Source organism: Mus caroli, unplaced genomic scaffold (assembly GCF_978045245.1).
Source record: "Mus caroli unplaced genomic scaffold, Mus_caroli_1 scaffold_19, whole genome shotgun sequence".
In the NCBI taxonomy this organism is placed as follows: domain Eukaryota; kingdom Metazoa; phylum Chordata; class Mammalia; order Rodentia; family Muridae; genus Mus; species Mus caroli.
In genome coordinates, this window is record NW_028227274.1 from 18,008,716 (window position 1) to 18,152,894 (window position 144,179).

Consider the following 144,179-nt stretch of genomic DNA (forward strand, 5'->3'; position numbering starts at 1 on the left):
AAGAACACGGTCAGAATGAGCAGAGATCAAACGTCGTCAGTCCCACCGTCTGCTCCTTCATCCCATTAGTGTTCCTCTCCACAGCCAGGCACACCGACACCTGGTAAACACAACTGCCGAGCTCAAGTGATGGGTGTTCTAGTGATGGATACAAACGCATCTGTGCTGCAGTGACAGATGAAGCCCCTTGCATGGAATGATGTGAGAGTGGAAGGGGGAGGGGAAATGCAAGCTTATGGGCTTTATTGGGGTAAGAAAGGAATCTTTGAAAATAAAATTTAGAAACAGGTAGATGAAATTTCTATTTATTTATTTATTTATTTATTTATTCATGTTACATCCCAATATCAGCCCCCCATCTCCTCATAGTACCCCCTCATAGAGATTCTCTCCCAGTCCCCCCTCCCCTTCTCCTCTAAGAAAAGGGAGTCTCCCCCTCCCCACTGGGTATCACCCCCTCCCCACTCTCTCACTCCCACCCTCCCCACCCCTTCACCCTCTCACCTCCACTTTCCCACCCCCCTCATCCTCCCACCCTCCCCACCCCTTCACTTCCTCACCCTCTCTACCCTCTCATCCTCACCCTCCCTGCCCCTTCACCTGGAAAACATAAAAACTCCCCTAATGGGTGCTGGGGGTTGCTGCCACTCCTTCAGGTCTGGGACGACCCCAGTGCACTGGAACAATACATTCTTCTTGCTTTTTGCATCGATTCCAGCTCCACGTGGTTCACTCAGGGGGTCCCTGGTAAGCTAAGGCTCCCCCGAGTCTTAACAGCAGCATGGAGGCTAGGCAGCTACCCAGTTATTGTGCTGCTTAAGGCATATTAAAATATAAAGGTTGTGTGTGTGTGTGTGTGTGTGTTTCATCTGGAAACATAAACGGTCTAAGGTGAGAAGTAACCCCATGATGGGATTTTTCTATAATATTATTATTTCAAATAACAACCTACTTTTAAGGTAAAAAGAAATCTAAAAAGCTACTTCACTAGAGAAGATATGGTGCAAACCTGTAATCACAATGTTTGAGAAGCTGAAGCAGGAGGATCACAAGTTTGAGGTCAGCCTGAGCTACATACACATTGGTACCCTGTCCCAAAATACCAAAAATAAGTAAATATGGTTTTTAAAAAGACATGCATATGTCAGAAGAGCATGAAAAGGTAGTTAATATCATATGACATTAGAGAAATGTATATTAAGGCCAAAGTGATCCAGTAGAATGAAAATGAGAAGCAACAAGAAGTCTTTGATATGTTGGAAATTTCTTAAAAATAAAGCAAAAAAGGAGGAGGAGGGGAGGAGGAGGAGAAGAAGGAGAAGGAGAGGAAGAGGAAGAAGAAGAAGAAGAAGAAGAAGAAGAAGAAGAAGAAGAAGAAGAAGAAGAAGAAGAAGAAGAAGAAGAAGAAGAAGAAGGAGGAGGAGGAGGAGGAGGAGGAGGAGGGGGAGGGGGAGGGGGAGGGGGAGGGAAGGAGAAGAAGAAGGAGAGGAAGAAGAAAGACTACAAGGACACTCTGAACATGTGATTCAGTGAACACATCCTTTGATAGTTTCCCAAAGGAGTTGAAAGTTTGCATCCGGGCTGGCAAGATGGCTCAGTGGATAAGAGCACTGATTGCTCTTCCGAAGCATACTGAGTTCAAATTGCTGAGTTCAAATCCCAGCAACCACATGGTGGCTCACAACCATCTGTAATGAGATCTGACGCCTTCTTCTGGTGTGTCTGAAGACAGCTACCAGTGTATTTATTTATAATAAATAAATCTCTGGGCCAGACTGAACAAGCGGAGTTGACATAAGTGAGCTGGCTGACCTGAGGGAGCTGGGTCGACCAGAGTGAGCACAAGTCCTAAAATTCAATTCCCAACAACCACATGAAGGCTCACAACTATCTGTACAGCTACAATGTACTCATATACATAAAGTAAATAAATAAATCTTAAAAAAATAAAGAAAGTTTGCATCCATAAAACTCAGCAGACAAGTGTTTATAGCAGCTATATTTGTAATTGAAAACATTTGGACATAACCAAGGTGCGTTGTTATAGCCATGTGATGGGAAAAGAGCTGTCAAGCTGAAGGAGACTAAGGGTCCCTATGTGTACTGCTACATGGAAGACTTGGGTCTTCAACTGACACACTGCGATTCTCACCGCATAACAAAGCCATGAAGAAGACAAATAGCCCACAGCCACTAGGGTTTAATGGGAAGGGGACGAGGTAAACTGGAGGAGTTTGGGGCAGGGAAACTATCCTGAACATTCTTATAATAATAGATGTGCATTTGTCAAAAACCAGTGGGAGGGCTGGAGCAATGACTTGGTTATGAAAGTGTGCTCGTTGTGCAAGCGTGAGGACCTGAGTTCCATTCCAGCACCCACATAAAAGCAGACACAGAGGCAGACAACTGTAGTCCCTGCTCTAGGGAGGAAGAGACAGAAGAGCAGAGCCATGAAGGCAGAGGGGGGAGACTGCCTGGAACAGAGAGAGCGAGAGCAAGAGAGTGAGGGAGGAGGGCAGAGGGCAGTCCTTTCCTATGAAGGCCATACCTGGTGCATCTGGCTATGGGTGGTGATGATAAAAGCTGTTGCTAGGTCCCTGGGAGGAGCTAAGGTTCTGCTTTTCTTCCTCAATCATGTCCCAAGAACTGAGTCCCAAGAACTGAGCTCCCATCATGAGGCTTGGCAGCAGGTGCCCCTACCTGCGGAGCCATCTTGCAAGTCCTTGTATGATATTTTAATTAGAGAAAACAATATCATATCCTGCCGAAAATGGGTAATTTGTGTAGTCAAAGCAGCTGAGCTCATATAAAAATAGGTCAGGCAGCATTATCCGGCAAAGCTTCAGCCTGGCATCTGTTTCATTAAAAATATCTTTTTAACTGATTAATTCTCAGGCTAATCAAAGACACCAGTGATATAATGGTCTATTTGAAGCACAGGCCGGATTTCTGAGTTCTATTGCCTTGAAGTCATCAATGTGCTATTTAATCACATTTCAAAATGAATCTATACACGCGTCCAATATCGTGTGAACATCTCAGCGTCACACACTCCAGCATGGGTCCCATTTCTTCATCCACCATTGGCCAGAATAACACTCTATGGTCTGGGACTATTTTTATTGTGTGTGGTGGACATGATAGGAGGCGGGGATGCATGTCGTGGCACACATGTGGAGATCAGAGGACAACTTCATGGAATCTGTTCTCTCCTTCCATCTTTATGTGACTGCCCTTGACCTAATCCAGACACAAGCCTACCGCAGCAAGTGCCTCTACTCAGCAAGCCATCCCAACAGTCCCTATTTTTATACTTTTAACATTTTTTTAGACTTCTCATTGGGGAGATTGACATTGTAGATGGGAGATAGGGACACTTCAGCCACTCCCATTCCTAGGAAATAGTGTAATGGCTTTATAGGGACAGGTTAAGGTCCTGGGTGAGGGTAGGGTCTAGTCACTCCTCAGATGAGAAGTGACTCTACCTCACACAAACACTGTTAGACTTTGAAGCAGGGCAGAGTTCTCAGCAAAGGAAGTATGGCTGTGGGTAGCCACTCCCTGTGCACCACCAGCAGATCAGCAGAATTAGGGAAATGACTGCTCCATAAAACTAAGGTCAAGATTCTGTTCTTAGAGTGAATCCATGCTGTGTCTGCAGATGTCAAGACTAAGATGAACTGTGTGTAACAGATGCCCATAATTTCTCTCAGAACTCTGAGCAGTGCATGATCTGACATCCAGAGCATACATTACATATAGTACATGCAGAGCCTCCGAACAGGGCTGAGTGCCTTGTTAAGTCTATGGTTCCAATCTCACAGTGTGGTGGTTTGCAGGCTGTGTACCATGGAAATAAAGAGGAACTTAATGTAGCTATAGAGGAAATGACAACGTACGGAAGAAGAAATGTTTCATATTAGTAGGAACCAAGGAGGTCCTCAACCAGGCTTGGACACTGACCGTTTTCTTGGCCACGCCAGACTCAAGATGCGTTCCGAAGCAGCTGCATTTATGTAGAATTGCTTTGTGAAGGGAAGATGGAAGCCACATTCCCTCCTTGCATCTGGGGTCCCCAGGATGATTCATGCCCGCCTCAGCCCTTACACAGCGTCTCCTAAACCTGCCTAAGAATTTTACATAGCTGCCAAAATAGAAGGAGAAAGAAACAGTCATTTGAGAGCAGCTGCTTGGCCTGTGATTGACATCCCCGGGTGCTGTGCTCCTTAGCAGTTCCAAGGCAGACCATGGAAGGAGTGGGTGGGATGCTGTGCAAATGGGAGGAGGTGCAGAGTCAGGGGAGGGGGAAGAGGACGGAGGGAGGCTGACTGAATGAGATTTACTAGCTGAAGGTCTGGAAGGCCCAAGCACATTCTCATGTCAGTTATTGAAGAGGACAGCTGTAAAGTAAGAAGCCCACAGTGGTCAGTTCTGTGGGGCTGAGGGTTTTGCAAACACCTGGCTTGAGTTTTTCATGTTCTAACAACCCAGCCTCAGTCCTTTTCAGCATGCTGAAGATGGGGTTAGACTTCTGACTCCGATGTTGGTGGTTCTCAACCTTTCTCACGAGGCACCCCTTTAATACAGCTCCCCCTGTTGTGCTGACCCCCCCAACCATAAAATTATCTTTGTTGCTACTTCATAACTGTAACCTTGTTACTGTTAGGAATCAGAATGTTTTGCAGATAGAGCGTTGCCAAAGGGGTCTCGACCCACAGGTTGAGAACTACCGCTTATGAGACAGGATTGGGAAAGTTCCTCCTGATTCCCATAGCCCATAGAATATGTTACCCCCAAACATGGCACCTTAGCTTTTAAAGAAAGAGCCAAGGTAAAGGTAAGTGACCTGTGCCTTCACCCATTCTTATTCCTGAGGTAAGGCAAGTTCCCTAGCCTACCTGCAAATTAAGTTGTAAGAACTTAAGGCATCCAGAGGTGAGAAATGATGGGCCAGGCATGATGGCACAGACCTTTTATCTTAGCACTCAGGAGACAGAGGAAGGCGAATCTCTGTGAGTTTAAGGCCAGCCTGGACTATATCATAATTTCAAAGCCAGTCACAGCTATATAATAAGACCCTGTGTTGAAAAAAATTATTTTTAAATTGTATATGCATGGTCAGAGATCACAACATGCATGAGAGAGAAAGAAAAACAGACAGACAAAATGCTGTGTGTGTGTGTGTGTGTGTGTGTGTGCATGCACATGCAGGGGTGTGCTTATGGTAACTAGAGACATCCACACTTGATCTTAGCCAAAAGGCCGAGAAGTGATGACGAGAGACATTCAATCCCTAGAGCTGAAGTTACAGGAAGTTATAAGCCACATGGCATGGAACCTTCATAAGCATTCTTAACCACTGAGCCATCTCTCCAGCAGCCTAGTACTGTTGTTATAAATACTCAGTGGCTGAAGGCTTCCTTGAACGCAGTGGGAAAATTGAGTCTTTTTTTTTTTTTTTACATCGAGTTTATTGATATATTTAGAAGGACCCAGGCAGGCAAAATGTTGAGGCAGTGAACACCATTTTGTAGATATCTTTTCACTAAAATCCACATGAAGTCTTTTCCTTGAGGAACAGAACTGTGACAGCACCTCTGTGCGCAGCTTGCCTGTTCTCATTTGGGGGCTAGGAGGTGTGGAAAAGAAGCAACTGAAAAAGAAACCTGCTAGTGTGCTTACACGTGGACCTTGTTTTGCACATGTCATTTCTCTGCATGTTCTGTGCATTTCCCTCTGGTCTGTAGACGGTGTATGCAATGGACAGATAGATACATACAAGCCCTTCAGCATCTCACCTGTATGGTACAGCAGCAAAGCACTCACATCAACACACTTCACACCGTTGTATGGAAATTGTGTGGAAGCTTAGGCTTGGCTTTGGCTTTGTGCAACTGTGCTCAAGCATTGCATATACTGCACCTGTGCACTTCATTTGAGGGCAGAGAGAAGGAAGGAAGGAAGGAAGGAAGGAAGGAAGGAAGGAAGGAAGGAGGGAGGGAGGGAGGGAGGGAGGGAGGGAGGGAGGGAAGGAAGGAAGGAAGGAAGGAAGGAAGGAAGGAAGGAAGGAAGGAAGGAAGGGCTCTTTTAAGGCCTAAGTCTATATATTTACTACAGACTAAATTATAGCCCCTGCTACATTTGTAATTTTCTTTTGTCTTCTGTGTGTGGGTGAGGAGTGTTCATGTGTGGCTACATGAGTGTGTGTGCATGTGGAGGCTGATATTAATCTTCCTTCTCATGCTAGGATCCAGACAGATGCTCAGGCCACATGTATGTGAAATAGCCCCTCCCCTCTCACAGACACCAGCGGAAGCCTATTAAGTGAACTGTCCGTGAATTCCCTCCACCCTCTTGAGGATTTACCACCATTGCTAGAGGGGAGGGGCTCCTGAGGTGCCACACCTCCCTTAGGAGGTACAGTCAGCTAACAGTGTCTGGGGAATGGCACCGTGGTTCTTCAGTAGTGTAGGCACTAATAAGTTGTTCATGCTCCTATCAATAGCACCTCACCCATCCTCAAGTAAGAAAGGAACCCTAATTAAATGCATGGCTTCACAAACGAGCAAATGCTTTAAAAACCAAAAGGTACAGCTGGTGAATGTGTCAACTTGTAAATAATAATCCACAGGTGCCTCTCGGGCATAGAGGGGTTATGCCACTTCCAGCCTGCTGATTGGACTGACCACAGAGGGGAGATGCAGTGACAGGGAAAGGTTTATATTTGAGTGTGAAGGGCACTGGCACGCATGAGCCTTCTGCCTCTTCTACAGTGATGCAGTGATAACCATAGCTTGTGGCTGAAACCCTAGCAGTCTACCTCTGATGACAAGCTCCGAGAAATGCCACACTGAGTGAAGCCTGTTGCTTCGTGTTTCATTTTAAATTGGACATTAAGGAAATGGAGAGTTTCAATTGTAACCTAGTGATAGTTTTGTGAAAACTGTCCCCAAGGAGGGCAGGATTACAACTTTTCCTAACAGATCCAGTGGACGCGGTATGTTATGGGTCATCAGAATACCACACGGCGTGGGATATTCTGAGTTAGGGAATTAGTGAACACTCGGTGTTTGGGAAAGCATGCCACTCAGAGGACCAGCTCAGGAGGCTGTGTGTGCACAGGTCATTTCCAACCGAGCTGTTTGTGACTGTGCTCCTTGCAGGTGGCTTTGCTCTTTGTTCCTTGCCCTTTTCCCTCCTGTGATATACATGTTAGCTGGAAAGGGTAAAGGTTTGGTTTTTGTTTTTTTGTTTTTTTTTAAATGCTGATCATGAGGATGGGGAGGAGGCTAGGTGCTTAAGAGCTTCTTAACAACCATGAAGGCCAGAGTTCAGAACCCAGCACCCGCTCAGCTAGTCAGGCACCTTGTGTACATCTGTTATCTTAGCTCTGAGGCAGATACAGGAAGATCACTGGGAACATGTGCCCAAGCTCAGTGAGAGACCCCGCCTCAAAGAGATGGCCATCGAGGAGCAGAGGACACCTAACATCCTCTTCTGGTCTTTGTGCACAGTGTGCACAGGCACAGGCACCCACAGGGCCATGTGTGTTCACACACACAAATAAACCTTTGTAAAATGCCAATTGTGTGCCTAAATTGTTTTAAATACATTGTTATGTTTTCATGAGATACTGTGCTTTAAAAGTGTAAACAAGGGGCTGGAGAGATGGCTCAGTGGTGAAGAGCAAAGCTGTTCCCTCAGAGGACTGAGGTTTGGTTCCAAGCATCCACATGGTAGTTTACAACTGTAACTCCAACCCTAGAGGATCTGATGCTCTCTTCTGGCTTTCACGGGCACATCCGTGCAGGCAAAACTCCTACACACATAAATAAAAATAATTTTTTTTTTTTTGGTTTTTTGTTTTTTGAGACAAGGTTTCTCTGTAGAGCCCTGGCTGTCCTGGAACTCACTCTGTAGACCAGGCTGGCCTCGAACTCAGAAATCCGCCTGCCTCTGCCTCCCGAGTGCTGGGATTAAAAGTGTGTGTCACCACTGCCTGGAAAATAAATCTTTTTAAAAGATGCTCCACCATGCCACAAGAGGACATGCTTCACTATGTCCATAGCAGCCTTATTTGTGATAGCCAGAAGCTGGAAACAACCCAGATGTCCCACAACAGAAGAATAAATACAGAAAATGTGGTTCATTTATACAATGCAATACTATTGAGCTATTAAGAACGAGGACATCATGAGCTTTGCAGGCAAATGGAAAGAAACAGAAAATATCATCCTGAGTGAGGTATCTCAGACCCAAAAGGACATGTATCATATGTACTCACTAATAAGCAAATGTTAGCCAAAACACCCACAGAATACCCAGGATACAATCCACAGAACTAAAACAAGGTTAACAAGCCATAGGACCCAGGTGAGGAAATTTCAATCTACTAGGGAGGGAGAAGAAACCAGAGGGCAGTTAGGTAGGGAACTGAGTGAGAGAGGGGAGGAAGAGGGGTAGGGGAAAGGGGAACATGATCAGGTATGGGGGGGGGACCCAGGAGTGAAGCCCCGAGGGCTATCAGAATGAATGGAAATATATAACCTCAGGAGATAGCAGGTAGAGGGACCCTCTAGAATGTACCAGAGACCCGGGAGGTGAGAGACTCAAAGGGAGGGTCCTTAGATGAAATGACCAACAGTGGGGAAAGGGAACTCCCTCCAGTTCACCTCCAGTAGAAAGACAGGGCATCAAGTGGAGGGGTGGGGTTGCCATCCCACAGTCAAAAACTCTGACCCAGAATTGTTCCTGTCTAAAAGAATCGCAGAGACAAAGATGGAGAAGAATCTGAGGGAAAGGAGGTCCAGTGACAGGCCCAAATTGGGATCCAGCTCAAAGAAAGGCTCCAAGGCCTGATATATTACTGATGCTATGATGTACTTACAGACAGAAGCTAGCATAGCTGCCCTCTTAGAGGCCCAACAAGCAGTTGACTGAGACAAATGCAGATACTTACACCCAACCAATGGATAGAAGCTGAGGACCCCTGTGGTTGAATTAGGGAAAAGCTGGAAGAAGTGGAGGAGGAGGGGACCCCCTAGGAGGACCAGCAGTCTCAACTAACTCGAACCCCTGGGATCTCTCAGACACTGAGCCACCAACCAGGCAGCATACACCAGCTGATATGAGGCCCCCTGACACATATTCAGCAGAGGACTGTATAGTTTGCCCTCGGTGAGAGAAGATGCACCTAACCTTTGAGAGGCCCCAGAGAATGGTGAGACCTGGCAAAGGGTAGGGGTGAGGTGGCGTGAGATGGGGGTTGGGGGGAAGAATGGGATAAGGAACAGTCAAAGGGTGGACCGGGAAGTGGATAGTGACTAGACTGTAAAAAAAAGTTAAAAAATTTAAAAAATTTTTTTTAAAGATTTATTTATTATTATATAAGTACACTGTAGCTGTCTTCAGACACACCAGAAGAGGGCGTCAGATCTCATTACAGATGGTTGTGAGCCACCATGTGGTTGCTGGGATTTGAACTCAGGACCTTCAGAAGAGCAGTCAGTGCTCTTACCCACTAGGCCATCTCTCCAGTCCTAAAAAAATTTTAAAAAGATAATATTTTTTAAAAACTAGCAAGAATCTTTTTAAAAAGGAGCAAAATGAGGTGATTCTGAAATATCTAGAAACCCTTTCCTTCTCTCTCTCTTTTTTCCACTCTTTCTTTCAAGACAGGGTCTTACTGTGTTGTCCTGGATGGCCTAGCACTCAATATGCCGAGCTGTCCTCAAACTTTCAAACACCTGCCTCTGCTTCCAAGTGCCGGTATTAAATGCTTGCACATCACACTCAGTCCCTCTTTTTTTTTTTTTTTTTTTTTAATCTGTACCTTAAAGCAGATTGAGAAGTTGAATTTCAAGCCGGATCTCCTTCCTCTTCATGGGTTTGCTGGCAAAATGATACTTTTTTTATTTTTTAAAGCCATGCTTAATTTCTGAGAGAATGATGTCCTGTTATCCATGATCTTGCTACATTACTGACGATTTTAAGTTTTCAAGCGGTCCATTCCTGCATCCCCTCATCCCCCAAATCAGTTTAAACTATAGCCTGTCATAGTCCCAGCACTGTCCTTGCTGCCCAGGAGCTGCTCTCAGACTGCTTAGCAGGAATTCGTCTGTGATAACAGGTAAGTCAAAAATGGGAGAAAAATCATTACTTTTCTGAGAAGTTTCCGGTAAATTACCATTATCATGTTTTGTGTTTTATTGTCTGAGATGAACTCCTGGAAGATTTTAAGTTTCTGTAAGCATTTTCATAAGTGAACACAATCAAAAATTTTCTAAGAACAAAACTTGATGCATTAGCCTTCTTTGAGAACTTGAAAACTGTTTATACCATGTCTTCTGTTTTTATTTATTCCATAAATGAAAGCATGTAGGTTGTCTAGCACAGCTCCTGGTTTCGAATTCATCTGGCAACCATTTTTTCTCTTCTCTTTTAACTAGATAATTCCCCCCTGGAGGTACAAGTGTCTAGAGTCCAAAGCTGGGGGAAGGTTTGTCCTTTGTGGTTTATAACATTCCTAGTAGTGTATCAAATATGTCACCTGGAGAATTCGATTGGGTATCTTTTTAAAGATATGCATGCACACACAATAAGTACATAAATGTAATTAAACAAACAAACAAAAAACACTGCAGGGTGGTGTGGCACACGCCTTTAATCCCAGTACTAGGGAGGCAGAGGAAGGTAGAGCTGAATTTGAGGCCAGCCTGGTCTACAGAGTGAGTTCCAGGACAGCCAGGCTATATAGTGAGAATTTGACTCTTAAAACAAACAAACAAACAAACAAAAACAAAAACTCCAAATCCACCCATATCTTCTTTTCTTATAAGAGTCCAATAGGCACTAGACACCATACCATGCAGAGAACACTGCTTACTGCCTGGCACACTGGAGCAGCAGTCAGTGGCCTATGCTATGTACCTTGCAAACTGACCTTCCACAGTGCAGTGATGGGTACTTCATTCCTCCCCCAGACCCCCTTGCAATAATCTATGGAAATCACCAAGTCCCACCCTCCCAAGCCACCATGGACGTGAGCTATGTTTTCTACCTCCCAAAAGAATCTCAGTGAATTAGTGGTGAATACCTCATACTCAATAGTTTTTGGAGAAGTTTCATGTAGCCCAGATTGGCCTCAAACTGTCTGTGTAAGCAAGGATGACCTTGATCTTCATCCTTTAGCCTCAACCTCCCAAATGCTGGGATTACAGCATGCGCCACCATGCTTGCCCAGTTCTATGTGTAAGATTTTTTAAAAAGACATGGCAAATTTGTTTGTTCAGTCTTCCTTTTCCTGTGACATGGGTCTGATCCTTGTGAGCATACAATGGAGTTAGTTCTGGACTCAAAGATGGCAGGTACGCAGCTACTCCACAGAAAATAACAGACAAATTTAGAGGATGTGGCTCATTTATTATCAAAGGGTCAGGTCACAAGTAAGGCAAACTTTCATGCTCTAGTCTGACACTCGACTCCTGCCCCGCCCATCAAATGCACCATCTGTTCCTGACAGACAAAGCCATGTGGGGCCTGAGGACTGCACCACCCTCTTCTTAGAGCAGCTGCCAAAAAATTCTACTTCATTCCTTGGGTGGTTGACCCTGCAGTCCAAACATAACTGATGATACCTGAAATGCATGCCTGCCTGGCCCCAGCACAGCCATCTAAAGCAGGATTTCAGAATCACCTAGATGTTTCTTATAACCAAATCCTAGAGGAACCAGCCCAGACCTAATGGCTCAAATTCCTTAAGAAGGCATGGCGCCTACAGTGTATTTTTAATCAAGAGACCTAGCGATGCAATACTCTAAAAAATATCTTTTACATTCTGGAGCTTTTGCTGGACCTCACAGGCAGAGTTAATAATATACCCTGTGGTTACTTAAGACTGCTAGCCTACTGTGTGTGTGCTCAAACTGCTTGTTTAACCTGCCTCTAAGAAAACATCGGACTACCAACCTCACCTGCCTTGGATTTCCTAAGGTCAACTTTTATAACCTAAGCAAATGCACAGCTATAATTGTAAGGTATGTACTCTTCTATGTCCCTGACGCAATTAACGTCTGTGTGTCATTTGCTGAAAGCAGAAAATACAGAAGTTGAAAGTAACTTCCTAAAATCTACCATAAAGGTTTGAAAGCAATGATTTACAGTTATTGGTTAATACTCAGTGATGTCTGTTATCTGGGTCAGTTGGGATCTGTTGGAGCCAGTGACCTAACCCCTTGTAAAACTGTTCAAGATTGCTGTAAAGTATCCCATCCCTTCCCCATGTGATGCTTCTATGCTGTTTAATAAACAGTGCAGCCGGGCGTGGTGGCGCACGCCTTTAATCCCAGCACTCGGGAGGCAGAGGCAGGCAGATTTCTGAGTTCGAGGCCAGCCTGGTCTACAAAGTGAGTTCCAGGACAGCCAGGACTATACAGAGAAACCCTGTCTCGGAAAAAAAAAAAAAAAAAAAAAAAAAAAAACCAAAAACCAAAAACCAAAAACCAAAAAAAAAATAAAAAATAAAAAATAAAAAAACAGTGCAAATCCTCTCTTAGGGGCTGACACAGACAGACATACACAATCACTCAGAGACACACTAGAGAAACAGCAGACTCACACAATGGACCCACACAGTCACACAACAGACACACACAGGGACAGAAAGACACAGGTTCAGACTCATACAATAGACAGAGAATACAAGACACAGGAGAATGAAGTAGAGAATTCAAAACTGGACTTGTTGGTTAAATGTCTCAAAGGGAAGTGGTTTGATTTCTTTCCTTAATGGGACATTGATGCATTATTGGTGACTCGGAGTTAATTACTATTAAGTTATAACTCCCCTCCCATGTGTGTGTGTGTGTGTGTGTGTGTGTGTGTGTGTGTACATGTAAGTGTAGATGCCTCTGGAGTCCAGAAGAAAACAATGACTCTCCTTGAGCTGGGGTTAGAGGAAGCTGTTAAGTGGCCCATTGTGGGTGCAAGCAACTGTTTTCAGGCCTTTTGTAAGAGCATTGCATGTTCTTACCACTGAGCAGTCTTCAGCAACCAATTCTATAGTTTAAAAAGCTCACCAGAGAGGCTGGAGAGATGGCTTGGTGGGCTAAAATATTTGTTATGCTTGCAGAGCACCAGTTTGGTTTCAAGCAATCAAATCCATAAATAACCATCCAAAAATCCATTCTAGGGAAACTGACTCCCTCTTCTGACCTCCATGTGATCTAGACATACAAATGGTACACATGCAGGCAAGACACTCATACACATAAAATAACAAAAACAAAACAAACAACAATAACAAACAAACAAAAATCTTTCACACCAGGCAGAGATGGTACACACCTTTAGTCCCAGCACTTGGGAGGTAGAGGCAAGCAGATCTCTTGAGTTTGAGGTCAGCCTAGTAGTCTACAGAATGAATTCCAGGACAGCCAGAGCTACACAGAGAAACCCTGTCTAGAAAAATAGCAAAGAAACAAACAAAAAGGAATCTTACAGACACTAGCCATGGTGACACATGCCTGAAATGCCAATACTTAGGAGGCCAAGGCAGGAGGATTGCTGGGAGTTCCAGGTCAGCCAAGGCTTTACAGTGAGACCCTGTATTTAAATAAATAAATAATAAAATAAAAAAAGAAAGGATAAAAGAAACCCTAATCAGAGAATTCCTTGATGTGGCAGGGTTAGGGCATCAAAGATAGGCTCAGGGCAGAAATCAATGGCAGAGGAAGGCCTCCCCTATACCTTGAACTACATGTAATGAAACATCACACGACAGAAAAAGGCTGAGATTTCCAAACAGGAAAACTTGGGTGCTATGCAAGTGACTGATATGGGCTGGAGGTCATTACAGCTCCTGCGTGTCTTAGCTCTCCAGCCTGCTTCTGTTCTTGGCTTGATTAAACTATCTCTATTTCTAAAACTACGCACATGGCTCTAGTCCAATTCTTTGTTCTAGGATAGAAGAACCTGGATATCTCAGCAGATGCCCTTTGGACTTAGAACTTAGTCTTATACGTCTATACAATAAACTCATTTCCTCTTTGTTTTTTTTGATTAAAGAATCACATTTCTGGGCAAGGCTTTGGAATTGTCTACTAGGAGCAGGGAATGTTGGGAGGTAAATACCACATTCTGAAAGCCAAGGGGAGCAGCAAATCTGGCCACAGTCAGCCTTCTCCACCAGCTGGGGGGGGGGGGGCTAATAAAATGACCCTAGCAATCAATTCTGTGCATTTAGAGTTTGACAGGTGAAAATTTGAATTTAATTTAAATAAAATTGCAGAACTTCATCTGCATAAACCTCATTACCAGTTCCCAGTTCCAAGCAAGAAAATTGAGATTGTGGTTTACATTTTCCAAACAACTATTTCCAAAGAAACCCATTTCTCTGTACATTAGCCAACATTTTCGAGTGACTGCTGGAGTCAGAGAGCTGTCCCATGACTCAGCGCACTTGAAGACAACCTGGTCCGGGACGCAGCACCCAGAGGCTCACAGAAGCTTTCTATCTGGGAAGCTAGCACGGGGTTCACAGACTGCTATTCCCTTCTCCTGATACACCATTTGGCTGGGTGTGCTTTATCAAACTGTTCTATACATAGCGTAGCTCCTTCCCTGGGAGAGACTGGGTGATGCTATTGAAGATTGGAACTCTTGCCAGATGACCTAGCATTGCCTTTAGACTTTTATTTATGACAGGAAAGCCACAGCGTTTTCCTTTTGTAGTTGTTGGGTGTGGCATGGGTGCTGAGGATCGGATCCAAAGTCTTGCACCTGCTCCACACACACCCTAGCACTGAGCAACACTCCCACGCATTTTCATTTGCTTTTATGTGCATGCTGTTTTTCCTGAAAGTCTGTCTGTGCACCCTGATACCCACAGGTCAGAAAAGAATGTCCTGCTATAGACAGCGGTAAGACACTGGGGGGCAGGGGGTGCTGGGAATTATACCCAGGCCCCTGGAAAAGCAGTTGGTACTCTTAACTCCTGGCCATCTAGCCAGTCCATTTTGTAGTATTTTAAACCTTTCCTTTAAAAAAAAATTATGACTTAGAAAATGCCATGTAAATGTATGTGTGAGACATCTTTTATATCTATAAATTGATTCAGTGATCCACAGAAATAACATGTGAGTGCCTGTATGAGTTTATGTGCCCTGAGCCTATCTTTGATGCCCTATTCTGTCACATCAGCATCCTCTGATTAAGGTTTGCTTTATCTTCTCTCTCTCTCTCTCTCTCTCTCTCTCTCTCTCTCTCTCTCTTTCTTTCTTTTTTCTTTCTTTCCTTCTTTCTTTTCTTCTTTCTTTCTAAATACAGGGTCCCTCTGTAAAGCCTTGTTCTTACCACTGAGCAGTCTTCAGCAACCAATTCTATAGTTTAAAAAGTTCACCAGAGAGGCTGGAGAGATGGCTTGGTGGGCTAGAATATTTGTTACACTTGCAGAACACCAGTTTGGTTCCAAGCAATCAAATCCATAAATAACCATCCATAAATCCCATTCTAGGGAAACTGACTCCCTCTTCCTCTCCTTCTGTCTTCCTTCTTTTTTTGACAGTGCTTTGTGTGCCTCTAGCTGTCCTGGAACTCGCTCTGTAGACCAGGCTGGCCTCAAACTCAGAGATCCGCCTGCCTCTGCCTCCTGAGTGCTAGGATTAAAGGCGTGTACCATCATTGCTCAGCCTCACATCTGTAGTGTGTAATTATTAAAAAACAATCCATGCTATGGCCAGCTAGGCACCAGTGCTCTTCCAGCCCAGTACATAACGTGAAACAGAGGTGGGGTGTTTCTCCTAGCTAATGCCTCTCCCAAAAACACGGGCTCTGCCTCTCCAGAGCTCCAAGATCTCTTAGTCCTTGCGGCCAGCTGCTGCCAAACCGCTCGGCACTCCCAGTTTCCGTGGCTAGCTGGGGGGCACACTCTTGCCAGCCAGGGCTCTGCTTTGGCTACCTCTTCCCTGGAGCGCACCTGAGATGCTGCGAAATGTAAAATACCAGGCAATCTTAGTTTAGAATCAACAGATGACACAACCGCTGGGCGCGGAATATATCATCCTAAACCATCATTTATTCTATGTTAGAAATCTGTTAGAATCCACCACCAGATCTAACAGTTCCTGGTCTACATACTGCATCCTTTTGCTCTCGCCTCACCTTCCATTCTCCTGAGTTCGCTCTTCCTCGCTCAGACCCGGAAGACCCGCCTCCTCTTGCCCAGTGATTGGCTTCTTATAATCTTTATTATTCCATCAGTTAACTAGGGAAAACACACATCTCTTCTTTTAAGATTATTCTCAGCCTGGCGTGGTGGCACACACCTTTAATCCCAGCACATGGGAGGCATAGGCAGGTGAATTTCTGAGTTCGAGGCCAGCCTGGTCCACAAAGTGAGTTCCAGGACAGCCAGGGCTACACAGAGAAACCGGGTCTCGAAAAAACTAAAAACAAACAAACAAAAGATTATTCTCTAGGGGTGATTTCCCAGAAGTAAGTTCTCATGCCGCTTTGGCTACTCTTAATAATCCTCAACACAGTCTCCTAAATGTCCAAGAGTGGCCTCAGGGAACACATTTCCCTGGGGAGACAGTTCTCCTTGGGTCCCTAATACTTGTGTTAGCAGTATCCCATCCTTCACTTTCCAATAGCCTTCAGAACAGAGATGCCTCCTGTCCAGAGCTGGCATATTGCTGTGCATGGAAGCCTGCAGGCTGGTTGCAGCCTATAATTATAATATGCTACAAATACTTTGTAATACATAGGTCAAATTGCAGCTACTTCATGATCAACTGATGAAAGCCCATTGGGACAAATAGTTTGACAGAAATGGCTAATTTAAATTTGGAAATCGTATTATATGAGTTGTTTCATTTTCTTTAAAACAGTCTCACAGCTAGTTTTTCTTACCAAGATTTCATTTAATTCTGATTCACAGCCAAAGATATGTTATTGGTTGTCTGTGGGACCTTAAAGTGGGTTAGGTTGGCTAACGGCTGGCACCTGTTGCCTGCCCCATGATCAGAGACAGCCTTGGAAGCTAGAAACTGTCATAAGGACAGCCAGATAGGGCCATAGCATTCTTGGACAATGAAGAAGGGAAGTTGGTTAAAGACTATATACTTAAAAAAAAAACAAAAACAAAAACAAAAAAAAACAAAACAATAGGTATGGGGCCGGAGAGAAGGCTCAGTTATTAAGGGTGTTTGCTGCCATGACCAACAATCTAAATTTGATCCCTGGACCCAAGTGGTGTAAGTAGAGGACTAAGTCTCACATGTTATCCTAACTTCTACATGATGCACTTGTATACACACACACACACACACACACACACACACACACACAGATTTGTAATTTAAATGTTTTAAAAGATGGTTAGTTACCTTCGGGTAGGTCAAAAGGTGACTGCAGGTGACTGTGATGCTCAGCTTGAGGCTGTTATTAAAAATGTGTGGTGTGGGCTGGGAATGTGACTGACTCATCTGGTAGAGTGTCTCCTTAGCATTCACAAAGCCCTGGGTTCCATTCCTAGCACAGAATAAAAATCAGGCACAGAGGCACACACTCATAATCCCAATACCCAGAAGGCAGGAGAAGCATCAAAAGTTTAAGGTCACATGCAGCAAGTTGGGGGCCAGAATGGGCTATGTGAGATCCTGTCTCAAAATATGAATAAATTGGCTCCAGCTTCTTTATGGGTACCTGCATATGCGTGGTATACACACACACACAAATAAAATTCAGTAAAAATCTTTTAAAAGCAAAAGCTATTCACCTCTCCCCCCTCAAGTTTGGTGTCACTTCTTACAACACTAATTTCACCTTTAGATAGATAGCTTAATGGCAGCACTGACTGAAAGCTGTATCTCTAGCGCCTCCCTGTGGATATGGCTTCATGAATCCCTTGCTATGGTGAAACCTTGCAAAGGGAATCCTGACCCCCACAATGTCTTTTTTTCCTTTAGTTCCCAAACACACCAGGATCGCTTCCCTAGAGTGACTTCAGCTCAGCCTTGGCCTCTCTTTCTAATCTGTCTGCATTCCTATTGTTTCCATGTCTAGTCTCTACACAGGCTCCAAGTACAAGCTCCTTGGAGTTTTGTGCTGAATTCCCACTAATGGAAACTTTGGAGTTGGTAGTATCCTCTTCTTAGCTATACTGAAATCAAGAACTGGCTCCACTGCTCTTTCTGTAGGTTCATATACATATCTGGAGGATGAATGGGAAGATTTGGGCAGCTGCCATTAGCTTACAGCCACCTGAATTCAATGTTCTAGGTTAGTCTGAAAATATGCTTCACCCCCTTTTCCGCAAGGGTATTTTTTGCTAAGTTTAAAACTGTGGCTTAGGGGTGGGGGTGTAAGCTCAGTTTGGCTTCATATGCTTTCTCAACACATGCTATATTTAGTGGACCTATTTCCCTGTGCAAGAGTGGGAGAGTTCTCAGAATTTTAAACTCCTGCCAGATAAACCAGCTTTTCTTTTAGCCTCTTATTTGTGACAGAATCACTGCTCCAAAACTGCAGAAACTGGGTGCAGTGATATATCCCTGTAATATTAGCACTTGGAAGGGAGAGACAGGCTCAAAAATTAAAGGCTACTCAAAAATAAAGTAATTTCTTTAAATTAAAAATTGAAGTTAAGCACAGTAATGTACTAAAAATTAAAGTAATTTGACAGCATCAAAAATGAAAGTAAATTCTATAGTAAGTTCAGGGCCAATCTGAGATACACAAGACCTGTTTCAAAAAGTAAAACAACCCACTATTCAACTGGTTTTTATTATTCTTATGAAGTCACTTATCAGATTTAACTATGCTGCTCTTCTGGACCGGGTTGACTTGTCTAAGTGCATGAGGTCCTGAGTGGCAGTTGCAGTCTGTGAGCAGGCATTCAGGGAGGGAGGAAAGTGTGTGTGCTCTGGCCTTCACTGCTTGCCTTCCTCTACCTTGGGTGATTTCCCAGCACACACGCAGACAGAAGTGGCATGATCTGACAGTCATCTGGATATCTGTGAGGTTCTCCACACTGCCTGTGTTTTTCCTCTTTCCAGGCTCCACCACATCAGTAGTTCTCTTACCTTCCTTCCCTCCAGCTCAACCTCTCCCTCCGCTTGCTTCCATTTACATATTTCTCCTGACTTGCACATTGGCTCCTCCAGGCTCGTATCTGTGCCTGTCTCTACACTGCTTCTTGGAAGGGAAAAGATCCCGAAAGCAGTCTCCATCACACTGCCAGCCTCCCAGCTCTGTGCTCTGTTCTAGAGTTTCCCACGAGAAGAGACTGAGTGCCTAGTGCTTTAGTTTCCTGCTCAGCTCAGCTGTACCTGTGGGAAGCCACAGGAAGTCTGTATACCCAGCACCAGAGCCTGTGCAGCTGTGATGGCAGGTTGGCAGTGCTGCTGCCCTTCCCACCAGGGTAAAGACAGACCATGCAGACCTGCACACAGCATCAGACAGGACATGTGCAAAAAAAAAAAACTTCATCTGCTCTTCAAGAACAAAGACCATGCTTCATTTTTGAATAATGGCAATGAAGCTTTCACAGGAAACTAGGCTAGTGCCTACTGTACATGTTTGACATTTATTTTAAATAAAGAATATATTAAGTCCTCACAAAGCCAGGTTTTAAAAAAAGGCATCTAATAAATTTATACAGTGAATAGTATGTCTTTATTCTATTTACAGTAAATTTGTTATAAATATAATACATTTTTGAAAAGCTTATTTTTAACTTGAATAGATTTATATTTTAAACAGATCAACTTAATTGTTAAAGTTATTATAATAAAGAATATGATTTAATGACAAAAATCTTATTGTGAAATAGTGTGACAGTAAGAGATGAGCAAAGGAATAAAGTTGAACTCCTTCCAAAACTATGTTCAAAGCATCAGAAAAGCTTTTTGTTTTTACAGTTATGTATAAGCCATAGGGACACCACACTGAAATGTGAGTGTCTGTAACCAGAGTTCAAAACTGGTCTTACAGAACTGTTTGGGGCAAGGCAGGAAAATGTGTATTTAACACTCTATAGAATTTCACAGTAAAGGTAGGACCTTTAGACTAATGGCTTAACAAGAGTATTGCCAGCAAGGCTTCTCATTCCTCAGAATCACCTTCTAAGAGTCAACCACCCGATAAGTTGCAACAGCAGACTTGGGACTTTTTTTTAAGACACGGCTTAATAAGGTTTATGGATACGTTGAATTCTGTATTATAAGAATGTAAATTATAACCAGGTTTAAAAGGAAAAAAAAATGCAGTCTACACATTCTCAGCCCAGAGTACTGTGTCAACTAAGTGCCAAGTCCCTGTCTTTTGCAGTGATCAGAGAACTTCCTTAACAAGTTGGGTATTTCAAATGCTGCTGTAAAACCAATTCCACAAAGTCGGACTGAGTCTGTGACTCTGAGCTGTCACGCGTTATTGATGATAATCAGAGCAGGCATGGAGTTCTGCTGACTTGTTTCAAATACTGTAACGTGATCCGATAACTTGGCGAATACTCTTGGAGTTCCAAGGTTATAAACGCCTGTATGAACAAAGCATGCCTTCAGCTGCAAACTGTGCATCTCTTGGCTTTTCAGCTGGAGCTTATACTGTGTCTGTCCAAGCCACGTGAATGATCCGTGAGTTTCCAGTGCCTCGGGACTACAGGAGGAAGGAAATGGTAAGTTGTAAACCTTTCCCTTTATGTTTTTTTCTCTCAAGTTTTACATCTTTCTTTCACCAAATCCTCTTATTTCTAGGAATTATTTATGAAATTAGTAACAATAACATTATTACTGTAACAATCAACCATGTGCTAGAAGTTATTGCTATTTTCTAAGAACAATACCAAGACAGAGTATTCATTTAATGCCATTATAGAATGGCATTTAGTAAACAAGGAAGCATGATTTGAAGCTTAGCTCTTAATGTCTTGGTTAGGCACATAAAAAACAATTGTGTGTAAAAGAATGTCCATGATATTAAACTTTATAAAACCACACAGTGAAAACAAAACAGTGCCTAACAACACAGCATAATCTAATGAGTGTGTGGCACATACCAGACAAGTCTACTGTGCTGGGATCTTAAGGCGTCATCTGAGGTGTAACATGACAACCTAGAGTGTATTCTTCAGATGACTTGGTACCTGCAGAGCCAGAAGGCATTAGATTCCCTGGACCTTGGTTATAAGTCACCATACAAGTGCTGGGAACCAAACACAGAACTTTACAAGAGCAGCAAGCGCTCTTGACCACTGAGACATTTTTCCAACCCCAGGTTTATTTTTTAATACAAAAATGTCTGAGACAAACTGCTGGCTCTAGGAGAATTGGATATTACAGTATAATGTAGACTCCCTTGTAAATTACTATTTTCAAATCAGGGGGGAAAACTTCCATATTTAATAGCACTGTAAACACTTCTTTGATACCATATAAACAAATCTAGGGCATGTTTGAGTTAACTTTATCCATGTTAGGCAAGGATTTGCATAATTTCAAAACACTGAATTGCTTTAAAGGATGCTAATCTTTGGGCTACAAAATAACCATTCACAAAATAAATTCTTACCTTGTTGTTTTATGCCGGAGATCAACTATTACATCTACATCAGCCTTAGAACAGTTAGAAAGTAAAAGGGTGACTGGGACTAAGCAAAGGCTGTGGAAGACAACAAACAAAGCTATTAGCCATGCACTGACTTCTCAGAAACGAGTTTCTTAAAAATAACACAACAAGACTTAACAGAACACAAGTCTAAAATCAAATTCAAAAAGAAAAAAAAAGTTCAGTCACAAAATCATTCTAGGTAACTTATTTTGTAAATAAAATACATTTATAAAATCCCTCCATAATAAATATCAGCACGTACACTTTCTATAAGCAATACTGTTAAGCAGAAGTGTTGTCTCTAGAGACAAGCATGGCTTAGGGCAGGCTGGTGCTATGCTCAGTCTGCATCATCTCTTCTATTTAAATTACAATTGTGTAATTCACAAGAGAAGTGAAATCTCTGGAGCTTACACTAGGCTAGTCCGATTTAATCCTCTAATGCTCTAATACTCACAGCTTACTGAAATGTCCCTAGAAAGGAGATGCAGACATGTGTAAGCATCCCTCCTGGATCAGTGTGCAGCATCCCTCACTCCTCCTGCTGCCCTTCTAACCCTCAGACTCTACTGACATGATGGTCCACCGAGTGTTCGAACTCTCAGGGCATTTTAGACTTCTAACCTTTTCTCTCTCCAACTGCCCACTGCTGAGACATCACTTCCATCTGGTGCTCCCTCCTGCTTTCCTGTTCCTTTCCAGCCTTTCCAGCATTCCTCTCTCCTTGGCTCACCACTCACCATTTTTCTTCTCTCTCATCACATCCCTCCTCAGCTCTACCAAGGTGACTTCCCCAAAACCCTGAACATCAGTTGTCACATATATACTAGTTCTAAGAAAACTCACTCCATCTTATACCTGTAAATGGATGGCCTTTTCAGTGTCATCAGATATAGAACGTTTTATTTTTAAAACTTTGTTTATACATTAAAGTCATTTCTCAGCATTACAAACAAATCATTCCCTATTGATATTTAGCATTTGAAAGTTCCCCCAAGGGTTAGGGATGTTAGTTTGCAAGATGGCTCAGTAGATAAAGAAGACTGCTGCCAAGCCTGACAGCCCGAGTTTGCTCCCTGGGCCCCACATAGTGAAAGGAAAGAACTAATCTTGAAGGCTGTCCTTTGACTTCTACATGAATGTCAAGGAATGTATTCATATATATATGCAAACAATACAAATAAAACATAAAAAATAATCTTAAAGGAATGATAACAGTCTGAGTTCCATTGCTAGTCATGCTGTAGGTCTCATTTGTGTCTAAACCAAAATGATACAAATTTTCCCCCTAGCTTTTGACTTTATGAGAAACCTTACAACTCAAATAGAAAGCTTACGATACCTGAGAAGTGGTCGGGACAATATCCATCCTCAGTAACACCCAAGGTGACAGTATGAGTGTGTGTGTGTGTGTGTGTGTGTGTGTACACACTTGCAAACACTAGTAGTAAAGACTAAATCACTTAAGACTAAATGTTATTTTAAATTTCTTTTCACATATGGGTTAATGTTCTTATCAATATTAATTTTTTAAGAATGGGTGTCTTGTACATGTACATAGAAAAATTTAATAGAAAACCTCCAAACCTTTTCTGATGAAATGGATGGTGAAATGACTCCGGATAGTGGAGACTTGTTTTAATGAGATTAGAAAGCTGATCTACTGATGGTCTTGTGGAAACTGTAGTGTTTTCTGGCCTGAAAAACTTTAATAGTTCCATTTCTGGTGGCTCCTGAAAATAGACAAAAAAAGGATTAATAATGAAATGATGCTTTAATAAAGTTACAGCATACAGACTTTTAAAAAACCAATGAAGACAATGTAATTATAGGTTTTTTTATTGCTATTATTTAAACTAACAGCTGCTATCATTTGCAATATAGCCTTGAATAAACATTAATTTCCATTTACCTAACAATTCCATACATTTGCTCTATGATCTTATATAATTACCCTAATACTTTTCTTATATGTAAATTTAGATTCCATAACTGATCATCTCAATGGTTGGTATGATTCTTATTCAATAAAACTGTTTAGTACTTAGGCTGTGGATATTCAATTATATAGCACCAGTTTAAAATTAAGAATGGACCAAAAAAAAAATTCCACCTTGAAAATATATTGCTTTATTTCACAAATTTAGTGTTTCAAATGTATATGTGATCACACTGTGAACCCCAAGATTGTATTATTTACTGGATAAACCTGTTTCTAGTTGTAGTGTGGCTCAGCTCTAGCACACACCTTTAATCCAAGAGCTTTCTGTAAACAGAATTTAATCTAAGAGTTTATTGTAGGGGCTGGAGAGATGGTTCAGAGGTTAAGAACACTGGCTGCCCTTCTAGAGGTCCTGAATTCAATTCCCAGCAACTACATGGTGGCTCACAACCACCAGTAATAGAATCTGATGCCCTTCTCTGGTGTGACTGACGTGAGCAATAGAGTACTCATATATATAAAACAAACAAATAAATAAATCTTTTTTTAAAAGGGTTTATTGTAAACAGGATTAAATAAAGTCAACCATACATAGGTCAAGAGGCAGAGCAAGCAACTAGTTGAGAGGAAGTAAACAGAGGAAATACCATAGAGAGTTAAAAGGGAGTCAGGAGAACAGATAGAAAGAAATACAGGAGGTAGAAGGGAGGGACATTCAGTTTGAAGTTTTTTTGGAGACAGTGTAGAGAAAGAGAGCTTGCTTTTTCCTTTTTGGATGTCAGCTGAGAAGAACTTCGGCTGTGTGCTTTCTCTGCCTCTCTGAGATAGCAGACTCACCCCAGCATTTGGCTCCCGAGTCTTTATTGGTAAAATCAAATGTCTGAGACTTTGTTAAAACATATAAATATATGTACACATTTGGGGCAGTGAACTGCACAGACAGCCTGGTCTCCATTTGAGCACAGGCCTGGAACCCCAGTGACCTGGTGGGTGGTGACTTCCTCCTTCACAGGACGGTAAAGTTTGGCCAGCCTCCTGGGCCCCTGGCTCCTGTCATAGGTACAGCCCCCCAGCCCTCTGCAGAGAGATATGTGGCCATCAGTCACATAGGCAATGCCCCAAGCTCCCGGTATTGTCTGGACTCCATCCCCACAGTTACCTAGCAACAGCCAGGTATGCTCCTCCCCTGGCAACAGCAAGGTAGCCCGCCCCACTATTAAAGGAGCTGCTTGTCCCCTCCTCCTTCTCTTGCTCTCTTATCTCTTACTCTCTTGCTCCCTTGCTTCCCCTCTCTCTGCCTTCCCTTCCCCCCTCTTTTTTTTTTTAAAGATTTATTTATTATATGTAAGTACACTGTAGCTGTCTTCAGACACTCCAGAAGAGGGCATCAGATCTCATTACGGATGGTTGTGAGCCACCATGTGGTTGCTGGGATTTGAATTCAGGACCTTTGGAAGAGCAGTCAGTGCTCTTAACCACTGAGCCATCTCACCAGCCTACCCTTCCTCCCTCTTTCCACATGGCCATGGCTGCCTGTTCTACTTCTCTACACTTCTCCCTCTCTCTGCCTTTCTACAATAAACGCCTTAAAACCATGGACTGTCTCATCTCATTGGGAACATCTTCTAATGTGTCTAACCTCCCAGCGGGAAGCCTCCCTGTGCTCTAGCCACAGCTGCTGCCTGAGCTGGCCAAACTCTTTCCTCCCTACAGTAACCTGCCAGAGCTCTCCTCCCTGCCCCTTTTCCTTCGGTCCCTGGGAGGGTCTCCACTTTGTTCCCAGCTCTTCTGTGTCTGGGATGTCCGAGAGTGAGAACCTGATTGTCCCTGGCCTCTGTGTGGCCCAGGGACCCCAGAACCAGCTCTTCTGCGGTGCCCAGTGGTCTGTGGTGCCTGAGAGTTGGAGTCCAACTCCGGCAGGTCCTCGGGGACCCCAGACTGTGCCTTTTCCCACCCCCAGAGTGGGGTCCTGTGGCTTCCCACAGTCTAATGCCCACCTGACAGTTCTGTGGGGTTGCGTACAGTCAGACTCTCTGCATCCCTCCTCGCCCAGTGGCCCTAGCCCCAAGTGGACGTGGGAGCCCATTTTTTGTCCCCATACACACATATAAATAAATATATACACAAGTATATTACTTAAAGGCTAACATGTACTGGGGAGATAGCTCAGCTGGTACACTGCTTGCCTGGTGTGTACGGGTTCAAGAACCTGCACTCTATAAAGCAGGCACAGGGGCACGGCTGGAATCCCATGCATGCCTTGTATCCTAGCCCTTGGATGATGGAAGCAAGAGAATCAAGAACTCAAGGCCAACCTCAGCTACACAGCCAGTCTGAGGCCAACCTAAGCTAACTCTTTTTGAGACAGGACTTTGTTTTTTCTTAAGAAGAAACTGAACAACAAACAGCATCAAAATGAGCTCACACTGGTCATAGATGCAGTTCCACGTACTTCCCAGCACAGCTGATTCTACCTGAGCAGTGCGGAGTGCTTATGAGGACTAAAGGAGAACAACAGCAGCACTGCCACACACAAGCAGTGCAAGCTAGCACTCTCTCCTAAGCTGTGGGCACCTCAGACTCAGTACCACAAGGCTTTGCAGCTCACCTTTGCATTCCTCCTCCCTCAGTCATTGTTCCAGGAACCATTGTTCTGGTTTTTAGGTTGGAAAGTCATTGTTCTTTAGGTTGGAAAACAACCAAAATGAACTAAAATAGCCATTGAAAATTAAAGAGCTATCATATGGACAGGTTTCACAAACATGACCTATCCCAAAGGACCTAGATGACAATAAACCCTAAATGATATCAGCACACATTTGGAGCCCAAGCTCTGCTTTAACCCCTAAGACTCAGACAGGCAGGCCCGTTTAATCCAGAAGACCAAGAGCTGAGGAGGACTGGAAGAGTTTCTGCAGAGCAGCTAGGATCTTTCTCTCCACCTGAGTCTGGGTTAGAATGTGTTTCCATTTGTAACAACTCTGTTTGTGACTACCTTTGATTTTAAAAGTTTGAAAACTGCATTATTAGGGATGAAGAGACAGCTCAGGGGTTAAGAACACTGTCTGCTCTTCTAAAGGACCTGGTTCACAACTATCCCTAACTCCACTTCCAGGATCCAATACCCTCTGCTTAAGTCTGTAGGCTCTGCACACTGCACATTGGGCACTGTGTGCACATGGCCATACATAGTCTATGAACATCAAGCATGCACATGATACACAGACATACATGCAGGCAACACATTCACCTTTAAAATAAAAACAATACATGTAACTAAGTATCTTTAAATGTATTACTAATATATTCAAGTCATCTAAGACAATATGACTTCTGAATTATACTGAGTAAGGGCTAAAGGTATATAGCTTAGTAGCTAGGTGTAGGCTTATCATTGTGAGGCTCAGGGTTCAATAAAATAAGTAAGTAACACGGAATAAATTTCTACATATGACCTGTCAGGAGAAAAGATATAAACAGGAGCCACAGAAGGATATTTAGACAAACCAGGCATGTGATGCATGCCTCTAACTCCAGCACAGAGGCCAATGCAGAGACTGCACTCTGAGGCCAGCCAGAGCCATGTAACTATATCTTGTCTCAGAACATGGAAGACTGAGTCGGAGGTGATGAGAGGCAAGGCACAGAAAGACCGTGAGCTGAGTGAGGGAAGGATGGCTCACATACGTGAAAACATCACAACGGCCTCCCAGCAACTGCCCTTACCTCTTTCTGAGAGTGTGAAAAGGCTTCTTTCCCAACAGTGCGAACAACAACGTGATGCTGGCCTTCTAAAATAAGCTGCTTGTTATCTTCTACAACGTATGCCTAAAAATGCAACCAACAGAAATGTCACCTCTCATTCACAGCAGAAACCTGAAAAGAAACCATCTCAGCATCTGGTGGAAAGAAGAGAACGACGCCTAGTATTTATCATTCACCGATAATCCCACGGCACCACTCCAACCTTTATTTACCCAGTCCATAAAGGACCATCTGCCCCTCCCTCTCAATCTGTTTGGGTTTTTCTATAACTCAAGTTATCCAAGCACTTCAAAGAGACCAATCTTGAGTATTTTTTCCTTGTTTTCAATAGACTTTCAAGAAACAACTCCAAAGAAGTGTTTAAAATCAAAGGTAGTCACAAACAAAGTTGTCACAGCGTAGGCCTCTTGTGTGTGTGAACATCATGTGTGTGGGTGCCCCAGAGAGCCAGAGCTCCGCATGTACTGTCCCCCTCAGTCACCTCTCTCCGCCCTGTACTACCTGACTTCTGGGATCTGAACTCAGGTCCTATGCCTACATAGCACTTTATCCACTGAGCCACCTCCACAGGCCCCAGAAAGGCTTTCTGAAGGTGATCTCAGTTAGAGACCAAGAAGTGACATATAAACTTCTTTATTCAACTGTCAAAATGCACCGGGCAGTGGTGGCGCACGTCTTTAATCCCAGCACTTGGGAGGCAGAGGCAGGCGGATTTCTGAGTTCGAGGCCAGCCTGGTCTACAGACTGAGTTCCAGGACAGCCAGGGATACACAGAGAAACCCTGTCTCAAAAAAAAAAAAAAAAAAACTGTCAAAATACAGGTGACTATAACTAAATCCGGTGAGTGAAAATGGCCATGCCTTGTCAGACTGTGTAGACCAGGGTGGCCGCAAACCTGTGATTCTGTGCGCTGAGTGCCAGCATTATAGGTATTTACCAGCATGCCCATTTTTTTTTTTTTTTTTTTTTTTTTGGTTTTTCGAGACAGGGTTTCTCTGTATAGCCCTGGCTGTCCTGGAACTCACTTTGTAAACCAGGCTGGCCTCGAACTCAGAAATCCGCCTGCCTCTGCCTCCCGAGTGCTGGGATTAAAGGCATGCGCACCACGCCCGGCTCAGCATGCCCATTTTAATCCATACACTTTCTTTTGGTTTTGGTCACTTTTTCCAAGATAGGGTCTCACTGTTTATCACAGATGGGAATGGAATCTGCTATGTAGCCCAGGCTGGAATCAAACTTAAGCCTTCTGAATATTAGAACTACAGGCACATGGCACCATATCTGGCTACACTGCACATTTTAAAAAGGCTTTCTTTCTACTAATCAGTAATAGAACTCATCTACTTTAAAATCTCTACTTCAACTTTCTCTTGAAGTGACGCTGTTGTAGAGAAACATGTGCCAATGGCTCTGCTTTATGATATACTATATTGCCACATTATACAAAATACAGGATTTATCTGGAGTTTTGCTTTTAAATTTTATTTATTTCTTTTATGTGCATCAGTATTTTGCTAGCATGTATGTCTGTGCGCTGTATGCATGACTGGTACTTGGGGAAGTCAGAAGAGAAAGTTGGATGCCCTGGGACTGGAGAAATAAGCCACCATGTGGTTGCTAGGAATGAAACCTGGGCCCTCTGGAGGAACAGCCCAGCGCTCTTAACTGCGGAGTCATCTCTCCAGGCCTCACTTGTTTTTGTTTTGTTTGTTCCTTCCTTCCTTCCTCCTTTCCTTTCCCTCTTCCTTTCTCCTCCTCCCTCCCTCCCTCTCTCTCTCTCTCTCCTTTTTTTTTTTTTTTTTTTTGGTTTTCTGAGACAGGGTTTCTCTGTATAGCCCTGGCTGTCCTGGAACTCACTCTGTACACCAGGCCGGCCTCGAACTCAGAAATCTGCCTGCTTCTGCCTACCGAGTGCTGGGATTAAAGGTGTGCACCACCACTGCCAGGCTGACTTGCTTATTTTTAATAAGTCAGATTTTTTTTAGATTCAAGAGACTGCATCAGAATGATGCAAGCATCTTAATGCTTGAGTATGTTCCACATCTGTATTCACTGACTTCAGCTTGTCGTGTGGGGGGTCACACTTTTGAGTATTCCTGTTCTAAGGCACAAGACAGCCCACAGCCCACTCAGCCCAGAACTCAGAAGTCAGTCTGTTGAACAGCGGTTGGGTTAACAGGAGTTCACTGACTGAGTCTTGGGACAGTGTATGACATCTTTTACATAGACTTCCAGGCCAACCTGAGTTATATATGGAGACCCTGTCTTAAAACAAAACAAAACAAAACAAAACAAAACAAAACAAAACAAAACAATTTGATGCCCAAGATATGAGTTTGGTGTTGAATAGTGTTTGATTCACAAATTTTCCTGTTCCTATGCATGATATCCCACAATTAAGATGACTTTACAAATGTTCAGTAGCTAGCTAGGTGTGGTAACACACACCTGTAATCCCAGAAGTTGGGAGGTATGGGAAGGATCAGGAGCTAAAGGCCAACCTTGATTATGTAAGATCCTGTGAGAAAAATAAAAACCAAAAACAGAAGGGGATAAGGTACTTTAAATTCTCTTTTAATTTATAGACATTTTCTCAACTCAGTGTAAATGCAGCTCCAGGTACTAACTACCACCAAGCTTTGTATCATAGTCTTTAACACATGTAACCTCTACTTTCCATCAGGATTACATATCTTCCTTTACATGTGACCAATGGGCCATTTTGGGAAAAGTAAAATTTTCTTCTCAACCAAGGTCACCATGGACTTGACAGTTGAGTACAAATTAGAGCATGTATTACTCAAACTCTTACTTTAAGTGCATCAAGGGCCACTCAAGAGCCTATGATTTCAAGCTAATACATAACAATGCACAAGTAGTCTTTTTTTAGACATAAAACACATTCTGCGATTAACATGCACCTTATTTAAGCAGTGTCTCATTTGAGATTCATGCAAAGTCAGCATGTTTACAAAAATATAAACTACTTCTAGTACCAATAAGTAAATAAGGAAAAGAGATAAAAAGGGAGGAAAGGCACACAAAAGATGGAGCACAAATAGCAACAAGTCCAGGAGACTGAGCACCCACAGACTCACAGAGCAACTTCTCTCTTGATAGTGTCTGGAATTGCTCATGACAGAAGAGTTTAATGGTACCTGCTTTCATAGACCTGTATGGCCACAATATTCTTGGTGACACAAAGAAACAATACTAACCAATAGAAGAAAACCATCTGTTCTTATTGAATTCTTTTCTTTAGACAAAAACATTCAAAAAGTCATTGTGGAGCTATTAAGTTATAAAACAGTGGGGCAGTGGTGGCACACGCCTTTAATCCCAGCACTCGGGAGGCAGAGGCAGGCAGATTTCTGAGTTTGAGGCTAGCCTGGTCTACAGAGTGAGTTCCAGGACAGCCAGGGATACACAGAGAAACACTGTCTCAGAAAACCAAAAAAAAAAAAGAGGGGGGGAGGGAGGAAGAAAAAGAAAGAAGGAGGAAGGAAGGGGAAAAGGGAAAGGGAAAGGGAGGAAGGGAGGAAGAGAGAAAGGGAAGAGAGAAAGAGAAAGAGAGAAAGAAGAGAGAAAGAGAGAAAGAGAGAGAGAAAGAGAGAAAAAGAGAAAGAGAGAAAGAGAGAAAGAGAGAGAGAGAGAGAGAGAGAGAGAGAGAGAGAGAGAGAGAAGAGAGAGAGAGAGAGAGAGAGAGAGAAAGAGAAAGAGAGAAAGAGAGAAAGAGAGAAAGAGAGAAAGAGAGAAAGAGAGAAAGAGAGAAAGAGAGAAAGAGAGAAAGAGAGAAAGAGAGAAAGAGAGAAAGAGAGAAAGAGAGAAAGAGAGAAAGAGAGAAAGAGAGAAAGAGAGAAAGAGAGAAAGAGAGAAAGAGAGAAAGAGAGAAAGAAAGAAAGAAAGAAAGAAAGAAAGAAAGAAAGAAAGGAAGGAAGGAAGAAACAGAGAGAAAGAGAGAAACAAACAAAGGCAGGCAGGTTTTTGTAGTAATGTACATCTTTATCCCAGAAAGATTGATTTCTGTAAATTCAAGGCCAGCCTGGTCTATATAACAAATTCTAGGCTGGCTGGCTATCCAGGCTGGGTGTGATGGTATACACCTGTATTTCCAGCACTCACAAAGCTAAAGCAAGAGTACAGAGTTTGAAGCCCACTTGTGCTAGACAGAAAGACCCAGTCTTAAACTGTAAAATGAAAAGAAGCCATAAAGGCCTTAAGCTGGCCTGCTGCCCACAGTGTACCACCTTCCACAGGATGATGATGCTCAGGTCCACCTCACTGCACTTCTCAATCAGCCTCACAGCACCCTCTGTGGCCTGTTTCTCTGAATATGTGGAAAGCTGATCTTGTGTTTTCTTCAACTCTGAGGATAAACTTCGGTAAAAGAAATCTGCACACGGACTTGCTGAACTTATTATCTGTTGAAAGAAAAAAAAAAATCACTTGTCTACTTGTCTACATTAAGTGTTTTAACAAAATGCCCCATCAAAACTTACTGTCACTCACTAATGTAATCTGCCAAAATTCTAAAACTCATATACTCCACAGTTCATTTATTAATTTCTTGTCTGTGCAGCTGAATATGTGAAGGCCATTTAGTGCAAATTACTCAGAAGGTAAGTACTTAAAAAGTGTTACACCAAAACAGTCTACACTCCTTGATTTTCCAAGTATCCAGGGAAGATAAAAACAATACAATTTTATATAACAAAAGTGCTTTTCATTCTATTTAATACCTAGAAACAGATCACTGAATTGCACCAAAACTCATTTTCATTGTTTTTGTTGTTAAATAATTTTGTGCATGAGTATGTTTTGAGGTGTCTGGCTGAATTAAGGAGAAACTTATGAGGATACTATCTAGGAAACATGTAATGAAACAAATAGATAACCGACCAACCACAAAAACATGCATTTTTTTCACCTTCTGATGAACTTTTTTTTCTGGTAAAATATCATCCTCATGGTTTTCTCCTAAATCTATAGTACTTGGTGTTATTTAATCAAATACTTCAAAAAGTTCTTTGTTTCTGCCATCTTCATTGCTCATATATAGTATTATTTAACAACAAATACAATAAAAGTTGCAGCTTTAATGTAATTTAAGGATCCTACTGATACTTCTAGAAATTTGAATTCTTTTAAAATAAAATTAAAAATTGACCCACCAGGTGTGGTGGCATGGGCCAATAATCCCTGCACAGGCAACTTAGCGAGCCCCTTCTAAAAGTGACAAGTGAGCTGGGATGTAGCTCAGTGGCAGAATGCTTTCTTATCATAGGAATGCCCTGGGTTCAACCCCACAATCACATACAAAACAAAAACAAAAATAAGAAAGAAAAACAAAGGAAAAGAAATGAGAAAAGGATGTAGGTGTGAACCTGAAATAGTGCTAATTCTTTGGTTTTTTTTTTTTTTGGTTTTTCGAGACAGGGTTTCTCTGTGTAGCCCTGGCTGTCCTGGCACTCACTTTGTAGACCAGGCTGGCCTCGAACTCAGAAATCCGCCTGCCTCTGCCTCCCGAGTGCTGGGATTAAAGGCGTGCGCCACCACGCCCGGCTAATAGTGCTAATTCTAACATTTGAAGTCACACATGCTCTGTAATGATTGGGCCTTTGTAGCTTTGAGACATTCATTCCTTAAACATCTGCTTTCCCAAATATTGTCACAGAAGTCGAGTCACATGAAAGCTCCAATCAGAGAAATGCAATACTTTAGACTTGTACGGAACTGTTAAAGAGCATAAAGAAGTAATTTCATAAACAGCACTGTCATTCAGGATGCCAGTGTGGCTCAGTAGTCGACCTCTCCAGATGATAGTGGGGCTGGTTAAAAATGCATAGGACAGGAAGATGGTTCAATAGTAAAAGATGACCTGAAGTGGAGCTCTAGAGCCCAGCAGAAAGTGACCCTTAATAGAAAAGTGAAGGTCCAGAAAGGAGCAGTCCAAAACTTGTAGGCCAGACAGTCTGGGAACATGGAGTGCAGCAGACACAAGGGAGAGAGCCCGTCTCAACACAGGGAAAGAGAACTGACTCCAGAAAGTGGTGCTCTCTCTTAGCTCCACACACCCACCATGCCACACACATGCACACAAGCAATGTATGTGATCACACACAGAACTAAATTAGTTTGAACAAAATGTTAATGCATTTTGTCCAAACTAGGGGCATACCTCAGTTGGTAGAGTGAGAGCCTATAATACCCAAAGCTCTGGGTTCAACCTCCAGCTCTCCATGGAAAGCCAGACAGGGTAACATAGGGCTGCAACCCCACCAGGCATGGTCACATAGGTGTGGTTGTTTGAATATGCATGGTCCAGAGAGTGGCATTATTAGAAGATGTGGCCTTGTTAGAGAAGTGTGGGGGGTGGGGGTGGGGTGAGTAAAAGCAGGAGTAGGCTTTGAGAGACCTTTCTCCTAGCTGCCTGGAAGCCAGTCTTCTCATGTTTGCCTCTGGAACATGACTCTCAGCTCCTCCAGCACCAGGCCTGCCTAGATGCTGCCATGCTCCCACCTTGATGACAATGGACTGAACCTTTAAACCTGTTAAGCCAGCTCAAATTAAATGTTGTCCCCTGTAAGAGTTGTCTTGGTCATGGTGTCTCTTCACAGCAATGAGACCCTAACTAATAAATATAGGGATGCAATGGTGACATAAGTCTGCATTCCCAGCACTCAGAAAGTAGAGACTTGCAGATGACAAGTGCAAGGTCATCCTTGACTACATCAGGAGTTTGAAGCCAGGCTGAACTACAGGATACTGTGTCTTCAAGAAAAATTTCAAAAATCATATTCTCAAACTCTACTGCAGATCATAATGGAGCTTCACAAGTAGAGAAGAACAGCCTGTATCCTAAAAACAAGTCTCTACATCTTGATACTCAAACCTAAGTTCTAAAGACGGAGCTACTACAGCTCTCTCTCAGGAACGGAAAACCACACAGAACCTGAGCTTCCACCACGGTCCTGATAGCGTAACGGCATCGTAACAAGATTCACAATGCGTACTTAACACTGAAGAGCACTGCTCCAGGTGACTCATATATATGTTCAAGTGTTATGGAAACTTTCCAATTCTAAGACAGCCTATGCATCCAATGCTTCTAGGTCTTGGAACCATGTGATATGCCCAAAATTGAAGGTGACAGCATGAGAAAAGAATCTGAAGCTGACTTAGAAACGAGGGTTCTAGGCAATAAGCTGTACTATGACCCCTTTCCTAAACACAACAGCTTCCTCAAGTAACTACAATTTTTCTATGATCTCAATTACTGTTCTTATTGGATATTTTCAAAAGAAGTAAGCTTTAAGTAAAGTGGTGTAGTTCATCCATGTAGCATGCTTGGATTATCTCACAGATAAAAGGTGGGTATAAAACTTAATAAGGTTCAGATACTCACTTTTCAGAGATAGCTATTAGTGATGTTACAGTTTTTTCAAATTAGATACCTGAAAACTAAGATTTTCATATCAAATATTACTGTGCATCATTTCATACCTGTTCATTTCCAAAGATGATATCTGCAAAAGTGTATTTTTCTGAGGACTGTATACCACCTTAAAAAAACACACACACACATGAAAACAAATTAATCACATCACTGCTATAAGATATAAATGGACATTTAGGAAAGTGCGAGAGTAAAACAACTTTACCTTCTTTTTGTTTACATCTTACTGCCTTGAAGCAAAACTTTCCCTTCTCCCTACTGGCAAGCTTGGCATCTGGGAATAAAAATGTTTCTCAGGTTACATGTGCAAAGTCCAATTCATTATTCAGACTTCCCTGGTCATAACAAAAAGCAATTAATAATTATAAAAATGGTTTCATTTGGCTGGGTATAGAGATGTATGCCTTTAATCTTAGTACTCAAGAAGCAGAAATAGGCGGATCTCTGAGTTTGAGGCTACCCTACTCTACACGGTAAGTTCAAGGGATAGCCAAGACTACACAGAGAGACTTGTCTCAAAAAAAAAAAAAAAGATATTAACCGCTTGAAAGGTTAAAATTCAGAATCTTCGAATATATAAGCATATGTGACTCTGACTCTCTGTGTGTATGTTTGACATTTGACATTCTAAGCAAAAAGTTCAAAAGGTTAGAACTTGGGGTCCTAGGGGCCCGCAATCTGACCACTAGACCATATCCTTTAGCATTTTTCAGTCATTTCCTTTTGATATTTCCCCACATCTATAACTTATACAAATTATGTAATAATTTAATAATAAATGATTTATAAAAACTATAATATATATTATTATATTTGTCATGGTGTATTTTCCACCACTGTATCTGGCCTTTAAACATGTTCTTATAGGGCCAGAGAGCTGTCTCAATGGTTAAAGGTGCCTGCTACCAAGCCTGATGACCTGAGTCTAATACTGGCATCCCACATGGTGGAAGGAGACTACCTGACCCCTTACGTCATCCTTTGACCTCCACATGTGTGCTGTGGAAAATGCATGTGCACATAAGCACAGACACAAACACAAAAATAAGTATAAAAAAATTAAATGCTAATGTATTTTACCAGCCATGAAAGTCTGTATGAGTGGCAACATAATTTACACTATAGCCACAACAATTTTTCTGCAGTAAACATGAGATTTTCCCATCTGTTCAATTAACTCCTGCTCTTCACACGTGAGATGCCCCCACGGCTAGTGTGTTTGAACAAGTGGTCCACAGCTAGTAGTGCCTTGCTGGTGGAAGAGGTCACTGAGAGACGGGGCCTTGAGGGCTTATGCCTAGCCCCACTTCCTATCTATTCTCTCCGTTCCCTGAGGGTAGAGGCAATGTGAGCAACTGCCATGCCCCTGCCCACATGCCTGCTCTGAAAGGATGACTATAGCCCTTCACACTGTAGACAAAACAAACCCTTCCTCCCTTAAGTTGCTCCTTCACATATTGGGTCACAGCAACTGACACAGTTACTAATAAAACCCAGAGGCTCAAGGTACAGACCTTTGTTTTCGGAGATATTCACGGATTTGTGGAGCTGCCAGTGCTTGCTACTGCTTGACACCTGCACCATGTGGAACTCCTTAACCCCCGCTTCACTCTGTCAGAAAGACACACAAAAGTCACTCAAGGGTAAGAGCACAGAGTTAAAATACTCCAATCAGATGCTACTCAAATCACTCAAAAGTAACATTAGAGTGCAGGGACAGAGTTCAATGGTACAGAACTTGCTTCACGTATAAGGCCCCCATTTAATCCAGTACAGGAAAAAAGGGGGGTGGGGGAGGAGCAAACCCCTTAGGCTTAGGGGCTGGGGAGATGGATCAATGATCAAGAGCTCTGCTGAGCTTCCAAAAGACCTAGAGTCAGTTCCCAGCACCCAAATGGCAGCTTACAATAACCTATAGTTACATTTCCAGAGAATCCAGCCTCTGGCCACTGGGCACACATGCTGTACACTTACATACAAGCAGGCGAAACATTCATACACATAAAATAAAAACAAATCTTCAGAAGTAAATGTATTAAATGTAGCATGTATTTGAAATAATTCAACAGTATTTATTTCAGAAAGTTATTCAAATGCCTATCTAACATCTTTAGAGAAAGTAACATTACCCCCAAGAAACATATTAGCTACAATTCAAATCTACACATAATGTTATTAGAATCTACTAGTTTCTAGTAGTACTTAATAATCAAACTTATTTGAAAGCTAGGTATGGAGTTGATATCTAAATCCCAACACTTGGCAGGCTGGAGCTTTTAAAAAGACTACTGTTTATACTACTACTACACCTCAAGTTTCAGGTTTCCCTGGGTATGAGACCCTCACTCAAAGGAGAAAAAAATAGTTCTGTTGTGGACTTTAAATTAAAACTCTGACCTTTACTGAGTGAGGTGACAGTTCACAGCTGGCCCAGCATTCGTGAGGCCTTATGTGCAATCCCTGTCATCCTATAAACCAGACTTGGTAGCCCACGCCCATCATCTCAGTGCTCAGGAAGCGGAAGCAGGGGCTACAGACTCAGTTTGAGACCAGATATCTAACAAAAAAGGTATGACATTTTCTTTTATTTCTCAGGCCTTTTCTCCTGAAATATCTCATCCTCATTAAGGTGAAAAACAAACTACCAAACAAGCAATTATGCCTATAATTCTGGCACTAAGGAGGTCGACGAGTTCAGTTATTTACATTAAAACCCAGTGATATAATATAGAAGGAAGAAGGAAGAGAGGGAGGTTGGAGTCACAGAGACAACAAAACCTAGCAAACCAGCGTGTAGCTTTGTGTGTGTGTGTGTGTGTGTGTGTGTGTGTGTGTGTGTGTGTGTTGGTTTTTCAAAACAGGATTTCTGTGTAGCCTTGACTGTCCTGGAACTCTGTAGACCAGGCTGGCCTTGAACTCGCAAAGATCCCCCTGCTCCTACCTCCCAGGTATTAAAGGAATGTGCTGCCACCACCCAGCTAATGTATATATTTTTTATGTTTTCCTAAATGAGAGATAATCTTACACTAGAAATTATCAACATTTTCTTACTCAAATAATGAGCATAATCTCATAAAAATTACCAATATTTCAACAAAATAAATCTCACTGTTTCTTAAGAAGTGGTTTTACAGATTTATGAAAGTAAAAGCAAGTGTGGCAGACTTAATAGCATTTGGTAAGTATCTGAACTGACCCGCTCGAGGCTCGATAAGCTTTACAATCACATCTTTTTGATATTTAGAATACAGACAGAACTGTCTAAAGGGAATGGACTGTCAGAACACAGGAGCACAGGATTATTAATTTGGAAAATGAAATCCACACAGATCCACATATGCTTCATTACCTGAGACTCTATCACTGAACACTACACCTGACATCAATGTACCATACTATTACCAGCAGATCCTTTCACAAAATCAAAGCCATCAGAGAATTTTAAGATGTGCTCAAACTAGTCCATATGTACAGTTCTAAATTCATACTTATGTCAAACTGTGGAGAAAAAAAATTTACTAAACCCTAAATATTTCTAAATAGACTTTAAAACAAAATTCATGTTTAAAATAACTTACAGTATTAGTATTTTCTACATCCACGAAGACTAGCATATTGCCGCCCCTGCCTTCTTCATCTTCAAGTGAATTACTTCTGCAGACAGTCGCTCGCACATTCAAAGACCGGCTAGTACAAATAACTGCAGTGTGTCTTAATATTCTGTGTCTGAAGATTAAAAACACAAGCAAACTGAATCTAAGATTCTCTCCTTATGTTACAAATCTCTAATTTTAAATAAAGACCAGAAACACTGGAACTTCCAGGATTCCATATAATCAGAAAAACAAAGAATACAATGAGGTAAAACTATAGTTAGACTTAAGTTCAGTTTAGCTGTTTATTCTCAATTTGGAAGGAAACTCATAGTATTTCTGGCTCTAGGCTTTTCCCAGCTGGTCAAATTCAACCACGTCATAGTGAAAATAACCTTCACGTAGCAACAATTCCATCTCTCTTAAAAGCGGTCCCAAACATGTTCCAGAAGTGTGGTAGTACATGCCATTAAACTAGGCAAAGTTAGGAAGATCTCTAATGTTTGAGGCCAATCTGAGTTCCTGGCTAGTGAGATCCTGTCTCAAAATAAATATATAGGTCTCAAAGTTAAAAATACCAAACCAAACCACAACATTTTTTTAAAAATGTGTGTGTGTGTGTGTGCCACATGTGTATATATGAGTACCCACAGAGGACAGAAGGCGGCACCAGATCACCTAGAACTGGATTGCACAGTTGTGAGACACCCAATTAGATGCTGAGAACCAAAGATGAGTCCTCTAGAAGAACATCAAGAGCTCTTAGCCACCGAGGCACATCATCTCCCCAGGTTTCAAACCTCAAATTTTAACTTGGTATTCAGAGCTGTACATTTCAAATATAATGTTTTGTTTTTTTGCCAAAGTCAGGGCGGTCTATAGTCCTGCTCTTGCCTCCCCTCTGATTACAGGCCCATACTACCACTCTAAACCCTATGACTTCTTTCCCACGATTTAGTTCCTGTTCTCTAACTGGTGAACTGTTGTGCATAGACACAGCTGATTCCTATCCACTTAGTATTCATGCTGTGAAATCTCTCCTGCCCTCTGAAGCTCCTTTCACTACCACAGCACTAAAGTTTCTCTGGCCAGAGAACTTGGCCTGTGTCTATCCTCTTAAGGAGAATTCACATTACTAAGAACATAAAATGTACAATCACTTCAAGTATTTTCCTGTTTTTGTCCTTATACTATGTTACAACATTTAGATATTCTACAGAGTAAAAAATGTTAATTTTATAAAGATGATAATAGCATTAGAATTCTGCTGTGCAACATGTAGGCCTGATGTTGATCAGTGAGGCTGCATTCTTTAAGTGATTGGAGTACATTGTACGCCACTGTACATATATTTCTCATATGTGCCAAAAATCACATTCTTACAAAAGGACAGTTGTATGGAAGGGAGCTTCATATACAAATGGCACAGACTTAATCTATCAAAGAATCAGTAAGCTTATAAACTAAGAACACCTAAAAATGTTGGGTTCTATATTCATTTTCTGCATTAAAAATTTTCACGTAGTTACATTTTCTACATTGTTACCTACCTAGAATTAAGTTATAATTATATATTAAGTTTATATATAAATATATATTAAGTTTAGATATAGACATCACGCATAATTCAGAAGATGGTTACTTTCTAGTAATCAATGATATATAACATGTACCAAATATATAATAATTATAACAAGTGTCAAATATTCACTCTCATTTGCATATTAAGTATTAAGTAAGGATCTTACACTTTAAAAGTTTTAAATTACCCACCGTTTTTTAGGCTGCTTTTTAACACTTTCATAGTAAAATAAAAAGTTAATTTCATGGACACCCTCTTCATCTGGCCCACGAAGCCACATTGGCAGCTGGATGGAAGCTCCGGGAAGCAGCACGGAGTCAGGAAGGGGGACAGGAATGGCCTCCAGCTGCTGTCCAGTGCCAGTTCCAAAGTCCATAGATGATGCTGTTGACACAAGTGCTGTCCCCAAGGAGGGGGAAGCTGTTACAACCGTCTTATAGGCACTGCAGTTCTCAGATGCAGAGGGGCTCAGCGGTGTTAGAGCAGCAGTATTGCCACCAAAAGTGAAGAACTCTGGACGTTTAGACACAACTTTCAGTCCAGTCAGAGGACATTTGCTGACATTGACAAACTCTACATATGCTTTTCGGATTTCTCCACAGAGGAGCCCTGTAGGAAAATGTATAAAGAACACCTGCATTGGAGGGAAAAAATATTATTACACTGTTAAAAATTCTGAGCCTCTAATGAGCAACACTGTAAGAGACTGTATTTCTTTACTAAAAGAAAGTTATTTCATAACTCTCCTTTGGGTCAAGCATATAGTGTTATTTTGCTACTCAGATTTTAAATTCTGAATTTCAAATACAAGAACAAGATGACTTGTCAAACAGGCATGACTGTGTATATATGGACAAGTAAGAAGCTATTTAAAATGGCTGTAAAAACTAGATAAAACTTAGACTTACAACCTTTATCACTGTCAGGTTAAAAGTAGCTAACTGCAACAGTACACACCCATGGCTCACTAGAGAACCATGGATCCACATCCACAGCTCAGGCTGTTAGTAACTCAATGGGGCAACATCAGATCTAACAAAGGGGGAGTTTTCAACCTGTGAATAAAAGCTAGGCATATTCAAACTATTCAACAACCATCTTTAGAGTCATACACTGAACAGAAATGCTAAGAAATTACAACTAGAAACTTAATGACTTCTCAGTGATTTAGCACACATATGACAAACAGAAACTCTCAGAAAACCTCAGCACTTACAAAAGGACTCTGACAACCCCAAGTACATATAAATGGTCAACCCAAACACTAGGAACTTCTATGTAGAGTAAGAAGCCACCCCTACACCCTGCCCAGAATGCAGCTAGTAGTTCCAAATGCACAGGCAGTTGCAAACACAGAACGGATATGAATTTAAAGGCCACTAAGTTCCACAAAGTTTAAGCCAATGACAGTAGAACGCAGTGAATCAGGCTTTCTATGGTTAGACGCTTAGGAGTGGGACTGAGAAACTCTGTCTTTAACCATTGTCATGCGAGACATACTTGCTCAACCTCTACACCTGAAGCTTAGGAAACATCAAGGAAGAGGGCATAGGAAGAGACCAGGGCGTCTGCTATTAATGTTTTCTATATATGACAAGGAAAACAGACCCATCGACTTCCAACAATACGGTTGCCAGAACAAGACCAGTATAATGCGATCATCAGCTGATGAGAAATTGCTGATAGGGGAAATTCCACATGGTCACACCCCAGATGAAGAGCTACAGATGCCAATGCCCAATAAGAAACAAGCTCTCACCAGGCAGTGGTGGCACATGCCTTTAATCCCAGCACTTGGGAGGCAGAGGCAGGTGGATTTCTGAGTTTGAGGACATCCTGGTCTACAGAGTGAGTTCCAGGACAGCCAGGGATACACAGAGAAACCTTGTCTCAAAACAAACAAACAAACAAACAAAAATAGGCCACACAATCCCAAGTAGTCAGTCTGGACACATCCATATGAGCAAAGCCGAATGACTCAGGTTTACACAGATACATGCATGCACCACAATAATTTAAAAAGAAATTGGGAGGGAGGACATAGAAGGAATTAGAAGGAAATGAAGAGATGTAGATGTGGGGCTCGTGTATAAAGTTCTCAAAAAAGGCAAAATTATTAAATAAAGAAATACAAAAGAGTTATACTCTTCTCAACTTTTGAATTTTTGTAACAGGTTTTCTCTGTGTAGCCTTGGCTATCCTAGAACTTGCTCTGTAGACCAGGCTGGCCTTGAACTCAGCAGTTTGCCTGCTTCTGTCTTCTGAGTGCTGGAATTAAAGGTGTGCACCACTACCACCTGGCTAGTTATATTTTTAACAGTTTTTTTTTTTTTTAAAGATATGAGTACACTGTAACTGTCTTCAGACACACCAGAAGAGGACACCAGACCCCATTACAGATGGTTGTGAGCCACCCTGTGGGTGCTGGGAATTGAACTCAGGACCTCTGGAAGAGCAGTCAGTGCTCTTAACTGCTGCGCCATCTCTCCAGCCCCTCTAACAGCTTTAATAACTAAAGAACATTTCAATTCTATGGCTTAACAAGAACTGTTTACTAGTAGAAGTATGTTTTGGTGACCTGTACTAATTTATTTTGAGAACTTACTATAGTGATCAGAATGACTGCTTTTGAAAGTAAGTCCTCATAAATTCTTAACTGTGTAATTCCAGACAAACATCTATGACCTATGACTTTAAACTATAAAAGAGAGCAGACCTAACATGACATTTAAACTCTAATCTGTCTCAATTCATCTCTAGGCACTAATCTTACCTACAGCTATAGAGAATTAATGGATTATCATTGTAAGAACTTGACAGGCTGGAATACAGATTGGGAGATTAGGAGATCAGGCTTGCCATACTAAGCACACACACAGAGAGAAATAAGGAAATACTACTGAATCAAACAGGCAGCACCCAATGACAAGTAAACAGCCACATATGGTGGCCCATGTCTTTAATTCCAACACTCAAACGGCAGAAGCAGGCTGATTTCTGGCCATCTTGGTTTATATATCAAGGTTTCATGGCTACATAGTAAGACCCTATCTCAACAAACAACAAAAACTAAATAAATAAGAATTTAAAAAATGTTTTCAGAGTATTAGTAAATAGCACAATGACCATTCTACTGAGAGTTCTGGGACTAGAAAAAACTTTGGTCATACTACCTTGACATTCATGTAAACATACTCCTTCAATTTAGAACACACAAATTGTTGCTTCTTTGTTCTATACTGACTTTTCTAGTCAAAACTTTTCAGTTAAATTTTATTGATTGATTGATTGATTGATGCGGGAGTACACTCTGCCATTGACAGGCAGGCTTAAAAAACCATGCACTTTATAGACAGAGGTGGGAAGACCAGCAGTCCCAGAATCCACAAACAGGCGGTGAGACATCGAGCAGATGAAGGTATTCTTAGCTGGAGCTCTACTCTCAAACGCACATGGCAGGAAAGAAATAACTGTTAGTCTTCTGACTTCACACACACATACACACACACACACACACACACACACTCTAGTACATGCATCCATACACGCATGCAAAATGACAGGAAGGAAAACAACAGTAAATGGAAAGAATAAATGTTTTAAAGTATACACACATTAGGTAAGTAAGACCTAGCTGGCTGAATGGCAGAACGCATGCCTAGCACATGTGAGGTTCTGGGTTTGAACCCCAGCACCACAATCAACCAACCAATCAAATTTAACTGAAAAGTTTGACTAGAAGAATAAGTATAGAACAAAGAAACAATAAATAAACAGCTATATATGACTTTAAATAAGTAAAAGCTCTCAACATGGACAAGGAAACCAAATAAAGTTAAAATATGCATAAAATGGCACTTGGGCATGTATCCTTTTTTTCTTTTTCCCATTAAATTTTGCCCCTTTGCTTTTATATTCATTAGATCTGAGAATACATGCAGCTCAACAATGGTCTCCCCTCAATACACACCAGTACCACCACCCAATCATAAGACTTGATGCCATTTATAACTAACTACTAATATTTACAATCACAAGGTCTAAAAACATAAACACCATTTTGGATCACATTACAGGCACCCTTTGAAGAAAGGTGGTCATACCTACTAACTTCCCTACTAGGGAAACTGGAATCTAGTACACGCAGTGTGGGGTCTTACTATGGCATTTATCAACAAAGCTTTCCTTGATTCTCCCATCTCTGCCCCCATTCCCTGACATAGCCCTTCCTTTTACATGCCACACCCTATTGCCTTCCTCTTCTCGTGGTCTCCTCACTAGTGGCATAGCCTGCAGACCCATTCCTCTCTACTCATCTATCCATATAGGTACTAGAGTTCCCTGTCTGCCTTACTCTTCAGATATTCTATAAGCATTCACTCACTTATTTTTTCATAAATTGCAAAGGGGTCAGGGAGTCTAAAAACCAAAGTGCTGAGTTACAAATATTTCCCAACTTCTAATAATATTTTGAAGATTACAGTTTAGAGTATGACTGTGATGGAATGCCAGTTTTCACGCAGTCTGACCCTTGTCAATAAGATCTATTTAGCTAGCTTAACAATAGTTTAAAAGTGTGATTCAGGGCTGGAGAGATGGTTTAGAAGTTAAAAGCACTAACTGTTCTTCCAGAGATCCTGAGTTCAATTCCCAGCAATCATGTGGTGGCTCACAACCATGTGTAATGGGATCTGATATCCACTTCTAGTGTGTCTGAAGAGAGTGACAGTATTCTCACATAGATAGATAGATAGATAGATAGATAGATAGATAGATAGATAGATAGATAGATAATAAATCTTTTACAAAAAGTGCAATTCAAATCCCAGCAATTCAGGATGCAGAGGCAGGTGGGATCTCTGTAAGTTCAAGGTCATCTAGGACTACATAGAGAGTCTCAAAACAAAACAAGAAACTACCACTACCACTGCTACCACCACCACAACCACCACCACTACCAAGATGTTATCAAGAGCAAATGTAGTATCAACAACCTCAGCCTAAAATTACATTCTGTGAAACATCATCTGGCTCTGTAATTGTTTGGCCCTGACATGGAAAGAAGTGTGATACCTCCAGCAGCGGCATCTCCTCTGTGACTATAGGATCTAAACGTCGGTCAGGACCGTACTTTACAGACGTCTTCTCTTCCTTTGTATTGTTAAGTCGAGGGCCTTGAATTTCTAAATCCTGTCTCCCTCGTACTGACATACTCAGAGAATGTTTTCCTGCAATTAAAAAAAAATCAATACCCTAAAATGATATGATAGGTTTGAAGATTTAAGTTAACTTGACTATATACATACTATAGGTTTTCATAAGTACCAGAAAAATTCCAAGCAATTGCTGAGTAACACACATAATCAAAGTAGTAAGTCTACTTTAATTCCATGTTTAATATCATCTATGGTATGCTATTCAATGTCTCACTGCCTTGGATTTACTAGTGTTACCTAAAAGCTACTTATCATTGAACAGAAGTCTTTAAAACCAGCATCTTATAAACCATAATCCTTATTCACAAAAAAGACCCAAGAACAACTTTTTTGGACTGAATGTGGATATTAGCCTTGAGAAAATATTAAATTAATACATAATGCCAGTCAGCTTTTAACTTTGATTCATATCAAATATGGCACTAATCTGATTACGTATAACTCACATCTCAAAAGGCTGAACAATGAAAATTATAATACAGATAGTTTTCTTTTAACTTCTTCAGTATCTATGTGGGGTTTCATCAAAGGCTTCATAAAGTACTCACAGGCATGTAAGGGCTAGGGTAAGTGCTTGAGCCATCTTCCTGAAGGCTACTCAGGGCCTTTGACTGCAAAGGTCCAGATTAGGTATATAATGTAGTGGCCCTATGAACATTCTGAATGAGAAGAATCTACATAATGTGTCATGAAAACCCTGTTTATATGATGGGACTTAGTTTAATGTTAACTGAAGGTCATAAATTATAACCTCTAATATATCTGTTTTAGCTCTCTAATTCTTAGCTATATTTTATAGACTACCATAATTCTGTGGTATTCAATTAAGAGTTAAGTACCAGTGAGAAAAGAAAGTAAAACAATTCTCAATACACACTCACACTGCTTTAAAAACATAATTGCAAGACTACTTCCAAATGACCTGTCTAACAATTATCAAAACAGGGAGCAAAAATACAGTACTAAAGCTCAGAAGACCATATTCAAATATTTTGCACTTGTGTTTGCAGTTCTTTTGTTCCTATTGATTCATTCTTTCTATTGAAGTCTCTCTTACATCCAAATGGAAATGTTAGTTCCAAGTGCAAAGGTCAGAGGGTATCCAGGACAGACCTACTGTTAGCAGTCAGCTTTTATGAATGTAAAGTTCACACACAGCAATGCCAGTCAATTTTAGTTTTTGGTTTTTTTTTTAAGATTTGTTTGTTTATTTTATATATATGAGTGCACTGTAGCTGTCTTCAGACACACCAGATGGGCATCAGATCCCATTACAGATGGTTGTGAGTGACTACGTGGCTGCTGGGAATTGAACTTAGGACCTCTGGAAGAGCAGTCAGTGCTCTTAACTGCGGAGCCATCTCTCCAGTCTCAGTTTTAATTTGTTTTAAGATCTATCTACTAACTCTGGGAACTACAGCATTTTCTTGCAAACTCCCTTCTCAGCATCTTTGCAACCTAACCTCAGACTATATATTAATTATAAGGTAATATTAGGATCTTGTAGAGTTCTCTATGTTAAAACAAACAAACAAACAAACAAACACCCACCAAGCCATGTTAAATAAAGTACATGTATCTTTATAGTTTTCTTCAAAATTTGTATATAATACTATTTAGGGACCCAAGAATATTAACTTAAAACTAACTGCTCTTTTAATATTTCAAGTGACTTCTGTTCCTGTTGTGTTTGGGTTTTGTCTTTAGTGGAGACTGGACCTGCGATGTCATGCTAGCCAAGAGCCCTATCAATGAGGCACAAAAACACACCAAATTTTATTACTTTTATTTTGTGACAGTTTCTAGCTAAACTGTGCAGGCTATTTTTGCAACTCTCCTGTCTTAGCCTCCCAAGTGGCTGGAATTATAGGTGTGTCCTGCCACAGGTAGCTTTGACTATTTAACATCCAATGAGAAAACAGTGCCTTTTGTATGTTGCTTTATAGAAAGGAAGTATTGAAAACAAAATATACTAAGGTGGTTTTGTATTGGCAGCAGATATTTCAACAAATAAAATTGATTTAGTTAGAATTTACTAAATTGAGAACAGTAACAAAAATATTAACAGTAAGGGAATAAAATCTCTTACTTTTGAACCTATGCCAGAAGGTAGAATAATCTAAATCACATATGCTTACACATGCTTAGATGCCATTATATAACAGCCCAACCTACAGCCCAACATAAAATCATATGCTTACATAATATATTATGAGACTTTTTTTTCTTGGTGATAATTTTTTGTAACTTGACTACGGTTCTCAAACTAGAACTCTGTGGATGACAACATAACATGGGCAATGTCAGAAGGCTGGATGGATATGCTTGAAAGGCACATTAGACCTAGTTAGGAAAAAACCTCATTTGGTTCTGGTATTCTATGGGATGGCGTGCGTGTTACTTTTCTAACTGTTTAGCAATGCTATAGCTTTACCTGTGTGACATCCAGGAAGAGCACCAATGCCATCTACTGTCACGGAGCCCTGAATAGTGCCAAGACTATACACAACTCCCAGAATGTGCAGCTCCCCTGTGTGGTGGGGGAAGAGCTTCAGTCTTGCCTATGGAGATATTGAAGTCATTCTTATTATGTTTTCATAGGACCTTAATACCACAGTACCTCAATTGTTGAATGTTGCAAAATTAACTCATGATCTAAACTTTTAAAATGACATTTTTTTTCTTATGGAAAAGTTTCTTTCTCTCTCTCTCTCTTTCTTTCTCTCTTTTTCCTTTCCTTCCTTCCTTCCTTTTTTTTTTTTCAAATTTTATAACAGACTCTTCAGTGGCATTTCTCCCATTTAGTGACAGTATATTTTAGGTCAGCAAATCCCAAGTGCAATGGAAGAGTCTTGGCCTGGAAAGATCACTTTCTTAGTCATGGTGTATCCCTGTCAGGTTAAGTATGGAAAAACATCTTTCTTAAAAGAAGATCTATAAATTCAGTAACTGTTTTGGCTTTTTTTTTTTTTCTTTTCTTTTTTTCACTTTCTTTTCCTTTTCCTTTTTGGTTGTTTTGCTATTGAGCTAGAGTCTTACTATGTAGCTTTGGCTAGTCTGATACTTGCTATGTAGACTAGGCTGGTCTCAAACTCATAGGGACCTACCTGCCTCTGAGTTCCAGAACTAAAGGTGTGCACCACCAAACCAGGCAAAAAACAAATCAAAAATGATGTCTTGATCCTCAAAAATAGGATTTTTTTTCTTTTATAGTATTGGGACTCAAACATGAGGTGTTGCACACACTAAATAAATGCCAGCCCTAAAGGAATACTTTTAATTAAAAAAATAAACGTCTGGGCTGGACGTGGTGGCACATACTTTTAATCCCAGCACTCAAGAAGAAAGGCAAGCAAGCTCTGTGAGTTCAAGGCCAGTCTGGTCTACAGAGTGAGTTCCAGACCAGGCAAAGATATACAGTGAGCCTCTTTCAAAAAACAAAGAATTCTGTACACCTAAGTGCCTGTACTTTTGCCATGCTAACACCAAGAAATGGTGAAAAGTTTGCCCCCGCTTCTCCAGGGACTTAATCAAAGACAAACTACAACTTTCCTATAGATTTCTTTTGACCAATTCTAGGTTTCTAATCTTACAAACTTCAGACTTAATAAAGCTAGAATAAGCCAGGAGTAGTGGTACAGACCTTTATTCTCAGCACTCTGGAGGCAGAAGCAGATCAATTTCTGTGAGTTCAAGGCCAGCCTGGTCTACAAAATGAGTCTAAGACAGTCAGGGCTACACAGAGAAACCCTATCTCCAAAAACAGAAACAAAACAAAACAAACAAAAAGCTAAAATATGCCATAGCTACAGAAATTAAGCTCATCTTTTACACTCTGTTTTCAGTTTACAAGCTTAGAAAGGCAAAAGACAGAAAATGATTAAAACAATTACCACTTTAGATTCTTCACTGTTAATTAAGAATTCTGAAATAACTTCAGTTCCAATCATTTCAGGTTCACCTGTAACCTAGAGAACAAATTATGTATTTTTTAAATAAATATACTGATGAATAAAATAACAAATTATTAACATTTTACTGGCCAAATTTACAAACATCAACTGAAGTTAGCACCTCCAGATGTTGTGTATATGTTTTCCACACCCACAGTAGAGAAAACTATGGAAGGCATCTGATGTGTATGTTTCATTTTGTTCAGCCTGATTTATCTAAAGCAGATAAGTGATCTATTTAAGATGCAGTCATCAAGAGGACAAGACCGGAAGAGAAGTGAAGTGTTCAGAGCTAATAACGGTCAAAATAATTACTTAAAAACTACACACAAAAATACCACAAAATACATGGCTTGCCTAACAGAGAAGAGGCCATAGATTTGACCCAAATTTCTACCACAATTTAAATCTAAAAATTCACCATAGAATTATTGTGATAGTAAACATGGAAACCCTCAACCCAACAGTGACAGTGAAACAGTCTATGAATAACCCATAAAACATGTTATGCAAATAAAGTGTTAAGTATTCTAATACTAGAGAACACATACTAAGCAACATAAATGAACAAAGCAACATGAATAGTGGAAGGAAATCCAGAACCTGAGCAAAAAGCATACAAATGAAAAAAAATCAATGTAAAGACACACAGGCAAATGGAACTGCGGTTTTCTAAACAGCAGAAAGTGTTTTTAGTTCATGTTTTTCTGTACTCTTACATTTCAAGAATAAGCACAGGTTATACCTTAGGTTTATACCTAAGGTGAACTAAGTTGGTAGCACCGGAAGTCAGGCGCATCGTGATACCTGCAATAACTTACTCGTTCTTTCACTTTTTCAATGTCTTTCCCACTGGCATCTTTAGGCTGAAACTTCCAGAGTAATGACAAATCAGACAGCAAAAGCGGAACTTTTAAAGGGTTTCTAAAAGCCACTTCCACAGTAATTGGCTCTACAAAAGAAAAGGGCTACATTTAATAAGTTTCACAAACCCAACACTACCTCTCAACATACCTTTTGTGGGTTTTTTTTTGGTTTGCCTAGACTATCTTTTGTCACATACAGAACTCAGTTTTGGGAGTGACTTAGATGTCCTAATGTCATTCTCTTGGTACTTCAGCACCATGTTACAATGTTACATATAGACAAATATTAGATCCCCACTATTTGCTTATAAATGCAGCTCAGTACATAGTAAGTTGTCTTCATGCCCAGGGCCTCCCATTAATATGGCATTTCATAAGTTATCTTGAATTTGCTTTAAGTAAAACAAAAAGCCACAAGTATTCAAGTATTGGGCTGGAAGGATGGCTCAATGGTAAAATCACTTGCTGGTCTTATAGAGAACCCACAGGGAAGCTCCCAACCATCTCTAAATCCAATTTCAGGATATCCATCATCCTTTTCTGCCTTCCAGGGAACAAGGTTTGCATATGGTGCACATACATACACGCAAGCAAAACATTCCTATACATAATTTTTTAAGTTCAATTATATCACCTTCTACAACTGCAAGTGGAAATCTGGAGTTATCGGAGTAACTGTTCAAACAATACTGTGTAGGATAGAAACTAGATGGAATTACTCCTTTATTAGCCACAGCCACAACATGTTCCTCAAGTTCTCGCCACTGCTGGGATGACTCAGAGTCATATTCTTGATCAAGACTTATATGAGTAGCCGCTTGCTTTTCACCTTAAAACAAAAAGGAAAAGAAAACAAACTTCACATTTAAATACACATGAACTTCTGCCTCACATAAAACACATTTCAAAGAAGATCCAGACATAGCCAAATAAATATAGAGGATGCACTCTTGCAGGATTTCTAATTTTCTGATCTGTAGTAAAAAAAAAAAAAAAAAAATCACTAAAAACTCCCAGAGCCGGGCGTGGTGGCACATGCCTTTAATCCTAGCACTTGGGAGGCAGAGGCAGGTGGATTTCTGAGTTCGAGGCCAGCCTGGTCTACAAAGTGAGTTCCAGGACAGCCAGGGTTATACAGAGAAATCCTGTCTCGAAAAACAAAAAACAAAAAAACAAAACAAAAAAAAAAATCCCAGACTGGGGATTCTACCCCTGCCTTGATCATTGAGTTCTTGGATGAAAGACACATTCACAGCCTATATATTTTTAGTAAGTCTTAAGCAGCACAGTAGCTGGGCAGCAGCTGCCTACCCTCCACGTTGTTAGAATCCATTTCCTATCGATAACTTATGTTCCATCTGGACTGCTCCTAGCTCCAACTGTGCAGCCCTCAGGGTCATGCTTTTATGGCTTAGCTAACCCATGGGTGGCTTCTCCTTTTTTCCTTCTTGCAAGTTCTTCCTTTGTGCCATGGCAGCTTCTTCTTCCTCTTTCCTTCCTAGTGGTCCTCTCTGCCCCAAGCCTGCAAAACCTCAACCCCACCTATGTTTCCTCTGCCCAACTACTGGCTGTTGGCATCTTTATTTACCAATCACAATTAACTAGAGACAGGGCCACTCAGTATCTTATGTATATAGACTCTTTGGGATAGCTAGTCTTGAGGATCCCAAATTAATTAGTATTAAAATACAAGAAACAGTAGGCTAACACACTACACTGATCAACAAAATATCTACTTGCTAGTTCTAGCCTAATTGAAATTTTGCTCCTAGTACTGATACTTTTTTCTTCTCAACTCAGAAATAATGTTATTTTGCCTAACTTCTATAATTTTTACATAAAATATGTCAACATACCGAGGTTGCATAAAACATTACTTATAGATGAAAATTTTGTTTTTGGTATCAGAATCTCAAGCTAGACTTAAACTAGGTAATTAACTTAAGGATGACACGAAACTCATCTTCCTGTCTCTACCTCCAAAGTGCTGGGGTTAAAGGTATGAGCCACCACTCTTGGCTTGTATCTTCATTCCTTATTTATTCTGGTTTTTCAAGACAGGGTTCTCTGCGTAGGGTACACTGGTTGTCCTGGAACTTCCTCAGTAGGCTGGCCTCAAAGAGAGGTCTACCTGCTTCTTCCTCCAGGATGCTGGGACTAACAGCCTGTACTACCACTGCTTGTTTTTGTTTTTTAATTTAAATTTATTTATTTTATATGTCTATGGGTACTTTGTCTGCATGTTTGTGTACCATTTACACACCTGGTATCCAGGGCAACAAGAAGGCTTTAGGACCTGGAATTACAGAAGTTTATGAGCTACTATGAATTGAACTCATGTCCTCTGGAAGAGCAGCCCCATGCTTTTAACCACTGAGCTGTCTCTCCAGTCCCATTGTTTATTATCTTAGAGCTTTTCATTAAGTTACTTTATTTTTCTATTTATCTACTTATTTGTGTTAGGGAGTGTATGCTTGGCACAAACGTGGAGGTCAGAGGACAACTTTTGGGCATCAGTTCTCCACTCCCACGATGTGGCTTCTTGGGTCTGAACTCAGGTTGCCAAGCATTGATTGCACCAAGTACCATTAATGCCTCTTGAGCCATCAAATCAAATCCATATCTCAAAAAATTTTAATGTTAGTTTTCATTTCATGATCCTGATTTTTTTTTTAACAGAAAGAACATTTTAGCCAACATCAAGGGCCTCTCCACACTCCCTCCAATCCTAACATTCCCATCACCTCCAATGACTTCACTTCTCCTGGTACTTGAATCTTAGCACTTTCGGGCATATCCGCATATTTCTTGTAAATTTTATTAGAAGTATGCACATAAACAATGCATAGAATTGGTTTCTATATTTCAAATTTAAGCCGAAAATGATTGTTTTCACTCAACATTATGTTCCATTATCTAAAGCAAACATGTAGAAACTGTTCATTCAGGCCCTGTAGCATATGTAAATTATGTAAATACATCGAAGTTTTCTGGCTATTAAAAACAATCATGATGTAAAGTTGTGAGGCTGGAAGACAGTGTGACTGGGAGCCAGTCGTGAGGTTGAGACCAGCAGGAGTAGGGCTGCTTCCTCAGTGCTCTTGGCTTGCACGCTCCAGAGCAAGTAGCCTTATGACCCCCACCTGTGCCACTCTGAGGTAGTCACATAGCCAGGTGGCCAGGTTACAGGTTAAACTTCTCTCACCTTATAAGGATATGTTCAGCAAGCACCTGGAATGTATCTTCACGAAAATGATGCTTTCCCAGAATACCCCAGCTAATGATGTACACTCACCCTGAAAACTCCTACCCACTCTCCAAGGTTTACATAGCCCTTGTTCCTCCCAATAAAGAGAGCCTCTTCTCTGCATTTCACTGAAAACCATCTCTGGAGAAGGCTGTTTCTGCCACACTACTGCCAACCAAGATCTTGCCTAACCCACCCACTCGGCTTAAGCTTCACTACTGCTAGTCCAGCCTGGTGTGCAACATGCCTGGGAAGAGAAGCAGACCAGTGGTGGCATAAAGTTAATTCTGATTTGAGAGAGAAACATCTTGAGCTGAAAACATCTATGATGAAAACGTGCAGCTCACCACTCATCAAGAACTAACACATCCAAAGAGTGAAGACCTCTGCAGGCCTCACCTCTGAGGTAAAGACTGTATTTATTTAAAAGGGAGTAGTGATGTAGCTATGTTGGAGGGTGCTTACCCAGCACTACAAAGTCCTAAATTCAGTACCCAGAACCACACAAAATTAAGCATGATGACATATGACCAGGTTCCAGCATTTGGGAGAAGGAGGCAAGAGGATTGGCTTAAAGCCACTTAAGGTACAAAGTTTGTAGTATGGACTACAAGGAACTCTGTCTACATTTTTTTAACCTTAAAAATAAAATCTTACAAGTAGAGAGGTAAACTGTGCATGCTGCTTCTCTATATGTTTTTATAATAAAAAAGTTAACCTAGCTGGGTGTGGTGGCTCGAAACTATAACCCACACTTGAGAGACAAAGGCAGAAAGAAGGCTTGTTCCAAGTTCAGGGACAGCAAGGTCTACACACAGTTCTACCTAGCTTGGGGACCTTGTAGCAGAACAGAAAAAAAAAATCAACTAAAAGCTAACTTTTATACACATTTATTACAATATGATTTTACACAAACTAAACTCAGTAATTTCACAAAGGGAATGAATGTTGTATTTAAGGGTGTTTATATGCACTGGATGTAGTCTATAACAAACATTAACTATGCTTGCCAAGTGAACGGTAATAAGTACTGCTTATGTGAGAAAAGTTGATCCAAGGAATCACAACCTTTTGGGTTTATTATTTTTACTTTTTGGACTAGAAAGAAAAACAATAAAGGAGTGGCTATAATTTCTAACTGGACAAAGAACACTTCAAGAAATAGTCATTAGGTAATTAGGTAACTAGACCAAGTAAAAGTTTACTAACCATCTGCTGGTCGTCTGTCATGGCCAAAGAAAACTCGTGTTGCTGAACTGTTAATGTATGGTAAGGGAAGCTGTGGTAAAGGGCCATCTGGTGACAGCTGATTTACATTCTGGGAGAAATACAAAAGAAGGAAAAAATAGTTTTTAAGAAAACTACATTTTTTTTTCATGTTTCCTAATTTTTAATTCACAAGGTATCAAAATGTTATGCAAGAAAATTTAGACAAACAGTACTTGTTTATATACCAGCTTTAAAAATTTACAACTGAGAGCTTTAGACATCATTTACTCTACCTCTAGAGAACCTTGCTAGCCAGGCTTGGTGGTACAGACCTACAAGTAACTCCAGCTACTCAGGAGTCTTAGCCTCGGGTCAAGTTCACAGACAGCCTGAGCAACTCGGCAAGACCCTACGTCAAAGGGCAAAGTAAGAGGGCTGAGGAGATAGCCCAGTGGCAGGCAGAGGCTGCCTAGCAGGCAGAGGCTGCCTAGCACCTTCCAGGAGAGCATTCGACTGCGAGGAAGGACCTTTGTTTCGTTGCATTTTAAACTCTCAAATGGTACTTTACTGAATTCTGTTTCTTTTTGACATATAGCATTCTACCTGCCAAATTTTAACTGGTCTGATTTTAAAGTAGTCTAAAAGAAGTTATTCCTGATAGGAAGATTAAAATATTCAACCTTTCACAAGTGTTGAAGGGGAGGGTTTAAACATCTTAAGTTTCCTATTCAGCAATGGTTTATGGTTCTATCTACCTACATTACAGATAACACTTGCAATAAACCCACACCTCATCTGTTATCAGGAAGAGAAAGGAGCACATCCATCTAAGGATGGCAGGAGGAACCATTTCTTTGTGAAATCAGTGCAATCCTCTAAAGATGGAATAAAGTAGGCCCAGCATGTCTACATTCTCAGATACACAATGAATTAATTCTAGGCCATCCTGGGCTACAAGACCCTGCCTCATAAATAAAAAAAATAAATAAATAGTCAACAAATCTAGAAATCTTAAAGTATTTCTTGTAAAGACTCCAAAAACAGTTTCAAATTAAAGGCATGTGTGGCTGTTGTACACGTGTAGTACCATAGGTGGGAAACCAAGGCAGGAGATGAAGAGCCTGAGGTCAGCCTAGATAAAGACTGAGCTCTATTTCAAAAGGAAGAAAGAGGCTGGAAAGAAAACTCAGTAGCAAAGAGCACTGGCTGCTCTTCCAGAGCACTACAGTTTAATTCCCAGCACTGCTGGCTCACAACTATCTGTATCTTCAGTCCCAGGGAATTCAACACCTCTTATGGCCTCTGTAAATATCAGGTATCAGGTAACACACAGACACATAAGCAAAACACCCAAATGATTAAATAAGTAAATAAATTTAAATTTAAAAAATAATCAATCAAAAAAAGAGTATCAATTTGAGAGGAGGGGGTATGGGAGGAATTCAAAAGAAAGGAGGATGGGGGCTGGTGAGATGGCTCAGTGGGTAAGAGCACCCGACTGCTCTTCCGAAGGTCCAGAGTTCAAATCCCAGCAACCACATGGTGGCTCACAACCATCTGTAACAAGATCTGGCACCCTCTTCTGGAGTGTCTGAAGATAGCTACAGTGAACTTACATATAATAAATAAATAAATCTTTAAAAAAAAAAAAGGAGGAAAATAATATAATTCTATTTTAATTAAAAACATATTTTTTAAAAAGAAAAAGAAAAGCTACAAAACAATGTTTACTGGAATATTAAAATTCTCTTTTAAAAATTGTGTAAGGGTCATGGAGTACAGATCTATAACCAAGAAACTTTCTACAACTTTTTTATGACAGGTAGTTACATACTCTGCAATAAAGCCATTTTATTATATTCTCAGGCCAGTAGTAAGCATGTTTTTTTTTTCCTGAAAATAATAACTAAAAAACAGTTTAAATGTTTATTCCTAGAGAGAAGTATTTACCTTATAAACATAAAGATATTCTCTGAGGAAGGCTCCTTGCTGAGCAGCAGACTGTTTGCTTTCATTGATTAAAATGTGTCTAAAAGCAGAAACAGCATTGTCCAGCTGCCTCAGAGTATAGGACTGGCGCCCAATGGTGAAGTTGATGTGATCCTCTGCTAGAGACCAGCCCTTTCCTTTGTAAACTTGCATGGCTTGACAATAGCAGCGCAAAGCATGCTTTTTCTGTAAGAAAATAAATGAAACGTATTATAGTTTAAATATGCCTTGAACTGGAAGAAAATAAGCACAAACACATGCAGAGACATACACAAATATAAACAAGAAACTGGCTCATCCACTAAAAGAGAATGTGATAAAGAAAATGAAGCTAAAATTAGGATGATTTCACCATCACACAACTCTATGTAGAACCATAGGTTAGGTCTCCTCAGTCATCTACAGTATGAGTGTGCATGTGTTTGTCTGTTCTGACACCTGCCCCTTATTTCTCTGAGATCAGCTTCTAAGAAAAATATTCATTGCTCAATTTGGCTTTATTTATTTCAAATTCTTTCTGTGAACAGGTGAGGTGTAAAAGTTGATTGTCAGTACCAATCTGACTGGATTTTGACTCACTGTGGAAACACATCTCTGAGAGTGTCATGAGAGAGTCCAGAAAGATTTAACTGAGGCGGGGGAAGACTCATCCTGAATATAGGGGTATAAACCTATAGGATGTGGGCTCCTATACTAGAGAGACAGAGGGGCCAGTGAGGTGACTCAGGAAGAGAGACATGCATGCAGGCCTAATGGTCTGAGTGCATCCCTGAGCCCCATGAGGTGACAGAGAAAACTGACTCCAAAGAGTTGCCTCTGATCCCAGGCATACAATACCACAGTACCACGTGACCTCACACACACAACACTAATCACAATGAAGGAAAACCTGAGTCACAGGAAAGTCACGTAACCAAATTCAAACTTTATATATCAACATTTAAGCCTGTATATATCTAACCCCAAATCTCATCTTTTTTTTTTTACCAATATATTATCTGAAAGCAAAATTTATTTCAACTTTTAGAGTTAAATCATAAAAAGTTGGCAAGTAGGTAAGAGCAAGCAAGAGTTCTCAGAAGGTAAAGGCTTGCCAGCAAGCCCAACAACCAGAGTTTGATTCGGAGTCACTTTGTAGAAGGAAGACAACCATGACTGTAATTAATCTCACTTCACACATGAGCATACACAAAAACGAGCACACACGTGCACACTTGCATGCACACACACCTGAGAACACATACAGAAACAAACAAACAAACATAAAAAAGTGTGACAAGAATCCCACCACTTGGGCTGGAGAGATGGCTCAGCCGGTAAGAGCACTGACTGCTCTTCCGAAGGTCCTGAGTTCAAATCCCAGCAACCACATGGTGGCTCACAACCACTCACAATGAGATCTGATGCCCTCCTCCGGTGTGTCTAAAGAAAGCTACAGTGTATAATAATAAATAAATCTTTAAAAAAAAAAAACAAAAAAAAAGAATCCCACCACTTGGGAGGCAGAGGCAGGTGGATCTCTGTAAATTAGAAGCCAGCCTGGTCTACAAAGTGAGTTCCAGGATAGCCAGGGCTACACAGAGAAATCCTGTCTTGAAAAACCAAAAATAAGGGGGCAGGGGGTAATATGGAGAGATGGCTGAGTGGTTAAGGATACTGACTGCCATTCCAGATGACCTGGGTTCAATTCCCAGCAACTGCACAACAGCTCACCACTGTCTGTAACTCCAGGATCTGACATCCTCACACAGATATATATACAAGCGAAACATCAATGCCCATACATTTTCCTAAAAAAATTAAATAAAAAGAGGAATACGGGGCTGGAGAGATAGCTCAGCAGTTACGAGCACTGACTGCTCTTCCAGAGGTCCTGAGTTCAATTCCCAGCAGCCACATGGTGGCTCACAACCATCTGTAATAGGGATCCTTCTGGTGTGTCTGAAGATAGTGACAGTGTATTCACATACATGAAATAAATAAATCAATCTTAAAAAAAAAGAGGAATATACAAATAAATGATGAAAATGAAAACAAAAAAACCTTTAAAAAGATTTGGTTTTACTTGTAATCATGTATACACATGTGGGTTTGTGTTCCTAGGCAAGTGCAGGCACCCTGGTAGTCCAGGAAAGGGTGTCAGACCCCTGCAGTTGAGAGTTACAGGCAGATGTGAAGAACTCAGTGTGGGTGCTGGGATCCCAGCTCGGGTTCTCTGGAACAGCTCTTAACTGCTGAGTATCTTTCCGGATACAACAACCTTTTAAAGACAATGTGCTTACCTGCCCTGCTTTACTGAAACGGTGGCCTGCCAGGATCATATGAAATGCGTATTTTCTAACCATGGGACTCTTCATGTTTATGAAGCAATGTGCAGCCTGTTCCAAAAGAAGGGCACTTCGGAGATCAGAATCCTGTGGATGTACAAAAGAAAAAACAGTTAGCACCAAAAGTGAAAGCAAAAGGGCTTTTCTTTCCTAGCATATGATATACAGCCAATATGTCCCTTAGAACAGAAGAAGGCAGAGATGAAAGTGAAAACTAATCTCAATTCTTCCTCCAAGCAGCACACAACTTATTTTAAAAGCCTTCCCTCACAAAAAATGACCTTTTTTGTTCCTTTTAATAAAATCCAAATGGCCAACTATGATGTGCATTATGTAGTAAATCTCTGAAGAACTGCAGTCCCTCAGAACAATTGAAAGTGGGCAGCAGAATAAAACTGAGAGTTGAATACAGACATACTAACTAAAGATGAACTCAAAAACACAAAACATAAAAATAATTCTATCAACTTAGTTTCAACCTGGATATTATCTGGTGACTGTAGCATATTTAATGTACACCTCTCCCCAAAGAATACAGGTTAGATTATGTAGACTATGATGCAGGCTGATTTATGACTTTTTAAAGAACATTTGCTTAAAGGAACCTTCAATTTCTTCACAGGCTCTTTGTAAATCAGGGCAGGAGGACGGCAAGCAGTTCCCACCTTCCTGGCCCTGCCCGCCCAGGAGCTGTAACCACTTATCCTCTCTGCCTCCCCTCCTGGTAAGCCATTGCTTCAGAGAGAAGGGAGAAAGTGATGAAGTGTGCTGATTAAGAATCAACAACTTTTCCCCAACTTTCTCTAGGTCCTCAGCCTCAAGCTGAACTTACCAGGCCCTTCCATGTGTTCTGCTGCCATTATTTTCCCCAGGGAAAGTTGAAAACAGAAAACATTGACTTTTAAATGCAATTATTTCAACAAATTACTTACATCAAACAGACCACTATTATAAACTATCTTTGTAACAGTCTTAAAGTCTTAGAGACATACTTCCATGCCCTCATAAATATTTATTAATTTATTAATTAATTTATTTATTTGCTTTTAAAAAGCAAGTTTCTTTGCCAAGCCAAGCTATTCATTTGCAGAGGACTGTTTCCAGTGTTTCCAGTTTGGTGCTGCCTTTTCAGTTTTTCTTTCCATATACATGAGTGCTTATGTGACTAACATGCATATATGAAAACAAACAAACATGTACATTTTTATATACAAGTGGTAGTATACTCAATCTCTTGCTTTTTTATATATGTTCTAATATGCAAAAACTTTATTAAGTTATAGTCACCAATTAATCACATGTTGGTTTTTTGCTACTATAAAAAGATGCAATAAGTGTATTTATAATTTCTGTGTGCATGTCTCTATGTTACTGGGAACTGAACCTAGGCAAGTGTTCCACCACTGTAACTTAAGGCTGATCTAGAATTCTACACATCCCTGGCTGACTCAAGCCCAAAGCCCTCCCACCTTGTCTCTTGCATGCTAGTATACTTAGTCATTTAAAAGAAAAAAGAAAAAAAGAAAAGAAAAAGACAAGAAGAAGAAGGAGGAGGAGGAGGAGGAAGAGGAAAAGAGAAAGAGAAAAAGAGAAAGAGAAAGAGAAAGAGAAAGAGAAAGAGAAAGAGAAAGAGAAAGAGAAAGAGAAAGAGAAAGAGAAAGAGAAAGAGAAAGAGAAAGAGAACCTCAGTAATTACTCAGATATTTCTATTACATAAATTTCTGGAAGACAAGAAATTAATGAAAATTATGTAATCTCAAATTCTAATCATTGCAGACAAATTGCTGCCAAAAAATACTACAAATAAATATTCTCATCAAAGGATAGTAGACTCCTAGTATGAATCCTGAAGTGGCCACCTCCTGTACCTAGGCAGGACTCTCAGTGGAGGCATGAGGACAGCAACCCACTCACAAACTTTTTTTTTAAGATTTTTTTTTGTGGTTTGTATGTGTGTGTGTGTGTGTGTGGTGTTTTTAAGACAGGGTTTCTCTGTGTAGCCCTGGCTGTTCTGGAACTCATTCTGTAGACCAGGCTAGCCTCGAACTCAGAAATCCGCCTGTCACTGTCTCCCAAGTGCTGGGATTAAAGGCATGTGCCACCACTGCCCAGCTTTTAAAAAATTTATTATATATATATATATATATATATTAGCTGTCTTCAGACACACCAGAAGAGGGTATCAGATCCCATTACAGATGGTTGTGAGCCACCATGTGGCTGTGCTCTTAACCAATGAGCCATCTCTCTAGCCCCCACCCACAAACTTGACTCAAAAAGTGTACTGCATACAAGATATACAGAGACAAATATTAAGTAGAGACAAGAGGAAATGGCCAACCAACCTAAATTGAGACCCACCCCCATGGACAAGAACCAACCTGTGATGCTATTAATGATGCTCTGTTATGCTTGCAGATAGGAGCTTAGCATAACCGTTCTTCGAGAGGCTCCACCCATGCAGAGACCCACAGCCAAACATTAGATGGAACTTGGGGAGTCTTGTGAAAGAGTTGGGAGAAAGATTGAGGAACCCAAAGAGGGCAGGGACTCCACAAGAAGACCAACAGAGGCAACTAACCTGGATCCCTGGGGTTTCTCAGAGATTGAAACATTTACCAAAGAGTGAGCATGGGCCAGACCCAGACCCCTCACCCCTTAGCATATGTAGCAGAAGTGCAGCTTGATCTTCATGCAGGTCCAACAGTAACTGGAGTGGAGGCTGTCCCTGAACCTGTTGTCTGCCTACGGATCTGGCATCCCTAAGTAGGTTACCTTGTCTGGCTTCAGTGGGAGAGGATGTGCTAGTCCTGCAGTGACTTGGTGAGCCAGCAGGGGTGATACCTGGGGGAAGGGGTCCCTCTTCTCAGAGAAGTGGAAGATCGGGGAAGGATCTGAGTGAGGAGTTACTGGGAGGAAAGGGGTGGCTGATATTGGAATGTAAAATAAATAAATTAAATGAGAAAAATGAAAAAAAAAAAAAAAGTCTGGTTTCTGGAGCTAGAGAGATGGTTCAGCAGTTAAGACCTCTTACAGAGAACCCTAGTATGTTCCCAGCACCCATGTCGGGAAGTTCACAACTGCCTATAACTCAAGCTCTAGGGGAATCCAAAAATTCTGGCCTCTGTGAACATATACACCTCTCTCTGTCTCTGTCTCTGTCTCTGTCTCTGTCTCTGTCTCTGTCTCTCTCTCTCTCTCGCTCACTTTCTTTTTTTTTTAATTTTTTTTATTACGTATTTTCCTCAATTACATTTCCAATGCTATCCCAAAAGTCCCCCATACCCTCCCCCCCACTCCCCTTCCCACCCACTCCCACTTTTCGGCCCTGGCGTTCCCCTGTACTGGAGCATATAAATGGGCCTCTCTTTCCACTGATGGCCGACTAGGCCATCTTTTGATACATATGCAGCTAGAGTCAAGAGCTCTGGGGTACTAGTTAGTTCATCATGTTGTTCCAACTATAGGGTTACAGATCTCTTTAGCTCCTTGGGTACTTTCTCTAGCTCCTCCATTGGGGGCCCTGTGATCCATCCAATAGCTGACTGTGAGCATCCACTTCTGTGTTTGCTAGGCCCCTGCTTGTTCACTTTCATTAAACAGGAAAACTCGTATAGGTATTAATCCTGGATAACCTAAAGGATGTTTTCTAAAAATCTGTAAAGGTTTTCCAATAACTCAATAAAACTCACAAAATAAACTCAGCATTCTCAAATTTAGCCCCATAGGACTAAGTGATTCAAGAAAGATCTTAAGTTCACATCATGAATTAAATAAGCTGAAACAAAATTAGGCAGACTACTGGCTTCAAACATACTATGACTCTCAAATCTTTACCATCAAGTTATTGCAAATAGGAGTTTGGTGACATCACTTCAAAAATAAAAACACCAAAGCCTGATAACCTGAGTTTAATCCCCAGAACCCACTTAAAGGTTGAATGAATGACTCTACAAGCTTGCCCTCTGACCTCCATACACATGCCAAACACAAAAATATATACAATAAAAAATACACTTAAATAGGAGGTTGGATATGTAGTTTAGTAGGACAGAACTTGCCTGGCATATGTGAGGCCCTGAATTCAATCTCAAACACAAGGAGGGACAAAGAAGGTGGGATAGAGAGGGAAGATCACTGCAAATTCATAATTTTGGGAAAAAGTTACTAGAATCTGTTCCTACCCATGCATGCCCTAAAGCCAAAAATGACAAATCATATAGATTTGAGAAAGTTAAAAAAAAAAAAAAAAGTAAAAAGGTTATAATACAGTGGTCTAAGGAAATTGTATTTATATATGGGGGTAGAAAGAGAAATACATATGAGCAAGGTTAAAAAAAAAAAAAAATTCCTGGATCAGAAAGTCTTTGTATAAGCCAGGCGTGGTGGTGCACGCCTTTAATCCCAGCACTCGGGAGGCAGAGGCAGGCAGATTTCTGAGTTCAAGGCCAGCCTGGTATACAAAGTGAGTGCCAGGACAGCTAGGGCTACACAGAAAAACCCTGTCTCGAAAAATCAAAAAAAAAAAAAAAAAAGAAAAGAAAGTCTTTGTATACTCACTGATAACCCTAGGTTGAAAAACACAACATAGCACTCAAAGTCGGGATCAGACTTGCTTTTGAAGGAGAGTAGGAATACACTTCAAGAAGCCTTATTCAGTATGACCAAATAGCTCCTGTCTGACTCGATGTGGTGGTCTGAATATGAGCAGCCACCACAGACTCCTATCTGAATGTGTAAGTCACTAGGGAGTGGCACTATTTACCACACACAACAATAGTAGTGCCAAATTAAAAAGACAGTAGTGGGCTTTCAGAGACCTTTGAGATAGGAATCAAAGTATGTGTCAGAGGATTAAGAATTATACCCAGCCCATTACCAACATCTAGTCCATCCCATGACAGGACGGATGAACACAGAAGTACCTCAAGCACTGCAAACCTCTTCATCCTGAGCAAGGAGAGCGAACTGTCGATAACGTGACACAAAAGTATTGAGTAAAAAGTTTTAATTTTTTTGACATGTTATATTAAGATGCCTCGGGTTCATCCAAAGTAGACTAGTATGGCTAGTTTGGATGCATTTTTAAAACTTACTGGTTTTCCTTAAATGGTTATAAGGTAAGGCAGAGACTAAACACTCGCAATGATTTTTTTTTTTTTTTTTTTTTGGTGATTTGTGTGTGTGTGTTGTGTTCTATTAATCATTTTATTTGTTTACATTTCAAATGATATCCCCCTTCCCGGTTTTCCCTCCACAATCCCCCCATCCCATCCCCTCTCCCCTTTGCCTCTATAAGGGTGTTCTTCCACCCACTCACCACCTCACCACTCTAGCATTTTTAAGCACTAATTTTATATTAAATTGAAACATATGCAAGCCTTAGTTGTACACAGCATAGAACGTATATCAAACAAGATGCCATATACACAGTCATTGTTAGTTAATAATGAAAGGTAGACTGAGACAATAGAAACAAAATAAACTCAATTAGGGCTGTAAAGATTGCTCAGTAGTTAAGAGCACTGGCTGCCCTTGCAAAGACCCAGTGCTCAGTTTCCAGCACCCACACAACCATCCACTAACTCCAGCTTCAGGAGATCTGACACCTACTGACCTCTGAGTGCAACAAGCACACATATGAAGCACAGACATACATTCACGTTGGCAAAATACTCATAAACATATATTAAATAAAATTTGAAACATAATTTTCAATAAATAGATTCAAACTATAGAAGACATAGTAGCTGAGTGTGGTACTCATGACTGAAGTCCTCAGTACTCAGATGCATAAACTACAAAAACTGTCTCAAGTTCCTCCTACCACCAAAAAATTAAGGAAAATAAATAAATAAAAATAGAGCACCCCCCCCCAAAGAAAACAAAAACAGAAAACCCAAAACTTTAAAATGAAGTTAACAATTAACTAGCAGTGCTTAAATCCTGAGAAAGCCTCTCCTTATTTTATATCTTAAACAGCACCTCGTTACAAACTAATGAAATCAAGCACTACACAGTCCAGTACCTCACTTGTCAATCGTATTAGAAGAGCTGCAGCCTCTGAGTACTTGCTTTGACTTTTTAAAATTTCAGCACTAAGCAACACGCATCTTTCAGCCAACACCATATTCCTAAACAAAAACAAACATGGAAAAATAATCAGCATCATAGTAATTCTTTAGCACAGACGTTACAGTGCAGTCACAGTCCACTGGCAGATTCTGAGCAAGAAGTCTGTCTTGCGGCTGCCTGCTCCCTTTTCTTCTTTCTAGCCCTTTTTTGGATATACAACAAAGTCCTATGCATGCTTGCTCCAATAGAAGAGTCTCTCTTTCTCTAAGAACTTATCCTATACCCGCCTAGCTCCACACTCATACAGCTGCTTGTCAACATCCACAACTGAACCTGCCTGCTCTTTTGGACCCTAACTCAAAAGGCAAGGCTATCCTTTCCTCATCTTCTTCTGGTAGCTTCCAATTTGCTCCCTCTCTGTCAATGTTCTCAAATTCAATAAAACGATCAAGACTTAGGAAGAGAAGTCTGTCGTTTTCTACCTAATTTTTAAAAAATGTAATGCTCATATCCTTATTCCTTTTAGAGGTGCTAGGGATCAAACTGGGAGCCTGGCAAGTGATAAGCTACAGGCCCAGCCTAACATGTCTTATCATCAGACAATTTTAAAGTAAGAACCATAATGCAAGGCTGCACATTTTTAGTGGTATGCACCTATAATCTTGGAAGGAAAGAACAAACTCTCACCAAGTTGTCTTTGACTTCCATATGCATATGTTGGATGTCCATATCCACATAAACACACATAAAAAAATTAAAAATGTTGGGGGTGGGGGATGGTATACTCTCAACAAGTATCGTAGTTTGGACATAATACCACACACCAGAATATGGAAGGCAGAGGTAGGTGCATCTGTGAGTAGATCAACTTGGTCTACATGGTGAGTTTCAGGACAGCCTGGGATACATAGTGAGACCCTGTCTTTTAAAAGAAAAAGTACACTTACACATTTGAGTCTAGAACTCCAGAAATGGAAACAGAGGATCGGGAACTTACGATCACTCTTGGCTACATAGCAAATTTAATCCAGCCTGAATTACATAAGACCCACATTCCCTAAAACAAACAAATGCTTTGATGATGTCATACGTTCCATAAATTATATTTTCAAACAGGTGTTCCTGAATACCTAAATCTTCCTTAGTGAACACAAAGATAAACCTCTAATATTTATGACACATATAGTCAAGTCATATATGGCTTGGTTCCTAAATTCTATAAACTGTTGATTTTTAACAAATTATTACATTTTTATTCGTATTATATTTTTATATTTATTTGTGTATATTCCCATGTGGAGGCACAAATGCACTTTCATTACAGCATTCATGTAGAAGTCAGGACAACTTTTAGGAGTCAATTCTCTCTTCTGTTATGTGGGTCCCAGGGATCAACTCAAGTTGTCAGATTTGACACTAACTATCTCTACCTACCAGTATCTTGCCAGCCCTATGGTGTTTCATTTTAAGCACTGCTTTTACTATTACCACTATATGAACAATAGAGAGATCAAAAAGATTTTTCTATCTCTATCTTCTAATGAATCCATTCTACAACAGAAACATCAGGGAGCTAGGCATGTAACTCAGTTGGCAAAGTTCTGGGTTCAATCTAGCACCATTAAAAAGAAGTCTGATGAAGCGGGCAGTGGTGGTACACGCCTTTATTTAATACCAGAACTTGGGAGGCAGAAGCACCCAGATTTCTGAGTTCAAGGCCAGTCTGGTCTACAGAGTTCCAGGACAGCCAGGGCTACACAGAGAAACCCTACACAGAGAAATAATGATGACGATCTACTCAAATATGTAGCAATTTTCATTCACTACAACCTACGTCTTTAACTTCCGCTTAGGAAGAATTGACAGTTAAGGCTCCTAACATAAATTTATCTCCAAGCCTTTCTAAATCTATCCCCTAATACTTTCCATACTTTCAACTCAAGTATACTTTCCCACTGGCCTTTACCAGCAAACCTAGAGAGAAAACATATTCCTGTAACTCAAAATTCTAGAACTGTCTCTGTGGCAGCTCTAGAACCTAGGCACACTGCACAAACATCTACCTATTGAATAAGCAGAGCCTATGCTAAGTGCACCTGGCCTGGCTGCTAGTCTCCTTCTTTGTAAGAGTTCTAACAGCACTCACTACTACTCATTTTCTCTAAGGCTGGATTACTTCTTTCTGTTTCTGCCTAATTAACAACAAAAAATTCAAAATGGCTGATTTCTGAAGGTAAAATAAATGTCACAAAGATGTTCCCCAATGTAATACAGAACTTTACCACATATATCCACAAATACAGCCCAGCTAAGAACTGAGAAGTACTATTTTCTCTTCAGCTTGTCTCTAAATCAACTTCATTTGAGAACCTAAGGCATGAAAAGCAAACAACTACTTATAAATACCAAATCAGTCTCAAAATGGGCAAAATATAATACTATAGCCACCTACTTGCAGATATCCCTGTATGTCTGAATTGCTGTGTCCATGTAATGAGCAGGGTATGGCCTAGGAGCTCCTGGCTGAAGAAAGGCTGACACTGCTGCCATTTCCTAAAGGGGAAAAACAGGAGAAACATTCTCATATTGAGTCAAATACTGGAGGTCTCAGAGCACATATGTATAAATTGCAGTTTAATGTATACTCAAAATCATAATTGTTTGACTTAAAATTCTGGACTTCGCAGGGTGTGATGGCCCACACCTTTAATCCCAGCATTTGGGAGGTGGAGGCAGGCTAATCCCTATAAGTCTGAGGCTAGCCTGGTCTCCTCCTGACAGGGCTGAGATAAAGAGGAGCTTCTGAGAGGATGAGGGGGAAGTAAAACCTGCTCTGGGCCCAGAAATGTACAAAGAGGAAGAGAAGGGAGACACTTCTCTGGAGAGGAAGCCCATATGCACTGAAGTGTTAACTGTCAATTTTAATTTTTAAAAATGCTTCAAAGGCTTAGGGATATAGCTCAGCGAGCAAGGAGACCTGGGCTTGACTCCCAGCATCACAAAACAAACAAACAAACAAACAAACAAACAGTACCAACCAAGGCACCTGCTGCATAAAGCATTGCTTGATCGTTAAGAAAATCCTTCTTTGCAGTGTGATAACAACTGTAAGCCAAATCATAATGTTGCACCAAAAAGCACAAGTCAGCCATCTTCCTGATCTGAAGCTCAGGTGCTTCTGGCGGATACCTACAACATAGAGAAATAATTTATGATTTGTAGCCTCACCCCATCACATATAAAATACAGAGGAAGTTGTTCAACTACCCAGAACATGAATTTTATCTATTTTTAAATCCTATCTTCAAAAAAGATTATCAATTTTCAAAACTACTTGAAGTCAAAAGTTAATAAATATGTTTATCTTATAGTCCTGGAAACTTCTCAACTGCAGATAAGCATTTGTCCCATGGACAAGTTTTAAATAAATAGTTAATACTGGAGCTTACAACTCCGAAAAAAAATTTTTTTTAATCCAAATAGACTAGCCATCTTCCATTAAAGCAAGATTTTGTAAGAAACAAAATTTGCTAAACTTGTTCTTTGTTTTAGAACAGTAGACCAAGTAGCCCAGTATGGTGACTGCTGCACCAGTGCTTCGAAGCCTGAAGCAAGAGAGCACCAAAGCTGAAGAACAAATGGACAGTTCAACAAGATGGTGCCTTAAAAAACATGTACCAGGGGCTGGAGAGATGGCTCAATGGTTAACCCTGACTGGTCTTCCAGAGGTCCTGAGTTCGATTCCCAGCAACCACATGGTGGCTCACGACCCCCTCATCTGATGTGTCTGAAGATAGTTACAGGGAAAAAAAGTATGTACCAAAACTAGTACTGAATATCCAATCCAACTAATCCAACTCCATCTACTTAAGTAAATAGGTACAAAATAAAATGACACTGTGAATTATTTGAGTTTTGTTTGTTTTTGCTTTCACCACTCTAACCATGGACTGTTGACAAATTTACCATATCAGACATAAATTCACTCCTTGTGCAGGCCTCAAATCTAACCTGAAAGCAATTGGTTACCCATGTAACTGTCACGTTGTTACTGTACCAGTACATGTGGCCTGGCAGGTAGGCACTGTGACACCCAACGTCCTCTGCCAAGTAAGACCACTGATGACTTTTTCCCAGTAGTTTATATGTCACCTTCTAGCATCATGAAAGCTAACCACCAAGGAGGAAACTGTCCCGGTCAGTTCACTTTCTCAATGCTCTGTAATCAAACCATGTGGAGTCTTCAGCAAAAGGGTCTCAGCGGGGTGAGCAACTAAGAGCAATGGTGAGAGAGAACCTGTGCGACTTTGACTGAAGAGTTTCTTTTCAAATATCCTCTTAGCCAATGGTAGTAGTTCACACCTGTAACACCACTACATGGGGAGCTAAAGTAAGATCATTACAAGTTCCAAGCTAGCCTGGGCTTAGACTCAGACTCCATCTCAAAAAATAAAAAAATAAAGCCGGGCGTGGTGGCGCACACCTTTAATCCCAGCACTTGGGAGGCAGAGGCAGGCGGATTTCTGAGTTCGAGGCCAGCCTGGTCTACAGAGTGAGTGCCAGGACAGCCAAGGCTACACAGAGAAACCCTGTCTCGAAAAACCAAAAAAAAAAAAAAAAAAAAAAAAAAAAAAGAAAAACCAAAAATAAATAAATAAATAAATAAAAATAAAAATAAATAAATAAAAATAAATAAAATAAAAAAATAAATTAATTTAAAAGTCCAGTAAGAGTTTTTTAAATCAGAATTTAAAGAGTATCTTTCTTAAGTATCTGAGTTTTGACCAGTATGAAAATAAACTAAAAAGACAATCACTGTTTTTATATTCAAACACTAAACAAAGTTAAACACAGTAGAGTTAAATATAGTGATATTTTACTCACAACAACCCAGATGTATTCTTCAGCTCATTAATGCTCTTTTCTGGAACTTTACTACCACTAAACCATTTCTTAGTGGCAGAAAACAGAGATCGACTCAAACCTTTCCTTGATATTAGCTAGAAAAAAAATTAACATGTTGACAAATATAAAGGCTTAAAATTATTTTCTACAAACCAAACAATTTTAAGCTTTATAGAGTAATCAAATATTTCATTAAAACTAATTATAAAAATATCTAGGGACTGCAGAAATGGCTCAGTTGCTCATAGTACTTGTTGTTCTTGCAGAGAAGAATCTGGGTTCAGCGCTCAGCATCCACATAGCTGCTCACAATCAACTGTCTCTCCAGTTCTGGGGAGAGGGACTAGGCACCCATGCAATACACATACATATATGTAGGCAAAACACTGGTACATATTTTGTTTAGTACCCAATATAAATATTGGCTGTAGAGATGGCTCGCTGGTTAAGAGCACTTGCTGCTTTTAAAAAGGACTAAAGTTCAGTTGCCTGCACTCACATGGTGGCTAAGAACTGTCTGTTACTCCAGTTCTAGGGCTCCAATGACCTCTTCTGTCCTCTGTGGTCACCAAGTATGAAAACGGTACACATACATACATTCAGACAAAACATTTATACACATAAAATGAAATTTGATAAATAAATCTTAAAAAAATAACCTGTCCAATAAACTAAAGAAATCCCAAATTAAAATAACTTGGTGTATCTAGGTAGGGTTCAGGAGAACTTCATCACTGATATTAATTTCAGTCAGTTTTCATAGTATATCAAAGAACAAAAATCAAAACAAAACTTTAAATACAAATCAAACTTTTAATAGTCTTAAACTCATTGACTTAATTTGAAGATTAATAACCTAAAAAAACTTAAGTCTTACCTGATCGTTTAACTGACGAATTGTTTTCTCTATGTGTGGCAAAAGGCCACGGAATGTAAACTCTTGTATAAACTGTCGGATTCTATCATGATCAGTAAGTGTTAAGCAAGCACCACGAATCACTATGGTACTTGCTTTCTTTGCCTCGTGCACTGAAGAAGCAGCCTTTGCATAATCTGAGCCGTCGGTATTGTTAGGAGGGTCACCGCATTGGTCTATTTGAAGTGGATGAATTCTGAAGTTATTTGGTAGGCCATCTACTGAAAAACAAATCTCTCATTTACTTTCAGAATGCAACGGAGAACTTAACAAAGCTACCATACTACTAAAGGAAAAGATGATGATCCCCTTCTCTATGTGCATACTGAGATGAAACGCCATTAACATTTTCCCATTCCAAGTTAAAGGTCAACTGGTGAGATGGTTCAGGTGAAGCATCATCACACTACAAGTTGTTCACTGGCTTCCACATACATGACACTGCGCGTGCACGCACACACATGTAAATATGTGTAATAAACGTTTCTAATTAAACTAAGGTGCTTGAACATTCCTGAAGCAGGCTGTCTTATGTAATAGATTGTTGCTAAATATCATGTAAGTGAGCTATAGAACATTACAGCCACTGCACATGGTGGCGCATGCCTACAATCCCAACACTTGGAAAGACGAGACAAATGGATCTCAAGTTCATAAGCAAATAGTGAGTTCCAGGCCAGTCTGCACTGCACAATAAGAGCAACAAAACAAATTTTAGAGCTATCATTATCAAAACTACAGCTTAAAAATATAGGAATATAGTTTCTAAAATTATATAAACCTGGGATATTGTGCTGTATATCACATTTCCCTGGCTTTCTAAAAGAGAAAGCTGACTGTTACTCTCTTTCTAATGTGATATTGAACTAAAAATGACCATTTTTTAATTTTTACTTTTTGTTTGTATGTACATAAATCCTACAGAGGCTAACAGAGGGCATTAGGTTCCCTCTGGAGCTGGAGTTACAAAGTTGTGAGTGTCCCGGCATGGGTACTGAGATCTAACTCAGGGTCCTCTGCAAGAGCAGAAACCATTGAGCCCTTTCTGTGGCCCTCATGACCCACTATTATAACACAACAAAAACCAGAACTCAAAGGACTGAGTAAAATCAGAAAAAGAACTCTTAACTTTTGAGTCAGGTATGTTGGTACATGGCTATTCTCCCAGTACTTGAGAAGCACAGAAAGAGAATTTTCAATTCAAAGACAGGTCCTCTGCAAAAGCAGTAGCTACTCAAGGAGCTGAGATAAGGAAATCCTAATTTAAAGCAGAGACTGATAACTTAGTCAAGACCTTGTCTTAAAATTGTAAAAGAAAGAGTGGGGGCTGGACAGACGGCTCAGTAGTTAGGGGCACACACTGCTCTTGCAGAGGACTTGAGTTCAGTTCCCAGCATCCACATCAGGCAGCTCAGGAACACCTGTATATAACTCTAGCTCTAGGTCAATCTCATGTGTATGACCTCCTCTGGTACCAGCATTCACAGACACATAAACAGATATAACTTACAATAAATCTTTTTTTAAGTTTTTAAAGAAAAGGGGCTAGGGATATGTCAAGGATGTTTGTTTGCTTGGGACAGGGTTTCTCTGGGTAGTCTGACTGTCCTGGAACTAGCTCCATAGACCAGGCTGGCCTGATTTTACAGAGATCCACCTGCCTCTGCCTCCTGAGTGCTAGGATTAAAGGAATGTGCCATCACCATGTAACAAGAGTGCTTTAATAACAATAAATACTTTCAGCCAGAAAAGAACTTAGAAAGCATAACAAGACCTTTGACTTCGTTATCTAGTCCATCCAATGAAAGCAAGTTACTATCAGAATTCTTACTGGAGGTCATAGTACAAGGGCCATCTTCATATGATTCCTAGCAAAACAAAATGCAAAGCATTAGCAATACAATCAATCATGTTTAAATACTGCCATATACACCAATACCTATGATTCTCCTGATCGTGGCTTCATGAACTTGATAAAGTAATACTCTCTGGCCCTCTACTCTGTCATGCTGTATTTTAATTCCTTTCATATCAGTTAACTATGCTAATTCTTCTGCATTTAAATGATCTCCATTTCAGATTCATCTCAACATTCGTGCAGATGTTTATGTAGGCACATAAATATGTCCATGAATCCTAAAAAATAATAATGGCAAAGGAAAAGCTTGCCAGAGTCAGGCAGCAGGAGAAAAGAACAACTTTAAACTCTCTCAGGTCATAAATATAATGCTATCAAAAGTGGATTCTGAATATGCTGAAGGGCTGCAAGAAATACCCAACACAGTGCTCAGTTCTAGAAAGGCACTGAACTCTCAGGCCATCCCTGAACCCTACACTACTACTACATGACATAAACATTTAAAAAAAAACAAAAAACAAAAACTGTCCTATAGCTAGCTGATTTGGGTTCATTTATGTCTAAAGATTCCCTTCCCCCTAGCACTGTATGAAAGAAAGCCAGCATTATTTCAGTATTAAAAGGAGTAAAATGGGTTGGAGAGATGGCTTAGTGTTTAAGAACACAGAGCACTTACTGCTCTTATAGAGGACCTCGGTTCAGTTCCTAATACCCACATCAATAGTTCTTAACCACCCTTGGCTACAGTTCCAGGGTTTCCAATGCCTGCAGAAACTCACATTTATAAGTAAAATTCAACAAATCAATAAATATTTTTAAAATGAGTAAAATATTAGATACTATGTCTAGATTAAAAAAATCTACATGACAGAAAAATAAGGAAATAAAATAAATTTTTAATCAACATTTCTATTAGATCAATAATTATATAAGCTTTTACAATGACTTTTAAATATCACATAAAAAGCAAATAAAGTAGGGTAGCTATACAAAATATATTTTCCATTTATTCGAAAAATCTTCCTTTTAAACAAAAAGTCAAATCCTTTTGCTGTTGTTTGTATTTTCAAGACAGGGTTTTTCTGTGTAGACCAGTCTGTCCTGGAACTCTCTCTGTAGCCCAGGCTGACCTCAAACTCAAGACATCTACCTGTCTCTGCCTCCTGAGGCTGGGATTAAAGTGTGCATCGCCACTGCCAAGCTAAAAAAGGTCAAATTTCTACTAACCAAATAAACTAAAGGACTTGGCATTGACTCTATCAAGTAGCGCACTGTGTTATTTAGCTTTGCGGGGAGGGGGGGGGGGATATTTTACAACTATCCATTTCAACTATCAAATAACCAATACTAGTCAACTAGAAAGTATGAGCTCCATAAAAGGCCAAAGAGCAGCACGGTGGGAATGTAAGAAGGCAACCCCAGCAAGGAGATGACACAGAACAGTCTAAGAGCATTCTTAGTTAATTTGGGAGAGAAGGATTTGGGGAGTGGGGGCCTGTGAGATTGGGTCTCACTATGTACACCAGGCTAGCCTTGAACTCATTGAAATCCACCTGCCTCTGCCTCCTAAGTACATTTTTGGTTAATTAAACAGATAAATCCAAATGTTTATCTCTATATGGCTGGCCAATCTAATTCAAGTCTTAGTCCATGCTGTGGTTTGAATGAGGAATGTTCCCCATAGGCTCATGTATTGAGACACTTGGTGGTGCTGAGTTCTAGAACCTTTCTGAGGCTGACGTTTGCTGGAGGAAAAATATCACTTGGGGCAGCTTTTGAGGGATTACAACCTCAAACCACTTCCTGCTTGCTCTCTGCTTCCTGTGTATAGAAGGAAAATGATCTTTCTGCTTTCTGACTGCCAGTTCAGTCTCTGACTCCTACTTCCATACCTTCCCCACCGTGATGAACTTAATTTCTCAGAAACTGTTAGGTAAAATAAACCCTTTCTTCATGGTGTTTACCACAGGAACAGAAGGTAACTAATAGTATGTAATTCACTTTTCAAAATGAACCACTTTATATTAAGAGATCATACTGATGGATCAAAATTAGCCATATTAGTACTTGCATTAGTTAGCCACTAAGCAAGGCAAGCAGGTACCTTTAGGGTAAGGCTCTATGTCAATGTACCTTCAAAGCACCCTTTCCTTTATTTTCAGCTACAACTTTATGGTGCAAGCTGAGCATGACCAAAGCCATGCCAATCTGTCACTTTACCCTTCCTTTCACGTGTGCTCCACGACTCTGAACTGAGCATGCCCAATAATTCATCCACTGTTTCTCTAAATTATGAATGTAAACTGAGCATACTTGGGAAGAAATACAACAGAGAAAGGTTAGGAATGGACCCCAAATGAAATCCTCATGCTTCCTCTAATCAAGAATGGCATTGCTTTGAAAATGACTCCCCTACTGGCCTTGCCTGTTTCATGTAAGGCATCTTTCTCTTGGCTGTGCTTGTTTTGGCTTTGAAAACCTACTATGTTCAGTTACAAAACTAGTAAGTAAAAATGTTCTAGACCCATGCTAGTGCATATGAAAAATGTCAGCACTTGGGGAGCTGAGGCAGGATGATTGAGAGTCAGGAATAGACAGGCTAGGTTACCTAGCAATTTCATGGCCTAGGGGCACACACCTTTGATCCTAGCACTCAACAGGCTGAGACAGAAGATCTTTGTGAGTTTAAGGTCAGCTTGATCTATATAATGAGTTCAAGGACAGCCACCCACCCCTCAAAAAGAAAAATCCACAGTCATATCTTTTTGAAATAAATTTAAACACAATTTTTGCGGTTTGGTTCGGTTTTAGATGTACCTGGTTTTGAATACTATTTTTCTGGAGATACTGACTCCACGGATCTGGTATCTGTTCATCTGATGCTCGATTTGGTGCTCGAGAATTGATTTTAAGTAAATAGCAACCCTGAGTTCCATATTTCTGCTTCATTTCTTCATAAACTGATTCAGCTCTAAAGAAAAGGGGGAAAAAACTTTGTAATAACCTTAGACAAACTTCAGACAGAACTTAGCAGACCTTAGATGTTTTACTTGTCTTTATATTACTTTTACATTTTTATTTATGTGGGGAGGTCAAGGACACACACCACACTGCATGTGTGCGCATCAGAGGACAACACTCAGGAGCTGGATTTTTCCCTCTACCTCATGGGTTGTGGAGACTCAGCTCAGGTCATCATCCTTGCAAGAAACTTTAACCACTGCAACATCCAGTGGGTCCACACATTAGATTTTATTTAGTTTTCTTTAAATGTGTGTATGCGCGTGCGCGCATGCGCAAGCCTGCATAGATTTGATATGCCCTACCTGCATGCAAGAACCCAAGGAGGCTAGAAGAAGGTATCAGACCCCTTGGAACTGAATTATTGGCAGTTACAAGCTTCCATGTAGATCCTGGGACATGACTCTGAGTCATCTGCAAGGGTGGTGGTAGTCTTAACCCTGAGCATCAATCCAGCCCAAACAACAGACATTTCAAGTAATCCAGGAATATCCCCCAAAAAAGGCAAAACAGAAAATGTAGAGAATATAAACATGTAAACAAAAACTCATGATAATTAAGCCTACCTTCAAGACAGTCTGAAGGCCAAATTAGTTTGGGGGAACTACAGAAAGCAAAATTAGTTTCTTCACAGCACAGACCACCTAGGAGCCCTCCACATGCTATAGTAGAAACTGCCTATTTCCAAAGAGCTACTTCAAACACACAGCTGCTTTCTATCAACTTTTGGAACTCATCTTCAAAAATCATAATTTGAAAAAAATTTTTTTAAAGATTTATTTATCCAGCAGGGCGTGGTGGCGCACGCCTTTAATCCCAGCACTCGGGAGGCAGAGGCAGGCGGATTTCTGAGTTCGAGGCCAGCCTGGTCTACAAAGTGAGTGCCAGGACAGCCAGGGCTATACAGAGAAACCCTGTCTCGAAAAACCAAAAAAAAAAAAAAAAAAAAAAAAAAGTTTTATTTATTATTATGTCTAAGTACACTGTAGCTGTCTTCAGACACACCAGAAGAGGGCGTCAGATCTCATGGATGGTTGTGAACCACTATGTGGCCGCTGGGACCTTCGGAAGAGCAGTCAGTGCTCTTATCGCTGAGCCATCTCTCCAGCCCCTTGAAAATATTTTAAAACTATTTATTAATAAATGAAAATTATAACATCAAATTTTTTATAGGACAGGGAAGAAAAGAGAACTACACCAAAGTGAATGAAACCCTCATTACAAAGACTCACTCTTTATTCTTGAAAAAAGTCAGAGTAGCTGAAGCCTTGAGCTACTTTTCAGATTAAAAAAACAAAAAACAAAAAACCAACGCATGCCATCTTCAGCTACAGACCAAGTTTGACCTCAGCTTAGGCTACATGAAAGATGGAGGGGGTCGGGGGAGAAGGACAGAGGGAGGGAGCTACCACATATGCTTGCTGTTGGAAGAGAAAATGAATTGAAATGTGACAACCTAAGAAGCAAAGAGTACAAAATGAAATTCTATTAAGTCCAGTCTGCTTTTTTATTTATAATTTTTTAATTCTTTCAAGTCTGGATATTGAACCCAGGTCCTCAAGAAAGGAAAGATCTACCATTGAGCTACATACATATCTAGCCCCAAGTCTAGTTTACATAGCTATTCTCAGTCAACTGGCTATCTTGACAGCTAGAAAAATATGAAGACTTATTCATAGGCAAATGCTGACATTACACAAATGATCATCCTAGTAAACAACAAAATCATATAACATCTTAAGGCTAGGTTAGTAAAAGTTATAAAACAATGTATATAAAGAAATACAGGGCTGGGCGGTGGTGGTGCACGCCTTTAATCCCAGAACTTGGGAGGCAGAGGTAGGTGGATTTCTGAGTTCCAGGACAGCCTGGTCTTCAGAGTGAGTTCCAGGATAGCCAGAGCTATACAGAGAAACCCTGTCTTGAAAAATACAACAACAACAAAAAAAAAAAATACAGAAACATGTTTATGTATAAACACACTGAAGTAAAATTTCTGCTCACTTTATTAATAATATTGCTAAAATCCCAGGATCTGGGCTATTCAAATGGCTTGTAGATGGGCATGCTGTCAAGTCTGAAGACCTGAGAGTTCTCTCCCCAGACCCACATGGTAGGAGAACTGGCCCTTTCAAATGTTGCCTGACCTTACATGCATGCATGCTGTGATGTGTATACACACACACACACACACACAGCAAAATTGTTCAAAAAAAAATTAAGAGTCCTTGGCCTAATTCTCGACTGTCGATTGAACATCCTTATTATATTCATTATTATTATATTATTATTAATATTATTATTATTATATCCATTCAATACAGGAGATAAACCATGTCCAACTGAATCAAAATAATTTTAATAACCAGCTCACATTATTTTTTGCATATACCAATGGTTTTTAGACATGTCTTTTTAATCCTAAAAAGGAATAGTCCACAGAAGTATCTGTTCTGTTTCTGAGTTTATAGAAAATGAGTTAGAGGATAGAGTTACTGTGCAAAGGTAGCCATTGCTTAGGATGCATTAGAATGTGGACTCAATCTCAACTACTTACATCATTACCAATATCTCAACCAGTGAACATTTATGTTCAAAAATAAGAATCATACATTAAAGTCCCAAGTGGCAATCAGATATTAAGAATAAATAGTATGAAACAAGTTTAATCTGACCTACACCTCGAAACAAATGCCAAAGTAAACTCTAAAGCATAAACATAAAGTTATTTTTATGTTTATATTACAAGAATTCATTTTAGGGAACAGCAAGACAGCTCAGTAAGTAAAAGCACTTGCCACCAACAACCTAAGTTCAATTACCAGGCCCTCATGGTGGAAGAGAACCGACTCCTACAACATATCCTCTGACCTCCACATGTGTGCCATGACACATACAAATATGCATGTGAGTGCACACACACACAAATCAGAAAGATGTGATTCTCTTTTTAAAAAAAATTAAAATGGGCTGGAGAGATGGCTCATTGGTTAAGAGCACTGACTACTCTTCCAGAGTTCAATTACCAGTAACCACATGGTGGCTCACAACCATCTGTAATGGGATCTGATGCCCTCTTCTGGTGTGTCTGAAGACAGCTACAATGTACTCATATATATATATAATAAATAGATAAAATAAATAAAAATAAAACAAAAATTTAAAAGAAACACTTACCTCTGTTCATCTCCTGAAGTTACATCATGCAAAAGCACGTAATATTTAAGTGTATTTGGGATAAACCACTTAGGGTAGGAATAATCATTGTTGTGCTGAATTCGATGCTGTTCCTGTGACAACTTTGAAAATTGTTCCATAGGTTCAGCTTCACCAGATGATGCCACCAGCATACCTTATAACCACAATGTCAGGGAAATTATCACATCTCTCAATGATAAGCACTACTTTATTAATATAAATTTTAGGAGAGATCTTCTGGCCAGGCCCCATGGCACAAGCCTGTTAATCCCAACTACTCAGGAGGCTGAGACAAGAGAATTGCAAGTTCAAGGCTGTGTCCACACTATAGTGTGAGTTCCAGGCCAGCCTGAACATCTAAGGGAGGACCTCTTTCTCTGACCTTCATTTGCACAAGCATATACATTTACACTCCTACCTGAGTTTATACTACACATATACTACATTCACACACATACCTCAAGTACCCAGATCAGAAAACCCCCCAAAAATAAAGTGACATAATTTTGAACATGATATCATTGCCAATAAAAAAATTCTCCATTCTTTATAACTTCTTGAGAGTTTTGTCTTTCTCGGCTTTCAGATGACTTAAAGGATACATGCTAAATAGTGATTCAGAAACTCATGATCTGATGCTGGCATGGACTGCAGAAAGGTCTCTCTGTAAGACTCAAACCATGGAGTAGTAGCTAAAATGAACAACATATAAAATGGTTAGAATTCAGCAGAATCAGTTTACAAAAGAAAGATAATAGTTTCTAGTAGTAAACAACTCTTGTTACCTCTGCTTTAAGGTACATTAGATATCAAGGCAAGCACAATTCCTCTCATTTGTAGACGCAGAATGTTATATAAATACATCAAATCATTAACATATTTAGAGACATATAGCATATTATAGCATCTATGTTTTAAGTTATTCATGAAAGTACATTTATGGGCTGGTGAGATGGCTCAGTAGGTAAGAGCACCCGACTGCTCTTCCGAAGGTCCAAAGTTCAAATCCCAGCAACCACATGGTGGCTCACAACCATCCGTAATGAGATCTGACTCCCTCTTCTGGAGTGTCTGAAGACAGCTACAGTGTACTTATATATAATAAAAATAAATAAATCTTAAAAAAAAAAAAAAAGAAAGTACATTTATAAATGGAACTCCTCAAGTATACAGAATGAAAGTGTCACTCCTGAGCCTGTGAAGCATCCCAGAGCCATGGACTTACTAGATCAAAGTAACGAGAACTAATCTTTAGGTCCCTGAAGCAGTCATCTCATGGTCACAAGCAGAGCCCGTTCATAAGAGATCACACTTTGCACTGTATCCAATGAGGTTGATTTCTCCCCTCAGGAAAAACTGGACAGTATTGGAAGGCCTTTTTGGTTGTCACAACAGAGAAGGAGACATGACTACTGGTGCTAAGGGGAAAAGGTCAGAAACTCAAAGACATCTAAGAGTGCACAGAGCAAAACAGCTCCACACACACCAAGAATCACCCGGCTTAAAATGTCAAGATGGGTAAGGCTGTAAATCCTATAGCCTGACAACTTGAGTATGACTACAACAAAGCCTTTTAAAATTTTACATACTATCAATACTATGTGAGTGAGTGTGTGTGTGTGTGTGTGTGTGTGTGTGTGTGGTAGTGGGAAGTATGTGTGAGTGTATATGCATGCACGTGGAGGTCAGAGGACAATTTTCAGGTTGGTTCTGGGAACTGAACTCAGGTAGTCAGGTTTGCAGCAAAAAGTACCTTTTTTTACTCTCTGAACCATCTCACTAACACATCAAAGCTTTTGTAAAGAGAATTTCAAGAATATAATTACTTTATAATTAAGTCAACTCTTCAGCAATTAACTTTACATCTTTTTTTTTTAATTTGAACATAACTTAAACTTAGTCAGACATGGTGGTTTGTGCCTCTAATCCCAGCACTCAAGAGTCTGAAACAGAAGGATAACAAAACTGACATCAGCCTGGCCTATACAGTAAGATCAGGTCTCAAACTGCTGAGTAAGAGAGAAATAGAAAGCAAAAAGAAAGGGTGCTGTGTGAAGCTAGATAGGCAGACATAGTGGTGTGTGTGTGTGTGTGTGTGTGTGTGTGTGTGTATGTGTGTGTTTATCTCCTGTAATCCAAGCACTTGCAAGGGGGAAGCTGGAGGACTAGGTATAAATGACTAGAAAGGTAGAAGAAAAAAACTATACATGTTGAACAAATACTGTTATCTCATCTGGTACCAAATAAGCTTTCTGTTACTTGTTTTATTTTGTTTTGTTTTATTTTTTGAGATAGCATCTCCTTATGTAGCCCTGTCTGACCTTTGATTACCTGTATAGACTATCATTTGTGTCACCACAACCACAGAAATATACATTTCTTTTTCTTCTTCTTTTTTTTTTTTTTTTTACTGCAGCCAGGTGTGGTAGCGCACACCTTTAATTCCAGCCTGGGGAGGAAGAAGCAGAAGCAGATCTCTGAGTTCAAGGCCAGTCTGATAGTAGCAGGAAGGCCAGGAGTTTGAGGCCATCCTGGGCTACATGACAGACTATATAAAGAGAGAGAGAGAGAGAGAGAGAGAGAGAGAGAGAGAGAGAGAGAGAAAAGAAAGAGAGAAAAAGAAAAAAAAGGTGGACTAAATTATAGTCCATCTGTCCATCTATTAAATGGTATACTATATAAACTACGGTCTATCCTTTAAATAGTATACTATGTAAACTGTGTATAGTCCATCCATTAATGGTACCCTATGTAAACTATGTGTAGTCTATCCATTAAAAGATACACTATGTATGGGTCATGTATTAAATAGTACACCATATAAACTATGACCCATCCATTAAATGGTATACTATATAAACTATGCATAGCCCATCCATTAAATGATACCCTATGTAAACTAAGTATGGTCCATCCATTACATGGTATTCTACATAACTAAAAGAGAATGAGGAAACTCTCTTCATACGGCTATAAAGTAAAATCAGCAACAGCCAAAGCTAGGCATGGTGGCCCAAACTTGTAACCACAGCACTTAGAAGCAAGAGGATGGCAATGAGTTAAAAACCAACCAAGACTACAGAACCAAACTGTCTCAAAAACAAGAAGGCAAAGTAGCAACCAAAACATATGCATTTTTGTGAAAGAAAAAAAGATGTGAAAAGCTACATATACATTATTATTTTCAAAGACAATGAAAAAATTAACATTTATGGGCTTTGAATAAAGCTAGAATGCACGAGGCCCTGGGCTTGTTCTCAAGCTCTACCACAAGAAAAAAAGCCAAATCAATTACCTCTTGGGAAGAAGAAAGGAGGGAGGGAAAGAGGGAAGGAAGAGTGGAAGAGGAAGAGGAGGACATAGAAGCTAACTCTCTCTGCACTATAGGTCTGGTCTTTTGTTTGGGTGTCTGAAATAGGGGTTTCATATAGCCGAAGCTGGCTTGAACTGTGAAGCCAAGGTAACTTTAAGTCCCTGTTGTGGTTTGAATGTTAAATGCCACCCCCCCCCCACTTAGTTCACATATTCAAATGTTTGGCCCCCATCTGATGGCACTGTTTAGAAAGGCAGGCTATGGAATCTTTAGATGGTAGAACCTTGCTGGAGGAAATACATCACTAGAGGTAGGCTTCTGGGTTTTCTAGCCTGGCCCCTTCTCCTATTCTCATTCTACATGAGACTGCTAGAGTAACATGACTAGCTGGCCATGACTGGCATTTCTTCCCCAGAGTAAATCTAAGTTGGTCAAGGTATTTAACCAGAGCCAACAGAAATTAAACTAACACATTTCTGACCCTTTTGCCTCCAACTCCCAAGTGCTGGGCTGCAGGTATGTGCCACCAGATAAAGGTTTTTGTGGTACTAATGATCAAGTTCAGATTTCACGCACCATAGACAGGAACTCTACTGCTGAGCTACAATATCAACTGTTTTATGATTTGACTTTGGAACTTTATAAACACAGATATTTATAAAACTATATAAACTTTTAATTAAATTGAATAAAAAAGAAAAAAGCAAACTACACACTCTGACATACTTCATGGGCACAGTGGAAACAGATGCTGGACCTTAAGCAGAGGTGTGAGAAGCAAGGCAGAAATGTGTTTTCATCCTTCAGACAGGCTAACAAGTTTTTCATTCTGCCATATATTTTCTTGAGGTGCTATAAAAATGTGTGATTCCTCTGTCTGACTTTAACTTTGTTAACTGCCACTAAACTATTTTTGTTGTATTTTTAATATTATGCTGTTTGTAGGAAGTGGGGAGAAATATTACTTTTTAATTTTAGGGTTTAATACTTACTGTAACACTTAATGACAATCTCCCACCTTAAAAATGCTTGTACATAGTTTGGGATAACATGACTATTTTGTTCCTATTCTTCTTCTTTTTTTAATCAGCAAGTGAAAAAGCAGCCATGATGCTCTGTGAAAGCTTTCTTCAACAAGCCAAGCCAGCACTTGGGAGAAGGTAGGCAGGAGATGAGTACTTCAAGGTCATCCTCAGTTACTGAGGGACTTTGAAAGCAGTAGCTCTTCTACACAACCCCAGTTAGAAAGGGATAGTATGTGCTGGGCGTGGTGGCGCAAGCCTTGAATCCCAGCACTCAGGAGGCAGAGGCAGGCGGATTTCTGAGTTCGAGGCCAGCCTGGTCTACAAAGTGAGTTCCAGGACAGCCAGGGCTATTCAGAGAAACCCTGTCTTTGGGAAAAAAAAAAAAAAAGGGATAGTATGTTTTTCCTTTTTATCAAAATAAAATGCAGTTCAAACCAGACTATTCCATGAGAATGTATGGATTTAGGAATAATGTTATAAATCAAAAATTAAACACAAAAAATAGATGATGAAAAGGTAAAAGTTTAAAGGGCACCAGAAGACCACGTTCTCATCAAAGAAATTAAATATACTAACTGGCACAAATATGACAAGTACTGGAAAAGGGAGCACTGGTCCACAGCTAAGGAGTGTCATGAGAACAATCTGGAAAGAGAGACCCATCACAAGAAATACCAAGGGATTTCTTGTGAATTTAAAGAATACAAGAGGATTCTTTTAATTCCATCGAAGTGTCTTTCCAAGGAATGCTAGCTTTAATTGACCGATCTGACAATGAAAACATGGCCCTGTTAAGTCAGGCTTAAAAGGTAAATGTCTAACATCTACTGCTTAAACAGAACCAGTGAAAAGTATGCCAACTCAGTCTAAAGGTGAAAACTAGATGCAAACTTTGACATACCTAATATTGTATTAGAGCGGGTAAATTTGCTTTTAAAATAACCCTCAAGAGTATCAATCTGTCATGGTGGAATTTTACTGAACTTAATTCTGAACTTCCTTGTATTTCACTCCTAGTTTTCAAAGACATAAAAATAAAGCTATGCTCTGAGGATACAGCTTGGTGGTCGAGTGTATGTACTTATTAGCATGTGCAGGGTCTGGGGCTCAATCCCCATCAGCCAGATAAATCAACTGAAAAGAGGGGTCCTGAAGGGGGGAAAACTGAAGAAATAACTTTCTTTTGTTTAATTCTAATAGTTAGGTTTCTAAAAAATTTGTCTAAACCGTTCAGCTACAGTAGTATCTCTGCCTGCTTTTAAAAGCAAAAAAAGCACACAAAGCTCTGGAGTAGAAATGCTAGAAGGGCTCTGAGAATACAAGTAATACAATTAGGTAAGTTTTCACAATCAAATAATAGCTACACTATTCCTATAAACTATCTAGAGAAAGCCACTACAAAAACTACTTAAAACTAAATCCACTCCCATAGTTAACAAACAGATTTCTAAAAATCCACTTCTAGAGAAACTAAATGGCCCCAAAGAAAATAATTACATATAATAATCCTGGAAACCAGACACCTCCAAGCCTACACAGTCATATCACAAAATAAAGGACTGACTGATGAGTGTACTTTGAGCCCAGGAAGAAACATCTTAATCTTAACACCTCAGTGTGAAACAGGAAACAAGCATTTAACAAATATGAGAAACTTTCCAACATAAGAGACCAAGCTGAAAGAATATGAATTAAAATAAAAGGCACAAAATAAAACTGAAAAATAAAAAGCCACTAATGATTAATTAATCTATCAATATCCTGAGTTAACATTCTTTAAAAATAAGTAAATAAGTAAAAGTAGCCCAGGCTATCCTGGAATTCACTATGTAAACCAGGCTGTCCTCAAACGCAGACACCCTCCTGCTTTTGCAGGGATTAAAAGCATGTACCACCACATCTGTTTTCAAAGAAATTGTTTTAAAACAAAACAAAAAAACCAACAAACAGTAAAATTTCAATACAAAAGTCAATATAAAGTATGAAGGACAAAAATCTGCAATATTCATAAAAATAATCAGAGCACTGACTAGCCATTCAAATTCTATATCCAACTAAGAATTGTTCCAGGGGCAGGAGGTGGGGAATGGAGAACACCTTCAAATAAAGAATTCAAAAACGTTCACAAGACTAAAGACCATGCAAGATCAGATGGTGGCAGTTGATCACTGCCAGGAGCTCAGAAGACCTGAGTGGCCCAATGTGCATCTCCAACACACACTAATAATGATGGTGGTAATACTAATAGAGTAACATAAAGTAAGAGAAGGAAAGAAAAACTCTAGGATGACAACTGAGGAAAGTGCCTTGGAGAGTCACCAGACAAGAGAGGAGTAGAACATTTTCAACTTCCTTTTTTTTTTTTCCCCTGACAGGGTTTCTCTGTACACAGAAAAACCTCTGTCCTGGCTGTCTATAGACCAGGCTGACCTACTGGGAGCAACCCTCCTGTCTAAGATTACATGCATGAGCCACCATTCACTGCAGTCTTTAGACTTTATTCCTAATCATTCCTTTCCTCCCATCTTTTTCATAGCTTGGGGTCATGCACATCCTATGCAAGTTTGAAATTATACAATAAAAATGTACACACATGACTCTGGGAAAATAAGAACCCCTGTAATAACTAAAATATTTTGCCCCCAAGGTAATTTTCAACTCCCTGGGGACAATATCCTCACTGGAGACACCAGTGAGAGGGGAAAGACTCTGAAAGGAGATTTTGATAAAGAATTTCCTGAAAATTGACCTGACAAGTTCAAAGTCCTACTCAAGAAGGTTGAGAGAATACAAAGGACACTGAGAAAAATGTTAAAGATGATTACTAACATCTGATAAAACAAAAGAAAGCCCAATAATTGGCCCTGCAGTAACCTACATTTAGTCATACATACTACTGTAAACAGGGAGTGTTAACCAGAAACGATGGACACTGCACTGTGTGCTGCATAAAAGTTAACACTAAATGATCACCCCTTCCCAAAAATTAAATTCTTAATAAGTGTTTAAATTAGTTATAAGTCCTTATTGTTTAATTTATTAAAATTGATGAAGATATGGATAAAAAATAGAAATACTATTTATAGCAAGATACAGTGGCTCACACCTTTAATTCCAGCACTTGAGGAGCAGAGGCAGGGAGATCACGATCAGTTCATAGCCAGCCTGGTCTACATACTAAATTCCAGGTCAAGCAGGAATACAGAGTGGGACCTTGTCAAGACGGACAGACAGGCAAGAAAAGAATGTAACACCAGGCTAGTGTGATGGCTCAGTACTTAGAGGCACTAGTTATCAAACCTGATATCTGAGTTCAATTTCTAGGACTCCTATAGTAGTAAGAAAGAAGCAACTTCTACAAGTTATCCTCTGACCTACACTTGTGCACTCAAAGAGATACACATAAATAAATGTAATAAGAGAAATTTAGAGAAGCTGGATGGTTGACTCAGAAGTCAAGAGCACTGTTGCTCTTGCAAAGATCTGGGTTCAGTTCCTAGCACCCACACAGTGATTCATAACAATCAGTAACCCCAGATTCGGACAACATATGCCCTCCTCTGATCTCCTTGGGCACCAAGCATGCATGTGGCAGACAAACCTACATGTGAGCAAAACATACACATAGTGAGTCTAAAACTTTTTTGAGAAGACATAATACCATAAAAGATAATAAAATAAAATAAAGGCACTGGCAGGGCACAGAATAGAACTGCTGTTCTTTCTATGTCTTTTAAGCAATCTGTCTATGTGTATATATCAGAGTTACTAAGTCTTTTAAAAGAAAAAGGGAAGCCGGGCTTGATGTCTTTAATCCCAGCACTTGGGAGGCAGAGGCAGGCAGATTTCTGAGTTCGAGGCTAGCCTGGTCTACAAAGTGAGTTCCAGGACAGCCAGAGCTATACAGAGAAACCCTGTCTCAAAAAACCAAAAAAAAAAAAAAAAAAAAAGAAAGAAAGAAAGAAAAAGGGAGAAGGTTGTTAAAGGTCAAAAATACTTTAATCAGTACAGAAATAAATGCTGTGTTAGATATGGTGGTACATGCCTATAAAAAACAAACACGGGGCCTAGCAAACACAGGAGTGGATGCTCACAGTCAGCTATTGGATGTATCACAGGGCTCCCAATGGAGAAGCTAGAGAAAGTACCCAAGGAGCTAAAGGGATCTGCAACCCTATAGTTGGAACAACATGATGAACTAACCAGTACCCCGGAGCTCTTGTCTCTAGCTGCATATGTATCGAAAAATGGCCTAGTCGGCCATTACTGGAAAGAGAGGCCCATTGGACTTGCAAACTTTATATGCCCCAATATAGGGGAATGCCAGGGCCAAAAGAATGGGAATGGGTGGGTAGGGAAGTGGGGGGGCGGTATGGGGGACTTTTGGGATAGCATTGGAAATGTAATTGAGGAAAATATGTAATAAAAAATATTAAAAATTTTAAAAAAGAAAAAAAATAAATAAAAACAAATAAATCTTTTATTTAAAAACAAACAAACAAACAAACAAACAACAACAACAGCCAACAGGAGATAGAAGTAGAAAGATCTAAAGTTGGAAGCCAGCTTGAGTGAGCTGCAGGTCAGCCTAGGAAACCTAGACTAGGAGACCAGACTAGGAAACCTAGTGTGGTAGTTTGAATGCTTGCTTAGACCCTAGTTGAAAGAACTGTTTGGGAAGGATTACAAGGTGTGTGTCACTGAGGAGATGTGGGAGCTTTGAGGATTCAAAAGCCCATGTCAGGTCTAGTCAGTCTCTGTGCCTTGTGCTTGTTGCCTCAAGATGCAAGCTCTCAGCTACTGTTCCAAGGTCATACTTGCACGCTTGCTGCCATGTGGATGATGGTCAGGAACTCATCCTCTGAAACAGTAAGAAAGCCCTCAACTAAATGCTTTTTGAAGTTGCCTTGTTGGTGCTGTTTTGTCATTGTAATAGAAAAGCAGTTAAGACACTTAAGCAAGATCTTGTGTCAAAAACCCCCCCCAAAAAACAAACTGCAAAGTTATTTGTCTACATGATAGACAATTCTTCTCTGTATCCCCTTAGCCCTTTGGCATACCAGATAGGTCATCTTTCCTACAATCATTATGGCTATAACAAACTATAAATCAGAATGCACTAATTGCTAATTAAGGATGGTCCTTTACTAGATTATAAGCTTATAAGAAGTGTCTTATATCTCTATGCATCAATGCAAGGTACATAATAGAAAAATCAATAAATTTGAAAACCACAGGTTAACCTTATGTCTTAGTCAAGGTTTCTATTCCTGCACAAAACATCATGACCAAGAAGCAAGTTGGGGGAAGAAAGGGTTTATTCAGCTTACATTTTCCACATTGCTGTTCATCACCAAAGAAGTCAGGACTAGACCTCAAGCAGGTCAGGAAGTGGGGGCTGATGAAGAGGACATGGAGGGATGTTACTTACTGGCTTGCTGAGCTTGCTCTCTTATAGAACCCAAGCCTAAGGATGGCACCACCCACAATGGGCCCTCCCACCCTTGATCATCAATTGAGAAAATGCCTTACAGTTGGATCTCATGGAGGCATTTCCTCAAGGGAGGCTCCTTTCTCTGTAATAACTCCAGCTTGTGTCAAGTTAGCACACAAAACCAGCCAGTACATCCTAGTAGCATAGGCCTGTCAAGAGGCAAAAGGACTGAAAGAGGTTCCAGGCCAGCCAGGGCAACATAGAAAGACATGGTCTCAAGAAAGGAAAGGAGGGAAGGAAAGGCAGAGAGTTTGTGTGTGTTTTTGGAGGGGAGGAAGACAGACAGACAGACACATGCAGACACCTGCACACATAGATACCATGTAAAACAGATTCACAGAATCTGAAGTGGTTGTTCTCACCTGGAATCCTAGCACTTGAAAGACAGGCAGGAGGGTCAAAAAGTTCAAAGGCACCACTGGTTACACAGAAAGCTTGAGGCCTTTCCTCAAGAAAGGAAGGACTGCGCATGATGGTAATGTGGTGGTTTGAATATGCTTGGCCCAGGGAGTGGGACTATTAGGAGGTGTGGAAAGTGTGTCACTGTGGGTGGGCTTTGAGGGCTTCCTCCTAGCTACCTAGGAATGCCATTCTTCTCCTGTCTGCCTTCAGAACAAGACAGAGAACTCTCAGCTCCTTCTCCAGCACCATGTCTACCTGTAGACTGTCATTCTGCCATGATGATAATGGACTGAACCTCTGAACCTGTAAGCCAGCCCCAATTAAATGTTGTCCTTGTTCATGGTGTCTCTTCACAGCAATGGAAATCCTAACTCAAACAACCATCTAGGGCTACACAGTGAGATTGTGTCTCAAAAAAACAAAAAACAAAAAAACAAAAAACAAACAAACAAACAAAAAAACCCACACAAAACAATGGGGACAAGCAGACAGAGAAGGGGAAGTCATGGAAGGGGATGGAGGAAGGCAAAGAGAAGAAGAGGGAGGGGGTGAGGAGAGCAGACAGAGAAACAAGGAAGGGGATAGGAGTAGAGGAAGAATTAATCTTGACAAGTTCTTATGTTCAGAGATGAATCAAAACCTCGTCAACAGTCAGTGGCCTACCTCAACTATTCAATTAACTCAGGCTTATAGTATAAAACCTTAAGATACTAGCATCGGACTCCTTGCCTTTCATACTGTAACACTAACAACAACAACTCAAATTCTACCATTTCTCAGGTAAATATTCAAAATTTTGCATCACTTTAAAATACATTGTGCCAAAAACTGATTAACCCTGTACCTAAGAAGTCAAACTCTTGATTGGTGTTTTGACTGGTATAGCTCAGTGGTGAGCTCAATAACTACTAGCATGTTTAAGGCCCTGGGATAAATTTCAGAACTATAAAATAAAAAAAGATAAAATAAAACAATCATGTTAATCTATATTGCTGTGATTAAAACTAACAGCAAAGAAAAATAGAGCAGACTGAAACTCAGTAATTCTACACACATTTCTGAGCATACATACATTTCTGAGCATACATTTATAGACTAAATACCGTGCTGACTTACGACCTGTTCTCTGTATATGGCAGCAAGTTCTGAATAGTAATGATAGTTATATTATTATTAATAACAATAATGATAATAATAATAATAATACATGAGGGGCTGCACGTGTGCCACAGTGCCTGTGACCTGGAGGTCAGAAGACAACTTTGTGAAGTCAGTTTCCTTCCATATTGCCATGAGTCCTGGAGCTCACACTCCAGTTGTCTGGCTTGCATGGCAAACACTTTACTAGCTGAGCTATCTCACTGGCACAGGAAGATCTTTAGCTACATAACTAGTATAAAAGTATCAAAATATCAGCCAGGCACTGGAGGCAAATGCCTTTAATCCCAGCACTTGGAAGACAGAGGCAGGCGGATTTCTGAGTTCAAGGCCAGCCTGGTCTATAGAGTGAGTTCCAGGACAGCCAGGGCTACACAGAGAAACCCTGTCTCAAAAAAAAAAAAAAAAAAAAAAAAAACTAAAAAAAAAAAAAAAAAGAATTCACCTCACGTATTTTTAATAAGTGATGACTTTTGGACACCGAAAAAGAATCACATCAAAAATTAACTCTACATATTAATGTAATATTTTATCAGTCTAATCATGAAAACACTATCTAAACCACTGTAAGATATCTAAACTATCTATTTACATCTATTTTATAAACATTTCCACTTAATACCAAGCAAGATTAAAAGTTTATCATGCTTTTCATTTAATAATTAAATCATACAAAAATCAAACCCCTGTGATCTGTTGTTAGTTTTATCATGGAACACTGATTACCCTAGGCTACTTACACAGGTGCTAAAATAAAACAGAGAAGTTTCTGGGAGAGTCTTTCAGCACTGCTCTGTAGGCCCAGCTCTAGCACCCTGTAAGCACTCAAGTACTTAAAAGGTTTCCAAGACAATGAGAATTATTCTCCTAACAAAAGAAATGTTCACTTAAAAAATAATGACAACACTTATAACTTACCACTTATGTTAAGGTCATAATCTCCTGCTGTAATCACATTAGCGACTAATCCTTCTGCAGGCTGGCTGCCAGAAACAACATCATTCAAAAGCTTCCCAATGGCTCCCGGCTGAGGTGGCTGGGTGACAATGTTGCTTACTGCTATCTTCAAATTTTTAATTATATGCAGTTGATTATTAGGATCCCTCATGTGAACTTAAAAAAAGAAGAGAGAGAGAAAGAAATTTTAAATTAACTTGGTAAAATGCAACCTAAACCAAAATTGGGTTAACTGTTTTCAAACACAAAAGAAATCAGAAACTAAGAACTAAAAGAATATTCTTCCAAAATGCAACTGGTTACATTTTCCCTTAAAACCAAAAGAAATACCTAATCATAAACGTCCTTCCTCTGAGCCAGCCATAGTGGCAAATGTCTATAATCCCAGCAGCTGGAAGGCAGAAGCAAGAGGATCAGGAGTTGAAGGCTAGCCTGGACTACAAGAGGCTGTCTCAACGTGTTGGGGGGAACCTTTCTCTCATACAATGCTACTGGTCACAATTTCCCTACTGGCCCTGTTTCCCCTACATTTAGTGTTGTCCAAAATGAGACACTGTTTCAACAACAAAAAAAAAATAAAAGTAAAAAACAATAATAAAATATCGCCAGGCAGTGGTGATGCATACCTTTAATCCCAGCACTTGGAAGGCAGAGGCAGGTGGATTTCTGAGTTCGAGGCCAGCCTGGTCTACAGAGTGAGTTTCAGGACAGCCCGGGCTACACAGAGAAAACCTGTCTCAAAAACCAATATATATATATATGTGTGTGTGTGTGTGTGTGTGTGTGTGTGTGTGTACACATATATTAGCATATGCCATGAATATTTGCCTCATTTTGTAGACTGGGCTGGCTCTGAACTTATAGCAAGGCATGCCTCTGGCCTGAGCTGCTTTAGTGCTTGAATTACAGGTGTGAGACACCAGAGACATAGTGGTGGAAACAAGAGAATCCTGGGATACTCACAGGCCAGATAGCATGGCACATGCAGGAGTGAACAAGGAAAATGTAGTTCAAACAAGGTGGAAGAGAAGGATAGAAGGATAGATACCCAAGTTTTTCCCTGCCCTGCAGACACACACACACACGCCAAAACCTTGGAGATGAATTATGAAGTTTTATCAACACAGTAGTACCTGTGGTTAATATTGTCAATTTGACAGGCTCTAGAGTCACCAGGAGACAAACCTGAGTATACCTGACAAGGAGATTCTAGATTTGATTTGGGGAAGTGAAGGGACCCACTCTGAATGTGGACTGACTTGCATCACAACATGGGCTCAAGTCCTACACTGAATGAAAAAGACAAATTGAGCTGAACACCTGCATTCACTCATCTCTCTGGTGACTGTGAATGTGAGGTAAGCAGCCAGCCTCCTGCTCTGCTACTCTGTCTTCCCCTAATGGAGTACACCCTCAGACTGGTAAACTGCCAAATAAATTTGCCCTCTTTTTAAGATTTTTTTTTTTTTTAATCAAGCACTTTATCACAGCAGTGAAGAAAGTAACTAATATGAAACCGATAGCAGAAGTAGAACTTGTGATAAATCTGACTGTGATTGTTAGGTCTTTGAGACTCTTCACAAGAAGAATGTCGAAGGGCTTAGAACTCTGGGCTTTAAAGCTCTATAATGTTGTAAAAAGAGTTTAAAAGGACATTGTGGTGGGAATCTGGAAAATCAGATTGCCAAGAAAAACAGTGGTAGTAGAGTCCTTGCTTATGGGGTTTCAAAGAGGAAGAAGGACTCCACAGGAACTAGGGTAAAGTCATCCCTGCTATTTTCTGACAAAGAATCTGGGTGCCTCTGCCTTCGGCCTCAGTGAGAGCTTCAGTGAGGCCAAATTCAAAGGTAATGGATTATTTTGATTGGCTGAGAACAATCTAAACTAGACAGCATCCACACTGCATCTCTGCATCTTGATTACTGCTCAGTGCTTACAAGTGATAGGAAAACGTGCCATTTGTTCAAAAAGGGGAGTTTAAAGCTGAAGGGGTCAACAAGATGAGTCGGCAGGTAAAGGCATTTGCTGCCAAGCCTGAGACTGGAGTTTGATCCCTGGATCACACATGGTGGAAGAAGAGAAAAAATTCCACAAGTTCCTCTGACCTCCACACGGGTACCTACACACACACACACACACACACACACACACACACACACTCACTCACATACAATTTATGGCACAGAAAAGGGAAAAAGAAGGGAGAGAGAAAAATAAAGGAAAACAGAACTGCCAGAGTATTATGGTATACCTCTGGTATCTTTAGGAACATATTTTGCATGTATCTTCCTTAAAGTTGTTCCATAACTATCAAATACGATAAGCAGCTAAATATGGTGGGCCTTATAGTTAAACAGTACAATATTAATCTGAATTATTTTGAATATATATACACACATATATATCTATCATATATTTTGTGTGTGTATGTGTGTGTGTGTGTGTGTGTGTGTGTGTGTGTAAAAAGTTTCTCACCGCTGGGCGTGGTGGCACATGCCTTTAATCCCAGCAGTTGGGAGGCAGAGGCAGGCAGATCTCTGAGTTGGAGGCCAGCCTGGTCTACAAAGTAAGTTCCAGGACAACCAAGGCTACACAGAGAAACCCTGTCTGGAAAAAAAAAAAAAAAATTCTCACCATGCTGGTAAGAAAGGAAATGTAATCATTAAAAAAAAAAAAAAAAGGTACCGTTCTCGAGAAACCTATCTGAACTAAAACAATAAATAGGAAAATTACCCAGAGAGCAGTTCCACTCTTTTAGTACTACACCTTGAAAAAATCCAAATTCCCTTAAAGGAGTCTAAACAATGCTACTGAAAGGATGGTCTGCTCAAAAACAATTGTAGGGAAAACTGTCTCCCCAGAGTCATCTTGGAAGGAATAGAGAGCAATTCAACTGTGGTCCAGAGGGCCTAAGCTACACCTCAAGCTGGCAACTCACTCAATACTAGTTTTACAGGCATGGAAGCTGCAAGCATGAAGGCGCATGAAAGACTATGTCAAGGTTCTAAAATGCCCCTGCGGCAGGGCAGTAAGTGACAGGGTTAGATTCCCTGCTAAGAGAGCCTGAGAGAGCACATGTGAAACTGGGAAGGGAAATCGATGCCACAGAAAGGCCAGGACAATGGAACATCTGCTACAGCAAGCTACAGGAACACAGTGAAGCTGGTTTGAGAGACTGCATGTGCTGCAGCTCAGGAAGGGTGGGGGTACATAAATCATCTGGAGCACAGGCCCCGATACCCAACACAGAGCTTAAAATTTAACTTTTGCTTACTGCATTGACTGTTTGATTGATTGATTGATTGCCCTGCATTGATCCAAACCATCCTTGCTGTACTCTCATTCCCCGCTTTAGAAATGGGAACATTTATTTTGTGTCATCCCATATTGGAAGTATGTAATCTGTTGTTTTATTTTATTTTATAGTTTATGTGAAGACATCACCAGAGTTTCAGAAGAAACTTTGCACTTAACTTCAGAATAATATTGTACAAGGGCTTTTGAATTTAGATTGAATGCATTTTACATTATGAAGTACCTATAGGGACAAAAGGCAAAAAGTTGTGCCTTAAAAGTGAGACACTGGGGACTGCAGAGACAACTCCATGGTTAGGAGCACTAGTTGTTCTTCCAGAGGACTTGAGTTCAAATCCCAGCACCTTTGTGGAAATCTACAACCATCTGTAACTCCAGTCCCAGGGGATCAGACAGCTAGCTCCATCTGACCTCAGAGGGACTGCATGCACCCATGTGTGCATTGACAAACTTACAGGCAAGCAGTCACAAACCTAAAATAAAAATTTAAATATTTTAAAGTGATATATTCGGGTATCAAGTTGACAAGGGACAGATATGTGGTAGTCAATAGTGACAGTCAATGTGACAGGATCTAAACTGATCTAGGAGACAAACCTCTGGCCTGACTGGGGTAATTTACAGACTTAATTTACCCTTGTGAATATGGCTGGCACTGTCCCATGGGTTAGGGTCTCAGAATGAAAGCAAAGGAGGAAGGAGCTGAGCTGCAACACTGAGTCTCTGCCTCCTAACTGCAGATTGGTAAGACCATATCCTACTACTAGCCTTTCCTACCATGTTGAACTATATCCTAAACTACCAACCAAAACAAACCCTTCTTCCTAAGTTGATTTTGTCACAACAGAATAGCAACAAGAACTGTTGCTAAGATGAAATGCTTTAGGTTTAGGGTATAGGTCACTCATAAAGGCTTGATCCCTGAATATTAAAAGGAAAAAGGGGATGGTTTATAACTAAAAGATATTTAACTTAAATTACTATGATGGTTATAACAAAAAAGAAAAGTAGATGGTATACCTTTGTAATTCCACTTCGCAAGAGGATTGGGAGTTCAAGGCCAGTATATATATACATTTATAAGACCTTATCATGAAGAGGAAGAAGATGGAAGAGGAAAAGAATGAGAAAGTGGGGGGGGGGGGGGAAGAGGAAAAAGGAGGCGGGAAAAGATAGGAAACAGAGAAAGAATACAAATTAAAGAAGCTGCCTTTCAAAGGCATTTCCTAGACTTATCTGCCAAATTTCTCTAATTCATATAGAAAACTATTCAAGATCTGTAGAATTACATTCTATTATTATCATTTAAATAAATCTAATCAATTTAAACACACTTCCAAAATTGTAATTTAAAGTTAATGTTTAAAGTGAAACCCTCTAAACATATCTAAAGCTACCATGAAACAGGAAGGAATGATTACCTCTTTGAAATAGATAGTCAATACAAATCCCTGAATAAATGTTAGGGGACTCGCTGGCACAGGACGTGGGGCTGCATGCATACAATACAAACACTCTATGACTAAGCCCAATCCCCGGCTCTGGGTTTTTGGTTATTTGTTTTTGGCTTTACTCCTTTTTTTTATTATCAAAAGTACAATTATTTCTTACAATATATTCTGATTATGGTTTCCCTTTCCCTACTCCTCCCAGTTTTTCCCCTCCCATCCAGATCTATACCCTGTCTCTAGTTAGAAAACAAATAGGCAGCTAGAGAAAAATAATAAGCTACAATAAGATAGTCAAAAACAAATCTGAATATGACAAGACAACCCAGACAAGAAAAACACAACCAAAACAAACAACAAACACAGAAACAAAAACAAAAAAGACACAGAGACACACACACATTCTTATACACAGGAATCCCATAAATTTTTTTTCAAAAGATTGGAAGCCAAAATATATATGTAAAGGACCTGATAAGTTTTTGGGTTTTTTTTTTTTTTTTTAGATTATTTATTTTATGTACACTGTTGCTGTCTTCAGACACACCAGAAAAGGGCATCGGATTCCATTACAGATGGTTGTGAGCCACCATGTGGTTGCTGGGAATTGAACTCAGGACCTCTGAAAAAGCAGTCAGTGATCTTAACCGCTGAGCGATCTCTCCAGCCCCCTGATAAGTCTTTTTAAAGTGGGGGGGAGGGGAATAAAAAAACACAGCCCTGACTTTTCAGTACGAGACAAAGAACCTCCAAGGATAAAATAAATATCCACAAATAAAATCTAGTGTTGTTTGTTTGTTTGTTTGCATTCCTTTCTCTAAATAAAGAAAATTTAACTTGGGAGCTAGAAAGATGGCTCAGAGAGAACTCCAGTTGTTCTTCTAGGTACCAGGGTTCGATTCCAGCACTCCTAAGGTGCTAGCAACTGTGTGTATCTCCAGTTCCAGGGGATCCAAACCCCTTGTCTGACCTCTGCCAGCAACAAATGGTGGTGCCAGGCAAAAACACTCATACTCATAAAATAAAAATATATAAATCTTTTAATAAATAAAATTTAACCTGTTTTACTACTTGGATACTGGAATTGTACTAAAGTGGTAGTCTCATAACTTACTACCTAAGGGGGGGAAGGGGGACAAGCTTTGAAGAATCTCTCTCTCTTCTCTCTCTCTCTCTCTCTCTCTCTCACACACACACACACACACACACACAAAAGGAAAAAAAAATCCAACAACAACAACAAAAAGGTGGTGGGGTGTTTCACCAACTTTTAAAATATATTTTAAATTAACTCTAAGAACTTCATACATGCACACAATGTATCTGATTGTACTCACACTCTGGACCTCTCTCTCTTAACTCCTCCCAACCCCCTCACAGCTTCATGTTTTACCAAATGTTTTTATGCTGCCACTGCAGTCTGTATCTTAATCACCTTTGAACTGTTTCTTTCTTCTTTTTTGAGTGATTACCTATGCAATTCAAGCAAGAAATCCTCCTGATTCAGCCTCTAAAACAATAGAATGGTAGACATGTGCTATGCTAGCTTAAACTTTTAAAAAATTTATGCCAACTCAGTGTGAAACCTTATAAACCACAAACTCAGTGATCTGCCAACACAGCTTTCTCCAGAATTCAAATTTACCACTAGATGAAATCTAAAAGCCCCTTCCTAAAATTCAAGCTTCTCTCCCAGGATCTCCTCTGCATTCTGTACCCCAGAAGACAGCTTCCCTGGCACTCTCCCTTAACCACTAGACTACAATTATACCTTCTGACCTAAGCACTTGATGGCAGTGTCAAGTGCAATCACTGAAAACTGGGCATGCCAGTGCAGGGTTATCTTGATTGTGATGGTTACTCCATCTTGACTATAAAAGAAACGGTCTCCCTATAGGAATCCTGAACTGTATAAAATGGGAAAAGACAGCTCTAGTTTGCAGTCATCCGTGTTTCCTAATTGTTGATGCAATGTGACCAGATGCTTCAGGATCCTGCTGTCTACACTCCTCTGCCATAATGGACTATACTTTCAAGTGAGCTAAAATTAAACCCTTCCCTCTTAAGCTGCTTTTGTCAGAGTATTTTATCACAGGAACAAAAGAAACTAAGGCACCAATCTACCCTCATTCCTTCCCAGACTCCTGAATAAGCAGTGATTGCTTTTCCTATCAACCACCTCACTGTACTCCTTCCTAGTCTTTCCCAAGCAGCAGAGGGAAACAGAAGTAGCCTGATAGCTCCCCTATGACTGCACTGTCCAATGAAGGGAACTGCCACACCACAAAAGGCTGAGTCTCTAAAAATGCACCTACTCACAAGGATATTTAAGTGAGAACACACAAAATTTAAAAAACTTTGCAACAAAAAAAGAATGCAAAACTTCCCATTATAGCTTTTTGGAAGCTATCCAATTATTGGATACCTATTAAAACAAATCTGCCAAAACTTTAGAAATGCACGAGCTAAATAGGTTAGAGTACTAGAACTAATCCCACCTAAGTGGGAAATCCCACCGAGTGGGGAAAAAAAAAAAAGTTAGTGCAAGAGGTCCAAAGTTCAATTTTCAGCACTAAAAGAAATAAGAGAACATTTTCATTTGCTATTTTTTCTTTATATACTTTATCATGCCTAGCAAAATTCTTAACTATATTCATGAGCCCTGACATGATGGTACACGCTTGTAATCCTATTGCTTAGAACCAAAGTCAGGAAGATCAAGAGTTCAAGGCCAACCCGGGTTACAAGAGACCTTGTTCTCCCATATAAATAAGAAATTTTAAGCACTTCCAGGAGATTAGATGATGATTCAGATCACAATATCTTGAATCACACTGTCTGTTTTTTAAATCTTCCCTAGATATAAAACTGCAGATAAGCTATGATTTCTGTACCTCAGTGTCCTTAGTTTTAAAAGGACAATAACAGCTCAACAAGTGGTGCACATCTGGAATCACACAGAGCAAGCTGAGTCAACCCTGCTCCACAATAACAACAACAATAACAACTGGCACACAATGAAAGACTCTGTGACTGAAAGAAAAACTATATGAACAAGCCTAAAGTATTAGCATTATCTCTCTTTTTTTCTTTTTTTTTTTTTCTTTTTTTTTTTTTTTTTTTTGGTTTTTTCGAGACAGGGTTTCTCTGTGTAGCCCTGGCTGTCCTGGCACTCACTTTGTAGACCAGGCTGGCCTCGAACTCAGAAATCCGCCTGCCTCTGCCTCCCGAGTGCTGGGATTAAAGGCGTGCGCCACCACGCCCGGCTCTCTTTTTTTCTTAACACAACAAGAAAGAGCACAAAGTCAAACTGACTTCATTTTAAGATTTTAAGACTGTAGAGGAACCAGGAATGTAGTTCAATGAGCTAGCCCTTGCTTAGCATGGATAGGACCCTGAATTTGACCCTCAGTATGGGGACAGGGGAAGGTTTAAGACTATACACTAGGGCTGGAGAGATGACTCAGGGGTTAACACTAAATGCTCTCTGGAGGTCCTGAGTTCAATTCAGCAACTACATTGGTGGCTCATAACCATCTATAATGAGATCTGGAGCCCTGCAGATATAATGAGTTCTGTCCTGCAGGCATACATGCAGGCAGAACAATGTATACATAATAAATAAATGTTAAAAAAAAAAAAAAGACTGTAAACTAAAACAAGGCATAGTGACACACCTGCAGCCTCAGCACTCAGGAGGCTGAGGCAAGAGGATCTACATTGAGCTACAAAGAGAAACAGAAGTCAATCTGAGCTAATACTCAGACCTATGAACTCCACTCCCAAAAGAATAATTACGAATGCATTTGCTGTTCATGGCAACTCTAGTGCAACCCCTTTGGGGAATCATTTATCAGACATCGTGCATATCAGATATGTATTCACATTATGATACATAACAGCAGTCTAATTACAGTTTTGAAGTAGCACTGAATAATCGTATGGCTGGGGTCACCACAACATGAGGAACTGTATTCAAGCTTCGGAGCAATAGGAAGGTTGAGAACCACTGCTCTAAAGCATGGGAGGAGTGTAACAATAAACTATAGACTGACGAGGTGAAGAGAATTCAAGAATTCTTAACGTTTGGATTAACCAGGTATGGTGCTACATGACTTGGTGGTCTGTGTCCTCAGTTCATTCCCCTCTACCCCCAGGCAGGTGTATCTGACTGAGTTCAAGGCCACCCTGGTCTATTTAGTTGACCAGGACTACTTAGACCTTGTCTCAAACAAACGAGGTCTTTTTGCTTAGTTTTATATGTATACTTACATGTATGTAAGTACATTTGTCAACAGTGCTATGCCAAACGGTGCTGGATTCCCTAGGACTGGAGTTACAGACATTTATAAGCTGCCCAATGGGTGCTGGGAATGGAACCACAGTCCTCTGCAGGGCAGCCTGTGCTAACCACTGCACCATCTCTCAGCCCTCAGTTAGGTTTTCTGGATAGCTCCTTCCACTACAAAGATAACTGGCAAAGCAGCTAGCTCCCAGAAGACTGCCTGGGGCATGTAAAAGTGTGAACCAACAGTAAAGCTCTATTTGTTTGTGGGTAAACACCTAACAAAATAAACACCACAGACAGTTAACAAAAGTTTGTAAGAGAACCCTTCATCATTAACAGAACTTAAATCTCAAAGGAAGTTCACCTGCTCTTATAAGCTGGGTTTGGTTTGAAAGATACCAGTTAAGCCATACTCGGGAGTACACTTTTAACTTCTAAAAATCTCTCTCCTATGTGGTCTTGGATTACCCCCAGAGTTACACAAGTTCTGAGCTACCACACATGGATGCTGGGAATCAAAATTTGGTCTTCAGCAAGAGCTCTTAACCACTGAGCCACCTCTCTAGCCCCTTGAATAAAACTATATAAAGACTGGAGAAAGAGCCAAGACTGATGGCTTATGCCTGTAATCTCAACACTCAAGAAGTTAAGACAGGAGGATTGCCTGGGTTTGAATTCCAGACCAGCCAGTCTTAGAATGAAACCCATCTTAAAAATTAACAAAAATAAACAATAAAGCTGGATAAAGCAAATAAGTATTAAATATAAATGTGTTTCTTATAATTAACCATCACTATGAAAAAAGCAAAATGTTCGCACTGTTCTAGCCCTATGTCTAGATAACTTAAAATATGTACATTGTTAACTACAATTTATCCTGTCTTTGGGTTTTTTTTTGTTGTTGTTGTTGTTGTTTTTGTTTTACTTTTTTCTTTTTAGATAGGGTCTTATGTACCCCTGGCTGGCCTCGAACATGATACAGAGCCCAGGAAAGACTTAAACTTCTTGCCTCTCCCTCAGTGCTAGGATCACAGGTGTGCAAAGGTTATGTAGTACTGAGAACCCAATCGATGGCGGCTTTCAGCATGCTAAGCAGGCACTCTACCAAGTGAGCTACAGTCCCATCCTTTACTATTCATGTAGGACTTTTTGCTTGCTTTCTTGAGACTGGGCAAACTGCTGCATAGCTATTAACTTGTTTGAACGGTCAAAAGGAAAAAGGTTAAATAGCCAAACAGAAGTTCAGAAACAGGTGAACCTCGAGGCTGGATGTATGTCATGAAAGACATAACTCTGAAAGTCCAATTTAATACTCGACCGGGGGAAGGGGACGACTTGACAGATCTTCACTCTCACACTCCGTTTCGGAGGCTGCATCTTTCTATTTTGTCTAGGAAGTGCCAAATCCTATTCGGTGACTGCTAAGAGCACTCTCGACTCCCTTGTGTCGGGGCTTAAGTTTATCTTCGCGACTTAATGACCCGGGTCCGTCCAAGGAAGCAAGCGCCTAGACAGCCGGGCGGACAAGAGCGCGCTGTATTGACAGACGCTCGCCGCGCCTCGTCCGGCTGCAGCCCCGGGCCGCCGCCCCTCTGTCCTCCGCTCGCTCCCAACTTCCTTCTCTCGGCCACAGCTCGGTTTCAGCCTGGTGAACGAGGAAGGCCACCACGTACCTTCGGAAGTGAGGCGAGAGAAGGGCTTGAGCAGCTCGGAGAAGCTGAGGTGGTTGAGGCGGGTGAGCCGCTCGGCTTCGTCGCTGCATAGCGCGGCGACGCAGGGGACGAAGGAGTCGGGGATGAGCTCCTGCACCGACTGCACGCACTGGGCCATGGCCGCGGCCAGGCGCCCGGCCTCCGCCCGGCCTCGGAGCCGAGCTTGCCGCAGCCGCCGCCGCCGCCGCTGCCGCCTGCCCGGCCGGGCGCGGCCCCACTCCGGAGCCTGCAGCCGACTGCGCGTAGCCGCCGCGGCTTTGGCTTTCGGGGCCTGAGCCCGTCCCTGCCTCCGCTCAGCGCTCCCAGAGGCTTTGCATCCCACTCTGGCAGGTGGGGACACCGACCGCCGCCGCTCGGTCCTTCCTACGGCAAAGCCTTGGTCACTGTCCGACAGGAACCGCCATGTTGGGCCGAACCCCGACCCGCCGGCAGTACTACTCCCGGCAGGCCCTGCGAGCACGCCTCACGTGACTGTGTCAAAGAGGCGGTAGGGGCGGGGCGGGAGCTGATGGCGACGGAAGCCGGTTGGGAGATTGGAACCGGAAATACTGTGACGAGTGGGTTCCCTGAGCTGGGCGGGGGTCCGGTCATGAGAAGGGTGGGCGTGGCCAAGAGGGGCGGGCGCTCTGCTTTTGGCTGGGTTTTCTGGCAGGTGCCAAGCAGCTCTGTCAAACTGTTGGCCAGCCATTCAGTCAAACCTGCCCTTCCGGGTCCTCCCAATGATCCCACCTGCCTGCAGTCAGCAACTAATGTAACTTGGCGCTACTTTCTGACCTGTCGCTCCTCCTTGCCCCTGCTGGACCGCAAATGCTCGATGGAGAAGGGGTGTGGACCGCGAGTGCCTCCGGCTTCCCTCTGCATGTGCTCAGGACTGGTTATGTATCCTTTGAGCATCGCCATGCTTTTAGAAGCAGTCTGACACGTATGTGCTCAACTACCCAGCAGGGAAGTGTGCTATTGAGGTTGCTTTAGTTCGCAGGGAGAATAAAGGGAAAGTGCATTTTTCTGGATCTCTGAGAAAGAATGCCCTCAAATGTCGTCAGTCTTTTTTTTTTTTTTTTTTTTTTTTTAGACACATGCTAGGATGCCGTGCACTTGTCTCTCATACATGAAGTTCTGGCTGGCTGGCTGGTTTGGAACTCCTACTTCAGCCTCCCAGGTGCTGGCATTACAGGTTTTGCACCACCACTCCCAGCTCCACCTCTCCTTTTGTTTTTTACGAGTATTTTACTTCATGGAGGTGGAGAAGCCAGTACTTGTATACTGTGTGGCTGGTCATTATTGCCTATTTCAGACTTGTCAGTCCCCATAGTCACATGAGCCATACCTACATTGCCAAAAGGGAATTACCAGAGGCTTGCCACAGACAGAATGGAGAACGGAGAGTTTTACCAGACTAGAGACTACGCCCTACAGCTGACCATTAGCTGAGGGATGTAGATCTCTGTAAGTATAAGGTCACCCAGGACTATGGATCCAGTTACAAGCCAGTCGGGACTGTATACAGTAAGAACTGGTCTCAAGAAAAAGGGGGTGGGGGGTGGATTTTATTCCTATCCTGCTCAGTTCTTAGCAAAGAACTATTAAACTGTAGAAATCCTTTTAAAAGATAGATGACATTGCAGTTAGGTACATTAACAGACTTTTTAAAATATAGTCTGACTGCATCCTTAGCTAGCCTTATTTATACTCAGAGATCTGTTTGCCTCCTGAGTGCTGGGACTAAAGGTGTGTGCTATCATGCCCAGTGACAGCAGACTTTATAATCAAAAGTTTTGCAACATCAAAACAAAAATTAATGAGGCTGGAGAGATGGTCCAGTGCTTGAAAGCAATTACTGCTTTTGCAGAGGGCCTGAGTTCAGCTCCCAGCACCCACATCCAGTGGCCTACAAATGCCAGTAACTCCAGTTCCAACATACACACACATGAACATATAAATCTTTTTTTTTTTAAGTTAAAATCAGGCATGGTAACACATGCCAGTATTTCCAACCAAGTAATCCCAGGTAGGAACTGCCAGGTGTCGCGGTACAAACCTTTAGTCCCAGCACTCAGGAGACAGAGGCAAGCAGATCTATGTGAATTCAAGACCTGCCTTGTCTACAAATCGAGCTCCACAACAGTCAAAAAGGAAAAAAAAAAAAATCCAGGCTGAAACAAGATTGTTAGCCTGAGATGTAAAAGTAACTTTTATTTGCCTGATATAATTTATTTACCTCAGTTTGCTAACCTAGGCCTGGTCCTGGAATCTTCTAGCCTCTCGACAATCTTATCTATACCCAGAATGTTCAGTTTGGAGACCTGAATCAGCCCATCCTTCCAGCTCTTTCTGAGCTGTGGCTGGCCCATCAACTTGGTTATTCTGACTCAGACTCCTCCACACGGATTCAGTCTGACTTCTCTCTCAGCCTCTGACTGGATTGGGCATGTCTCTATTCCAGCCAGAGGGACTAAAGTTATGTGCTAAGGGCTGAGCCACACCACAACTAAAAACTGTTTTTTCAGTAATAACACAGTCTTGGGTTTCACAGTGTGATCAAAAATCTGGCAGCACTGAGATATACAATAAGATCCTATCTGGGGAGCCCGGCATGGTGGCGCACGCCTTTGATCCCAGCACTCGGGAGGCAGAGGCAGGCAGATTTCTGAGTTCGAGACCAGCCTGTAGACCAGAGTGAGTTCCAGGACAGCCAGGGCTATACAGAGAAACCCTGTCTCGAAAAAACTAAAAAAAAAAAAAAAAAAATCCTATCTGGGGAAAAAATGTAGGCTGGGAATCATTTGTGTGACCCTGTCACAGGAAAAGTGAAAGCAGATAGATTCAATGTCATCTTCAGTTACGTAGCAAGTTTTAGGTTAGTCTAGAACGAATGAGATTCTGTATTTAACAGAGTGAAAAAGTGTATCTAGGCAGTAGTAACTACACCTATAATCCCAACAAGAGAAGCAGGAGCATCAGCACAGGTTCAAGATCAGCCTGGACTGGAGAGCGAAAAGGTGGTGTGTGTGTGTAGAGCACAAGTTAGCCCTGTAATCCCAGTGTTTGAGATTCTGAGACAGGATGATTTCTACAAGGTCTATAAGATCCTGTCTTAATAAATAAATATAAAACATGCTTGGTGGTAGGGCGCTTGTCTCTCATACATGAAGTTCTAGGTTTTATTTCCAGTGATTTAAAGGGGGTAGGCAGAAGTTAAGGTTATACTAGCTTAAACAACATATAGGAGCCAGGCGTGGTGGCGCGCTCCTTTAATCCCAGCACTCGGGAGGCAGGGGCAGGTGGATTTCTGAGTTCGAGGCCAGCCTGGTCTACAAAGTGAGTTCCAGGACAGCCAGGGCTACACAGAGAAACCCTGTCTCAAAAACAAAACAAACAAACAAACAAAAAAAACAAAAACAAAAAAACAAAAGCAAAACAAAACAAAAAACAACATATAGGTAAAGGAGAAAAAGAGCTCAAGGGAAAGGGGATTCTGCTATAAGCATAGCCCCAGGCCTCATCAGCAGCATCTTCCCCTGGCTTCTCTGCTTCTGTCTTCACTGCTGTGGAACCCCACCCCCACTCCCACCCTACCCCCAGTATAGGGCCTGCCCACACACCCAGACCCCATACCCTCACTTTTACAAATTTATTCCCAGCGTCAGTCTGTCAATCCGAGGGAATGCTTCTGATCTGGTCCACTCACACCGTATGCCTTTCCCTGAACCAATCAAGTTCTAGGGAGGAGAGCTATGATTGGCCAGTCATGGTCATAACTCTGCTCTTCCAGGAAGGAAGATAGAATTTTGACTCTCAAACTAGAGATGAGAATGTTTACCAGCCACATATCACTCCACAAACTAATCATTAGCTTCCCAATAGCCACACATGGCCTTCTTCCTGTGATAGCTGTGATTTTAGGAATGCCTCTACGCAATAATTATCCCTTTTACAACTGAAGACAGATTCATCTTTTACCTACAGGCAGCCATACATAAATCTTCATATACACTCTGACACAGGAATCGCTGGATGAGGTTCTTCATGGTCTATGACCAATGGCACGCTATTTGTTTTCTTTTCTTTCTAAGACAGGCCCAGGCTGGCCTCCAGTTAGCTGTATAGTCAAGATGACCTTGAACTTCAGATCATCCTGCCTCCACCTCCTCAATGCTAGGATTCCTCCATTTTATATGGTGTTAGAGATGTAAATCAGGTGTTCCTGCTTGTTAGGCAAGCATTCTAACGACTGAACCACATCCCAGACCCTAATTAGTTTTCAGATTTCATTATAAATGTTTATTTGTGCGTGTTCAGGTGCCCATGTGCACACATGTGTGGGACGCCTGACTTGCCAGCAAGAAAGACACCACAATAGGATCCTTCTGCACACGTTTATTGGGCTGCGCATTGACTGTGTAGGCGAAAGACCCCGAGCCCTGGGCCTCTCACTCTTATATACTATCAGTTCTCATCCACGCACAGCAGGCCACGCCACCTCACCAGGCACGCAGCTTCAGCTAATCAGGGCAGCAGGGGCATATCTCCACCAAAATGGCTTTGCCAGTAACCTGGTACACCTGCGCAGCTCTCACAATGTTTGTGGTTTATATGAGGAAGTCAGGTGCAAGTCATACGACTTAGCTGCAGTCCCTGGTGCCTTTGGGACTGCCGCCACACCCGCTCCCCACACACATGCATTGATACATATGTGGAGACATAGGACAACCTTTCTTTCCTTCTACATGTGGGTCCTGGGAATAGGACTCAGGATGTCAGGCTTGGCAGCCAGAATCTTCCCAGGCATTCATGGATGCATACCTGCATGCATAGGAACTGAGTGAATTGGATGTAGTCTTCCAAGTCACTAGGTAGTAGAGATAGACCTTAAACTCCTAATCCTTCTGTCTCTACCTGCTGGGTTGCAGGTATATGATACTAGTTTAAAGTGAAGACATGGATGTGGGTATAGTTCAATGGTAGAGTGCACACATAGTGTCTGCAAAGCCATGGATTTAGTGTCCAGTACTACAAAAATTAAAGAGCAAGCAGTTGGTTCTTCTGTCACTGCTGTGCCTACTACATTTTTTGCACTATAATAAAAAATGGTTTTGTTAAAAACAAAATCAAATCATATAAGTGTCATTCAATAATTCCACATTCCACGATACCTAGAAAGTTCTAGACAATATCTATCTGCATCTGTAATTCTTTGGGGGTTTTCTAGGCCCGTGTTAGCTCCTGGATAACTGACACAAGACTTGGTAATTTTATTGACAAGCTGTAAGCCTGAGTTGAGCAGGTTCTGAGCTGTTCTAGCCCTCTAAACTGTTTACCTCCCAACCACAGGCCTGTGTTACTTGTAGTTTGAGTCTCATCCTGGCTTGCTCTGCTCCACATGTCTCCTCATGGAGAATCCCTTAGTGACCTGTTCCTTGTGACTCCTCCTGGACCTTCTGCCTAATGGTCATTTCTCCTCTGCCTTCCTCATGCCACCCTCTTCTTCCTTCCCCTTCTCTTCCTCCTCTTTCTCTTCCTCCTCTTCCTCCTCCTCCCCTCCCCTTCTTCCTTCTCTTCCTCCTTCTTCTCCTACTCCCCCCTCCCCAGTCTCCCTGGGACCTACCCAACCCCACTGGAATTGGAAGTCCCACACTATTCTCTTCTGCCCAAATACGTGGCTGGCAAAGACAACCTTTACACTGTGCACAAAAAGATTATCCCTCCACCTATCTCTGAAGGAGACTGGAAATGTTAAGGTCCAGGGTCTTGTGCCAAATGAATCAATGAGTGAAGAGAATGCATATGAGCCGATAGCTCAGTGTCTCCACACTGTGCTGAGAATGAGGAGGTGTTTGCAGGTCTAGCGTATGCTCTTCTGTTTCTATGCCTCCTCTGAGCACTGGCTGTGGTTATTATATTACTTGTATTTTGAGTAGTGCACCATGTCCTTAGCTTGATCATATCCTACTCTCAAGGCCAAGAGGACAAGGTTGGTCACAAAGAAGTAAACACTTGTTGAACAAAGCTCAACAATTCCTTCTCAAAACTGAGTCGTTAGGCAAGTCCATCACCTTTGGATACCACAGAGTGTACTTACACAAATACAAGTGATATCCTTCTGAGGAGGTGTGCATACATGTCCACAGATTGCTAATAACTGACTGTCTTAGTTAGGGTCTCTATTGAAGTGAAGAGACAGGTTGGAGAGATGGCTCAGCGGTTAAGAGCACTGACTGCTCTTCTGAAGGTCCTGAGTTCAAATCCCAGCAACCACATGGTGCTCACAACCATCCATAATGAGACGCCCTCTTCTGGGATGTCTGAAGACAGCTGCAGTGTACTTACATATAATAAATAAATAATTTTTTTTAAAAAGTGAAGAGACACCATGACCACAGCAACTCTTATAAAGGAAAAACATTTAATTGGGGGCTGGCTTACTGTTCAGAAGTTTAGTTCATTGCCATCAGAGCAAGAAGCATGGCGGCATGCAGGCAGATATGATCTTGGAAAAGTAGCTGAGATTTCTTCGTCTGGATCCAAATGCAGCAGGAAGAGAATGACAGAGTCTGACTTGAGCATCTGAGACCACAAAGTCAGTCCCCAGTGACACACTTCCTCCAACAAGGCCAAACCTCCTTATTAGGGAGTGTCACTCCCTAGGAGCCTACAGGGGCCATTTTTATTCAAACCACCACAACGACTAAAGAAACCATTCCACCAGGCTTGCTGAACCAATAGGACTATTGGGATTACTCACAGGAACATACTTAGGCCTGCTTAGAGGAGCAGATGGCACTTGCATCACCAAAATACGTGTACCTCTGTGGATGATGACTCAGAAAAGCTGCATCCTTGAGACTCTCTGTGCCACCTTCAGTCACCAATTTTCTGATATAGGAAGTGACCCTAGGACAATTAATTTTCCTGGACAGTTGACTTGAAGCTAGAAACAGAATTAGCTCTGCTTCACCCCAAAGGGTTCACCATGAGCACAGTGGTTTCCCACCAAGTTTCCTGGTTGAGAATGTACCTACAGACATTTTAGCTTGTACTCATATATCACGTTTGTACCGGCTAGTTTGATGTCAACTTGACACAAGCTAGAGTTGTTAGAGAGGAGGGAGCCTCAGTTGAGAAAATGCCTCCATAAAATTTGACTATCAGGCCGGGCGTGGTGCGCACGCCTTTAATCCCAGCACTTGGGAGGCAGAGGCAGGCGGATTTCTGAGTTCGAGGCCAGCCTGGTCTACAAAGTGAGTTCCAGGACAGCCAGGGCTATACAGAAAAACCCTGTCTCGAAAAACCAAAAAAAAAAAAAAAAAAAAAAAAAATTGACTATCAGAATTTTTCTTAATTAGGGATCAATGGGGGATGGCCTAGCCCATTGTAGGTAGTTCTATCCCTGGGCTGGTGGTCCTGGCTTCTATAAGAAAGCAGACTGAGCAAGCCTTGGAGAACAAGACAATGAGCAGTACTGCTCCATGGCTTCTACATCAGCTCCTGCTTACAAGTACCTGCCCTCATTGCCTTTCATAAGGAACTGTTATATAGAACAATGGGCAAATAAGACCTTCCCTCCCCAAGGGACTTTTGGTCATGGTGTTTCAGTGCAGCAACAGTAACCCTAACTAAGACAGTGTTACAGCAAGATGTTTGTCACTTTATAAGATATTCATCTTTCCTGAGTCGCACATTATTTATTTATGCTTAGAAAGTTGGGGCTAGGAACTAGAGCAGTGGTTCTCAACCTTCCTGATGCTGCCACCGTTTAATACAGTTTCTCATGTTGTGGTGACCCCCAACCATAAAATTGTTTCCTTTCTTTTTTTGTTTTTCAAGATTTATTTTACACTGTAGCTATCTTCAAACACTCCAGAAGAGGGCGTCAGATCTAATTACGGATGGTTGTGAGCACCATGTGGTTGCTGGGACTTGAACTCAGGACCTTCAGAAGAGCAGTCAGTGCTTTAACCACTGAGCCGTCTCTTCACTTCAATAGAGACCCTAACTAAGACAGTCAGTTATTAGCAATCTGTGGACATTTATACACACCTCCTCAGAAGGATATCACTTGTATTTATTTGTGTAAGTACACGCTGTAAGCCAACTCTCCAGTTCCCCCCCCATAAAATTTTTTTCATTGCTACTTCATAACTTTAATTCTGCTACTGTTATGAATCGTATTGTAAATATCTGATATGTAATGTATATGATACGCAACTCCTGTAAAAGGGTTGTTGGACACCCAGACATCATGATCCACAAGTTGAGAACCACTAGGCTAGAAAGATGACTTAGTAGTTAAGAATACTGCTGTAGAGCTGGAAGGATGGCTCAGTGGTTAAGAGCACTGATTGCTGTTTCAGAGGACCCAGATTTGATTCCTAATACCCACATGGCAGCTTACAACAAGTAAGTCCTGAGACTGTAACTCCAGTTACCCTCTTCTAGCCTCTTCACCCTCCTCTGGCACCAGGCACACTGATACATAAACATGCATGCAGACAAAAAAAAATCTATACGCATAATTATTTTTTTACTAGAGCACTACTGCTCTTCCAGAAGACCTAAGTTTCGTTCCCAGTATCCATGACTGAGAGCTCACAACCACATATAACTCCAGCTCCTAGGGATCCATCACCTTCTTCTGGCCTCTGTGGGGTAACATAAAAATAAACCCAAAAATATTTTTGAAGATTTTATTTTATGGTATGAGTGGGTCTGGTCCTTACAAGAGCAAGTTCTCTTAGCTCCTGAGCCATCTCTCCTGCTCCTAAACAATATTTTAAAAAGAAGGTTGGAACCAGAGGCTAGTAAGGTGGCCAACGTCTTTAATCCCAGCACTCAGGAGGCAGAGGCAGGAGGATTTCTGAGTTCGAGGCTAGCCTGGTCTACAAAGTGAGTTCCAGGACAGCCAGGGCTACACAGAGAAACCCTGTCTCGAAAAACCAAAAAAAAAAAAAAAAAAAAAGATGAAGACCTACGTCTACTCTTCAGCCCACTGTAATTACTTCCACTCATTTTGAATGGGAAGAGCAAAAATCTGTATAGCAAAACTGCACTTGCTCCCACTTTTTCCAACAGCAGATGGTGCTGTTGAGCATTGTAATTTGTAATTGCAAACATTTATAATTCTCAAATACATAGTCGCCACATTGAGAATACCTATATACCTCTATATCAAAGCATTGGAAGTTGGGGACACTAAGAATATTAGTAAATTAAAATTTATTTGGGATGGAGAGATGACTCTGCTGTTAAGAGCACTGACTGTTCTTCCAGTGGATCCAGGTTCAGTTCCTAACACCCACACAGTGATTCAAAATCAGCTATAGCTCCAGTTTCAAGGGATTCAATGCCTTCTATGGGCACTGCACACACATTGTGCAGACACACATGCAGGGAAATTGCCTATATACATAAAAGGGGATATTTTAGGTTAAATACACTCAAATATTTTATAATATGCTATGAAATAGAAGGAAGGTTTAAATATATAATCTATGGGATGTGAATGCAGCTCAGTGGTAAAGCATTTACCTAAAATATAAATGCTCCAGGCTTAATCACTAATACCACACACACACAGACACACACACACAGAAGGGTATGGAGAATTAGTTAATATCAGGGCAGGGACATGTAGCTCAATAGTGGTACATGCAGTGGCATGTACAAGGCTCTGGGTTCAATCCAATATCCAATACATACATATACACAATGTGTGTGTGTGTGCGTGTATGTAATGCTCATATATACAATAAACCTGTACACTCTACATGTGGGTTCATATTCTTTGGCAGGTCTAGAGATCAGACAGCTTCATTATTACTAGACCAAGCCCTCTACTACTGTGCTAACCTCAACTCTGACCCACATCTTTTTGTCCTTGAAGTCCTGATACTCTGGTCCCCTCCACTTCCCAAGTGTTAAGATTTCATAGAGCAGCCGCAGAGATGTGGCTCCAGGTTCTGTTTCTGTTTCTCAGGGCATCCAATATTCCAACTCGGAGAGGACAGGGCCAAGTCTGAAATGGGTAGGGTAGAAAATCTGCTACTTGGGAGGCTGGTGACATGGCTCGGCAGTTAAGAGCACCAACTGCTCTTCCAAAGGTCCTGAGTTCAGATCCAAGCAACCACATGGTGGCTCACGGCCATCCGTAACGAAATCTGATGCCATCTTCTGGAGTGTCTGAAGACAGCTATAGTGTACAATAAATAAATAAATAAATAAATAAATAAGAAAATCTGATGCCATCTTCTGGAGTGTCTGAAGACAGCTATAGTGTACAATAAATAAATAAATAAATAAATAAGAAAATCTGCTTCTTACCTCTGAGGCCTTAGACACTACTGTTTGCTAGGCCAGAAGTGGGAAGTGGAGTCCAGGACAAATATTGTGGTTCTGGGAGAGAGAAGGTCTTCTCCAAGAATCTTAGTGTTAGCCGGGCGTGGTGATACATGCCTTTAATCCTAGCACTTGGGAGGCAGAGGCAGGCAGATTTCTAAGTACGAGGTCAGCCTGGTCTACAAAGTGAGTTCCAGGACAGCCAGGGCTACACAGAGAAACCCTGTCTCAAACAAACAAACAAACAAACAAACAAACAAACAAACGAATCTTAGTGTTATAGTTCTTTAGGCGAAGGCCTTCTCCGATGATCTTTAATGAATGACTCTCTGAGACTAGTTTAGCTTGTTCATTGAATGCATATACTTTATTCGGGGTGAACCAAAGGTTATATAGTTTTGGGGTGATTCCATGACAGGCTTCAAATTGGAAGTTAAGGAAACTATGCCTAAATCTCTGTTTCCAAGAACTGGGCAATTCCAGGCAAGTCCAGGCCCCAGAAGCTGCCCTGCCACCTGGCCTGAGGCAAGGACAATGGGTCAGCAGCAGTTTCCAGACTTCCTCAGCTACTTCCTCAGCTGACAGTTTCCAGATTTCCCCAGCAAGTTTCCAGCCCCCACTCCACAATAATGGAATGTCCGTAGAGATGGACCTAACAGATTAACATAGAGGTCACCTACCCCAGAATTCCATAAAGTGCTTTAAATCAGGCCTGCAAGCTGACTTGGGGGTCTCTCTATCTTGGTAATGGAAGACCCCAGCATGCTGAACTTCTGCAGAAGAAAACACTTTTTGCATTTACATACTATTTGAGTCTGGGCTATCATTCTTTGGCGAATCATGGAGCCTTACAGAGGGAAAAAAAAATCATTGGCTGAAAGCTAAGGTCCTGTGGTGCCTCATTAGCATAGAGAAACATTCCAGGAGCTGGATAGGTGACTGACTACTTGTGACCACCTGGTTAGAAGTCACCTGGTGACATGTTTCAAAGCAGGCATGGAAAGAGCTAGTTCCACTCCAGCCAGTCTCAAGTCTTGAGATTTCTGGGGTTTGAGTATATTCCATCTTGCCAGTTCTACCAGTTCTGTGGCACCGTCCACACTCACCAGTTCCTCTTATGCCACAGTCCATATGCCCCACACAGAGATGACTCAGCTGTTAAGAGCACTGTCTGTTTGTACAGAGAACCCAGGTTCAGTTCCCAGCACCCACATGGCAGCTCCAGTTCCCCAAGACCATCTTCCAGCCTCCGTGAGCACCGTACACGGGTGGGGCACAGACTACATGCAGGCAGAACACCCATCTTCCAGCCTCCGTGAGCACCATACACGGGTGGGGCACAGACTACATGCAGGCAGAACACCCATCTTCCAGCCTCCGTGAGCACCATACACGGGTGGGGCACAGACTACATGCAGGCAGAACACCCATCTTCCAGCCTCCGTGAGCACCATACACGGGTGGGGCACAGACTACATGCAGGCAGAACACCCATACAGGGAAAGTAAATAGAACCTTTTTAAAAAGTGTGTTTGTGGCTCAGCAGCTAAGTTAAGAGTGTTTGCTGCTCTTTCAGAGACCCCAAGTTTGATTCCCAGAACCTAAGCCTGGTGGCTCAGACAGCAGCTTTAAGAGATTTTAAGTCCTCTTCTGGTGCTTGCAGGTGTTTACTGACCTAGAGGCAGTGGGACCAGAGAGAGTGGAGGCAATATATGAGACAAGCTCACCTCTCATACAGTAGCCAACTGTCTCAGTTAGGGTTGTATTCCTGTGAAGAGATACCATGACCAAGGAACCTTTTATAAAGGAAAAACATTTTATTGGGGCTGGCTTACAATTCAGAGGTTTGGTCCATTATTATCATGGTGGGCAGCATGACAGCATCCAGGGAGACATGATGCTGGAAGGGAGGTGAAAGTTCGATATCTCAATCTGAAGGCAGAATTGACTGTGGGCCATACTGAGCATAGTTTGAGCATAGGAGACCTCAAAACCAACCCCCACAGTGACACACCTCCTCCAACAAGGCCACACTTCCTAATGATGCCACTCCCCTAGGGCCAAGCATTCAAACACAGAAGTCTATGGGGGCCATACCTATTCAAACCATGACACCAACTTCAGAGAATCAAGCAGTTTATACTCTGAGGGCTAAGAAAAGTCACATGAGTAAAGTTCTCATGAGTTCAACCTTTATACAATTACAAGGACAAGCTGCACACTGCAAAAACATCCTTTTCCATGGAGGCATGTAAACAAATAACAATTGTAATCATTTCTCTGATGTAAACGCGCTCCTGTCTGCTGTGCCTTAGAGGAGCACAAAAACATCCCCAGAACAATTTTGTGTTTTGAAGAAACTGAGGTCACAAGACTCTTGTTTAGTTTTCTTAGAATTTTCTCATAAGCATTCAGAATTCTCAAACGACTCCATTCTTGGACTATGTTCTGACAGGCAGACACCTGCACACACATGGCATAACTCAGACAGAAACAAATACAATTAATAAAATAATTTTAAAAATTAAAAAAAAAAAAAGCCGGGTGTGGTAGTGCACGCCTTTAATCCCAGCACTTGAGAGGCAGAGGCAGTCGGATTTCTGAGTTCGAGGCCAGCCTGGTCTACAAAGTGAGTTCCAGGACAGCCAGGGCTATACAGAGAAACCCTGTCTCGAACCCCCCCCCCAAATAAAATAAAATAAAAATAAAAATTTTAAACTATTTAGTCCAGTGAGATGGCTCAATAAAGAAAGGCATAGCCATTCAACCAAAATGTAGTAAGACACAGACAGATCTTGCCAGAAACTTCAAATACATCAAGCACGGTTCCAAATCCTCATCTAAAGGAAGACAGGGGCTGCTTCAGTAGTTAAGAAGACATGCTTCTCTTTCAGGGGCTGACAGTTCAGTTCCCAGAGCCCACATTTGGAAGCTTACCTATGATTGCAACTCCAGCGAATCAAACGCCCTCATCTGCTCTATGAGGACACAAACAAATGTGGCTCTCTCTCTCTCTCTCTCTCTCTCTCTCTCTCTCTCTCTCTCTCATTCTCTCCGTTCCTCCATCCTCCCCTCCCTCAAAAATTCAATTAAAAAACAACCTTAGAACAAAGCCAAGCACCACCTGCCCAAATTGTGCTTCTCAGGTTGGGAAATGGGTTTGTTGCTCTCCATGGTTCTGAACCAGGCTTACACAACAAGACTCAAGCCTACTTCCCGTGTAAATCCTGTTTATTTCTTGTGTAAATCCTTCTCCCACGCTGGCAAGCAAAGACATAAACATCAATGAAAGAAAAAATGGAAAACAAAAACAAAAAGAAGAACAGGTATCAGTACAATGACTAATTACTTACAGGTTCAGGTAGAAAAAAGGGGCAAACTCACGTTCAGATTATTTTCAAATATTTTTAGCTATCTAGCCTGGTCCAGTGGTGCACGTCTTTAATTCCAACACTTGGGAGGCAGACGCAGGCAGATCTCTATGAGTTCAAAGCTATCCTGGTCTACAGAGTGAATCCCAGAACAGCCAGGGCTATTACTTATGGTGACATATACCTGTAATTCTAATGCTTAAGATGTAGATCTAGAGTTCAAGGTTGGCTGAGCTGTAATGGCACATGCCTTTGCTCGCAGCTCTTGGGAGGCAGAGGCAGGCATATCTCTGAGTTTGGGGTCAGCCTGGGCTACATGGTGAGTTCCAGTACAGCTAAGAGTATCCAGACAAACCCAGTCTCAAAAAGAAAAAAAAAAAAAAAACCTGTTGAGAGACCTTGGTGCTGCTTTGGCATTTGTCACTATGCTCCGAGGACAAGGAAGTAGGCTCAGATAAGAATATTAGAAACAGTGACCATAGGGTTTTGTTTACTGCTTTGCTTACTTATTACCTTGTGTGATCTCTTTGTTTACTACTTTGCTTGATTACTTTGTCTTTGATCTAAGAACTGACCATGTTTTGGGGATGTATCTAGAATAATATAAAAGCAGACTGGAGAAAAACAAAGCTGTTTTAGCCTCAGTATGGGCTGGAGTCATGTTATAGTGTTGTCTAATTGTCTTTTCAATTCTTACTCCCTCCCTTGAGACTCTGTTGACTGACAGAGCTGGCACCTCAACATTGGAGCTCAAATAAGGGGGATACAGTGAAGGACATCATGGGGAAAAGAGCACGTAAAAAGGATCCTGTTTGGATTTCCCTGGACAGAAGAACCAACTTATAAGACTATGACTTTCAATGCATTTGGTGATGGAATTTCTGCTTGCTTTGTAAAGAACAGTATAAATGATAGATGTATTTCCATGTTTTCTTAAAATTGGAATCTTTTTTTAAAGATTTTATTTATTATTTATTTTATATGTAAGTACACTGTACTGTCTTCAGACACACCAGGAGAGGGCATCAGATCTCATTACAGATGGTTGTGAGCCACCATGTGGTTGCTGGGATTTGAACTCAGAACCTTCGGAAGAGCAGTCAGTGCTCTTAACTGCTGAGCCATCTCTCCAGCCCCAAAATTGGAATCTTTTATTAGTCATGTTAAAATTACTTTTGCTTCTTCTATGTATTTAATGCAAGTTGTATTGATTGGACACTTTCTAATTGTGTTAGTGTATTGAAATCTGGCAAAACACCCATGGAAGGAGTTACAGAGACAAAGTTTGGAGCTGAGACAAAAGGATGGACCATCTAGAGACTGCCATATCCAGGGATTCATCCCATAATCAGCTTCCAAATGCTGACACCATTGCATACACTAGCAAGATTTTGCTGAAAGGACCCAGATATAGCTGTCTCTTGTGAGACTATACGGGGGCCTAGCAAACACTGAAGTGGATGCTCACAGTCAGCTATTGGATAGATCACAGGACCCCCAGTGGAGAAACTAGAGAAAGTACCCAAAGAGCTAAATGGATCTGCAATCCTATAGGTGGAACAACAATATGAACTAACCAGTACCACCCCACCCCACCCCCCAGCTCGTGTCTTTAGCTGCATATGAATCAGAAGATGGCCTAGTCAGCCAGTGGAAAGAGAGCTCATTGGTCGTGCAAACTTGCCTCAGTACAGGGGAACTCCAGGGCCAAGAAGTGGGAGTGGGTGGGTGGGGGAGTGGGTGGGGAAGCGTGTGGGGGACTTTTGGAATAGCATTGGAAATGTAAATGAAATAAATACCCAATTAAAAAAAAAGAAATCTGGCATACCTGTTATGGTGGTCATCAATCAACTTTTGTATTATTATTGCCTGTGAGTATTACAGGGCCTTGGTATTCTGAAAAAGACTTGCAAACACTGGAAGAATGAGTCATACTTTAAGCAGAAGCAAGAGGGCAGTGGGCTTGATTATTACTGGATAGCAGCTTTTATTACATTAATAGCTAGCACCACTGCTTCTGCAATTGCTTTGACATAAGAAGTTAAGACAGCTACTTTTGTTAATCATTGAGCAAAAAATGTTACTAATGATCTGAATATTCAAGAAGATCCAGATAGACATCTAGAACAACAAATTGATGCTCTTCTTGATAGTATTCAAACTGTTGGAGAGGAGGTTCAGCGTTAAAGAATAAGAAGTCATCTCAAGTGTCATGCATACCAATGGAAAACTCAGACACTTGCAGGGTATTTAGTGCAATTCTAGCACCTCTCTGGATCGTTTAACTTTGCATAAGGAGATCATGAATTTAAGGAATACAAAGCTCAAAGTGAACTCAGTCCAGGAGTGCATGGCATTCCTTTTGTCTTGCTCATCCTGATTCATGGTTAAGATCAGTATTTCCATCTTGGTCAAGCTCCAAGAATGGCTTCTATAGCTTGATTGTGTTAGTCCTTCTTGTCCTGGAAATACTTTTATTCCTGCCCATTATGATAACACTTGCCTTTGTGTTGGCAGCCAAAATACTGGCTTGAAACTAAAAATGGATCCTCAGACAGAGTTATTAATCTAACAGTCTGGCAGCTAAAGACAGGTAATTTTTCTGCACAGTGTCTTACTGACCTAAGACAGAAGTACATTGTTTTTGAAAATGTATATTTCAAGAAAGGTAAGGAAGGCATGCTTGTCAGAGCAACCTAAAACAGGCACAGTCTTGTTTATGAAATAAAAAAGGGGGAGATATTGAGAGCTTTTGGTGCCGCTTCTAAGAATTTGGCATTTATCATGTACTCCCTCCCTTGAGACCCTGTTGAGCTGGCTTGGTCGAAAAAAAAAAAAAAAAGTCATCTTCAACTACTTCAAGGATTAGTGATAAACTCTGGGTTACCTATAATGAATCAGTGTTGAATTAAGAAAAGAAATAAAAGTGCTTCCCCTTGAAGCCACTTAAGAAGAGTGAGTCCAGGGGCTGGCGAGATGGCTCAGTGGTCAAGAGAACCAACTGCTCTTCCGAAGGTCCCGAGTTCAAATCCCAGCAACCACATGGTGGCTCACAACCATCCGTAACAAAATCTAATGCCCTCTTAGGAAAAAAAAAAAAAAAGAGTGAGTCCAGACTTGCATTCTCTATTCCATGACCCTTTTGTCTTCTGTCCACTGTCTGTTGAAGGGGGCAGTTCTGATGTTAAAGTCCTGTTCCCCAACCGGTTCTTGATTTGTCAGTAAATCCTGGGCATATATCCAGAACATGTTCCAACTAGTAAGAAAGAAACATGCTCCACTATGTTCATAGCAGCCTTATTTATAATAGCCAGAAGCTGGAAAGAACCCAGATGCCCCTCAACAGAGGAATGGATACAGAAAATGTGGTACATTTACACAATGGAGTACTACTCAGCTATTAAAAAGAATGAATTTATGAAATTCCTAGGCAAATGGATGGACCTGGTGGGCATCATCTTGAGTGAGGTAACACAATCACAAAGGAACTCACACAATATGTACTCACTGATAAGTGGATATTAGCCCAGAAACTTAGAATACCCAAGATATAAGTTACAATTTGCAAAACACATGAAACTCAAGAAGAAAGAAGACCAAAGTGTGGACACTTTGCCCCTTCTTAGAATTAGGAACAAAACACCCATGGAAGGAGTTACAGAGACAAAGTTTGGAGCTGAGATGAAAGGATGGACCATCTAGAGACTGCCATATCCAGGGATCCATCCCATAATCAGCCTCCAAACGCTGACACCATTGCATACACTAGCAAGATTTTGCTGAAAGGACCCAGATATAGCTGTCTCTTGTGAGACTATACGGGGGCCTAGCAAACACAGAAATGGATGCTCACAGTCAGCTATTGGATGGGTCACAGGGCCCCCAATGGAGGAGCTAGAGAAAATACCCAAGGAGCTAAAGGGATCTGCAACTCTATAGGTGGAACAACGATATGAACTAACCAGTACTCAGGAGCTCTTGTCTCTAGCTGCATATGTATCAAAAGATGGCCTAGTCGGCCATCACTGGAAAGAGAGGCCCATTGGACTTACAAACTTTATATGCCCCAGTACAGGGGAACGCCAGGGCCAAAAAGTGGAAGTGGGGGGGGTAGGGGGGTGGGGGGGGAGGGTATGGGGGACTTTTGGGATAGCATTGGAAATGTAAATGAGGAAAATACCTAATTAAAAAAAAAAAAAGACTGGGGGCCAATTGCTGTGCAAAAGGTACAAACGGGACTTCACACCCCAGGAGGAAAATGTAGACGCAGGGAAAGGTGGGGGCTTTCTGCCATGCTTCGGAGGAAGAAGAAAGAAGCAACCATGTGAGGTCTCGGGAAGCTGGGGCCAAGGATGTTTGGCAGGGGCTAGGTGGGACTAGCCACTAAAGTTTTGGGCAGGTGGAGATTGGCAAGGGCATGCTTTTCCAGGTAGGGGATAGTAACATCCCACAATTGGGCCTAAAAGGCAAATTGTAAAGGGGCAAACGTGTGTGTGTGTGTGTGTGTGTGTGTGTGTGTGTGTGTGGTAGATCAAAAGAGAAGCCGGGAGGGACCAGAGTGCAGCTGCTCCTGGAGCAAGGCAGTAGCAATAAAAATACATGCAACAGTCTGTCTTTTGCGTGATCTGAATTTGTGCCTGCATCTGTATCTGTCCCTGTGTGTCTATCTCTCTGTCTGTGTCTGTCTCTAAAGAGAGTTTTCTCTGCTTTCACTGAACAGCATAGAAGCATCACATAGGAGAAGGAATGGAATACAGAAATCTTTAATAACAGAGGTATACAAGAAATTAAGTCCTGCTTCCAACTGATCCCAGCTCACCCAGTTAATAAACATCACTGTTTAGCAACCGATATCCATAAGTAGGTGCTTTCCACCTTGATAGTAGATATTGGGTTACTTTCGATTTCTGTATCTGCTTTCAGCCAATAGCACACAGCACTATCTAGGTCGGGCACGGAAGACTACTTAACCTAATATCAAATCTATGCATTAGCTATAATTAGGCCAGGTTGTAAAAGCTGATTACATGCGAAATCCAAGACAAGTAATGTTGTTTGTTATATTGTTCTCTTAAAGGCAAATTAAACAAACAGTTTGAGTGCATAGTAGGCAAGTGGTCTTTTGTAGTAAGTGACTTCAATGTATATTTATTCCTTTGTAGTTTTATATACATTGGTGGTTTTGCCTGCATGTATGTCTGTGTGAGGCTGTTTCTTCCTTTAAGACAGCTTTGTGTATCTTAGTCTGACCTTCTTAATTCACTGTGTATCAAAGATTATCTTGTACTTCTGAACCTCCTGCCTTCCAGGTTACTGGCTTCTCGTGTGTGTGTGTGTGTGTGTTTAAGAAATATTTTATTTATTTATTTATTTTGGTTTTTCGAGACAGGGTTTCTCTGTGTAGCCCTGGCTGTCCTGGAACTCAGAAATCCACCTGCCTCTGCCTCTGCCTCTGCCTCCCGAGTGCTGGGATTAAAGGCGTGCGCCACCATGCCCGGCATATTTTTATTTTTTAATTTTGGGATATGTGAGTATCTTTGAGTATCTGTTATTTCTGCTCCAAGACCAGAGAAAGGTGACAGGTGTTGGGTCCCCATAACTGAAGTTACAAGAGGATATTAGTTACCAACATAGAGGCTGGAACCAAAGTAGAACACACAAAATAAAAGCAAAAAGCAAGCGATGAAGTCATGGTTGTTTGGATAGTTCAGGCCAAACAGGGCCATTTAGTTGGAATTCTATGGTTTGTTTTCCCATTTCGGCCCTTGGACTTGCCCTGTGTATAAATCCTGTTTCGGATGTGATCATAGGTCAGTCTGTGAAGGCAGTGACTCACTCCCTCACTTTGGACTTTACCTGTCCTTGTTTGTTTATGAAAACAACAAAGACTACAAAAGCAATAATGTCTATAATCATATTTTAATCTTTCCTTGAAGATTGTGACTTGCACACTCAAGCAATGAGTTTATCAGACAACTGGAGGAGACACTAATCCAGGCCTTACTCTTTGTTTGTGTAAGTGCCTTAAACCATTAGTTTAAGTTATCTGGGGGTTCTTTTGTTTCTTTGTTTGTTTTGCTTTGCTTTTATAATGCTGTACTAACTGGTTTATAACCTGAGTCCTAAACTGTCTAAATCCATGTGTTTGTTTGCTTGTTTGAGACAATATATCTGTCTTAGATGTCCTGGAACCTTCCAGGTATACCAGTCTGGCCTTGAATCACAGAAATCTACCTGCCTGCCTCTGCCTCTGGGATTTGTGTGTGCCACTACACCAGGCCTACACCTAATTTCAGAGAGATGATACCAGCACAGGCAGTGTCACACAGAGAAGGGGTGTTTACCTAAGGTACACAAGGCCAAGGGCTCAACCCTAGAACCACAAGAAACTGAACATAAAATGTAGGTTTGATGCCGATCTACCAAATAAAATTTGGTGTGGTGGTTTGGGCTTGGGAGGCAGCTGCAGAAGGATACGAAGTTCAAGGCCAGCCTGTCTCAAATAAATAAGTAAATAGAGAAGGTAATAGCACATCTAACTATATATCAATTTTTCTATTGATTTAAAAATCTGAGAGCAAGAAGTAGTCATCCTGGGCTGGAGAGATGGCTTAGCAGTTAAGAGCACTAACTGCTCTTCCAGGGGTTCTGAGTTCAATTCCCAGCAACCATGTGGTGGCTCACAACCTTCTGTAATGGGATCCGATGTCCTCTTCTGGTGTGTCTTCAGACAGCTACAGTGTACTCACATATATTAAATAGATAGATATATAGATAGATAGATAAATCTTTTTTAAAAAAAGAAGTAGTCAGTCATCCTACAAAGGTCTAAGGATAATGCTATAAATGGTGAGTCACATCTATAATCATAGCCCTCAGGCTAAGGCAGGGGGATGAATATAACTTCCAGGCAGCTTTTCAAGTAAGATCCTTTTTTTTTTTTTTTTAATTATTTATTTATTTAATGTAAGTACACTGTTGCTGTCTTCAGACACTCCAGAAAAGGGAGTCAGATTTCGTTAGGGATGGTTGTGAGCCACCATGTGGTTGCTGGGATTTGAACTCCAGACATTCGGAAGAGCAGTCGGGTGCCCTTACCCACTGAGCCATCTCACCAGCCCCGTAAGATCCTATTTTAAATAAAATGAAACAGAATGTTTAAGGATAGAAATAAAAATCTCCCCTTATTCTTTCAAAAATATGATATATTAGGGAAGCTTTCACCGATTTCCTAGACCTATAAAAAGCCACTCAAGAAAGGACACAGCCAGTTGTAGTAGCAATGCCTTAATCCCAGCACTTGGGAGGCAGAAGCAGGAGATTCTCTGTGGGATTGAGGCCAGCCTGCCAGCCTGGTCTACAGAATGAGTTCCAGGACAGCCAGGGTGACACAGAGAAACTCTGGGGAGAGACAGATGAGAGGGGGAGGGGGAGGGGGAGAGGGAGAGAGAGAGAGAGAGAGAGAGAGAGAGAGAGAGAGAGAGAGAGAAGTGTTTATTACTTGACTTATATTTACCAAAGGAGAAGTGCTGTTCAAAAAGTTCTCTGTGCTTGGGTTCATTGAAAATTCACAATTGTGCCATTGAAATGCAAATATGGTTTGATGTCTGAGGTGGGGCATAGTCACTGTTTAATTTGTCTCTGATTCCCGCTTGTTCTATCTATGCTGCTGAGCTCTCCCAAGCCTTTCTTTCCTGCAGTTACCTTAGTTACCAGACACTACAGGCCCTACTGACAATCACCTTAAGATAAAGGATAAAATAAAACAACTCCCTAAGCCCAGAGATAATCCTAGACATAGTTCACAGGACTGACATAAAGTGATGATCACCCAGGCCAACAGGATCTGGCCTGCTGCCATAGGAACCCACAGTGGCTGTCTTCATTTCTGACTACTGTACAACACTAAGGTTGCTGTAAGAATTTGGAAAACAGAGTTGAGGCCATTAGACCTCTGCCCTTCCCAATGAGATTGCATTGGCAATGAGAACTTTTCTTGTCTTTACCATCCTCTCTCTCTCTCTCTCTCTCTCAGATTTATTTATTTATTTTATGTATATGAGTACACCATTGCTCTCTTCAGACACACCAGAAGATGGCATTAGCTCCCATTACAGATGGTTGTGAGCTACCATGTGGTTGCTGGGAATTGAACTCAGGACCTCTGGAAGAGCAGTCGGTGCTTTTAACTACTGAGCCATTTCTCCAGTTCCCATCCTTCCTCTCTTTAACTGTATTTCTGGATACTGGAACCTTGTCCCTTGGGACTTCCTAGATCCAGGTTTTGCCCTTATGCTGGTATCAGTAGGTCCTATTCTATTGCTTCTGCTGTCATCATTTGTGGGGTGTGTGTGTGTGTGTGCTACGCTCTCCGGTCGAGTCATCTGGACAAGCCAAAAGGCTTAAAAGTCACTCATGAGGCAAAAGAGTTTCAAGGAAGCTCTCCTCCTGGAGTCTAGCATTCCCTACCCATACAGTAATTTTTCATTCCCGCGTTCCATTCCCGCGTTAGTCTAGTGTATAGATCCACATGCTCTCTTTCAATATTTTCCTATCATAAGTGCCTTTTAAGATTGAATTCTGACATAGCTAAAGCCGTCCACCAGTGTTCCAACAGTCCTAGTTCGTCCTTAGCAAGACTTTGGGCTTGGATTTCAGTACTGGCCCTGGTATTACACTATCTCTTTGAGTAAAAGTTAGGTCACTGCACTTCACAGGAATCTACCATCACCTAGGAAGAAAGAAGTTTCTGACCGTAGGGGAAACCAGAATAGATGCTGTAGTGGCTATTCCTGGTTGTCAACTTGACTATATTTGGAATGAACTACAATCCAGAATTAGAAGGCTCACCAGTGACCCTTATCTGGAGGCTTGGAGATCCTTATCTGGATCTTGGTATGGAGATCTTGAGCCATAGTGGCTATGGATTCCAGAAGATTAAATCTCTGAGTTTAAGGAGATTTAATCTGGGCTACACCTTTCATCTGGGATTAAAGGTGTGGTGGAACACACCTTTAATCTGGGCTACACCTTCTGCTGGAGACAATATAAGGACATTGGAAGAAGGGAGTCTAGCTTTGCTCCTTCGCCTGCTTGCCGTGTGAGACTGAGTAACTGCTAGATCCTTGGACTTCCATTCACAGCTGCGACTGAACCATTGTTGGGAATTGGGCTGCCGACTGTAAGTCATCAATAAATTCTTTTACTATATAGAGACTACCCATAAGTTCTGTGACTCTAGAGAACCCTGACTAATACAGATGCTTAGAATTATAGCTGAGTTACACCTATTTACAGGAATTTACAATGGTTTAGGAAGCAGATCGGGCTGTGGTTTTAAAGTATTGCATTATTCATGAGATGGTTAGCTAGAACGGAACTCCCTAGTTAGAACCATGACTTGGGTGTGAAAGCCCTTGCCCTAGGAGTGAAAAGTTCTCACACCTGGCTTCTAAGACTATAGCTGACCTTAGATAGGGCTGACTTTGTCTCAGTTATTTTATTGCCCAGTTCCTGCCAGTCTTTGCGTTTTCATTCTTCTGTTCTGTGTAAGAGTTATTAAGCGTCCGGTTACCTCATTTTGTACCTTGCGGGTATGTCACCCAACTTCCTTATTGTCTTCTGTATAAAAAGTCTGATGCTCGAGTTATAAAATTACACTCAGATTCCACACGAACTCTCCTGTGTGCATCTGTCTGTCATTCATCCATGCTTTGCCCACCCGCGTCGAGAGACCCCGTTCCACACAGACACAGGGACCCAGAGGGTCTGCGGCAGCTGGCGCCCGAACAGGGACACCAGAGCGGGTTAGTCTTTTTCTTTCTTTTTTCTTTTTCTTCTTTATTTTCTCAGGCAAAGCCAGGATCTCGTCGTGACCGTGCTGCAGACGGGCTGATTCGTAGATCAGTTAAAGGACGAGTAAGTTTTTTATCGTGGGGCAGTCAGAATCTAAAGGGAAGAGGTTGTTTCTGTTGGTCTTTAAACACATGTTGTCTGGAAGAGGCCTAAAGGTCCCGGATAAATCTTTACAAGAATTTTATGATTTCGTGCAAAAGATCAGGCCCTGGTTTCCAGAGGAGGGAAGCTTAACATTAGAAGATTGGAAGTGAGTAGGTAAGAATATGAGAAAGTTCCATGAGGAAAATCCATCTAGGGATATCCCCACCAATGCCCTTATTCTGTGGCAACAAATGAGGAATCTTTTGACTGAGAAAACAGATTTAGAATTCCTTGCAGAGGAAGCTCCTTCAGAGCCCTCTGATGATCAGAAGAGGGAACCGTCTGCTAGTAATAAGAAATTGAACTGTACAGGCAAGAAAGGGAGAAGGCTAGAGGAAAGTGAATCAGAGACTACTGACAATGAAGGTGATGATGAAGGGGATATTACTGAGGGAATGAGAAAGTGTGAATTTAAGGGGAGAAGAGATTGTTTTCGCAGCTACCAAGACAGCAGTGAGGAGGAGTCTTTACTAGGAGATCTCACACTCACTTACCCGGTAATTTGCGAAGAAGGGAGTGAGCCGCGATGGAAACCTTTACCTTTAAAAACTCTTAAGGAATTACAGTCAGCAGTAAAAACACTGGGCCCTACTGTACCTTATACTTTACAGATCCTGGATGCAGTAGCAAGCCAGTGGCTGACCCCTTGTGATTGGCACCAAACAGCAAAGGCTACTCTCGCTCCCAGAGATTTCATTCTCTGGAGAACAGAGTATGAAGAGAGGGGCAGAAAGTTAGCTCAGGAAAAATCTACATGGAAAAATGGAGCTAAACCCACGGTGCCTATGCTTCTTGGGCAAAAAGACTATGCTAAACCAGCAGCACAGCTGAAAACCCCAAAGGCAGTGTTGGAGAAAATCAATCAGATAGCCGTATCCAGCTGGCAGAGTTTACCTCCACCTGGGGCTAAGTTCACAGTCCTTTCAGGAATTAGGCAAAGGCATGATGAGTCTTATGAAGGTTTTGTGGCTAGATTGGAAGAGGCAGTTTCTAGGATGCTTCCCCCTCGGAAGGAACTGATATATTAATAAAACAATTGGCTTGGGAATACGTGAACACCTTGTGCCAAGACCTGAACAGACCAATCCGCAAGGCAAGTTCCCTACAAGATTATATTAAAGCATGTGTAGATGCTTCACCGGCTGTAATTCAGGGGATAGCTTACGCTGCAGCAAAGAAAGGGAAGACATTCGGCGCTACTGATGGAATTACATGTTTCAGTTGTAAAAAACCGGGGCACCTGAGAGATTGTAAAAATCTCTCAGTAGACACGAAGAGCATTCCTTTGGGTCCTTTCCAGCGTTGTGACAAACACTGGAAAAGTGAATGTAAATTCAAGTCCCATAAGGATGAGAGACCCCGTTCCATGCAGACACAGGGACCCAGAGGGTCTGCGGCATGTGTGTGTGTGTGTGTACATTTGTGTGTACATGCACACAGGCCAGAGGTTGATGCCACTGTTTTCCTTTATTGTTCCATATTTAACTGTTTGAACAGGGACTCATTGAAACTGAATTTTACTAAATCAACTAGTCTGGCTGGATAGCAAGCCCCTTGTACCCTGCTTTCTCCAGCTTCCCAATGCAAGAATTATAGATGCATACTGTTGTAGCCGACTCTATATGACCCATGGAATGAAGTCAGGTCCTAAGGCTTGTGTGGCAGGTAGGTACTTTACTGAATGTATGATCTCTCTAACCCCGATGGTTTTTCCCTTTGTTTTTATCTTCCAATATCATCATCATCAACAACAACAATAGCAGCAGCAGCAACAGCAGCATTTTGGTGCTATAGATAAAATAAAGTCTACGATTCTAGCTCGTGCTCCATCACTAAGCTGTTCCACCCATCATAAACTGTATTTTTCAGATAGCATCCTCATGACTATCTGAAAGTCAGTTTGAATAGAATCAGGAAGGTGTGCTATACAGTTCATCCAAGTTTCTCTACCATTTCAACAGAATTTTATTATTTTATTTTTGGAGACAGGGTCTCATGTAACTCCGGTTAATCTTAAAGTTGCCATGTAGCCCAAAGGTACTGTGAACTTCTGATCCTTCTGCTACCCTCCAAGTGCTGGGATTCCAGGTATGTATCACCCTGTCTGGTATTATGCTGAACTGAGGATTGAACTCAGCATTTCCTGCGAGCTAGCAACAACTTGAGGGAAAGTGCATGTTTGACATGAGCACATGTCAAGAACCCCAAATCTTTAGACCCATGAGAGTGGCACAACTCTCCTCAGATGAGGCTCAGATGGATGGCAAAGGCTCCCTCTGGTCTGAGTGTGAATGTTGACAGTGTTGGGGGGAAATTTCTACAGTAGATTTCTGTCCCTGAATATGTATAGCCTTAAGACTAGCTAACCCTACCTCTTTCTTCGGGTACTTATGATGACCCTGAATCATGTTTATTTGTCTGAAATAACCCTACCTCCTTGTTCAACTGTATATAATAAATGCTGAGCATCCAGGTTGCTGTGGTTTCTTACTGTGGTCCAAGGGCCCGGATCACCAAGCCCAGCTTTCCTGTGTAAGTGTGTTTATGTATTGTCATTTCTTTATTCCCCTGATACCCCAGTTAGGTCAACTCCTGGAGTCACACAGAGTCCAGCACTAGGAAAGTGCTCAACCTAGGTACACTCCCAGGCCCCTTCCCTTTTCAGTTTCTTGAGACAGAGTTTTGCTATGTAGTCTAGTCCAGGTTGGCCTCAAACTTTTGATTCTCCTGTCTTAGCCTCCCAAGTGCTGGGTTTATATACATATACCACCATGCTTGACTTTCTGAATGGAGATATATTCTCTCTCTCTCTCTCTCTCTCTCTCTCTCTCTCTCTCTCTCTCTGTGTGTGTGTGTGTGTGTGTGTGTGTGTGTGTCTGTGTGTCTGTGTGTGTGTGTGTACATGAAATTTTATGCACATGGAAGCCCAGGTCAATCTCAGATACTGTTTCTCATCAGCCATCTATCTTGGTTGATTTGTTTGTTTTGAGACAGTGTCTCTGAGATGGCAAAAAAGAAGAAAAATGGTTTTGAAAAATAAAAAATAGCATTCAAATATAAAGTGGTATTACCATCACTCAGATCTATAGGCTTGACTATTTTCCAACACAAATGGATTGCGATCTGAGAGTGTCTCTCTCCTCACATTTCCTGTAGAGTCCTCCTGGAATGGGCATCGTCTCAGCTACTCCTTGTGCTCAGTCATGTACCCACTGGTCCCTGCTCTCTCTATCTGTTGAACTTTGCCTTCCAGTTTCTCTCCTCTCTGCTCCATGCTTGCATTTGCTGGTCTTATCCTGTTACCCTCAGACTGCCCCTTCCTTACCCCTCCCTCAGAGCATGGGTACCACTTTGTAGTGTACTCTGATCACCCACAAGATGGACTATATGTAGAATATGATTCTTATATTTTTATCCTAGAATGAATGCCTAAAGTTGACAACATGTTTTCTTGTAGAGAATTGTAGGATGCCAGGAAGTGCTTGCTGATGAAAGCCTGATATGGCTGACTCCTGAGAGGCTCTGCCAGAGCCTGACAAATACAGAGGTGGATGCTCGAAGCCAACCATTGGACTGAAGCACAGGGGTCCCTGATGGAGGAGTTGGAGAAGGGACTGAAGGAGCTGAGGGGGTTTGCAGCCCCATGGAGGGAGCAACAGTATCAACAGGCCAGACCCCGTGGAGCACCTGGGGACTAGACCACCAACCAAAGAATACACATGGAGGGACCCATGGCACTGGCCGCATATGTGGCAGAGAGTGGCCTTCTTAGACATCAGTGGGAGGAGAGGCCCTTGGGACTGAGGCTCTTCAATGCCCCAGTGTAGGGGAATGCCAGGGCAGGAAGACGGGAGTGGGTGGGTGAGGGTGAGCACCCTCATAGAGACAGGGGAAGGGAGTATGGGATAGGGGGTTTCCAAAGAGGAGACCTAGAAAGGGGAAAACATTTGAAATGTGAAGAAAGAAAATATCCAGCCGGGTGTGGTGGCGCACGCCTTTAATCCCAGCACTCGGGAGGCAGAGGCAGGCGGATTTCTGAGTTCGAGGCCAGCCTGTGTGGTCTCCCTTCCCCCACCTGCTTGAACCTGCTTGCTCAAGGGTGGAGCTTCCTGCTCATTCGTCCTGCCACGCCTACTGCTGGACCCTGCCTTTGCTGCTTGGAGGCACACACGTGTTCGTCCTGCTACTGGACCCCGAGATTGTTTGGCGGGAAATTGGGTTCCCTCCCCCTTCTTTTATAACTGAGTGTCTGGAAATAGTAAAATTAAGCTTTGATCAAAATCTTGTCTTAGCTTCATTCCCTTCTCTCGCCGCCTAGCCCCTCTTCTCTTCCAGGTTTCCAAAATGCCTTTCCAGGCTAGAACCCAGGCTGTGATCTGCTGGCCGGACACAACAAGCCTGGTCTACAAAGTGAGCTCCAGGACAGCCAGAGCTATAAAGAGAAACCCTGTCTTGAAAAACCAAAAAAGGGCTGGTGAGATGGCTCAGTGGGTAAGGGCACCCGACTGCTCTTCCGAAGGTCAGGAGTTCAAATCCCAGCAACCACATGGTGGCTCACAACCATCCTTAACGAAATCTGACTCCCTCCTCTGGAGTGTCTGAGGACAGCTACAGTGTACTTACATATAATAAATAAATTAAAAAAAGAAAAAGAAAGAAAAACCAAAAAAAAAAAAAAAAACAGTATAGAGGTTCCTCATAAAACTAAGAGAGAGAGAGAATTGTAAGGCAAGTTGAGCTTGGTCTATTTTAGGAACATACTCTCAGAGTGTCAATTTCCAAAGAAACATGACATTTATGGTTCTACAAGTAAGACATATGCTCAAATTATGTCCTTGAGGTCATGGGATAGTTTGTACTGTTTATTTTGAGAAATGGCCATCAGAACTATGCATGGGATCAGACAGAACTTAGCTGTTAGTATAGACCTGTAACAGGGTTCCAACAAAGGTATCAAATGGCATTAGCTAGCCTGGATGTTGCCCTTTTAACCTTGTAGTATGACACTGTCATCCCCAAATGTCTGTCTTAATTCATAACCACACTGGGCCACAGGGTGGCCATGTCCAGAAAGTTTTGAAATTTATTGTAGAAGTGCAAGTCACGGTCTCATTCCTACCCGGTCAACAAGGAACAGGAAAGTCTGCTGTGCAAAGTGGTGTGACAGGTTCCAGCATTCCAACCAAGTGATAACCTTGTAACCTTGGCGACTGTATTAGTTGCTTTCCTGTGCTGGGATAAAACACCATGACCAAGGCAACTTAAAGGAGGAAGGGTTTATTGGTGCTTACAGGTGTAGAGTTGTACTGTCATGAAGGAAAAGCTTAACAGACTACAAGGGCAGGAATCTGAGAGATCACATCTCCAATGCAAGCATGAAGCAGAGAGAGCAAAGGAAAATAGGACAAGCACCTACCCAGCATGGCTGTGCCACCTTAACCTCCCCAAACAGCCCCAGAAACTAGAAACTAGATATTTAAATACTCAAAGCCATGAGGGTTGTTTCTCATTGACAGCACTAAAATGATCCTTGCTGATCCAGAGTCCACTGAGAAGGAAAGCAAACACCTAATCAGCATGGTAGGTTGAGCTAGAACACGCTTGCTCCTGATATTTGTCCCTCATGTGGATTTTGCTTTCCAGAGCAACACAGGATGAGAGTGCTGCCCTGTTGAGGTAAATTTCCAACCCAAATAAACCCGAGCAAAGAAAACACAACTCGGGGTTGGTGAGATGGCTCAGTGGTTAAGAGAGCCGACCACTCTTCCGAAGGTTCCGAGTTCAAATCCCAGCAACCACATAGTGGCTCACAACCATCTGTAACGAAATCTGATGCCCTCTTCTGGAGTATCTGAGGACAGCTACAGTGTACACACATATAATAAATAAATATTTCTAAAAAAAAAAAAAAGAAAAGAAAACACAACTCAACTCGATAGGTGGAACAACAATATGAACTAAACAGTACCCCCATAACTCATATCTCTAGCTACATTTGTAGCAGAAGATGGCCTAGTTGGCCATCACAGGGAAGAGAGGCCCCTTGGTATTGCAAGCTTTATAAGCCCCAGTACAGGGGAATGCCAGGGACAAGAAGCGGGAGTGGGTGGGTAGGGGAGCAGAGCAGAGGAGGGTATAGGGAATTTTCGAGATAGCATTTGAAATATATATAAAGAAAATATCTAATAAAAAATAAAAATTAAAAAAAAAAGAAAACACAACTCAATATGAATACATACGGTGTGTCTAGACTGGGCAGATCTGCCACTGCACTGCCATCTTCCCCATCTATGAGACCCCTTAGAACTTGTGGGTTCTTCTGCTTCACTTTCCATCTACCTCCTTCTCCGTGTCCTCTCTGCTCCCCCTCCTCCTTCTCTCCCAAACTTTCTAAAAGCAAGGGTTTCATTGATTTACATTTCCTCTATTGATACACAAATTTTGAAAGTATAGGGCTTAGACCCAAATCCTTCTATAACTGTTTCTATAAACTGATCTGAGATTATTAAGCCTGTGAGTTAAGGGCCAAATAGCAAATTCATGCTCTGAGTTTACTTTTAGGATGTTGTCAGTTATTTTAATTAGAAATGGCTGAGAATAGTTAACGGAGAATAGTTCAGATTACTTTACATAGAGAGTTGGTTTTCAAAAATGCCAGAAATCCACAGAATGTGACATTTAGTGTTATTTATTCACTTGTTGTTGAGACCTGTCTGCTCCTGACAGCATTCCCTTTCCTGGATTCAAAGAAGAAACTGAGCATCAATGGAGTTGCTCCAGTTGTGGCGAGACAGCCACTAGGCAAGAATTGCCTCATTTCATCTACAGACATAATACTGTCCAGAAAAAGGACACAATTTACAGGTTAGGATAGCTTAGTTCTGCTGAGACAGAATAGGCTACTCCTTAATTTCCTGTTTCTCTAAGGTCCGTCCGATGATCCTGAGCCAAAAGGCTGAAGACAGATGGATGCGCCAACTTACTGACTTACTGGGATTGTATAGGTAGGTAGCTGTCTCTACAATTTGTCTCAGTTCTGGAAGCTGTGTTAGGCTTCCTATATATTTTCAGTTAATGTTGGTCATTCTCAGATTTCTGACAGGGTTGAAGACTTATGGCCTCATAGCCAACCAGGCTATTTACATTGAGAGAACAAATTTGAGAGGATGGTTTTCAGATGGCAGACAATCTAAAGTCAGGATATAAATCAGGTATAGAATTATAAGTCTTGGTGGAGAGATTGCTCAGTGGTTAAGAGCACTGACTGCTCTTCCAGAGGTCCTGAGTTCAATTCCCAGCAACCACATGATGGCTCACAACCATCTGTAATGAGATCTGGTGCCCTTTTCTGGTGTGTCTAAAGACAGCTACAGTGTACTTATAAAAAAAGAAAAAAAAAAGAATTGTAAGTCTTTTAGTTAGGACAGATGACAATGTTCTATCTTAATGACATAAATAATGGACTGGGTGTTAGGTCTGTCTTACACTTTATAAATTACAAGATGGTAATAGTTGTGCTCTATTTATAGTTGAGAGAAAGGTTCTGGTTTTTATTAGAACAGAAAGGGGGAAGGGTTGTGGATGGGCCTGGTGCTGATTATATGTTGATTCCACTCTCCTGGGAGGGGCTTCAGCTCCTGGGAGGGGCTTCAGACAAAGAGTGAGTCACACTTGGGTGACTTCTTGTGAACCAATCCCCTAGTGAACAAAGGAACCAATCACTAGGTGAGTAGGCAGGACTTCCAGGCTGGAAAGAGGAAGAGAGGAAGCAGGAGAGAGTCAGGTCCTTTTGGACAGGGATTGCATGAGCACAAGATGTAATTACTAGTGTCTCTTGGTTTCAATGGCGAATCTGTCAGGATTCACCACCAGAGGAAGGCTTATAAGATTAGGATCTTAGTTGCTGTGCCCAGTGATTGAGTTACCATTGTTTCTGAACTAAGTTTGTGTTGTGTTTTCTTTCACACAACCGACCAGCTCATCCAGGCTCAAGAATGAAAGGTATGACAGCCAAACTTGGGTTTGCCTGAGGTACACTTCAAAGGCCATGGGGGATTTGAAGCACGGGTTTGATGTGGTAACAACCCGCCAGTAGGAATCTAGCAAGGTGGGTGGAGAGGTTGTTGAGTTCTGAGTCAAAGACTCCATGAGATAAAAACAAGTCGGCCATTGCCTCCAGTGCATGGCTGGCCAGGCTGCTGGGGCAGAGAGTTGCCGGCACAAGCACTGGAAAGTGCATGTCGTGTTTAAATACTTCCCACAACATTGCCCCCTGAGAGATATTTGAAAAGAACAAGTTAACCATTATGAACCTTCATTTTTTATTTTTCATTTAATTACTTATTTATTTTGAGACAGGGTCTCACTGTGTAGCCCTGGGCATTCTGGAGTTCACTCTGTATTCTAGACTGACCTCAAACTCAGAGACATCCACCTGTCTCTACCTCTTCATTACTATGCTAGTACAGTACTATGCCAAGTTTGTTGGTTTGTTTGTTTTTTCAGACAAGACTCATGTAACACAGGCTGGCCTTGAACTCACTGTACAGCCTAGCTGCATACATTTATGATAACCTTGATCCTTTCCTGAGTCCTAGGATGATAAATGTGTATCATTAACCCATGCCTGGCTAAGATGACATCAACTTACAAACAAACAAACAAACACCATAAGCTCCCACTGTGTATAATCTGGACTGGCCTAGAATGCATGGTCACCGTCCCCAGCTTCTGGAGTGCTGGGGTTTGACTTTAAGTTCTATTATCTGTCTCTCTCTCTTTCTCATTTCTCTACAAATAGTTTCATTTGTTTGTATTCTCATAAAAGTCCAATCAATGTTTTATATTTTGCTTCCTGTATTTATGTATTTATTTATTTATTTATTTATTTAGGTTTTTTCACCCCCTTTCCTGGGGGGTGAAGAACCCTGTGGTTGCAGGTTTATTACTGTGGTGTCCCAGAAAAACGGGCTACCTGCGATCTGCTAAACTGGTTCCAGAATCTCCTCCCATTGTCTGGTGTGAAAAATTGCCCAGGAAAACATCTGAAAATTGTCTCAGAGTTTGGTTTGGTTTGGTTTGGGGGGAGGGGGGGGTCAGTGGCTAGAGTAGCTTCTTCATATTGCTATAAAATACTCCTGGGCTGGTGAGATGGCTCAGTGGGTAAGAGTACTCGACTGCTCTTCCAAACGTCCGGAGTTCAAATCCCAGCAACCACATGGTGGCTCACAACCATCCGTAACGAGATCTGACGCCCTCTTCTGGTGTGTCTGAAGACAGCTACAGTGTATTTACATATAATAAATAAATAAATCTTTAAAAAAAAATACTCCTGAGACTGGATATTTTATAACTGAAAGAGGTTTACTTGGCTGAAGCGTACCCAGCCTTCCAGAGTGCAGCTACTGGTGCTGTGTAGAAGGTGCATGAGGCCTGCCTGGTTGCTCTTTCTGAGGAAACTTGCCGAGTACCAGCCATGCCAAAGGGCACCCATCTGGCACGCTTCTTACTGGAGAATGTGCTTAAGAGTCCACTATGGGTGGTTGGGAAGACTAGATGGCAACATTTCTACTTAAATTCATATATGAATTCAGCATTCATGTAATTTTTAGATTTAGTTTTATTTTTAAAACTATGTAGATAACGTGTATCTGCATGTATATATTTGAGAATGACAAAAGGTATCAGGTCCCCAGAGGAGGGTGGCAGGAGGTTGTGTCCCATGACCTTTGTGCCTACTGACTCATATATCCTCACACCCCACAAAAATAAATAAGTATACAAAATAAATTTTAAACATGTATATAAATATAATAGATTAAACTAAAAACAATGTTTATTTGTTTTTTTGTTTTTTTGTTTTTTTTTTTTGAGACAAGATTTTCCTACTATGTAGCCCTGGCTGTCTTGGAACTCCTATAAATCAGGCTTGCCTCAAACAGAGTTAAACCTTCCTCTGGCTCCCAAGTTCTGGGATTAAAGGTATAGACACCATGGCTAACAAAAACATTGTTTAAAAAAAGAGATAGAGAGATAGAGTTTCTCTGTGCAGCCCTGGCTGTCCTGGAACTCATTCTGTAGACCACTCTGGCCTCAAACTCACAGAAATCTGCCTGTCTCTGCCTCCTGAGTGCTGAGATTAAAGGCATGTGCCACCAAGGCCCACCTAACAAATAACAACTTTTGAAATGTAAGTTGTGGTTGAGAAATGTACTCTTAAATACTAGATTAAGATGGAGTAAATCTGATATTTTTATCTCCTCACTCTTAGTGGCCTATGGTTCCCACAGGGACATTTGGGTCTCTTTATATCAATCTGGTTTAGACTACAGAAGTTCAAATTTAGAAGCAGGAGCTAACCAGCTCAGCAGTGTCCAGCACTTGTTTAGTATACATGGGATCTTTGGTTCAGTCATCAGCTCTACAAAACAGAGCTACAGGAGCTGAGCATGGGGCCTGGGAAGTATCCCCTGGCAGTGCTAGCCTCACGTGTAAGAGGCTCTAGCTCCAAGACAGCATAAACTGGCAATGATGGCTTGTACCTGTAATCCCAGCACTCAGCAGCAAGATCAGAAGTTCAAGGTCATCAATGGCTACATAATGAACTGGGTGCCGGGCCAGGATGCATGAAACCCTGTCTAAACAGAGAAAAGGGGCACAGGGGATGGTGGCTTCTATCTAATTCAGTACTCAGAAGGCGGAGACAGGAAAGTTTAATTTGATTAGATGAGTTCCCGGTTGTGAACCCAATACAGTTGAATCTTGGTGGTTTTACAAGAGATGGAGCAGACGTGTGTACTCTCTCTGCCTCCATCCAGCCTTGTGATGCCATCCACAATCACTGGGACTTTGCCATTACAAAGTGCAACACTAGAGGTAGCCCTTGAACCTTGGATCTGAGCCACAAGAGCAAATAAACCTGTTCTCCATAAAGTTACCCAACCACAGCATCACATTGCAGTAACACAAACAGACAAACACAAGTGACCTCCTTTCTTCCCTTCCCTTGACTTTGCCTTGGAATATATTTCACCAACACACACAGACTCATGGGCGTGAAAGGTGAAGCAGATGTCTGCTAAGGCATTAACTTTTGTTCTCTGTGCATTGCACGAGTCTGCTTTTCCTTTTCACAACTGCAGAGGGTCAGGATCAGCAGTTGAAAACATTGTTTTTGGCAGACACTGCTATGTGACTCAAGTTTCTCCTCTCTTTCTCTTACTGTTTCTTTTACCTGTGAACTCTGCAATATTACCCACTAAACATCTGCCCAGCTGGTAACAGAGGTGGGAAAAGGAGAACAATCACAGGCATTTCATTCAAGTCTTATTGAGCACAGGACACTTCAGGATCATCCGAATCTCAGCATCTCAGAAAGACGTGAGCAAACAAAGAAGAAAACACCATGTGTAGTGTTGACCTGAAAGCCCAGAACCTGGGACACAGACACCCAAGGTCATCCTCAGATACAGTGAATTCAGAGCCAACCTGAGCTACAGGAGACCTACCTGACTCCCTTAAAAAGAGAACATGACTCATGATTACATTGTATTCTTATTCTGTTAGACATGTTGGGGCCCAGGAATCTCCACACAAATCATATGAACACTGATCTCAGTTAAGCAAGAATAGTTTATTGAACACACAACTTAATACTGGTCAGACCAGGGACGTAGCTCAGAATTGGGTCTGAAACTATGTAAATGGCCATCTTTCTTTGTTGACTTATAAAGGAACACACACACACACACACACAACACACACACACACACACACACACGCAATGAGTTCATACTCAGTGCAATGAGCTCACGAAGTGCTGTCTGGTGGTCAGCTTTGACTCAAGATATTTTAGACATAACAGTTCACATTGACCTTTAACTCAATGGGTCCTACACGAAGCTTTGTGGAATTTCTTAAGATTAACAAACCTTAAACATTCAGAACAAAACAGGGTATGTGGTCAGCATGATCCTGCTCTAAATTGAGTCATTTCTCTGTATCAATGACTGGCAGGAATAGAACAAAATGGCTACATCTATGCTTGTGGGGATGGGGGAAGTCAAACCACAAGACACAGTGACAAAATGCCTGAGAAAACAACTTAGGGAGATTCAGCTCCCAGTCGGTTGGCTGCATTGTCTTAGGTCTGAGGAGTTGTCTTAGATCTGAGGTGAGACAGAATAGCATGTTGGGGAGGGTGGAATAGAGCAGAGTTGCTCAACTCCAGGCCACTAGGAAGCAGAGAGAACAAGGAGTGATCAGGGACCATCCTAGTCATCCTGCTCCCTGGTTTGCACACTTTCCAATAAGGCCATCAAATTACAAATGAGACACTATCTAAAAGAGAGAAGGTAAAGTGGGGGTGGGGGTGGCTCATGACTATAATTCCAGCACTTGAGACACCGAGGCAGAATTACAAGTTCAAGGATAGCCTTGGGCTACACAGTAAGTTCCAGGCCAGTTTATTATCTCACAATGAAAAGTATAATGAGCTTGCCACTCACATACACACACTCACACATACACACTCACACGCACCTTTTGTTTCCCACAGTGGAGTGGAAAAGCTGGTGGCAAAGAACAGGGGAGAAATGGAGAAAAGCAAGTGCTAGTGTGGGCAACACGGTGAGATCCAGGCCTGTCAGGCCAGACACACAGTGTGACTCTATATCAGAAAACAGAGATCTTTGGATTACAGATGGTTGTGAGCCCATGTGGTTGCTGGGAATTGAACTCGGGACCTTTGGAAGAGCAGTCAGTGCTCTTAACTGTTAAGTCAACTCTGTAGTCCCTACTTAAAAAAAAAATCATTTTTAATTTGCGCTTGTCTGTGGGGTGGATACGTGACAGGACTGTAGTATCTGTAGAGACATCGAGTCCTCTGGAGCTGGAGTTACAGGCAGTTGTGAACCACCAGTGTGGGTGCTGGGGATGCAACTCAGGTCTTCTGGAAGAACAGGGTATGTTCTTAGCCACCATGCCGTCTTTCTTTCTAGCACATCCCTAAAATTAAAACCTAAAAAAAAATAAATTAATTAAAATAAAAGCATTTACTTTGTTTAAAGCTGGTGTCTGGAAATGGTTGTCAGCCTGACCCTTTCCCCACTCCTCCTAAGAGACTGTTATCTGTTTTCACTGCTAAACTGGTGACTACTCAGGCACAGGGCCCAGTTGAGGTTTAAACTTTGGTCTAAATGCTTGAATAACAGCCAGATTCTGTTTTCATGTTTCAAGCCACAGCCTTTTAACCTAAATTGAGACAGTCACTCAACAGCTGGGACTTTCTGTGTTAACACGGACTGAAGATCCAGCCTGTGTCCTATTAAAATCTCATTAAGAATTTTGGCCGAATGTGGTGGCTCATGCCTTTAATCCCAGCACTTGGGAGGCAGAGGCAGAGGCAGAGGCAGGTGGATTTCTAAGTTCAAGGCCAGCCTGGTCTACAGAGTGAGTTCCAGGACAGTCAGAGCTATATAGAGAAACCCTGTCTCAAAAAAACCATAATAAATAAATAAATAAATAAATAAATAAATAAATAAATAAATAAAAGAGTTAATATTGGGGCTGGAAAGATGGCCCTTCCCGAGGGTCTGGGTTCAATTCTCAGCATCTTCACAGTGGCTCACGACTATCCTTAAGTTCAGTTCCAAGTGATCCAACACACTCTGTGGCCTCCTCAGGAGCCAAGCATGCATGTGATGCACAGACATACAGGCAAAACACACATGTACACAAAGTAAATGAATTAAAAATAAATAAAGTTGAGGTGGCGGTCAAAGTACACCTCAGCAGTACTGTGCTTATACTAGAAGCACAGTTCAGTTCCCTACAGCAAAAAGCTAAGCCAAATTTTACATGTTTGAAGATATCCAAGTCTCTCAGCTAGGCATGGTGTTCAGCACAGTAATCCCAGCACTTGGGAGACTAAGGCAGGAGGATGGCCATGAGTTTGATATTAACTTGAGCTACACAGTAAGACCCTGTCTTAAAACAAAACATAATGAGGGCCCTGGCTTGTACTTTGTGGCACCATTATCTGATCCCACTTTGGTTTTTTGTTTTTATTTATTTATTTATTTTAAGTATGTGAGTACACTGTAGCTGTCTTTAGACACACCAGAAGAGGGCATCAGATTCCATTACAAATGGTTGTGAGCCACCATGTGGTTGCTAGGAATTGAACTCAGGATCTCTGGAAGAGCAGTTGGTACTCTTAACCAATGAACCATCTCTCCAACTCCGGATTGGATTTTCCTAAAGGAAGACTTGCAACAGGATGCTTCTAAACTTGTTCCTCCTACACCCGAAGTGTCATCAGGAGGTGACACAGCTTTAAAGCCCTTCTGCCCCCAGCCTAAACGTTCTGTCTTTTAGTTTATTTTAAATTTAATTCTATCTATTATTAGTAAGGAAGATTCACTGGAATGGTGTCCATGTGGAAGTCAGAAATTAGCGAGTCAGTTCTCTCCTTCCGTCATAGGGGTGATGGCAGGTGGGGCTCATACGCAGCAGTCCCTTTACCTTCTGAGCGACCATGCTCCCTCAGCTCTGCCTTCTAAATCACCGCATGGAGACAAGCTAAGCAACTGCAGCCTGTGAGGCACAGCCTTCTAGCAAAGGTGTTTCAATTTGCTACTTAGAAAATACATATTGGTCAGGCAGTGGTGGCACATGCCTTTAATCCCACACTTGGGAGGCAGAGGCAGGCGGATTTCTGAGTTTCGAGGCCAGCCTGGTCTACCGAGTGAGTTCTAGGACAGCCAGGGCTACACAGAGAAACCCTGTCTCGAAAAAACCTAAATAAATAAATACATAAATACATGAATAAATAGAAATCCTCATATAGGAAGAGATACTTCAGAAAGCATTTTAGTTGCAAGTGTCTAAAACTAGGAGTCTGACACGGTCATGTGCAGGAACTGGCTAAGAGATAGACCCCAAAGAGAAAGCCTGGGAGAGAGAGCAGAAAAGCTGCTTATCAAATAACTCTTGCCTTTTGCTGTGACTCCCACCATCTTCTGACCCAATGACCTAATTCCTGGTGCAAGTGCTGTAGCTCTCAGCAAAGTGCCTTGCCTAGAGTCCTGTGCTTGCAAAACAACATGTGTCTACTTGCCCTTGTTTAAGGATGGTTTATACTTTAACCATATACTCAGATTACAGCACATGGCTGTTTTCTGAGAGAGAAACAGGCACCAGTCTTGGGACTCGGCCCTGGGCATGCTCTCACAGGAAGGGAGCTGGAGAGTGAGTCAGCTCATAAAAGTCTAGCCAGGAGGCAGAGGTCAGTGTCCTTTGGTAAGTCAGACAGTGTTGGGAAGATCTATCTTGCTTGGTGATAAAACCTCCACTCAGCAAAAGGGCCGTTTGCTGGGACGAGCTCTCAGTTGCCAAGGAGAAGATGGGCAACGGCCGACCACAGGCCTTGCTCCCAGTCCTGTGGCTGCTAAGAACCTTAGGCCAGGACAGCTGGGTAGCACCTACTGTGCTAGTGTAAATAGCAGTGCCTTCCACTGGGCATTATGGTATGACTGTAGTACAACACTCAGGAAGTGGAGGCCAGAGACAGGAGTTCAAAGGTCACCTTTTGTTACAGGGAACCCTGATTCGCCCTTCCTCACCTCTCAAACACCAACAATCGCCTTTTTCATCTTCAACGAGGTCTTGCTTAGGACAATAAATTCTATGTCATTGTTTCCACGAAGTACTTGGAACGGTGCCAGATAAACAACTTTTACAATAGAGAGGAAAGCAAAGAGCAGCTTTATAAACTAGGCCAAGGAGGAGTCAAGGGGGGCGGGGGGGAGGAATAAAGCACCATGAGCAGACTGTTGTTGTGGTACCAGAAGCCCAAGAAACAATTTGACAGCCTGAGTAGGGCCACAGGCCTCACCCGGCCGGATCAGCGCCAGGGTAGCGGGAGCGCAGGGTTGCCTGACACCCGCCAGCTACCCACGACCCCCGCCGCAGGATTTTGGGACTGCTGGTGAGTGGAACACAGCTTCTGCTCCAATCCAATCGCGCGGGACCTGAGACTGCATTAGTTAGGGAAGCAGAAACCGGCCTGAGTAGGGCCACAGGCCTCACCCGGCCGGATCAGCGCCAGGGTAGCGGGAGCGCAGGGTTGCCTGACACCCGCCAGCTACCCACGACCCCCGCCGCAGGATTTTGGGACTGCTGGTGAGTGGAACACAGCTTCTGCTCCAGTCCAATCACGCGGGACCTGAGACTGCTCTGGTTGGGGAGAGAGAAATCCGGCCCACACAGGGCCACAAGCCTCTTCCGGTCAGAAAAGCACCTGAGCAGCTGGGGCGCAGGGTCTGCTGACACTCGCCAACTGCCCACAACACCCGCCACAGGATCTTAAGACTTCTGGTGAGGGGAGCACAGTTTCTGCTCCAATCCAATTGCGCGGGACCTGAGACTGCATTAGTTAGGGAAGCAGAAACCGGTCTGAGTAGGGCCACAGGCCTCACCCGGCCGGATCAGCGCCAGGGTAGCGGGAGCGCAGGGTTGCCTGACACCCGCCAGCTACCCACGACCCCCGCCGCAGGATTTTGGGACTGCTGGTGAGTGGAACACAGCTTCTGCTCCAGTCCAATCACGCGGGACCTGAGACTGCTCTGGTTGGGGAGAGAGAAATCCGGCCCACACAGGGCCACAAGCCTCTTCCGGTCAGAAAAGCACCTGAGCAGCTGGGGCGCAGGGTCTGCTGACACTCGCCAACTGCCCACAACACCCGCCACAGGATCTTAAGACTTCTGGTGAGGGGAGCACAGCTTCTGCTCCAATCCAATTGCGCGGGACCTGAGACTGCATTAGTTAGGGAAGCAGAAACCAGCCTGAGTAGGGCCACAGGCCTCACCCGGCCGGATCAGCGCCAGGGTAGCGGGAGCGCAGGGTTGCCTGACACCCGCCAGCTACCCACGACCCCCGCCGCAGGATTTTGGGACTGCTGGTGAGTGGAACACAGCTTCTGCTCCAATCTTTAAATAGTGACAACGATAACAACTAACCCCAGAGATTACCAGATGGCGAAAGGTAAACGTAATAATCTTACTAACAGAAACCAAGACCACTCACCATCATCAGAACCCAGCACCCCCACTTCACCCAGTCCAGGGCACCCCAACACACCGGAAAAGCTAGACACGGATTTAAAAGCATATCTCCTGATGATGATAGAGGACTTCAAGAAGGACGTTAATAACACACTTAAAGAAATGCAGGAGAACACTGCTAAAAAGGAAGAAGACAATAAAGAGGAAGCACAAAAATCCCTTAAAGAATTGCAGGAGAACACTGCTAAAGAGTTACAAATCCTTAAAGAAAAACATGATAACATAATCAAACAGGTAGAAGTCCTTACAGAAAAACAGGAAAACACATCCAAACAGATGATGGAAATGAACAAAACCATACTAGACCTAAAAAGGGAAGTAGACACAATAAAGAAAACCCAAAATGAGGCAACACTGGAGATAGAAACCCTAGGAAAGAAATCTGGAACCATAGATGCAAGCATCAGCAACAGAATACAAGAGATGGAAGAGAGAATCTCAGGTGCAGAAGATTCCATAGAGAACATCGGCACAACAATCAAGGAAAATGTAAAATGCAAAAAGATCCTAACTCAAAACATCCAAGAAATCCAGGACGCAATGAGAAGACCAAACCTACGGATAATAGGAGTGGATGAGAATGAAGATTTTCAACTCAAAGGACCAGCGAACATCTTCAACAAAATTATAGAAGAAAACTTCCCAAATCTAAAGAAAGAGATGCCCATGAACATACAAGAAGCCTACAGAACTCCAAATAGAATGGATCAGAAAAGAAATACCTCCCGACACATAATAATCAGAGCAACAAATGCTCTAAATAAAGATAGAATACTAAAAGCAGTAAGAGAAAAAGGCCAAGTAACATATAAAGGCAAGCCTATCAGAATTACACCAGATTTTTCACCAGAGACTATGAAAGCCAGAAGATCCTGGACAGATGTTATACAGACACTAAAAGAACACAAATTCCAGCCCAGGCTACTATACCCAGCCAAACTCTCAATTAACATAGATGGAGAAACCAAAGTATTCCACGACAAAACCAAATTCACACATTATCTCTCCACGAATCCAGCCCTTCAAAGGATAATAACAGAAAAAAACCAATACAAGGACAGGAACCACGCCCTAGAAACAACAAGAAGGTAATCCCTCAACAAACCTAAAAGAAGACAGCCACAAGAACAAAATGCCAACTTTAACATCAAAAATAACAGGAAACACCAATTTCTTTTCCTTAATATCTCTTAATATCAATGGACTCAACTCCCCGATAAAAAGACATAGACTAACAAACTGGCTACACAAACAAGACCCAACATTTTGCTGCTTACAGGAAACTCATCTCAGAGAAAAGGATAGACACTACCTCAGAATGAAAGGCTGGAAAACAATTCTCCAAGCAAATGGCATGAAGAAACAAGCTGGAGTAGCCATTCTAATATCTGATAAGATTGACTTCCAACCCAAAGTCATTAAAAAAGACAGGGAGGGACACTTCATACTCATCAAAGGTAAAATCCTCCAAGAGGAACTATCAATCCTGAATATCTATGCTCCAAATACAAAGGCAGC

At 41.5% G+C, this 144,179-nt stretch overlaps 1 protein-coding gene across 5 annotated transcripts; it reads right to left on the minus strand.

Annotated features, from left to right (window-relative positions):
• Positions 1-19,638: 19,638 nt before the first annotated feature.
• Trappc8 (trafficking protein particle complex subunit 8) lies at positions 19,639-102,283 on the minus strand. Of its 5 annotated transcripts, none has more exons than XM_029471852.2 (29): positions 101,798-102,283; positions 91,035-91,229; positions 79,327-79,416; positions 78,704-78,878; positions 75,323-75,476; positions 72,479-72,515; positions 70,609-70,823; positions 69,711-69,826; positions 67,865-68,015; positions 67,279-67,379; positions 64,780-64,885; positions 58,707-58,838; positions 56,386-56,610; positions 54,436-54,544; positions 50,614-50,808; positions 49,935-50,065; positions 49,054-49,128; positions 47,595-47,721; positions 45,018-45,172; positions 40,136-40,578; positions 38,348-38,495; positions 36,284-36,380; positions 34,975-35,043; positions 34,817-34,875; positions 31,561-31,734; positions 27,275-27,376; positions 23,194-23,339; positions 21,568-21,657; positions 19,639-20,655 (listed from the first exon to the last, which is right to left on the minus strand). In XM_029471852.2, exons 1-29 carry the CDS (start codon positions 101,952-101,954, stop codon positions 20,421-20,423), a joined length of 4,209 nt encoding a protein of 1,402 aa, XP_029327712.1. In that variant the 5' UTR covers positions 101,955-102,283; the 3' UTR covers positions 19,639-20,420. The 5 variants fall into 5 exon arrangements, with proteins under 5 accessions (XP_029327712.1, XP_021006117.1, XP_021006116.1 ...); XM_021150458.3 differs by having other exon boundaries at positions 70,609-70,868; XM_021150457.3 differs by having other exon boundaries at positions 72,422-72,515.
• Positions 102,284-144,179: the final 41,896 nt, after the last annotated feature.

Bases quoted from the DNA above. Each gene is read 5' to 3' on its own strand.
- Trappc8 (XM_021150454.3), bottom strand. From the start codon at position 101,954: ATGGCCCAGTGCGTGCAGTCGGTGCAGGAGCTCATCCCCGACTCCTTC. The intron at 64,886-67,278 runs GTAGGTGGCTAT...GTTTTTGTTTAG, and splicing joins ACATACAGGGATATCTGCAA to GAATATGGTGTTGGCTGAAA. The intron at 56,611-58,706 runs GTAAGCACATTG...ATTTTCTTACAG, and splicing joins GTTTCAGTAAAGCAGGGCAG to AAAAAGCATGCTTTGCGCTG.